This window comes from Coptis chinensis, chromosome 2 (genome assembly GCF_015680905.1).
Source record: "Coptis chinensis isolate HL-2020 chromosome 2, ASM1568090v1, whole genome shotgun sequence".
NCBI lineage: Eukaryota > Viridiplantae > Streptophyta > Magnoliopsida > Ranunculales > Ranunculaceae > Coptis > Coptis chinensis.
In genome coordinates this window covers 81,179,232-81,284,776 of record NC_141457.1, presented here as the reverse complement: position 1 = coordinate 81,284,776, position 105,545 = coordinate 81,179,232, and the positions used below count along the sequence as shown (strand labels likewise).

The 105,545-nt window shown below is 39.8% G+C and overlaps 2 protein-coding genes, 1 long non-coding RNA gene, 3 other non-coding genes and 1 pseudogene across 7 annotated transcripts; 4 read left to right on the top strand and 3 right to left on the bottom strand.

Annotated features, from left to right (window-relative positions):
* Positions 1 to 17,860: 17,860 nt before the first annotated feature.
* Positions 17,861 to 17,976, bottom strand: LOC147518209 (U5 spliceosomal RNA). Its single transcript, XR_015214705.1, has one exon. It is a non-coding gene; the product is annotated as a U5 spliceosomal RNA (small nuclear RNA).
* Positions 17,977 to 19,035: 1,059 nt separating this feature from the next.
* TRM82 (Transducin/WD40 repeat-like superfamily protein) lies at positions 19,036 to 80,485 on the top strand. The gene is made up of 11 exons (XM_086590124.1): positions 19,036 to 19,121; positions 75,484 to 75,569; positions 76,311 to 76,475; positions 76,858 to 77,026; positions 77,376 to 77,432; positions 77,508 to 77,578; positions 78,616 to 78,694; positions 78,785 to 78,844; positions 78,995 to 79,098; positions 79,233 to 79,293; positions 79,916 to 80,485. Exons 1-11 carry the CDS (start codon positions 19,086 to 19,088, stop codon positions 80,306 to 80,308), a joined length of 1,281 nt encoding a protein of 426 aa, XP_086446250.1. The 5' UTR covers positions 19,036 to 19,085; the 3' UTR covers positions 80,309 to 80,485.
* Positions 33,877 to 34,606, top strand: LOC147518208 (uncharacterized). Its single transcript, XR_015214018.1, has 4 exons — positions 33,877 to 34,001; positions 34,108 to 34,200; positions 34,328 to 34,432; positions 34,532 to 34,606. It is a non-coding gene; the product is annotated as an uncharacterized LOC147518208 (long non-coding RNA).
* Positions 38,017 to 38,111, bottom strand: LOC147518207 (small nucleolar RNA R71; annotated as a pseudogene).
* On the top strand, positions 69,620 to 69,816 carry LOC147518206 (U2 spliceosomal RNA). Its single transcript, XR_015214500.1, has one exon. It is a non-coding gene; the product is annotated as a U2 spliceosomal RNA (small nuclear RNA).
* On the bottom strand, positions 74,404 to 74,523 carry LOC147518205 (U5 spliceosomal RNA). The gene has a single exon (XR_015214700.1). It is a non-coding gene; the product is annotated as a U5 spliceosomal RNA (small nuclear RNA).
* Positions 80,486 to 83,665: 3,180 nt separating the features above from the next.
* On the top strand, positions 83,666 to 86,438 carry LOC147518203 (FCS-Like Zinc finger 8-like). Of its 2 annotated transcripts, none has more exons than XM_086590121.1 (3): positions 83,666 to 84,543; positions 84,650 to 85,566; positions 85,946 to 86,438. In XM_086590121.1, exons 2-3 carry the CDS (start codon positions 84,734 to 84,736, stop codon positions 86,049 to 86,051), a joined length of 939 nt encoding a protein of 312 aa, XP_086446247.1. In that variant the 5' UTR covers positions 83,666 to 84,543; positions 84,650 to 84,733; the 3' UTR covers positions 86,052 to 86,438. The 2 variants fall into 2 exon arrangements, with proteins under 2 accessions (XP_086446247.1, XP_086446249.1); XM_086590123.1 differs by having other exon boundaries at positions 83,707 to 84,543; positions 84,621 to 85,566.
* Positions 86,439 to 105,545: the final 19,107 nt, after the last annotated feature.

The following is a 105,545-nucleotide window of genomic DNA, read 5'->3' as shown; positions in this document are numbered from 1 at the left end:
TTTTTCTTCTTCTTCAAGATTTACATTTAGCCATTTCCATTTTTGACTTAATAATCGTAAGTTATTTTACCCTTAATAACTTGATCATTTCTTTTCTAGTTTAATTTACGTCGCATTTTTATTTACTTAATGTATCTGACAAGTTTTATTATTCCTTCTATGATGATAAGCTAATCCCCCTCAAGGGGAGGGTTATCTTTGCTTCGTGTAAAATCCGGATTGACTTCGTTAATATTCTAGAATCACTACTTAGGAATTAGGCATAGAATTAACATCCGGTCCCAAAATGACCGAGGCTGTACAAAGTTGAATTTGGCGATGCTCCAGACCGGTCTGTGCGACTCTCTTGTGTCGACAAACGACTCTCCAATTCGTCCGGTGATGTGAAATCGAGCCAGGGCGGAAATAATATACGAGAGATCGCGGTATTATTAAAACTCCTTATGCTAGTGAAATGCGACCTAGAGATGTGGGCATGCACTAGGGATCAATACTTCGGCGTCGTCTAAAGCGAGGCGAATTAGAGATGTAGTGATTTGGTAATAAAAACTGTTAAAAATGATTCTTGCATGAGCATGATTAACTCTCTCCCTGTTTCTCTACATTTTGTTTACCTACATATAATCGCCCGTAGTAATTTATTTTATTTGCATTACCGTTATTTTAATTAAAACCAACTAAAAAGAAACCTAAAAATCCTACTCATTTAAAGTTGTAACTCCAGTTGTGAACCTATCCGAGCCCTAAGGTTTGGACGATCCCTTACTCGACCTATCCTACCAATCCCACGTGAGTAAGGTAACTTGACTAAAACGTATGACTATACGGACGTTGGACTTTGGACTTTGGACTTGGACTGTGGACCTCGGACTTTGGACTGTGGACCTCGGACTTAAGAAAATAAGTAACTGAAAGCCAATAAACGTGTGTAAATCTTGTTTTATCAAATGGCGTCGCTGCACGCCGAAGGACTCTGGACTTAACGTAATAACTGGAATACATCCATAAAAACCCCTCCCTTACCTCCTCATCTTTTAATTTCCATTTCTGTTACAATACTAACAAGTTACGAAATAGTTTACCTTAACTTTTTCTACTAACAAATATCTGTGAACCAAGTTTGTTTATTTTCATTAGCAGGTCTAAGTGCCGTAGGCATTTGAAGTCTTGAACGGACAAAAGAGTCTCGGACGAGACTGAATTAGTAGCACCTTGAGACTAAACGGAGTATCAACACTCCGGTTTTCGAGTCTGAGCCACTTTACTTTTCAATTACTCTTTTGGGCTCTTTGGTCTTGTTTTACTAGTAAGCATAAGCTCGGGAGTAGTCGATCGCTATACGAGGAATCGCGGGATGCCAGGTTTCTAACTCTTAAACTCCTCAAACTTTGTCGAGGATATTATTTGCTATAACCTGTTTTACCTCGTATATTTGCATGTTGGCATGAGAACTCTGTGCATGTAAAGGTGGTTCGTCATCACATATTTACGTAACACAATTAATATGATTCGAATATATTTTGATATATCGTGGCGCCAAACCCACTGCTTAGAATATTTTTGTATGTGTATGTTACATCAATTCCGTCTTAGCGATATTCAATTGCATGAGTTCGTTCTCGACATTCCCCTAGTTCACGTATAACTTACACATAGTTGCACGTATAGGTAATATAGATTTGTATGGGTAGACTTTCTGCGTAAACTAGTATATGTTAGTTAGTTTCTATTTTGGCATCTATCGTTTTTAATTGCATATTTCGTAATCACGTCTCCATAATACACTAATTACGTAAATTAAAATAATAAATAAATAAATAAAATAAATATAAAAAAATAGAAAAAATCATAGTAATTAAAAATTTCATCTAAATCATCTTAATAACACCCCGCATAATACACCATCATAAATCATCCTATTCCATCAGTGCCTAGGAAACTTGAAAAAAAAAATTGAGGTTGCCTAATTAAGGAACGTGCTAGCACGAACAACCTCCCTTAATTCTCTCAGGTGACCTGGCTGCTGGAATATTCACACGTTATCCTAGCTTCGCTTGCGAGTTAGCAGCAATTTCGGGGAAGACGTGTTTCAACTCCCTCCTTCCTAACTTCTAAAAAACTCCTGTCATTATTCATTCCTTATGAGCACTAAATTAAAATTTATATTTGTATGAGACTACGGTCTGGTAAACATAAGGAATTAGAACTTATATATCACCGTCGAAAATACAAGATACAACTGTTTATGTTATCTCCTAGGCATAGCTCCTCCTCCGTAAATCAACCTCGTCAAACATCTCCATTTCCATTATCTCCTTTAATTATGGCTGAAGAAAATCTCACAGTCGAGAAACCCCTTTCGATTTCTATCTCTTGCGCCTACGGGGAAGGACACGCTTCTGCATTAAACTCGATCGCGATTGTAGGTGATTTTTAAGTATTTCGCCAAACATTTTCGGTTTGTTACACATTTTACCATGGGTTAGACCATGAAAAACCGTACAATCATCTTCGTCCGGATGCAACAAGTAGTCACCACTTTCCGCCATCCGACCGTTACCAACGAACAAGTCTTGCTTAGGTTGTTTCCCTTCACCTTAGGCGATAAAGCGGTTTGGCTCGCCCGGACAAAGCGCCGCAATCCATTGACACATGGGCCAAACTTGTTCAAGCATTCATGATAAAGTTCTATACTCGAAGAAAACTACAGAAATGCTTCAAAAGATTCAATTCTTTTCGTCGGCACCCGGGGAATCCTTTTGGGCGTGGAGCAGATTTCTTGATCTACTTCTCGAATGTCCCCATCATCAACTTCGACACGCATTTGTATTAGTCCGTTCATTCTTTAATGGTCTCTCGACCATCAAATCAAAAACATTAGATATCATGAGCGGCGGTTGTTTCATGGACAAAGGCTATTGAAGCATACACTTTTCTTGAGAAGCAGGCCTCACGAAGCACCCATTGGGGAAACACCGATTCTTCTAGATCTTCTAAAGATACTCCTACCAAAGTTACGTCTATGTTTGAGGTCAAACCCGATCCGAATTAAAACTTTAATCGAGTCCCTAAACAAAAAGGTTGATGCTCTTTCGGTACAAGTAAATGAACAAAACCCAAACAGGTCATGGCTGCCAACGCTTCCCCATGCCCTCTTTGTTTAAGTCCCGAAGACGCCGATTCTTATTGTCCTTTGGTATCAAAGTGTCCTCCCCAACCTTACGAAGAGGCTTGTGCTTTCAACATCCCTAATGCACCTTGGCGACAACATCCAATTTAGCTTTGGGCACCCCACGTCCAACAACAAGCTCCTTCGGTGGCAACAACGTTCTGTCGACCACCCGCGAACTACAATTCCTATCGTCAAGGAAATCCTCCACAATTTCAGCAAGGGCAAAGTAATTTTCCCAATAACGCAAATATGGGATACCAAAACAACCGCAACCTTGTTCCCGCTAACCAAGGATATGGCTACCAAAATCAACCCGTGAATAATAACCGGTGAAATAGTTCTGCTTTGCTCCTTGGTACAATCCACGGCCCGATAAAGCGGCTGAAACTTTCTGACATACATGAATCAACATAATCAAATCCTAGCTTCTATCCAGCAGTCTCTCTTCACTGTTAGCTCGGGATAAAAGTCAAAGGCGTGTTCCCCTGGCCAAGCGGTTCAAAACCCTAAGCCTACAAACGCGCCTTTGAACTCAACAATGCACGGGACCTAGTAATCCAAGAGGGGTGAGGTAAATGCCATTACCACTCTTCGCTTCGGCGAACCATCGACAATAATATCATTATGCGGACGAGGAATCGACGGAAGCCCACGACTAACGCCCTTCCAACTCCTACCTCGCGAACCTATAATGGACGAAGTTGTGCCATCAAAATCTACACCTACGTCCCTAGGAAAAGATACCATTGATCCTTGTATGCGATTCGTCCAAAAGCTCCGTTCCCACCCGTTTGGTGAAGAACAAACATGGCGAACATTTTGATGAGATCCGTGAAACCTTCAAAAATTTGACCATAAACTTACCTTTCCTAGATCGCGCTAAAGCATTTTTGCCCAAGCATGCCAAGTTTTTTGAAGGACATGTGCACCACCAAGCGGCGATGCGAATATACCTCAACAAAAGCGCTCCTCATTGGCGGTTTCCCTCGATTACCACTACCAATGGTGTGGTAAAGTACAAGGACCAGTCGACCAACCTGTACCATACATGCGTTGTTGACAAGTATACCGCCATCGCGGCTTTTAGACCTAGGTGCGGTGTTAACCTACTTCCCTACTACTTATTTAAGCAGTTAGGTCTTCATGAATTGAAACCTACCAATATGACTCTGCAATTCGCGGATCGGCTCCATTAAGTACCCAAAAGGCATAGTAGAGAGCGTTATAGTAAAGGTCCAAGATTTTTACTATCCGGTTGATTTTGTCATTCGGATCTTTGAAGTAGCGTGACTCCATCCCTATCATCTTTGGGCGTCCTTTCATTGCAACTGCCAGCGCTCTCATAAATTGTCGAACGGTTCAATGACATTGTCTTTCGGAAACCTTTTACGTCGAACTCAGCGTGTTCAAATTAATGAAACAGGTTTCCGATCCTATAATGGAGGCGAGATTAGCTTGGTTGATAGTGCGGAACATGATTATTTCACAAACTCTTTTCCCCGGGCGAGATACACCAATTTCTTTCTTTTGATAATCCGGAGTTTGACGATGACTTCGTGCGTAAAGGGATGTCCATGCATTATTAGAGTCAGTACCACTATTTGACCCTAATACTTCGGTGCAAACTAATTCAGAAGAATCGGATTCACTCTTTTCCATTGAAGAGATGATCCCTCACGAATCCTTGATCCCCAATCCTCCAACTCGGTTTAAAACCTCTACCCCCGATTTGAAGTACGTGCATCTCGATCTCGATGGTAGTCACCCTATAATAATTTCTGCTCACTTGACTACAGACGAGGAGGCACGTTTGATTCATGTCATTCGTGAACACCGCTCCGCTATTGGATGGTCTTTAGATGATATCAAGGGAATAGACCCTAGCATATGCACGCATCGAGTATACATCTTGATGACGGCACAAAGACATCACGAGAACCACAAACGCGCCTTTAATCCATGAATGAAGGAAGTAGTGCGAGAGGAAGTTCTACGTTTACTTGATCGCGGGTATCATATACCTTATCTCGGATAGTGGTTGGTTAGTCCTGTCCACGTTGTTCCCAAAAAGTCCGGCATTCAAGTTGTGCAAAATGAAAAGGGTGAGTGCATCTCCACTCGCATTCCTTTAAAATGGAGAATTTGCATTGACTATCGCAAACTTAATGCCAGAACCCGTAAAGATCACTTCCCTCTCCCATTCATTGACCGGATGCTAGAACGCGTTTAGCGGTCATGCTTACTACTGTTTTCTTGATGGCTATTCGGATACTTCCAAATTGTCATCGATCCCGCCGATCAAGAAAAGACAATTTTCACATGTCCCTTTGGAACCTTTGCATACGCATCGAATGCCTTTTGGTCTTTGTAATGCTCCGGGCACTTTCCAATATTTGCATGCTTCACATTTTTAGTGATATGGTGGAGCGTTATATGGAAGTCTTCATGGGCGACTTTTCCATTTACTAAAAATTCCTTTAACGATTTGTTTATCCAACCTTTCCAAAGTTTTAACAGCGTTGCGAAGAGAAAAATCTGGTACTCAATTGGGAGAAGTGTCATTTCATGGTTACCAAAGGACTTGTTCTAGGTCATATTGTTTCAAAAAGCGGGATAGAGGTTGATAAAGCTAAAATTGTTAAAATTTCTTCGCTACCCTTCCCCGTCTGCATTAGGGATATCCGTGCCATTTTAGGCCACTTGGTGGGTTTCTGGGGAGATTCATTCAGGATTTTTCTAAAGTTGCTCGACCCTTAACCAATCTCTGCTTAAGGATGCGATTATTCGACTTCAATTTCAATTGCAAACAAGCTTTTGATACTCTAAAACCGCTCGACTACCGCTCCTATCATTCAACCCCCGATTGGTCTCAACCATTCGAACCGATGTGTGACCTTAGCGACTTTGCTATTGGTGCCGTGCTAGGCCAACGGCGTGACGACAAACCCGTTGTCATTTACTACGCTTAGTAAAACTCTTAACGACGCCAAGCGTAATTATACCACAACCGAGAAAGAGTTCCTAGCTGTTGTCTATGCCTTGGATAAGTTTAAGCCCCTACCTAGTTGGAACATCGACCATCGATATATCTTGACCATGCCGCATTCGGTACTTACTCGAAAAAGGACTTAAAACAATGATTGTTCATTTGGATCCTTCTCTTACAAGAATTCACCCTGGAAATCAAAGACAAGAAAGGAACCAAAAATGTCGTAGCCGACCATTTATCAAGGTTGGTTGGTGACATCGATAGTGATTCTGAAGCTATCGGTGATTCCTTCCCAGACGAATACTTGTACTTTATTTTCTCATCTCTATGGTACGCGGATATCGTTAACTACCTAGTTACTGAGGAAGTCCCCTCCTTTTGGTCACGTCCTGATCATAAAAAGTTCTTATCCACTGTAAAATATTATTTCTGGGATGAACCCTACCTCTTTAAGTATTGTTCCGACCAACTCATTAAATTAATTTGCATTCTAGACCGGGAACACACCGACGTATTATCCTTTTGCCATGAACAATCTTGCAGAGGTCATTTCGATGGAAAGAAAACTGCGGCCAAGGTGTTACAATGTGGTTTTTCTTGGCCTACCCCTTTTTCGCGATGCACACCGAACATTGCGTAGCTTTGCATTCGTTGTTAACACCTAGGTCGAATTACCAAAGCGAAATATGATGCCCCTAAATCCTATCTTGATAGTGGAAATTTTTGATGTTTGGGGCATTGATTTTATGGGACCCTTCCTATTTCTCAAGGTTTTCTATACATTTTAGTATTTGTAGACTATGTGTCCAAATGGATTGAGGCACTTTCGCGTGTGTCGCTCAAATGACCATAAGACGTCGTGAGATTTGTAGAAGAAAACATTTTCTCTCATTTTGGTGTTCCCAAAGCTATCATCGATTGATGGGGGTACACATTTTTGTAACAAAATTTTGGGTTTTAATGAAGAAATATGGAGTTACTCACAAGGTTGCTACTCATACCACTAACAAACGAGTGGCCAACTGGAAGTCTCCAACTGAGAGATAAAGTCTATTCTGGAGAAAACTGTCAACCCATCAAGAAAGGACTGGTCTCTCCGCTTATCGGATGCCTTGTGGGCATACCGAGCGACATTTAAGACACTATAGGGATGTCTCCTTACCGCATTGTTTTTGGAAAACCTTGTCATCGCCGGTTGAACTTGAGCAGCATGTGCCTTTTGGGCCATCAAAAGCCTCAATTACAATATCATCGAGGCAAAAGAGAAGCAAAAACTGCAATTAAATGAGCTGGAAGAGATTCGAGTGATGCTTATGATCTCTCGAAATCTACAAAGCTAATATGAAAAGAGTGCCGCGACAAGCACATTTTGTGTAAGGATTTCAAAATTGGCCAAAAGTTTTTCTTGTACAACTCCGGATTACACATCTTTCCCGGTAAATTGAAAACACGATGGTCCGGTCCTTTCATTGTGTCATTTTGTGAAACATTATGGGGCAATCTCTTTGCTTAAATCAAAAGATAACATCAATTTCAAGTCAATGGACAACTCCTAAAACATTACCCGCAATTACGCTCACCGGATGTTGAACGGACTCTTCTTCATAATCCGGTTTTAATCGACTAGATGTTTCATTTGGCGTACTCAATCTTGTTTCTATAGAGGTGCGCCATTTTGGTAGCCGGGCCATCTTCTATCTTATGATCTCCAAAGTTCTTTGAAGTGTGTGGTTGCAAGCGCCGGAACCTTAATCCCACAAAACTCTTTTACTAACCGAAAGTATAAATGTCTTACGTAACCACGAGCAAAGCGTGCTTTTCGATAAACGATGGGTACATAAAATTTCACCTCCTTCCTTCTCTCCCTTTTCTACTCTCTACCTCGCGAACTTGACTAATCATTTGGTGTAAGTCTCACTCATCATGAATAGGAAATGGTCGTAGTTCTTTTTGCTCGTAAGCGGCGTGCTTGTGAAGGATGGGCTGGTGTATGCATTGCCAAACACCTTACGTCTAGGCCCGAACTTCCTATCCGATACTAGCCCGGTTTAAGGTATACTTTTGTCTAACACCCATTTGCTTGCGGGATAATCTTCGTCGCCCGGCGCCGTTTCTCCCACGAGGTTGGGATTCGTCTTGAGGATCCGGCGTTAAAAGACTCACCTTGTAAATATGATTATTTTGTTACCTTTTCCCTTTGCATTATGTTTTGCACAAGGGATTCGTGTCAAACCTCAGATGTTGCATACTTGGAACACAAACGGGCAATGGATTCCACCAGACCAACCCTAGAATTGGTTACTTTGAGTCCCTTGGGGTGGTTTGAGGATAGCCGTATGTAAAAAGGGCAATTTTATTAGACCGTAGCGCGCACGGTCCAGGATGGTACCGTCCTGCCCCTAACCCCATAATACATAGAGGTGAAGCCACAATATGGCTGGATTGGGTTCGCTCCAGAGCCGACATGGGTTTCCCTTTGAATGGGTTTACACTACGTATTGGTAACACCCGACACGCCTTTTATGAGCCAACAGTGGCTATGGCTCTAGACCTTCCTCCTCTTCAGCCAGATCTCCCCATCCAATACATGATAGAGAATGACCTTAATGACTACTCTAGGGAAGATTTTCTTTGCCCGCTATGGCGATGGCCTTGCCCACGTCAAAGAAGCGTGCCAAAGGCGGCCGATGGCGAAATTCACTATTCCACTAGCCAAGATATGACCATGAATGTTGAAGCGCCATGTTATTTATTCTTCTCGAACATCATGGGAGATTGGCATTTTTCCACGGCATCAAAGGGCGTGTAAGACATTCCATGCATTGGCCAAAGAGCGTACCACCTTCGACATTACGTAACTAGTAATTGAGAATCTTAAGAAGGCTCGGTCTTTTCGGCAACACTATACCACCCGCGGTTACAACATGCAGGATAGTGAGGACATACTTCCCCGAAGTTTGCAGCCACCTTCGGGACTAGGTAAAGGTCTAACTCTATGTGTCCAACAAACAAGATAATTCGTTCCTTGCGATTTCGGACATGGACGGACCCTGCAAGGTATCTTAAGAAAGTTCGTTCTTTCCCCTAATGATGAAAAATGATAGCTCATCTAGACAATGCAAAGAAGAGGAAATGGAGTGAAGTCCGGAAAGCTATGATAGATTGGCGGGATCGCGAAGGAATGGCATTTCTACTGAGGGGGCGAGGCAAGGAGGGACTATCCCCCGGTTCAAGGTTGGGGCAATGTGAGTTTATGCATGTACATATTTGTTTTATGTTTTGATGTGAAATAAATAAATGACCTAACAAATGTGCTACTCTAACGATTATTCTACTTTTATGATGTATAATATATAGTGTGTTACAATAAATTTCTGTGGAAGATGTCAGCTTTATTTTTGCTCAAAGCCTCTCAGGTATACTTTTTTCTTCCTCTTAACACTTTGAGGACACAGTGTCCGACTGTTTGGGGGTGGTGAGAACCTTTTGCAAAAATTAGGCATGCATAGTTGTATATAGTTTAAATAATGTCTAAATAAACGTATTTAGTGACAAATTCTCGTTTCCCTTTCTATGATGAAAAATATTTAGAAATCTCCCCCTAGCATCAGAATCAGGACTTGTCCTTAGAAACTTAATTTAATACATATGCAATAGTTTTTACATCTTTTCATGAGCATTCATGCACTGACTATCATTAAATGTACACAGCAGTAAGTTTCTGGGACCCACGGTTAGACAACTTAGTTTCCATATCCTGTAAGAATCTAACCAAAAGCCTCAAATGTATGATATATGAGTAATGACACAGAGGAGTAGTTCTTCCGAATAAAGAAGTTCACACGTCTACTTACTTGATCACTACCCAAATCCTAGGCGAGAATTTAGGCCTTCTTTGGATCGATATAGCCAAAAATTCGCACCTGTAAAAAAAATTACCGCTAGTCGCCCCACTGAACCTTTCATTAATCCTTTCTACTTCACCAAAAAATCATTACCCATCTAGTAACCACAAATAAATAAGCCTACCTAGATGATGAGTATGAGAAATAGGATGAAGTGCAGAAAAATGAAGAGAAAAACCTTGTCACAAATCAAAATCAGTTACCTGTTTCAGAAGAAAAGAAAAAGAAAATAGAAATATGTTTCCAAAAATCAAAAGGCCAAAAATCAAATCAAAAGGGAATACAAAAGCTTGAAAAATCCAAGTATGGAAACCCATGATTAGAAGCAGGAAAGAAAATAAGGATTCTCTTGTATAAATATCTCGAAGACCTTATTCTCTCATACTTATCATTTTTTTTTTTAACTTTCCATTCCATTTTCTTCTACACTACCACCTAAGCCCCATAACACCTAATAAATACCTCTAGCTCAATTAGGAATAGGATAGTGTGATAATAAGTAGTAGTCGTGACTTCTCGACCTCGGCTCCTCTGACTGTCATTGAGTATGTGAGGAAACGTGCCCACCGCATTAACCTTTGGAGATAGCAAAGCTCGAGTGGAAAAATAAAGAGAAATTGTGTTTCGACACATACACCGTGAGAACCTAATTAAGGACACTATCCAAGGGATCCAGAAACGGCCCTGCTCGTACATTTCATTATTAGATTATTGCATGCATGCTCATACGTAGATGTTTCAATTATTGTATGTATATTAACTTGAATTTGAAAGAATAAAATCCTTGTTTCCCCGCTAGTGGGATGTCTAGATACGAGATTAATTAAGGAAACAAGCCTTTGTTCTTCGAAGTCGTTGTAGTATAAATGAAGTTTGTGAGTATCTTCTCGGAAAACTCTCACAAGCCTATAACTTCGCCCACTAGGGAATTCCTAGTGGTTCAAGGCCTTGTTGCATCACGGTCAATGCAACCGCAACTCTCTGAAATGAGATTTAGCTTAGGACAACACATTTTTTACCACTTATCGTTTTAATGTCTCTTCTTTGCTTGAGGACAAGCAAAAGTCTTTGTTTGGGGTGGTGTGATAAGCACCCAAACCGTAATATTAAACCCGAGAGACATAGCATTTTGGTCGATTATGTGTTTAATAATCATGTAATAATTATATTTTTCGTACTTTTGCGGGTTTCCGTAATTAAAATGAATATAGTGATAAAACATGCATCGAAGTACACAGGAATACGGGAATATTTGGAGTCTCCCACTCGACCCCGTGGAAGCGAAGTTTCCAAAAGAACGAGAACCGGTCGCGGAGCGGGCCCACATATAAAGAAGCGAGGAAACTTCAAGCTCAAATCGGATAAATCTAGGTGCCGACATTGGCTAGTGAAGCGCCAAATCTGAGAATGGGGAATATTTGGAATTCCCACTCAATCCCGTGAAGCCCAACAAAGCCCGGCTAGAGCGAAGTTTCCAAAAGAACGAGAACCGGTCGCGAGCGGCCCACATATAAAGAAGCGGAAACTTCCGAAGCTCAAATCGGATAAATCTAGGTGCCGAAGCGTTGGCTAGTGAAGCTGCCATAGCGACGGCTAACGAACTTCTGCGTAAAGGACAAAAAGTTGTAAAATGTCAAAATCGGCGCCGCCACTGGACACACTAAGTGGACCCACTCTGCGGGCCCAGAAGGCATGATGAGTCAGCATAAGCAGGTGGCAAAGGATGGTTTCAAATTGATACCACCTGGCAAGAAATAAGACACGTACCAATTCAAACCAGGTGGTTTGAATTGAAATGAGCTAACAAACAAAACATAAAATCAGCAAAAGACAAAAATTTAATACGGTTAAAACAAAACTTTGATTCTCAAAGTTTTGAACTTTTCAATTAGCTAAAAAACCAAACCTGATTCGATATTAAGATTTCCGTGAAGGGTCCCGGCCTATATATATGTGAAGGGGTCTTCATATATCCTCCTTCAAAGATATTAATGCTTTAGCTATGCTTAGTTTTTTTTTCTTCTTGAAGACTTACATTCCGCCATTTCCATTTCAACGACTTTAATAATTGTAAGTTATTTTACCCTTAATAACATCATTTCTTTTCTAGTTTAATTTACGTCTGCATTTATTTACTTAATGTATACGACAAGTTTTATTATTCCTTCTATGATGATGAGCTAATCCCTCCCCACCGGGGGGAGGGTTATGCCGCTCGTGTAAAATCGGATTGACTTCGTTAATATTCTAGAATCACTACTTGGGAATTAGGCATAGAATTAACATCCGGTCCCAAAATGGCGAGGCGTACAAAGTTGGATTTGGCCGATGCTCGGAGACGGTCAAGCGCCGCGACCAAAATGTCTCGTGGCGACTCTGCAGTGTCGCATGACTCTCCAATTCGTCGGTGATGTGAAATCGAGCGGGCGGAAATAATATACCGGAGATACGGTATTATTAAAACTCCTTATGCTAGTGAAATCGACCTAGAGATGTGGGCATGCACTAGGGATCAATACTTTCGACGCGTCGTCTCGAAGCGAGGCGAATTAGAGATGTAGTGATTTGGTAATAAAACTGTTAAAAATGATTCTTGCATGAGCATGATTAACTCTCTCCCTGTTTCTCTACATTTTGTTTACCTACATATAATCGCCGTAGTAATTTATTTTATTTGCATTACCGTTATTTTAATTAAAACCAACTAAAAAGAAACCTAAAAATCCTACTCACTTAAAGTTGTAACTCGGTTGTGAACCTATCCGAGCCACAAGGTTTGGGCGATCCCTTACTCGACCTATCCTACCAATCCAGCGTGAGTAAGGTAACTTGACTAAAACGTACGACTATACGGACGTTGGACTTTGGACTTTGGACTTGGACTGTGGACCTCGGACTTTGGACTGTGGACCTCGGACTTAAGAAAATAAGTAACTGAAAGCCAATAAACGTGTGTAAATCTTGTTTTATCAACACCAAACGTCAGGCCACCTGGCAGCCATCATTGCACACATCTAACCGCTCACTTGCCTACACGTGCGAAGCTATTTCACTTCTACAGAACGGTGATATCGACCTACGTCCTACTATCGATCTACGTCCTACGATCATAGGTTACTTAAAGTCAACTATGGACACTAGGAAGAATCTACACAGCCATACAAATATAGCGATGTCTCCATTCATATATTTAACCAATACAAGAATCTTACAAAGCAACGAATCAAGAGATAAGCATAGCATATAAGCAAAAAGCGATCTGCCAAGGCAGGCCCAAACACAGTTCACATGGCAGCCGAGCTGCTGAGTCTACTCAGGAAATCCAGCTCAGTTAGCCAACATTCATCATCGCATGGTTATCCAGTATTCACAAAATGAAATAAGAAAAGCGAACTGCCCAAGTTACCCCGGGAAACCAGTTCTAATGTATCATAACTAACAACAATTCAACCTACCAACCTTACATCACAACTCGCTAGTTCCAGGCATAACGGCCAAACCTCCGGTCACCAGTGAGTCGTCAACTTCAGCTTCTTTCCCCTCAACTACTATGGACACACCGTCCAGACTTAGACTCATAAGAACATCAGACGCAGCAACTTCAGTGCGAGGCACAACAATTTTCGGAGCAGCGATGGATGAAGTAAGGGCACCACTGGTATCTCCCTGTACCGGTACCACTGGAGGATGAAGAGTACAGTGTCCATGCTCCTCTTTCAGAGCTTTATAATCAGCTTCCAGGTCAACAAAGTCAGTGTCCAGCTCGCATAAGCTTTAGTAGCATCTTGAGCAACTCCATTGCAGTGCAGAGCGTACTCATTCAGCCTACCAATTTCCACAGTCGCTACATTAACGTTCTCTTCAACACCCTGTAGTTTCAGCTGCAGATCTTCCATCTCAGTCTCCTTCAGCATCTTTGCCAAACTGAGAGCTTGGTACGTTTTCTTCAGGTATTCAAGCTCCTAGCGTTCCATCTTAGCAGCATCCTAAACATTCTTTAGTTCCTCAGTCAGCTTCACCATAGTTTCCCTATCTGTCTCAGAGAACTGGGCAATCTCCTTTAGCTTCTGAAATCCACTCACAAGCTACAGACGCACACGTATGCTAATAATCAGTTCACAACGAGTTTACTAAGTAAGCAAATATGTTAAAGCAGGACAGCCCCACAGACCAGACATTGAGCGATTTCCATCCATTTTAAGTTGTCCTCCAACCCCCTCTCATCCAGCTCCTTACGGTTGCCATCCAAAGCTATATGATCAAGCAGACAGGCCGCTACCTTACTCGACCTGAAGCTACAATCAGTCCGCTTCACAGTACGTTGCACCCCATTGTCATCCAGATACACTAGTTGGGTCTCCAAGTCCTCAGCAGCCATAGTTGATTTCCCACTTGCCTTACGGGAACTATTCGCCTTCGCTGGCAGACTAGGCTCTCGCACCACCGGCGACGAGCTCGGCCTAGCTCCAAAAGTAGCCAGGTCCAGAACCTGCTCCGGTCTCACCTGAGTTTTGTGAGTGGCAGTCCCACCAATTTGACCACCACCAGAACTACCCCTAGTGTTGGAACTCTCCCCCAAAGCATACCTCGCAGCTTTAGCTACCCTTACAGCGTCTTGCTCAGACGCATCAGCTTTCCTCTTTGACGACCTGCTCCTTACACAAGGATTGAAGACCACCGTCTCTAGCTCTACAGGAGCATCAATCGACCCACCCTCAGGTCGCCAGCTTGACCCACCCGCACCTGAGGCACCAGCACCTACTGAGGGTCGTCTGGAGCTAACGCAACCCCGGTTTCTATCCTCCTTGGTTACCCAGTCACTTGCACGCTTCTCCATCACTTCCCTCCTAGCTTGACCTCGAGCTCGATCTTTCTGAATTCTCCTTTTCTCTCGGATCGCTGGACTGCCTTTCTCTACAAAGAAATGAGCAACTTCAGGCAGCTTCGCTTGCTTCTGCACTCGACTCAACCACGCGAACCTCTCTATTTCCCCACGATCAGTTCGCTTCTTGACAGAAAAATCTACAAGCTAAGTAAAGCACAGATCAGTTAGAATAGTAACAACTCACCTATTAAAATGACATGTACAAGACACTCCCACCCACCGGAGATATTGCAAATCCTAGTTTGCAACCTACACCCACTAGCACAGTAGTTGCCAACTAGTAGCAACGGCCTCTTGGTCCATGCCTCGTTGCTCACACCGTCGATCACACCAGAACGTGTGGTCATAGTTTGCAGGCTAAAGTTGAAATTACCAGATCGCCTTACAATGAAATGCTCAGTAATATCAGACACCCCTATGTGGTACTCGCCACTTGCATTCAGCAGGTCGAACACCTTGAACAGCCGCCAGGTATTACCAACAAACTGACAAGGGGACTTCCAACAATGAACTAGAAAGTCGCAAACTAGTTTCGAGAACGGTATTTGCATATACGCTCTCAACTGACCCTCACAGATTATTACCCCACCATTCGGCGAATTGTATTCTTCACTCCGCACATTTTCACTCAGCCTTGGTTCGTATATCTCCAGGTCCGGTACGTTTATTCCATAAGCTGCCCTCAGTTCGGGGAACACACTCACTGCACGACGATCCACCGTCCTAGGGGGCAACCCACTTGAAGATGACCCCTCACTACGACCTGACGTGCTAGCCACAGCACCAACAGAGCCAGATCGAACACTACCCTCATCTCCCCTAACTTCCTCACCATGATCAGATTGATTACCAAGACTCACTGACTCTTCCTTGTCATCCTCATACTCACCACAGCTTAAAGAGACCTCTCGAACCTCTTCAGATCGAGTATCGTCAGAATCAGACATTTTTACGTTTTCTTCTTACCGACTACCCAAACTTAAATACTAAAGCCTAAACACCAACCTATCTACTAAACACACAACGCTTGACTAAGATGAAAGAAAATGAAAAACACAAAGACAGCAGCAACAGAAACACTCACCTGAGAAACCCTAGCTTACAGTTTTGCTGAAGACGAAAACAAAAGATAACTTTGCAGTTGTCCCAAATTTGATTTTGTGCAACCACCCGTTCAGTTACCAAGGAGTTATGATTACAACCTACGGCTTAGCCCACACACGTGGCTCAAGGAACTGTCTTTTCACGATTCCGGGAAATGCGGTGACACATTTTCTCTACCAACTGCTATGATTCAGTCACATGCCAACCACGTGACAACTTTTGTTTTCCAACCGAATCGCCATGCAACCCAAATCGAACGTTACAGCGTGCCAATTACTCAACCTACACTAGCCGCTCGTCCACTCATGCTCAACACGTATGGCTGTTTTCTCTCAGTAGATCGCTTTCATGAACAGCACAATCTACTGAAAGGGGACTATGTAAGGGAGTAATATCCTCATTAAAGAATATTAAGCACGTGTTAAGCATAAGTAGAGATCACTGCGCAATTAGGACGTCGTCCTCCAAGATCGACTCGCGAGCAACTCGCTTTATGTAGGTGGTACACTCCAGCTCGCTCAAGAACGTTCCAAGAAGACCGAACGACCTAGAGTGGAATGCTTCAGATAAAGACATTTTCCTTAATCCAAGGGTAATCATTACCAAAGTCATATCTGTACTTCCAATTACCGGGAATTATGAACTATTGCACCCACTCCCAATTATCACCGCCTTCCTACCAGAACCAACCTAACACTCATTCGTAATCTCCACCCTACATATGTATAAGGGAGTACACGTGTCTCAAAGATCAACACTCTCTTATGCCTATAAATACCACCTACATGAACTACGTCAGACCTGATTCTTCTCTACCCCAGAATCAAGAGAAGATACGTAGGCAGTTCGCTACTTAGCGAACTCAGTCTAACCCAAATCCAATCTCCTTCTTCTTCCACCTGTATATGTAAGGGAAAAACGCTCCTTTACAACTACTATGCTCCACATGGTGATACAAAATTCTGAAATAAATTAAATGGTGAAGGACCAAGTACGCAACTGTGTTGCTATTTTGCTTTCCTGCCTGACGTTGAGGAATAAAAAGGCTGGATCTGAAGAAACAGTGACCCCCACAGTCTATTACCTGATCACAAAAGTCTGGAGATATATCAATTCCAAAGAGAAAAGTGACTAGTAGCTATTAGATTGTAAGAATTGCTGCATTTAGTTGAAATAATGGGACATGCTCTTATGGTTTAAAATGTGTAAATTTGGCCAAAAATAAAACATTAACCACAGTATTAGGAAAGAGAACACCATGATTATTGATGTGGAGCTGAATCTACAATGAGATCACATTCAGTTAGGTTCTAGACCTTGTTAGTTCAGGCGAAGAAATAAGTCATCCCGGTCATTTGTAAGGTCTCACACAAAAATGCAGAAGCATGCCTACGGAAATGAATTACTGTGTGAGCAAAGATAAATGCTTTGTAAGCATTTTCAACGAAGATAAAAATAAAGAAATCCATAGGCATTTAGGCTGTGCTTGATAGTAGTTGTGGCAAATGCAAATCATGGCAAATAACATTATTCACACATTTGCCACTGTTTGATTTGATTTATAACCTATGGCAAATATAATTTTGATGACAAAATTTACTCAAGGGAGAGCTATATTAATTTTGCCACGGAAAATTCACAAACTATTTGCAATTGCCACTTTGATTACCATGACAAATTTGTCATTGGCAAATGGTGACAAAATTTGTGGCAACTATTTGCAATTGCCACTTTGATTACCATGACAAATTTGTCATTGGCAAATGGTGAAAAAATTTGTCTTTGCCACAGCTCCTATCAAACACAGTCTTTAGTTTCACTTGCCCTCCAAAAATGGGCATATGCTGCTCTGTGCAGCGAACACACGATATTCTTTAGTAAAAGGCGAAAGAATAGTTCGCTTTGTGTTCACTGTGCAGCTATGTGATTCTTGAATTCATTTGCTCCCTCTTTTTAACCTACTTTTTTTTCAATATAGACTATGGGCTTTGTCCATATGGGACTAAATGCCACGTCTGAAACAGTCTCACTGGGTTTCACTCGCACTTGTTCCTCTTTTGTAAGAAATTAAGATTCAATTGTCAAAAGTATCAATGTATGTACTTGTACACTATTGAAATGCTAGAACTGTTAGGTACAATGTCATCAATTAATTTGGACCAAAACTTGTAGTAACCAAATGAACTCAAAACTCTCATTTAACTTAAATGTATCGGACCTTCACTGAATTTTTTTGTTATGACTTGTGAGTATAAGCAATAGTCTAAAAGACTAAGACAACAAAACTTGGTGTATTCATTATCTCCACATCGAAATTGCAAGAAATGTGTCTTCATGAGTAGTATATCATCTTAAGAGTTGATAGGTAGTTAAGAAAGGGTGAAAGGGGTACAGTTGCATCTTGTATATCTGTACTATACCTGAAAGTTGAAACTTTCTCATTACACTACTAGGGCTCGTCATCAAGTCGAGTAGTTCGCAAGCAACTCATACTCAACTCAACTCAAACTCGCGCAATTAATAATATGAGTCAAGTTTGAGCATATTTTAAAACTTGAGATGCCTGCGAGTTACTCGTAGCTTGCATTTTACATAGTTATGTTAACACTTAGTGTGTTGGATTATAGTTACTCAACACGTATTGCTTGTAATTATAATGTGTACACCTTTAGATAGTGGTTTATTGTGATATTAGTGGATTGTAGTTGCCTATTATATTATTTCGTTAGATTAGATGGGCTGAGCATTTTATTTTGGTCTTAAGGTAAAATTTTGTGTCAATTTGTGTTCACTTATCTCTAACTTGTGGTATAAATCGAGCCTATACATAAAACAAGTCGAATCAAACTCTATAACCTATTATGGAATCCAGAATTCAAATTTGTAGAAGAGCCCAAGGTATGTCACGGTGTGTGAAGTCCAAGGCTCAAAGAAGGGCCAGAGTTAAAGATCGGGTACTCCCGAGTTAAACTTCTCTTAAACCCTAACATAAAACACAGAAAACAAAAACCCTAAAGAGAGAGAAAAAAAATGGAGGAGGAAAGTATGATGATGGAAGAAGGAGAAAACAATAAAGAAGTGGCACCAGCTCTAATTGCAATTCACCCAGTTGAGAAATCAGTTGTAGTAGCAATTGGTTATGAACTTCGAGTCTTTGATTTACAGTAATCTCTTTTTTGAAGTTAAATTGTCATTTTCCTACTGTTTAATGATTGTATTGTAGCTTTAGTCACAAGGTATTAAGTATAAATTAATAGCCTTTTGGGCATTGTTGATGTTTCATGACCATGCTTTGTCATTCCAAGTGAAGCCCGAGTTTCAAAATCACAAATCGCCCGTCACTCTAAGAGCCTTTTACCAACTTGTTTCTAGGATGGAGAATTAACACTAGAAAGGACTAAAAATCCTGGAGTTCCCATTGATATGCAGGTCCTTTGGAGATGTTGGAGGAGGTTGTTTGATGGTGTCATCAACAAACCCTAATTTGTTTTTGGCACGAAGGGCCATAGTGATAGCTCCCAGCCATGAAGAATAGTTATCACCAGTTAAAGGCGGTGAAACAAGAATAGTGTTTCGACCAAATATGATCAAAACACCAAGTGTTGATGAAAAAGACGAAGAACGTAGAAAAGTAATTAGAAAAATGATGGTGATCGGGGGAATGATGAGACTGTACCTTGCGGTTGCCTACGTACCCAAATTATCAGTGGGATCAAGTCTCAAGAACGTAGTTCTGAATGAAAAATAGTTTGATATTTATATAGGTAGAGTAGAGAATCCTTGTAGCTCAAGTAATCTTGTAGCTTGAGCAATTGTGATAGACTATAACTTTCAACTGATAATTATCTCTTTGATAAGAAATGAATCTGGACATAAATCAATGTACATTAGTGGCAAGCCATGTGGCTAAGGTTCAGCCTTAAACACATGAGTTAATGGGCCTGTACATTGATCCATGGTATTGCGAATTGGGCTTTAGCCCTGTCGATTAAACGAATAAAGTAGAGATTCCTACCAATGGATGTTCGCCACGTAGGTGGGGGTCGAAACACCGCCCCCTCTTTGGCATGCGAACAAAGTTCATATGGCAAAGAAGAAAGAAAAATGGGCGGAATGTATAACGAAGTGTCGTGCGAAAAGAAATAATTTGAAAATTGACTGTCGAAAAAAAAATATCGTGAATTATCGGAAACGAAATAATGTCAAACTAACATATACGGGATGTATTGTAGTTAAAAAATGGCTGAAAAATGCACAGTAAAAATTTTCGAACGAAATTGATTGCTGAAAACTATACCGAACACATTACGTAACAATACGAAAATTGATTTTGACGACACGTGCCACTGGAATAGCGATACTTTGATTATACCGTTAAAAACCAAATGTAAGGGCAGTTTAGTAATAATGGGAAGAAAAGGGGTAAATACGAATTGGATTCGAAGGTGAAGACTTTAGCGACTAACTAGAACTTCCGATTAGATAAGAATTCGGATTAGATAAGAATTTAGATTATATCAGAATTCGGATTAAATAAGAGTTTGGATTAGATAAGAATGGGGATGGACTTGGAATAATATTTGAATGTAATTAGTTGAAATTCCGAACTATGACCGAAACCTTAACCAGAGGTCCAGAGTTGGACTAAGAAGTGGACACAAAAGAAGTGTACCGAAATAAATATACCTAACTAGATAAGTTCGAAGTTGGGTGTGAAGTGAAGGAATTACAAACAATTCGGACTATTGAGGCCTATAAAACTGGATCTTGATTGACAAACAATGGACTGCAACAAAGAAGAGGCAAGAAGAGCCCAAAAGATGGCGGAGGAGAAGATGGAAAACAAAGATTTTATTCAAGCGAGGAAGATGGCGATTGCCAAGCGGCTTTATCCAACTCACGGAAAACATAGAGAAGATGTTGGCGTTTGTGAGGTACACCTTTGCTCCATTTCGGCTTAAAATACGAGACTGTTATGGTATTCTTCAAGTTGTGCATACAGTGGATAAGGCATCTATGAAGACGGATATATGACATAACTACGTGTTCCCCTCACCGTGAACGCGTTTGCATCGAAAGGATAACCTTAATGGACCTCCAACCGGGGTCATAGTTAAGTTTGAGATGAAGCGTAATCTTGTAGAAAGCAGTTGACAAACGGCCATGAACTCAGTTCGTGGTGATAACATTAGAATCACAAACTTGTGAGTCCTTTTTGGAGGAAGCTTTCTGCCCGCCTCCTCAAACTCCCCGCCAGAACCGTTCTCTTCACCGCCGCCGATCTCTTTGCATCTTTAGCATTCTAAAACGCCTCGGCGTTGCGATTCATGTTAGCCCTTGGAGCAACACCATCAATAGCCATGTATAGGAGTTTCGGGGCCTCACCATGACAAAAGTCTGTCAATGTAATCAAACATACACTGGAACACCTCGTCAAACGAAGTTGGCGGCGGCTTCGGGGTGAAAACAAGGATGAATAATACCATTCATATCGAGATAAAGATTATCATATTCCAATTTATTAGGATTAGGTTTACTTGTGTCCCTTTGGAATTGATGTCCGTCAATTTCAACCTGCTTCTTCTTCGATGGCGTCAACAACTACCATTGGGTACTTCTCGCTAACCATCTATATAGAACATTTGGTACTCCCATAATGAGCTCCTCCTCTTTATTCTTCTTCGATCTCTCTATCCACTTCAATTTGCGCCGCCGCTTTTTCTTTTCCTTTATTAATGAGAGCGGTATTTCTTTCTTTGTAGTGATCTTCAATTTGAGAAGACGATGAGGAAGAAATACTAAGCGCTTATGTTCAAAGTTTATGTTATCAAATATGATACGGTGCGTCGCCAGTTAATGAGGGGCACCATACCTGTGTTGCACCGATATGGCCCAGTGAACCCGGTTTTTGAGCTTTCTGACCCGATTTTTTTTTGCGGTAGAAACGGCCGTACTATCTATACGAAATATAATCGAGAAGAAGAAGATGCGTTGACGATCGTAGATTTGATAAGGTGGAAAGAAGGTGACAGATATAACGAATACATACACGAGGCCACGGCATAATCTAGCTCAGAATCGAGCAGCTTCAAATTGGATCGTCTAGGATATTAAACTTAAATTATTGAGTTTCGATAAAACTTAAATTATTGAGTTTCGATAAAGACGAAGAAACGGAGAAAAGTGCGGAGAATATGACAAAGCAGTGTGGGAAACAGATATGTTAGTATTTTTTATCAGTTATCGTAAAATTTTGGTTAAGTCTAAAAAACTGACGAAAAGTTTATTCTTGTCGTCGCAGGTAGAAACGACGACATTACGGGCAAAAAATATCGAGGAAAAAGTCGACAAAGAAAAGATTTCAAGCGGAAAGATCTCAATGCCTTATAAAAAAGAAAGAAGCTGGAGAAAATTTTCGCTCAGAAAATTTGACATTTGACGAAATCACGAAGTTTCGCACACGCGTAAAAACGGTGGTTTTACAAGTCAAATATATTTACAAATAGTCAACGTAGAAAAGTTTCGTGCAGAAAGGTGTCAGTTAATGCCGTTGAAGAATTAAAGAAGCTGACAGAAGTTTCGTCGAGAAAGATCAGCTAAATGTCTTAGAAAAAATAATGAAGCTGTCGGAAAAAATTTAACCGAAAGCGCTAAGCGAAGCGAATGCAGATTTCGAAGAAGAAAACGAAGATTGAATCAAGTGACCGTAAGAAAATTGTATGAGTTGTATCAGTGAAAACTGATAAGAAACCATTAGATTTTCCCAAACCAATGATTATGTGATTACGTGAATGTAATACCATAGAGCTAAAAATTCTTTTTTAATAAAACAAAGTATGTGTTGGCTATTGAATATCATTGTGATGTTAGATAACATACCTGTGGAAAACTGACAATGTTGTTGAATTATATAGATGACACGAAATAGAATGAAACACCCCCAATGCTAACTTTAAGCTTGCAAAATTAGATTGAGCGAAAAAATGCTCCGATCTCCGTAACCGATTTAAAGCGGGGCACTTCATCAGATGTTGACATAGAGCGAGTAACCGATTAAGCGAGCGTAAAATCGTTCAATTTAGACTGACGAAATTAAATATGGTAAGTTAAACGATTTTTTGTAAATAGCGATAATACGACTAAGCGAGCGTAAAAGCGTTCAACATAAACTGACGAAATTAAACGTGGTAATTTCGTCAAATTTTGTCGTAGCGATAATAACGACTAAGCGAGCGTAAAAGCATTCAACTTAGACTGACGAAATTAAACGTGGTAATTTCGTCAGATTTTGTCGTAGCAATAGTAACGACTAAGCGAGCGTAAAAGCGTTCAACTTAGACTGACGAAAATTAAACGCGGTAATTTTTCGTCAGTTTTTGTGGTAGCGATAGTAACGACTAAGCGAGCGTAAAAGCGTTCAACTTAGACTGATGAAATTAAACGTGGTAATTTCGTCAGATTTTGTGGTAGCGATAGTAACGACTAAGCGAGCGTAAAAGCGTTCAACTTAGACTGATGAAATTAAACGTGGTAATTTCGTCAGATTTTATCGTAGCGATAGTAACGACTAAGCGAGCGTAAAAGCGTTCAACTTAGACTGACTAAATTAAACGTGGTAATTTCATCAGATTTTGTCGTAGCGATAATAACGACTAAGCGAGCGTAAAAGCGTTCAACTTAGACTGACGAAATTAAACGTGGCAATTTCGTCAGATTTTATCGTAGCGATAGTAACGACTAAGCGAGCGTAAAAGCGTTCGACTTAGACTGACGAAATTAAACGTGATAATTTCGCCAGATTTTGTTGTAGCGATAGTAACGACTAAGCGAGCGTAAAAGCGTTCAACTTAGACTGACGAAATTAAACGTGGTAGTTTCGCCAGATTTTGTTGTAGCGATTATAAGGTTCGCTAAAACCAAAATTATATCATTGGAACTGAAGTGAAAAAACTGCTTCTTTACTGATTACCGAGTCTTAAAAAATGCAGAGATAACAACGAAAAATACATGCCTGAACTTGAAACAAATTAAATATTGTATTATTTTATTTCTCCAGGATAACGGAAAAACACAACTAAAATCTACTTATAGAACTTGCGCAGATGAAACGCGATTCCACGGCTTTATCGAGAACATTCCCATCTAAATCTCGGAGAAAATAAGATCCTTTGGTGGCGAGGCGATCTATGATGTATGGACTGTCCAGTTTTCTCAAATTTACGGAATCTATCAACCTCGTCTTTTCGACAGAGTACCCGATCATCTTTCTCAAACACTTTAAGTCGAACTTTCTTATCATATTTTCGTTTCATATCTTTGATAACTTAATTAAGCGTTGAAGACCAACATCTCTTGTCTCATCTATCAAGACTTTGGCTTGAGCAAGTGCTTGATCATTTGACTCCAATTCCACGTTAGAAGTTCGTGTGGTTGGTGTCATCAACTCTGTAGGCAAGACGGCTTCCGTACCGTAAGCAAGATTAAACGGAGAAAATCCAGTTGAATGCTTAGGTGTGGTTCGATAAGCCCACATAACCGCAGGAAGTTCCTTAACCCAATTTCCTTTGGCCTGTTGAAGGCATCGGCGAGCATTGCAAGAATGGATTTGTTAGTAGCTTCGAATTTTGTCCATTAGCTTGAGGATGGTATGGTGCCAAGAAATTGTGATCGATCTTCAAGTCGAACAAAATTGTCGAATTTCTTCAAAACATCAAATTGTTTGCCATTGTCGGAAGTCAATGATGTTGGAATACCGAAGCGACAAACAATGTCGCCATAAGAATTTTTTAACATCGAAGCATGGATGCGGGCTAAGGGCATAGCTTCAAGCCCACTTGGTAAAATAATCGATTCGCGACGCAGTAAGAAACGAACAACGCCGGGAGCTTTCGGAAGAGGACCGGCGATGTCAAGACCCCACTTTGCAAAAACGCCAAGGGCTCAAGATTGGATGAAGTTCCGTTCTTTGGAAGATTTCCCATATTAGCATATTTCGACAAGGAACACACTTCTCGGATAAACGCGTTTAGCATCCTTTTGCATGTACGGCCACCGGTATCCTTGTGTCATTGCTCTATGAAGCGAGACCGCCCCGGAGTGGTTCCCACATAGGCTGAATGAATTTCTGCGGGACGAAGCAAACCTTTGACTCTGTGAGACACCGAAAGCATAGGGTTAAGACTTGTGCATTTCGCGATAAAGTTGCAATGCACCGTTGAAGTCGATATGAGACAATATTTCCAAGCATCGCGTTTGACACGATCACCCACTTTATGATCGGGAGGCAAGATGTGATCATGTAAATATGTGATATAAGGAAAACGCCAATCATCTTCGTCACAAGGTGTAAGTGGAAAACTTAGCTCTATATCGGGAACCTCTCGAGCATTGTCGACTTCATGATGATCGTCGTCGGTATGGACCGAGACATTATCATTGTGGTCATCTGATAGCATAAGTTGTGGATCAAGCGTTTTCTCTGCAATGATAGCTTGATCATCAAGATCACGCTTGTGCTTTCTAGTCAGCACAGGAGATATCAAATTGGCATGACGTGATTCCTCAGAAAATGTCTTGATGAAAAAACAACTCTGAGTGATGTACATATCGCGCACATCCTCGATGGACAGATCGATACTCGCTTCCTTTTGAAATTCAATGGTAATCTGGCGAGGCTTATCTGACTTAACTGCCGCGGATAAATAAGCAAGAGAATCCGCATGTCGCACGTCATGACGCGGACGCTGCACAATACTGATAGAATCAAAATTTCGAGCAATCCGATGAACTAAGTCCACATAAGCCGCCATTCTATCGTCACGAGCTGCATACGATCCACCAAACTGGCTAGCGACTAATTTAGAATCTATGAATAATTGTAGTTTAGTCGCCCCCAAGTGAAGAGTAGTGCGCAAGCCGCAAATGACAGCTTCGTACTCGGCCTCATTATTTGAAGCGTCAAAACCCAAACGCACTGACTTCTCAATTTTTTCTCCATTCGGTTGCAAGATTACACACCCAATACCGGAGCCATACTTATTATGCGAACCATCAGTGTAAACAATCCAACAATCAGCATATACATCTGATAAGTTTGGCAAATCATCGCCCCCAAGAGCTAATGGCGTGTTGTCGATGACATTTTCTTCGTCTAGTAATGCGTCAGACATAAGAATATCATCAATTGGAAAATCAGCCATTAGCGAAGCCAAAGCTTGTCCTTTCTCAGCTGTGCGAGTTTCAAACACAATGCTATAAGCGCTAAGGTAACTTTCCCATTCTGCGAGGCGACTTGATTCCTGAGCATTGCGAAAAAGCTTTCGCAGTGGATATTCGGTATAAACTTTGACGACTCGTCCCTGGAAATAAGGCTTAAGACGTCGGGCAGCATGAACCAAGGCCAATGCAATTTTCTCCACTCGAGAATATCTTGTTTCAGCAGTTGTAAGAGTCTTGCTAACAAAGAATATAGGACGACCATCGCCACCGTTGACAAATAAGACGGCACTTACGGCATGATCAGTGGCGGCTAAATACGAACCTATAGGCTGCCCGTTCTTTGGGTGGCAAGAACTGGAGGTTGGACTAAGTATGCTTTCAAATGACGAAATGCAAGTTCGCATCCTCCGTCCAAATTCTTTGCGTCTTTCAATGTTTGGAAAAAGGGCGGCATCGATCGAATACCGAGATGAAGCGATTTAGGGCAGCCAAAGCCGCCCCGTAAGTCGTTGAATTTCTTTCTTTGACGCCGAGAAGGCATTTCAAGGACATCTCGAATCGATCGGATTTGCTTCAATTCAGCGTCTAGTCATCATGTATCCTAAGAATTTACGGATGATAAACCGAAGAACACTTAGCCGGATTCAAACGCATGTTGACATTGGAGAGTCATGCCGAAAACAGCTTGCAAATCGGTAAGATGATCAGGTGCTTACGTAGATTTGACAACCATGTCGTCGATGTATGCTTTCGTCTTTCCAAGTAGGTCGAGAAAAATAGTGTTGACCCGACTTTTGATATGTGGCTCCGGCATTTTTCGGACCGAAAGGCATTACAGTAACGATGAAATGCCTTGGTGCGTAATGAATGCGATGAACTCTTGGTCCTTAATGAATAACGGAATCTGATGATAACCAGAATAAGCATCCAAAAAAGACAAACGCTGAAAAGCAGATGTTGCATCGACCATTTCAGATATACGAGGCAATGGATACGGATTAACCGGACAAGCCTTATTGAGATTTGTGAAATCGATACAAACACGTAATTTGCCGTTCTTTTTAGGCACTGCGACAACATTTGACATCCATGTTGGATAAGTCACAGGCCTTATAAAGTTAACAGACAAGAGACGGTCGATTTCGTCTTTCACTTTCATCTTTCTATCGGGGGCCATCCTTCGGGGCTTTTGTCGAACTGGTTTTGCATTGGGATCAATGTCAAGTTTATGACAAGCCACCGAAGGATCTATACCAGGCATTTGCTCTATTCGCCAAGCAAAAACATGACTATTCTTCCGCAATAACAAAATAAGCTCTTGTCTCTCCGCTTCTGGAAGTTCGGCTGAAATAAAAGTAGTTTCTTCAGGGAGTTGGCCAATTTGAACTTCTAAAAGTGGATCGACTGTCGGGGGTCCTTCAACATTTCTATTGATAGAGTAAACTGAAGGTCCCGGATGCTGTAATTGCTATTTGACGACGTTGGAACTCAGAATAGTTCGTCCAACAACTTCAGACTTCTTATAATCATCGAGAATATTGTCGCGTGGCAAATTAGAGATGCCGGTTGATCGGCCAAGACCTTACTTACGGACTTTTTTATTGAATGGGAACTTGATGGCTTGATGATATGTTGAGACAACGGCTTCCATATAATGAATCCAATCGCGACCAAGGATGGCGTTGTAAGGGGGACAATCCATCCATCAATAGAAAATCAATATTGACTTCCTTCGCATAAGAGTGACGGAGAGACACCTTTCCAACGCGAATGAGTAGCGGTACCATCAAAACCAACGATAGGCGATTTTCGGGGTGACCAAGTTATCAATAAATGGAATAATCGCGATAACACCGAGAAAACATGACACTAGCTGAACTACCGAGTGTCGATCATTATCGTTATGCCAAGATACATGGTGATATAATGCAGCGGTTATCACGACAAACATCATAATGAGGAACATGCACGCCCATTAGATCTTGGTCAGTGAAACATAATGGTTCATCTTCAATAGTCTCCGTCGCGAAAACCTTCCACCTAAATTGATCCCGTTAACTTCGTTACAAATTAGACGGATATTTGACTTTAGAGCGATGAGCAGTTTTTCGAGTATTGGACAATGAATCAATGATGGCATGTCCAACCTTAATGACATTGTGATCGGTGATAGTTAAAGCTTGAGTTGTTACTTTCTTACGCACATATTGATCAAGTTTCCCATTCTCGCACAAGCTTTTCAATTCTTCCCATAAAGACCGACAATTCTCCGTCTCATGACCATAATCATTATGAAATTTGCACCATAATGATTTATCGCGAAGTTGTTTTAGTGTCGCCGCAGTAAGGGAAACGGCGGATGAAAGCGGACTCTTATCCTTGATTTTGTAAGAAAACTCGCGATATTTGGTATTAAGCGGAGTTAATTCAAAATCAATAAAAGGCTTTCCGGTCCTGCTCGTGGAGTCTTCTTTCTTATACGGAGGCTTCTGACTGGGTTGCTGTTGATCAAAAGTCGGATTCTTTTGTTTATTTCGCTGATCATTGAAATCCCTTCCTTTATTATCTTTGTCACGAGAAGTTCGAGCAGCCGTGTCATCTTCAACATTGATAAATTGTTGAACTCGCTGGTATAACGCACGTCGGGAAGATGGAATATCCCGAACAAGAGAGTTGTATAACCCATCTTTATCAAACAAGATAGCTTCTTTAAAAGCGTAAACCACCATTAGATCAGATTGCTCAGAAATCTCAGCTGCAGCTTGGCGGAAACGCGCGATAAAACTACGGAGAGTTTCCTCACGTTGTTGCTTGATGTTGAAAAGAACTCGGACTCCATTTGGACGTTTGAGATTATGATGAAAACGTCTTGAAAACTTTTCGGTTAAGTCCTTGAACCGACGAATAGAGCGCGGAGGTAATTCGCTAAACCATACCAACGCTTCCCCTTTTAATGTAGAAGGGAAAAGTTTGCATTTTAAAGCATCATCACCTCCCGATAAAACCAGTTTGTTTGTGAAATTAATCACATGAAGCATAGGGCAACCCTCGACATCATCATATTGATCAAACTCTGGTTGTTTAAAGTCTTTGTTATGAGTAGCCCTTTAGACGGCTAGAGAAAATTTGTCCAAAATACCATCTTCAACTGCCAGATTTTCTAGTGTCGATTCAAAAGGATCGCTGTCCAGAAGAGCTTTTTTAATCATTTCTCTAACACGTTGAGGAGTCATCAAATCCGTATCTGTTGGATCGTGATCATAGTCACGATGACGCCTATGGGAGCGAACAGAACGAGAAGAAAATGACGAAGATTCATCGTTTCCGTGTCGAGATGATTGTGGATGGTACGTTGGGCTTTCAGTACGATAATGTTCGGAATGATAAGAACCGCGTTGCTGAAGTGTTTCACCATACTAATGGTTCCGATCATGAGTGCGATCATTATTCTGTTCACCACTCGAATTCCTCGGGACTTGCCGATAATTTGTAGGACCGTGGGGTGCAATCGGACGATTATTAGCAGTACCTTGCCTACCGAGAATGTGATCAAGTGGGTGGAGATTTCTCGGCGGAGGTCGGGGAATTCGTCGCCCATTACTCTTAACTCGTTGATGGCTGTTGCGAATATTGCGAATCTCATCCTCACCACTTAAACGATCCCACACACTATTATGTCGTTGGCGTGTGTGTGACGTTGTGGTGTGATGTGATACAACATCATCTGCGAGTGGAGCGGCGTCGTTTAAGATGGCGCTGTAGTAATTATTCGTTTTGGCGGACGGTCTTTAACTTTTGAAGAAGTGCTTTCGAGACATATGACTTACATTATCCGTGATCGATAATCTTTGGAGAATCGTCGAGGCAATAATCTCATCTTTGAATAATTTGGCGATTGGTGGAACGACGCGATTTGAAGGTATTATGCTGTCAGCGCCAAGTTGTCCTTGACCATCATGTTCGTGATGATCGTCAATAATCACATCGGGACCTTGAGCTCTTCGAGTATGCGTCATAACTTTCGCAGAACGTGATCGAGGGTGTAGTATAAGAACCGCAGACGGCGCCAATTATGTTTCGACCAAATATGATCAAAACACCAACTGTTGATGAAAAAGACGAAGAACGTAGAAAAGTAATTAGAAAAATGATGGTGATCGGGGGAATGATGAGACTGTACCTTGCGGTTGCCTACGTACCCAAATTATCAGTGGGATCAAGTCTCAAGAACGTAGTTCTGAATGAAAAATAGTTTGATATTTATATAGGTAGAGTAGAGAATCCTTGTAGCTCAAGTAATCTTGTAGCTTGAGCAATTGTGATAGACTATAACTTTCAACTGATAATTATCTCTTTGATAAGAAATGAATCTGGACATAAATCAATGTACATTAGTGGCAAGCCATGTGGCTAAGGTTCAGCCTTAAACACATGAGTTAATGGGCCTGTACATTGATCCATGGTATTGCGAATTGGGCTTTAGCCCTGTCGATTAAACGAATAAAGTAGAGATTCCTACCAATGGACGTTCGCCACGTAGGTGGGGGTCGAAACAAATAGCAGTTGGGTTATCAGAATGATGTATAAAAAAAGGATCATCAGAGTGAGTCTCGGAGATAACAGTTGACAGAGTATCTGTTGGTGTTGGTGAAGTCATTATTGTTGAAAAAAAAATTAGGATGTTTTAGGCTCTTGATACCATGTAAATAATAAGAAGGCTAGGAGACTGAGTTTTGACTCTCATGAATTGTTGAGAGTGTTCACATTTCATATATAAGCAAAGTTGTTATAGATTTACAAGTATATCTCCTAGAATATGAGAGGAGATCAATACAACTAACTAGCAAACTAAGAGTTCTGAATAATAGGAATCTATCACGTTATTACTTATTGTGATTATTGGTTGTCTCCTAAACTTTTCAAGAGATGGAAAATTCAAAGAGCATTGAAGCTATAACTGATGTGCATAATGTGAGATCATATACTACCAAAAATTTGATTTTCCCCAACAGTCGTGCCAAAGCTTCCTCGATACTCATCAATCGTTGTTACCTAACAACGGTTTCAGACTGCAAGTACTAGTAAATGACCGTCACAATTTTTTCGAGTAAGTCATATTTTATAATTGCAACTCTTTGACACTCATTTTTTGTTGGGAACTGTGTCACATCATAGATGTTGGTAAGAAAAACCGTCGCATTGTTATCCTCGATAGTTTTTTGAAATTTGCTCGATGTAATTTAGCCGTTGGAAGTAGTAATTGTTCCAAATTATTGCATAAACTATCACAAAATCTTCTATTATCATTGTTGACTTCTCTTAATTTATTTTAACTGAAATTAAAACCTTGTTCATTAATATTATTATTTTTTATTGTTTTTCGAATAGAAGAAGCATAATTGTAGTAATTTTGAATATGAAACGAGGTTTAAGATGATTTTTTTTTTGAGACTACATACAAATACAACTTAATTTAGACTCTTTTAAATATATTCAACCAAGTTTTTGTTCAAATTCCAATAGAACACCAATATTAATTTGTTCCATTCAAGAAACATGCATTATTCACTTATATACTTATCGAATTAAACTTTAAAAATTGGTGATAATCATCTAGCTAGTTACAAACTTTGAGATAATTAAAATCAAGAAGTGATGATATTATTATTATTGTTAATTAATTATATGCAGTTAGGTACCGTTTAAAAGTTTAATATTGGAATCAAATTAACCAATGGGACGAAGCAATGTGAAGAGTTCAAACATCAACTATACAAAGTTTAAACTATGCAATATATATTAACCTACAAGTTGTTAAAAGGCATGAGCATCACATCCCTCTTTAGTTCTAAAGTGTCGATTTGGAATTAATTAAGGATATCGCTCCAAGTGAGGTCCAAGTTTAAAATCCTGTTTTTTTAGCGTCTCTCAATCCATCGCCCGGGAACTATAGGGTGTAGATAGTTATAATTTATACATTAGTGTGAAATTGGAATATAATTTGAACCCCCCACCCCCCTAGTTAGACATGCTTACACCCCCACCCACGACCCACACACACAGTTTAGCATGGTTTCACCCCACGGAACCCGCATACATGCACACATGCACAATTACGTAGATTGTTGACTCATGAGAGTGGAGTTCTCCCTGAATTGCCACGCATATCGAAGTGCCAAACCATTGACTTTCTTCTAAAATTAACACCCACGAAATAACTAACTCCCTCTAGAAAGATTGCACGAAACCCACACTCCCATGGTCGCGCAAGTTAGTTTTCCTCCATCTTCTCCACAATCTAGGTGCTTATATACAGGGCCGAAAAGATCGGTCGAAAAATTAATTTTTCGCCGATATTTATCATTTTTTCAGCCTACTGACTTCGAAACATTCGAAATATCGGCTCTGAAAATTAAATTAATTTTAAACCGATATATATCGGTAAACCGATACAAAGATATATATCAACGATATATTCCGACATATTCGATATATATTGTTTGACTTGGTTGGACAGTTTGACTTTTGACCGATTTTGTTGATTGTTGACCGATATATCCCGATATATATCGTTATATATCGGCGATATTTTCGATATATCCTGATTTTTCGATTTTTTGAATATTATCACCAAAATGGGCAAAAACGATATATCGATCCAATTTTTTGATTTTTCTGATATATATATCTATTTTGGGAGGGTCTGAAATATCTTCAAATCCCGAAACTTTCGGCCTTGCTTATATATATGTGGCTCAACCATATCGTTTTTCACAAATCCAGAGCTTTTTTTCAAAGAGTTTGGTATGGAAACTTTTACTCTGTGGAATAGTTCTTCTGCCTTATTAGAATCTTTACTTGTTACTTCTTTAATTGTTAATTTTAGTTTGGGACTTTGGTGTTTGTCACTCTAATTGGTGTCTAGGATTTTTCATCTGTATAAACTTTATAGATCCTTTGGACGAACAAGATGGTAGCGATTCGCAAGGTGCTGGACAAGAAGACGGTAGCAATTCGCAAGGTGCTGGACATGACCGTAGCAATTTGCAAGGTGCTGATTTGGGTGACAATGAGATAGGTGGTAATATACTGTGTGCCCTAAACGTTCTTGCTTTATAACATTTTATTTTATGGTGTTACCATATTTATTATTTTGACACATGTAGGAGGGACACCTGCAATGACTAAGTGACTTCTTCTACCAAGAGAGGATCCTCAAAAGGCCCTAAAGCATTAGCTGATGGGAAGAAAAGGAAAGTCAGTACTAACGAGCTAGGATAGCCCAATGGGTTAGATCTGGATACCAGGGCATTTATTACCGGGTTAGGAGTGAACACTAGGAAGTATGTTCCAATAACATATTCGCATAGTGCCAATTGACTTTAAAAAAAGAGTTTTGAGTGTTCTGGAGGTATATTATCTTTTAACTATGTTTATTAAATTTAAGTATGAGTCTATTGCTTTAAGACATACTAAGGTGTGTGCTCATCAATGTTACTTACTTTTACATGCATATTAGGACAATTTTGATTTTGATGACATTTCACTAGATCGAGTACCTTAGAGAGAGTATGGATCAAGCTTGGAGAAATCACAGGCATAACTTGCATAAGTGCCATATCAAAGGTAAAAGTTGGGCATCAGTGAGAGCACCTCCACCCCCTCCGTTTTTTGAACAGAGAGCAGTGGTATTGGTTTCTGGAATACACAAAGAGTGAGAAGTTTTAGGTCTCAATTACATAATCCTATTTTTTTCTTTGACTCCTCTTTGATTAAGTATTTGATTACTTTAATTAGTAATGAGTTAATGAATTATTTTGTTTGATTAACTTAGGCTGCAAGCAAAAGAAACAAGGCTAACCGTTCAAAACTCAGAGCACCAAATACACTTGGCAGGAGGAGCATGGCTGCCACACGGCATGTCATTGTGAGTATGGTTCAATTCTTTTGTGAAGTGTGATAATTAGGCATTTTTTTTTAAAGATGCAATAAAGGAATTAGAAAATTAAATTAACATAGTTGCCTTTTATACTCACATACACCTATTTTTTAAGGCTGTTGAAAACAAGTTCAAGTCTGACTTGGAGGTTGGGAGGGCAGAGGTATGCATTCGAGCCCATACTAAGAAAGACAAAACCATTCAGTGTCCTGAGATCGCTGTAAGTGCTAAAAAGTTGACTACATTTTATTCTTCAGTCACTTATATTTTTACAAAGCTTATTAGTTTATATATTGCTAACTAATTAAAAATGTTTTAGGAAAAAATTCAAGGAATTGTGAATTCTGATCCTTCGTCCAACATTTTGAGTGTTAATGATGCACTTGCATAGGCAAGTAATACTTAATGCATTGGTATATATCGTTATATATTTATTCCATCTGTTTTTTATGTGTAAATTGGATTAGTCTACACACACTTGGAAAAGACAAAAGTGGACGTATGAAAGGTATGGGTGCTGGTGTTAGTAGTACCATGGTGAAAAAAACTGCTCTGGTTCTAAAGAAAAATGAAGAGTTGAGATGTGAAGACACTACTACAAATTCAAAGTTGGACAGGTTAGAAAAAGAGAAATGGTCAAGGACATGATAGTGGGATCACGGGTGCATGTGGTAGGATTGTTGAACTTTAGAGTGGTGTTGTTTCTAGTTTTCCTTAGTTGCTAACATGTGGTTTGTCTACATTTAGCCTGCATTCCAAACTCAAATAAATCCTATTTCAGAAACACGTACTGCAAAAGTTCCATTAAGGCAGCCTAGTCAGGTATAGTTTTTTGGGATAGTTTTATATATTGGTGCATGTTTATATGGTGCATTACTTTAAAAAGGTATTTATGATAGTTCAAAATTAATGCAGATGCATTATTCATGTATGAACAAGATGAGAGATTTGCATTTTGTCGAGGGCTTAAAGGTTGCTAGTGGAGAGATTGTTGCAGTAAACCCACAATCTATTGTCCATGGTAGACCCATGGGAGAGCTAAGGGGGTTTTCAAAATTCTCTTAACTGAGGTGGTTGACAGTGAAGCCAGAGTGTTCTTTCCAAATGATTTTGCTAGTACACTTGGAGAAGTGGGTGTGCATGGATATGTCACTTGGCCAACAGCTTTTCTGCAAGTTCCAAAGGATGACGCTTAATGTTTATCTTGTCCGGGCGTGGGTGCCAAGCCTCCAGACATAGGACTGGTTACAACATCTAAAAAAAAAAGTTGTTTATTTTACTAGTTTTGTTTGGACGTGGCTATGTAAATATGTAATTTGACTACATTCGTTTAGACTTCTCCATTTGTACATACGTTATGATAAGAGCCCAAAACTGTAGTTTTAACCCTATAACAGTCATACTTTTATACCAATTATGTGAGTAATAATTAAGAGTTAATACTGATTACGTGTTTTTATGCGTTTCAGGCTTCAAGGTCAATTATGTGCATAAATGTGCCACTTTGATGAGATAAAGGAGCAATAGTTGGTTGCTAAGGAGTTCTGTGATTAAAGGCCAAGATTCAAGAAGACAAAGCCTTTCTAAAGCCCGGTCAAAGCTGAAAAGTCAAAATCAACGCGGGCAGAAACAGCACACAAAGTCAGCAGAACTTCCGAAGACCATATCTTTGGACTCAGACCTCGGAATTGGGTCTACCTTATGTCAAAAGGACCGGCTCGGAAAGAGCTTTCCAATGGTCTAAGCCTTGGCCCAAACAAAGGAGGAAAAGTGGACGAAAAGTCTGTCGAAGTCAACTGCAGCTGAAGAGGCCTTTTTGGACTGAAAGTATTGGGTTTTGGGCCTGATTCTCTGGACCAAAACATGGCTCCAAGCCCATGCACAATTTTTGGATCTGAACATATAAAAACAAAAGCTTAGCTCTTTGTTAATGGTAGCTAGTTAGACCTAAAACTATAGATAATTCTAGATCTAGTTTTCATTAAATAAAAATTAAGTTTAGTTCATTTCAATTCTTGTTTTAGATTAATCTTTAGAATCATTGTTCTTCATTAGTTTGATAAATAAAATAGCTAGTTTGTCAATTTCGTTTTTGTCATTTACAATTGTGTAGATCTAAATTCCCTTATTACTTGTTATTAATTTCCTAGTTATTACTGGAGATTTAAATTATTGTTTAGATAAATTGCATAAAGATAGAATTTTCATATGATGTCTAGTTTTAAATCAATGGGAAATGATAGTGGTATGAATCAAGGCTAAACCTCCATTAGAGGGGTTGAAGAAGCCTTGATGACGCTTGATCTTTGTTAAACTTAGGAATCGTCGTGATAATTATTCCACTCTAGAAACGATTAATTCACCATGAGAATGGGTTTAATCGCTCACATGCTAGTTATGAATTGGTAGAAATGTCATGTATAATTAGGGATTATAATTACTATTTTGATATGCAAAGTATTCAATTTGGATCACGACGAGTCTTTGTTAGTAGGATTAAGTCGAGTTAAGGTGGATTCAATTCCCTTTAATTCTTTATCTAGAATCAAACCCTTAGCATTCTCTCATTTCGTTATTCGTAACTTGTTAATTGTTTTCCCCTCGTAGTATAGAATTCCCTTCGTAAATCTCTCACTAGACTTAAGACCGATTAATTAGACTAGAAATCATCGCATGCTAAAGAACTAGGAGTGGAAAGAATTTGTTACTCCACTCTATTTCGATAGAATTGAGAGTAGAAAACTTGATAAATTAAGCACGTATTTAAGTTTTAGTTTACTTACGTTTTGAGTTTTAACGTTCATTTCGTAGGTAAACTATCATTTTTATGTTTATCAAATGGCACTGCTGCCATCTTTGTTACCTTTAGCATTGTTTTCATAGTATAATTAGTCATTTTTAAGTCCCATTAAACCCACCCACCCTTGTTTGATTCATACTGTGGTTGTCCATTTCAGCATTGAAAAGTTCTGCGAAAAATTACACCGAAGCGACCTGCTTCAAACGGAGCAAGACCCGCTTCAAACGCCTGGAACCTTGAGCGCGACCCGCGCCCAAACCGAGCGCGACCCGCCCTCAAACACTGTAACTTGAAGTTACACGGAGCGCACCTGTGCCCAAAGTGAGCGCACCGGCGCCCTAAGCTGAATTTTGCCGGATTTCCACAGGTTTGTTTCGAACTTCGAGTTTTTAAGTTTTTCAGTGTTCGAACTTGTTATATACACTGAACACGCGTAAACAAGACGCTATTCATAAGCAAAGCAAGGACGCAATCAGGTATTCCTTTCTTCCACACCTCGCATCTCCTGTTAGAGGTTTATACTAGTATATCAGGATTGTTTGGAGTGTTGACGTGTTTAGCTAAGTTTGGTCTTAGCCTTGTATGAGATTAAGGTCTGGTCGAACAAAAACACCGAACGTAATTACACGACAACGTCAACAAATAAGTCTATCTAGTATACCACCCACTACACCTCTAGCTACTATTTCACACACTATACCTCACATAATGGCTGAAGAAAGAGAGACTCCTCTCTCCGACTTTTACAAAGCCTTGAGCGATAGCCCTAAATCTTGCATCGTTCTAGCAGACCCAGTGGGGGATTTTCGAATCCCCCCAAACATATTTAAATTGTTACCCGTTTTTCGTGGTTTAGACCATGAAAAACCTTATCAGCACATGCGTAAGATTGAACAAGTCCTTACAACATTCCACCATCCTACGGTTGGACTCGTGGGCCAAACTTGTTCAGCTGGTTATGGAACATTTTTATCCACCCCTAAAGACGGATGAGATGCTTTCCAAGATTCATTTTTTTTCGACAGAATCCTCATGAATCATTTTCTGAGGCTTGGAATCGTTTCAACGATCTGCTTATAGAGTGTCCACACCATAACCTAGCAAAAGACAAGTTAGTTCGTGCCTTTTTGAAAGGACTTCTACACCACCATAAAGAAGTCCTTGACATAATGAATGGGGGTAGTTTCCTAAGTAAAGGAGCCTCGGAGGCTTACAAATTTTTAGAAGATCAAACTAAGCGCAATAATAATTGGGGGTAGTGATGATATCCCCCGCTCTCGCTAGTTCTTCTTCAACAGATTAAAAGGCACGGTATGTTTGAGATGAAACCCGATCCGAACTTAAAAATTTAATCGAATCTCTAACTAAAAAGGTAGAGGCTATTTTCGTTCAACAAAAGCCTATCCCCGTCATGAATGTAAACTCCAACCCATGTAATTTCTGTTTGAGTCCCGAGCACCCCGACTCTATTGTCCTCGCCTATGAACAACATCAATTAGAGCAAGATAATGTTTGCTCCATTAATAGCTATCCTATTCCTAATGCCCCATGGAGACAACATCCCAACTTTAGTTGGCTTAAACAATCAACAAGTTACACCTCCGGGGTTTAATAACCAAAATGTTAGGCAAGCAAACAATTATAACCAAGCTCCACCTAGACAAGGACAAGGTCGGGAATTATAATAATTATAACAACCGTTTAAACCACCGACAAGGTCTAGCACAAGGTCAGGGTAATTATAATAGTTATAATACCAATAGAGGTATCGTTCCGGTTAACAATAATAACTATCACACCCCGCCCATAAATAATCAACGTGAGATAGTTCCAGTCGCACCACCTGTGACTACTACACATATACAACCGGATCGTATCGACGCCTTTATACAGGTTACCCAACAACTTTTCCAAACAATAACTCAATCAAACCAACAGATCTTACAATCCATAAATCAGGGCATACAACAGTTAGCCCAAGAGAAAGCCCAACCAAAAGGCATGTTTCCAGGTTAAGCGATACCAAACCCTAAAACAGCAAACACAGCCTTTGAGGTAAACGGTAATACTAGTACGGAAACTACAATCGTAGGTGACCTAAATGCCATCACCACTCTCCGTTCTGGAAGAGTGGTTGATAACAAAGTAACTATGTCTATAGTTACCCCATCAGTACTCCCTACACCGGATATCAAACTAGATACAGAAATAGAAACTGAAGAGCCTACCATTGTAGAGGTACCAGTTAAACTACAACTTAAGAAACAGAAAGCCAAGGTTACACATCAAGTTGAGCCATACGCTAAATATAGAGCGAAACCACCGTTCCCTCAGAAATTAGCCATGCTAACCAGGGATACAAACTTTGAGAAGATTAGGAACGTTTTCAAAAATCTAACGATAAACCTTCCTTTTCTCGAAGCTATTAAAAAGCTACCTAACCACGCTAAGTTTCTTAAGGAGTTGTGCACTACTAGGCGTAAGACCAACATACCTAAAGACGCCTTTCTAACTGAACAGTTCCCAACCTTATCCGAAAATAATGGAATTGTTAAGTACAAAGACCCTGGTCATCCTACTGTAAAATGCACCTTAGAAGATTCCTACACGACGACCACTTTATTAGACCTGGGGACGAGTGTTAACTTACTCTCGTATTATTTGTATAAACAAATAGGCCTACAAGAAATGCAACCTACAAGAATAATGTTGCAGTTATAGGACAGGTCAATTAAGTATCCTAAGGGTGTAGTGGAAAACGTGCTTGTTAAGGTTCAAGATTTCTACTATCTTGCTGATTTTGTTATCCTCGATACAGAAGTCGCTAACGACTCGTCACCGATCATCTTAGTAGGCCCCTTCTTGGCAACCGCCAACGCTTTATAAATTGCCACGATGGTAAGATGTCCTTATCTTTTGGCCATCTTTCTGTTGAGGTAAATATTTTTAAAATGATGAAACGATTACTTAATCGCCTATAGATGGGGAGGTTAGCATGATTGAGAGCTTAGCTCAAGATTATTTTAACAACACGCTTTCGAAAACCGGATGTATAAATTCCTTTCTTTTTAGAACTTCAGATTTTGTAAATGACTCCTACTTAGAGGAAGTCAACACCATCCTTGAGTCCACACCAATTGTAGACCCCGGTTGCTCCATATATCGCGAGTATGAAGACTTGCTACCTAAGCAAGTATTCATTATGCAAAATGGAGACCCCGATGAAACATCTATCAACATTCCTTCCACGATTGCTTAAACCTCTTCCCCTCGAGTTAAAATATATTCAACTTGATCCGGATGATAGCCATCCGGTAATTATATCTTCTCAAGTTATCTAAGGATGAAGAGACACGTTTAATCGGGGTGATTAGGGAACATCATCGGGTCTGCGATTGGTTGGTCCCTAGCCGACATTAAGGAATTGACCCTAATGTTTGCACTCATCGCGATCCATTTGGAGGATAACGCGAAGACTTTCGCTGAACCTCGGCCCCGAACCCCGCCATGAAAGAGGTGGTTAGGAAAGAAGTCTTTACGATTTACTCGATCGCGGGTATCATATACCCAATCTCGATAGCGAATGGGTAATCCCCATTCATGTAGTTCCTAAGAAATCGGGAGTTACCATGGTAGTGTGCGAACGGAAAGGGTGACTATGTTGTCACAACAAGGTCCTATGAAATGGAGAATCAGTATTGACATGGACATTTAAATGCTATGACATGAAAGGATCACTTTCCTTTACCTTTTATAGATCGGATGCTCGAACGCCTAGTCGGGCCATGCTTTTTATTGTTTTCGGATGGCTACTCGGGCTATTTTCAGATTATTATTGATATTGATGACCAAGAAAAGACTACCTTCACATGTCCTTTGGAACGTATGCCTATAAACGAATGCCTTTTGGCCTTTGTAATGCTCCCGGTACCTTCCAAATGGTTTATGCTTCATATATTTAGTGACATGGTAGAGCTTTTATGGAAGTTTTCATGGATGATTTTTCTATCTATGGAGACTCCTTCACAGACGCTTGTCTAACCTGCCTAAAGTTTTGACACGGTGTGAAGAAAAGAGCCTCGTTTTTAAACTGGGAAAAGTGTCATTTCATGGTGAAAAAGGGCATAGTACTAGGTCACATTGTATCTAGTGATGGCATCGAAGTAGATAAGGCCAAACTAGATAAGATAGCGACTCTACCTAAACCACGGACTGTCCATGATATTAGAGCCTTTCTAGGCCATGCAGGTTTTTATAGGCGTTTTATTAAAGATTTCTCGAAAATAGCTAGGCCTTTAACTAATCTGCTTTTGAAGGATGCAATCTTTGATTTTAATTTTAACTGTAAGCAGGCTTTTGAAACTTTAAAAGTTTCCCTAACCTCTGCACCAATTATACAGCCTCTCGATTGGTCTAAACCTTTCGAACTCATGTGTGATGCTAGTGACTATGCAGCTGGTGTTGTCTTGGGACAGAAACTAGATAATAAGTCCACTATTATTTATTATGCTAGTAAAACCTTAAACGATGCTCAACGGAATTATTCAACTACTGAAAAAGAATTCTTAGCTGTCATTTATGCTTTAGATAAGTTTCGTCCTTATTTGGTTGGTTCTAAAACTTTAGTTTACACGGACCATGCAGCCTTTAAGTACCTTCTTGCAAAGAAGGATGCTAAGCAGAGATTAATCCGATGGATTCTTCTCCTGCAAGAGTTCACATTAGAAATAAAGGACAAAAGAGGGGTCGAAAACGTAGTTGCCGACCACTTATCTAGACTTACAAACGACGATAATAGTGATTATGAGTCCATACCGGACTCTTTTCCTGATAAGCATCTGTATGCTATTTTTTCAACACCATGGTATGCTGACATTGTAAATTATTTAGTGGCTGATGTTATGCCTTATAATTGGTCAAGAAATGAACGTAAGAAGTTCTTGGCCAGAGTTAAGTTATACTACTGGGATGAGCCCTACCTTTTTAAGTATTGTGCGGATCAGATTATTCGTCGGTGCATTCTCCAGTGGGAATATAATGAAGTTCTATCGTTCTGCCATGACAAAGAGTGTGGTGGCCATTTTAGTGGAATGAAAACAGCCGCTAAAGTTCTTCAATGTGGATTTTATTGGCTTACCCTTTTTAAGGATGCCCAAGTGCATTGCAAGACGTGTATTCGTTGCCAACAACTTGGGTGAATAACGAAACGTAATATGATGCCATTAAATCCAATCTTGATAATAGAAATTTTTGACGTTTGGGGCATTGATTTCATGGGTCCCTTCCCTGGTTCCCATGGTTTCATTTATATTCTAGTTGCCGTGGACTACGTGTCTAAATGGATAGAGGCCATGGCTTGCCGTAGCAATGACCATAAGACAGTTGTATTTTTTATTAAGGAGTATATTTTCTGTCGGTTTGGCATTCCTAAAGCCATCATTAGTGATGGTGGAACACATTTTTGCAACAGAGTTGTTGCATCCCTAATGAAAAAGTATAGAGTTACACACAAAGTAGCAACTCCTTATCATCCACAAACTAGCGGACAAGTAGAAGTTTCTAATAGGGAAATCAAAAAGATTTTAGAAACAAACTGTAAATCGATAGGAAAAGATCGGTCGAAGCGTCTATCGGATGCCATATGGGCGTATAGAACTGCTTTCAAAACTCCTATAGGTATGTCTCCTTTTAGACTTGTATTTGGGAAACCTTGTCATTTGCCCGTTGAATTAGAGCACCGTGCTCTGTGGGCTATAAAAAGCCTTAACTTCAATATTGATGAGGCGGGTGTCAAACGCAAGTTGCAATTGAATGAGCTTGAAGAAATCCTTAGCGATTCTTACGATCTCGCGAAGGATTATAAAGCTAACATGAAACGTGTTCATGATAAGCAAATCTTGCGCAAAGAGTTTGTGGTCGGTCAAAAGGTTTTGCTTTATAACTCCCGTCTACATATTTTCCCAGGGAAACTAAAAACCCGTTGGTCTGGTCCTTTTTTGGTTACTGAAGTCACCCCTTACGGGGCTATCACCTTGGTAAATCCCAAGGACAACAGTACCTTTCAAGTTAATGGTCAACGGTTAAAACATTTTCACGAACTTATGTCCCCTGATGTAGAGGAAGTCCTTTTATAGGACCCTGTCTATGAAGATTGACCCTTGTCAATTGGTGTACTTCCTTTCACTTCCATATAATGGTAAGTGCACCATTCAGGTAACCGGGCCCTCCCTATGGAGTGTGTGGCTGTAAGTATCGGATCCTAAGTCCACGTTTCACATAATTCACGGTTTCCACTTTTGCATGTTTTCTCGGTTTTTGAGTCATGTTCTTCTATGGGGTGAATTATGTATTTATTGTTTTTCGTGTTTCTTATAATAAACTAATAAAATATATATATATATATATATAATAAAAATTCTAAAATCATAGAAATAGCAATCCAACAAGTCTTGGGAATCTGACTTTAAACGACCCACGTTTAAAACAATTTTTGTGTTTAAAGGTGGGCAGCCGGTCTTTCCATCCGGATTGCTCAAACTTTCCATTGGTGTTGCTTAGGCCCATTAGTTGTAGTTCATTTGGGTTGACGTTATCTAAAACTTAGATTTCCTTCGTTCGTATAACTTACGTCACACACGCACTTTGAGGTGTTTTTCCACCTTCTTATAAGTCACCTATGGTTGGAATTGAGTGTTTTATGGATAATTGGATTGGAAATTCTCTACTGATCATTTCCATAACTCATTCGCCAAAATCGGACCAGTAACGAAGCGGCAAATTGAATTTGAATTGCGCGAAATATCAAAAAAGTTCGGAATTCGAATTGGGCTTAGGCCCAAACCGCACGCACGTCTGTGCGCCTCCTTCCTTCCCAAAAACGCACAGTTGTTTCCTTTTCCAATCCCGCCGGTTACCAAAGTTTAAAACAAACCTTAAACACCAAACACCAAAATAAAAAAAATTAAATAAAAATAAAAAAAAAAAAAAAAAAAAAAAAAAGAAAAGAAAACCTAACTACACCCACGCCAAGCATTTAAATCAAACTGAAATCTTATCCAAACCATTACCACCACCAACCCCAACAATTTTAAAACTCCGAAAATAGCCACCAATTCAAGCTTCAACCTGCCACCGTACCCACCATCGCCACCACCGTTGTTTTTAGTTGTTTTTCATCAAACTCGCCTCCGCCACCGTCTACAAAACCATTGTTTGTTTCAAAAACTTCAATGGCGCTACGAGGAAGAATTTTGCCAGAGCACGCGTTTGCAGCCGACCGCTTCGCAACATTTTACGACGCGAAGATGATTAGGAGAAATTGGAATGGACTGTGGTACTCGACTGAGGAATTCTATCACTACGATTTGGTAGAATAGTTTTATAAGAAGCGAGAATTGGAGGGGGATAGGATTTTCATTAAGGTAGCAGGAACGAGGAGGGAAGTAACGAGACAGTTGTTGGCTGAGCTATTAGGAATTACGCCTGAAAGCAACCTAAAAACGACCATTCAGGAATCCCAGTATACTGGAGTTCCTGCTTTGATGAAAGATACTGTTGTGGAGGGTGAATACAATCCGAGATCTCATTGCGTCCGCCAGCCAAGTCTGAGAACCAACCAACTGACTGTAGCTCAGTGGATTAGTAGGAACGTCCTCGGGAAAGACAAAGTCAGCGATATCGGTCCAGAATGTCCGCGACGTCTCGGATTTTGCAAACGAATAAGTATAATTTCTGCATCCTCGATTTAATTTTTAATGTGATTAGAGGAGTGGGAAAGAGCATGGCGCCTCTTCCCGTATTGATCACTAAGATCATACTCTCATTTAGAACTGTCGCAAAATCTGCTCCTATTAAGATCAAATTGCATTCTAATGCAAGTATTTATACGGATTGCATCCAAGAGACTTGGCCGTTGTCTGAAGGAAATGTAGTTGAGTTGGCGGATGAAATGGAAGATATAACATGTCTGGATGAAAATGCATTAGATAGTTGTAATTCTAATTTAGAACGCATGCAAGTGTTGCAAACTGGCTTGCGTTGCATTTATGGTATTTGTGAAGATATCTGAGATAGACAGATTGTAGTTCGAAATAAAAAAAACGAACCTTCAGACGAGAGTTGAAATGCTCGAAAGGGGTCAGGAAGATATCTTGTCTAACATGGAGACTATGCACCAGCGCCAAGAGGACCACTATATAGTACTAAAGGCTGAGATGGAAGCACAGCGCTTGCTTCAAATAGAGATGCTACGTCGCATGCCAACCTTGGAGGATTCTGGCTCAGACAAGTCTGAGAGGCATGAGCGTCGTCGCCGAAGGGCAGATGGCTCAAGCCATTCTTCATCCCAGGACCAATCTCCATCTCTTCATCACATGGCTAGGTGCTCACCATCAGTTTGTGTTCGCTGTTATTTCATTGTTTTTATTGTTTTATTAGTTGGGTTTTAATTCAGTTGTTAAATTTAAATATTAATGTGTTTGTTTTATGTTGTTTGGATTTAAGTTTTAGTTTTAATATAATTGGTTATTTTTGAATTGTGCGTGTTTTTATCATTAATCCCACCTTCCTGAATTGTTTGGGGGTGGTAATATTTATACTGAGCATAATTCGTTATATGATCATCTTCTATAAGGTTGTCTTGGAGTAAAGGTTGAGAATTTGGCCGATATCGACATATCTATGATTATGTGTGGTGGTAGTATGAAACCTAGGAGAGTTTAGAAGTTACTATTCTAAATCCAATATAAAAGATACCAGGGTTGTTATAAAATCAAAAATATGGTTTGTTTCCATTTTCGGGTTTAGAAATTTTCTATTTCTGGAAATTGCCTTAAACAATTTGGCAACTTGCCGATTCGTTTTGGAAGCTCAGAACCTATTTAAACTCCTTTCATTCTACACTCACAACCTACACTGCACCCCACCATCATCTCTCACCTTTCACTCCAAGCTTTTTCTTTTTTTTCCTTGTAAACTTTCGTTTTAAAGACTTACGAAGCGCTTTTCGCGCTCGATTCGAGAGCGACACTGCGCCCTAGACCCTGTCAGAAATTTTACTCATAGTGCACCCGCACCCTAGTTGAGCGTGACTCGCGCCCAAACACTGTAACTCCAAAAAACATCTGAGAGCGCACCCGCGCCCTAGTTGAGCGCAACTCGCGCCCAAACACTGTAAATCCAAAAACACCCGAGCGCACCTGCGCCTAAGTGGAGCGCACCCGCGTCCTGCCCTCCGTGAACACGAAAATCTCCAATTTTCTGAGGGTTGTTCCAGGATTTTTGGAGTTGTTCAAAAGAGTAGTTGAGATGACATCTCCTATAGTCATATACGAACGATCTTTTCAAGACGTGTTGGGAACCGATACCTATGGAGCATCGTTCGCGGCGGATCGCGGCGATTAGGATGGTGCCATCTAATCGGTAAGTGATGACGATTCATATTCAAAGCCGACTTCGCTTATTTCTACGACCACGTTAGTTTCTATTGTAATCGGGATGGAGAACAAGAATTCTCCGTCGTAGTCGATGACACGACACTAGAATTCAATAAACATGTGGTCGCTTTAGTTTCGGGATTACCAATACCGATCCCCGTTCACACATGGGGATATATGACCGATAATGCATACCTTTATGATTATACATATTTCCATGAGTATTATGGGGAGGGTATTTCGAGTAATAGACCGATATATATATAGCATTGCCCTTGGTAGCCTGTCCCTAAACGTAGGCACCCCATGTTATTCATCCTGATGAATATTTTGGGGGAATGGCAGTTCACTTCTGCAAATAGTACTGCTGGTGACATTTTCCTCGCTTTAGCTGAGGGACGTCACCGATATGACATTCCCCGAGTTTTAGTCGCTAGTCTTAAGAGAGCCCAAAGCATGAGGAGTAAGTATCTTCTTATGCCTATTTTGGTAAGCCGCATCATGCGTAGTTGTTTACCTGTATTTTGTGCCCAATTCACAGATTGGAAAAGGGTTGAAGTCATGAGACCCACCAATTGGGTGGTTCGCTCATTGCGAATTATGACTTGGCCGGGATGGCAGGTGCAGCCTCATTTGGTCGCCCCGTACATCCCATCAAACATAATAACACTTAACAGGCTAGCATTAGTAGATGATAAATGGCGGCAAGCTTGGCAAGTTATAATGGCCTGGCAGGATGCAAAGGAACCTCATCTCTTTGATGAGGAGGAGGATGCTTAAGCGGGAGATAAGGTAAGTTTTTAGTTTTGTTATTGTCTGCTTATGTCCCAAGCAATTTAATTCTGTTAATCCCATAAATGGAACTCTTACGAGTTCGTCGCTTTTTTCCTATATTAGTATGTTCTAACCTTGTTTTGCGGATGTTCGAATTTCACGCATTTCCATGGTATTTTTCTACCCTCTTTATTTAAATGCTTTGAGGACAAAGCATGCTTCTTGTTTGGGGGGGCATAGAAACACGTGTAATTAAGGCATCTGTTAGGATATAGATATGTATAATATGCATTTGTTTTCAAGTTAAAATTTTCAAAAATATAAATAAATAAGTTTATGCTATACACTTAGGAATATTGGTATTGTTTTCTTTTCTATGCTCTTAACAATCTAGAAGTCTCACGTAGCTTTTTTGCATCGTAATAATTGTTAGAAACTTAGGTTAATATGTAGGTAATAATCTTTGCATCTATCTATAAATATATATTACATGAGTATCTATGATTGTTAGCAAGATAAGTTTCGAAATCTAGGCTAGAGTACTTATTCTACAAATCCTGTGAGAATATAGCCTAAAGCCTTATATGAGCGAAACATTTGAGAAATGACACAAGGAAGAAGTAAAATCCGGATAGAAAAATCACACATCCACTTGCTTGATCACTATGCCATATCCTAAGCGAGAATTTAGGCCCTCTTTGGATCGATATAGCCAGAAATTCAAACCTATGAATTATTTTCCGCTAGTCGCCCCTCTGAGCCTTTCTTTAGCCTTCCATAACCCACAATTCCTTTACCCTGTTACAAAAACAAAACAAAATAAAAAAAAAAAAAAAAATCAACTTACCCAATCTAGAATAAGTCTGAGAATAGAATGAGTGAAGAAAGAAGAAGAGAAAAACCTGTGTAAACAAAAAAAATTAGTTAGTTGCTTCAGAAAAAGAAAAGAAGTTTCCATCCAAGGAAAATAAATAAAAAATAGAAATAAATAAAAAACTCCAAAAATAGAATAAAAGGGAGTCAAAAGCCAAAGAAAAGAAAAAGAAAAATATGGCTAAGGATGGAAACAAAGTATAGAAGCAAAAGAAAATAACAAGGTTTTCTCTAAATTACATAATATGAAGACTTTATTATCTCAGACTTGTCCTTTTGAATATCCATTTCCTTCCTTCTTAAACCATCTCCTAATCCCATGAACACCTAATAAAGACCTCTAGCTCAATTAGGAATAGGTTAGTGTGATAGTAAGTGGCGGATGTGTTTGATCGACTCTCGGCTTTTTGTTTGTCATTGAGATTATAAGGTAAAGTGTGCCCACCGCATTAATCGGAGTAGCAAAACTTGAGCGGAAAAATCGAGTGGTTTTGTCTTGACATTTATGTGAGGACCTACTTAAGGACGCTTATTCCGAGTTTTCATAAACGAACCTGCTAGGCATTTCATAGTATTACTCATAGTATATATATTTGTATCATAGATGATTGATTATTATGCATATATTAGCTTAGGTTTTTGACTTGGTTATTCTTATTCATTTGCTAGTGAGAAAAATAGATAGTTGAGACATGAATGAGGAAACAATAGTTTTATTTCTTAGTCGTTGTAGTATAGATGAAGTTTGTGAGTACCTTCACTGAAAAACTCTCACGAGGCTATAACTCGTCCACTAGGGAATTCCTAGTGGTTTAAGGCTTTGTTGCATATGGTCAATGCAATCGCACTCAGCGAAACGAGAGTAGTTAGAACTCTATTTTTGGTCACTTATTCTAATTTCTCATATTTGCTTGAGGACAAGTAAAATGCTGTTTGGGGGTGGTTTGATAAGAGCCCAAAACTGTAGTTTTAACCCTGTAACAGATCATACTTTTAGACCAATTATGTGAGTAATAATTAAGAGTTAATAATCGATTACTTGTTTTACGCGTTTAGGGCTTCAAGGTCAATTATGTGCATAAATGTGCCACTTTGATGAGATAAAGGAGCAATGGTTGGTTGCTAAGGAGTTCTGTGATTAAAGGCCAAGATTCAAGAAGACAAAGCCTTTCTAAAGCCCGGTCAAAGCTGAAAAGTCAAAGTCAACGCGGGCAGAAACAGCACACAAAGTCAATAGAACTTCCGAAGACCATATCTTTGGACTCAGACCTCAGAATTTGGTCTACTTTATGTCAAAACGACCGGCTCAGAAAGAACTTTCCAATGGTCCAAGCCTTGTCCCAATCAGAGGAGCAGAAGTGGACGAAAAGTCTGTCGAAGTAAACTGCAGCTGAAGAGGCCTTTTTGGACTGAAAGTATTGGGTTTTGGGCCTGATTCTCTGGGCCAAAACATGGCTCCAAGCCCATGCACAATTTTTGGATCTGAACATATAAAAACAAAAGCTTAGCTCTTTGTTAATGGTAGCTAATTAGACCTAAAACTATAGATAATTCTAGATCTAGTTTTCATTAAATAAAAATTAAGTTTAGTTCATTTCAATTCTTGTTTTAGATTAATCTTTAGAATCATTGTTCTTCATTAGTTTGATAAATAAAATAGCTAGTTTGTTAATTTCGTTTTTGTCATTTACAATTGTGTAGATCTAAATTCCCTTATTACTTGTTATTAATTTCCTAGTTATTACTGGATATTTAAATTATTGTTTAGATAAATTGCATAAAGATAGAATTTTCATATGATGTCTAGTTTTAAATCAATGGGAAATGATAGTGGTATGAATCAAGGCTAAACCTCCATTAGAGGGGTTGAAGAAGCCTTGATGACGCTTGATCTTTGTTAAACTTAGGAATCGTCGTGATAATTATTCCACTCTAGAAACGATTAATTCACCATGAGAATGGGTTTAATCGCTCACATGCTAGTTATGAATTGGTAGAAATGTCATGTATAATTAGGGATTATAATTACTATTTTGATATGCAAAGCATTCAATTTGGATCACGACGAGTCTTTGTTAGTAGGATTAAGTCGAGTTAAGGTGGATTCAATTCCCTTTAATTCTTTATCTAGAATCAAACCCTTAGCATTCTCTCATTTCGTTATTCGTAACTTGTTAATTGTTTTCCCCTCGTAGTATAGAATTCCCTTCGTAAATCTCTCACTAGACTTAAGACCGATTAATTAGATTAGAAATCATCGCATGCTAAAGAACTAGGAGTGGAACGAATTTGTTACTCCACTCTATTTCGATAGAATTGAGAGTAGAAAACTTGATAAATTAAGCACGTATTTAAGTTTTAGTTTACTTACGTTTTGAGTTTTACCGTTCATTTCGTAGGTAAACTATCATTTTTATGTTTATCACGTTATGATGTTGTTTGACAATGACTACTTGTGGATATGATATTTTCACGACAGTGTTATTTAGTTTTCTTGGTGAGTGGAAACCTTCTATTGCCTCATTTATAAAAGGCTATTATATTATTTTCAGTGTAATTACAACTCTACTGCCTGAAACTAAGTTTCTTTCATTAGTGAGATGGAAACACATGTATGTTGCAGTAGTTTACCACAGTTTAGGTGCAAATTCTGAACTTGATCGTCGGTAGACTCAGAGGGTCTAAAAACAGTGCATGAAGCTTGCAGGATGATGGAGTATAGATATTCTCAATATCTTAGTTTGATTCACAAGTATTTTAAGTCATTCCAAAACAAACTTAATACTGGAGGATTCTCCAACAGTATTTCCATGACAAGGGATCTTCCCTACCAATGAGGATCATTGAATTTGGTTTGGGTAAACTAGAGGCTGATGTGGCGCAGCTGAGACCTTTACTATGTTATTGTTATTAAGCGAGATTGTGATTCTCCAGTCATAATTTCTAATTAGGGTTCATTACATTTATATGTAACTAGCCTTAGCACATGGTTCCCACGTAGGTACTCTCTCTCTCTCTTTTGAGTTCGTCTACCCCGAGGATATCCTCATAGGGACGAGATCCGAGACCGTTGGATGTGTGATTCAACGGTCTGAAAATAAAAAACAAACTCACATTCTCTCTCTTCCTTTTTGTTTTTGATTTTCGGACTGTTGGATCACACATCCAACGGTCTCGGAACCCTCATCCCTATGAGGATATTCTCGTGGTAGCCCAGGCCTTTTTTTGGATCCCACATGCCTATCTCTCTTCCTTCTTTTACGCTCTCCTCTCATACATTTGTTTCTGGTGGGCCAACAGAAGACATAAAAAAAAAATTTTTAAAAAACATAAAACAAAACCAGCTCAAATAAACACGTATCACGAAATTACAAAGGCAAAACCGAGAGACAGCTCAATTGGCTATCTTACCCATGCCCTTCGAAATTACAAAGGCAGAACCGAGAGACAGTTCAATTGGCTAACTCACCCACGCCCTTTATAAGTAGTAGAGATCTGCCTTTTCAAAAAATAAATAAATATGTTTAGCTGCAGTACATAGTTGACTAATATAACCGTTTAGGTGCAAAATTTTCTATTATTGTTTCTTCATTTTATTATTACTTTTTTTTTTTTGCAGCAAAAAAAAAAGTAAGTATTTGTAAGCTTTCCTTTTCCACAGGTACATTTGTTCAAAAAAATTTGTGGACTTGAAAATAGAAAATAAAAACACAAAATAATAGTGGCAACCTCTTATAGCCCTTCTCTCCCTATATTTAAAACTCAAAGTTAGGGTTTACATAAACAATATGAATAAGAATGATTATAATCAAACATTTGCAAATTTCAAATAATATTTAGTTTTAAATCTAAACTTGTTATTTTCCATTTTATTATGTGCAATTGTGAATCAACAACTAGTTTATTCTGTCCGTTTAAGAGAAAACATGTTACAAATGCACCAGTAGATGACACCCACTACTGTTACCCATCAAAGTCCCGCGCATTTCCAACCTAAAACTACAAAAATACCATCGGACTTCTTGAAGGCCACATTTTAACAATTGTCAAGATCCTATGAATTTTATAGAACAACTTTTACAAATGCACCATTAGCTGACACCAACTACCGTTCCAACTTAAAAACTAAGAAAGATACCCATGTATGTACCTCATTTCTCAATACCACATTTAAACCCAATTTGCTCGTTTCAAGATCCTATATCGGTATATAGAAGTATTTTATACAAAGACTTTACAAGTGCAACTTTAGCTTACTGTTACGACCCACCAAAGTCAGACACCCCCCCCCCCCACCCACCAATCTATACCCAGCTTAAGAGTAGGTAGGGGTAGGAAATTTAACCTGGCCCGACCCATACCGAACCTGAATATGTCAGGTTCGGATACATTTCTATAATCGTATTTAAATTTGGGTCGGATACAGATACGGGTAATTCGGGTTCTATTTTGGATAATTTTTCACATTTTTAGTGTTACCCAATCGGGTTTGGGGCATAGATTTAGTAAAGCAAACAAATTGGATTTGAATATGGGCATATTTAACTCGTTCCCTACCCTAACCAATGCCCCATTAGTTACCCACCAAAGCTTCTCCTACCCACTTAAAGTTTTGATTAGTAGGCGGATTTGTTGTTTGTTTATTTTTATTTATCTTTATTATTATTTTTTAAATCTATATAAGTATTTTAAAGTTTTTTCTACATGTACCTTTGTTCAAAGAATTTTCGGGGAATTGAAAATCAAAATAAAAACAAAAAATAATAGTGGATGTGTATGAACCCAATGTATTTTTAAAAATTCAACATAAATTGAGAAAGTCAAACCTTATTTACTATACCAAAATACAAAAGAATAAAAAATACGATAATTCTTCTTCAACTAAAACGATAATTATATCATACTTCTAAATTAAGTCAACTATTAACAATTTCAAATTGATCACTCCCTTTATTGAAAATGGGTAACAGGTTTTCAAAGGTATAATTGGTTTTAAAATTAAATCAATTTGTTATGAATTTTTCATTTGTTTTAATCATGATTCTTGAGCAAATCTTCAAAAGAGCTGTTGCATATGGCGATATGTTAAAATATAATCTTAATTTGGTATTAAATATGCTAAATATTTAGTTTTTTTTATGGGAATAATTAAAATGAGTTTATGACAATTAATTGAAGTTTATTAAGAACGAAAAATTGTTAAAAACGAAGAGGAACGTGGATTAATAGTTAATGAAATTTTCTAATAAAAGTCAATTTCTTCGCCTCTTGCCATAAGATGTGATCTCACCGTTGAGATACGAAGCAACATACATCTCGATGCAAAACGACTGATGGTTTGTGAAGCTGCACATGTGTTTTAGTGAGGGATATTGCAACGTCTAAAGAAAAGCAACTAAAATGGGAACTTCCAATCTATCTTTTCTCTGTCTCCTCCTCCCCCCTCAACACAACCTTTTTTTTTTACTCTCTTTCCCCAAAGTTAGATTGTGTATATCTACCGTCACTACTGGCCTTGTCTCCTTTTGTGTGTGAGATGAGATATGGATGATATAGATAGATGATGTAGATGGATGATGGTCGTTGAACAAAATAGAAGCGTATCAAAACCTAATTATCCCTCAATAAGTAAAGGATGAGTAGGCTATCATTCCACTTTTAAGTGTATGTTTATATGAAGAACAAGACTGGAAAGGGGGTTTGAGGGATTAAAAACTATTATTATAGATTTTAGATTCTAATGCTAAACTAAACTAAACTAAACTAAACTATTGAGAATTTATAAGAGAGGGAATTCAAGAGATTAGAATCCACCAATACTTTTGATTCAATGACCTTTTGTTTCATGGTTGTCCTCACAAGTAGACTACAATTAGGCAATCGAGCGAGTGCCGATGCCCTCTTAGACAAAACATCGTTAACAAAATACTCTACTTAAAGTTATTCCTATGTTCATGTTACTAGTATCTTCTTTCTTTTTATGTGAGCTTGGGCAACTATTCAATGAATCACCATCTAAGGCAAACACAAGGAATACTTCCCTTACTCTAAAACACTATACAACTAGAAGAAAAGTAGAGAATAATAGTATAATATTCAATTACAATAAATAAACTCCTATTCTATTATGATATTCGATTGCAATAAATAAAAGCATGTCACTAGCAAATATTCAATTGCAATAAATAAAACCCTAAACTAGCATGATATTCGATTGCAATAAATAAAAACCTTAATCTATACTTCCATCCCCTGGTCTGGGTAATGGAACTAATAACTAAAAACATAAATAACTAACCTGATTGAAGAACACCATGAACCAAAAGAATCAACAAACCTTAAGCACCGGCTTCATCTTCTCCCTTGAAGGAGAATATTAGCCTTCTATAAAGAAGGAAGAACACGAAGAATGAGAAGAAGAAGAGTCGAAGAACATAAGACTAGAAAAACTAATTTATTAAGACTCAGCTAGTCAAAACTGAATCTTTTATTATTAATCTCTCTCTGCCTCAAGTTCTGGAGACAAGAATATAAGTGAATTGGCCAATTACATGAGGCACTTAGGTCCTCTATTTATAAGGGTTACAATGAGTTCTAGAAGCATTCCAAACCACCATTTGTTTTCTAATACAAATAGACTTCTTTCAGAGTCCAACTTCGTCTCCAAAACTGAGAAGGAATTGGCTACAGTGTCGTTTCATGCATCTGGACGCACGATCTATGTGTCTCAGACGCAGAAGTCTATTTTGTCTCTTCTGCTCTATCATTCTATCTCCTCAGACGCAGAAATCCGATTTCAATTGCATACTACTAATCTTATATAAAAGAATGAGTTCAATAAATATTTGGATTATGATCTCATTCATGTTTATAATGATGAGTTATTTAATATATTGGATTATGAAAAAAATTATGTCGGGATTTCCAATTTTTTCAGTAATTGCACGTGATCATGTGTCTATAGTTCATTTCGAATCTATCTATTTTTAAATCATATCAAATAATTATGTCCGAGTATAGGTGATAATTACTTCCTAGTTCATTAGAAGTTTTATTTTGTTTGAAGGATTGGTGGATAGCCGAAGAAGGAATAAAATGTAGATATATATTTCAAATGAAGTTTCTTATTGTCTTCTTTTTTCATTTGTACCGGCCTTTATCCTACCCGAAACCCGAACCCGAGCCCGATGGGTACCCGAAATATAGGATTAGGGTAGGGTTTGGTCACACTTCTCAACAAAATACCCGACTCCGAACCTGACCCGCTGAAAACCGATCCAAGTTTGGGTAACCCGATACCCATTTAAAACCCGAAAAATTGGGTTCAGGCCGGGTCGGGTACCCATTTGGACATCCTTATCTTTAATAGCTTCAATTCTTTGGCCTTCTCCATGATTGTCCACGGGCTTCCCATGTGATCCTTACTGCTCCGAATTACTCCGTTTTACCCCTTTTTCTCTAACATTCCACAAAACTCTCTCTTTTACCTATAGAATCATAAAACATAACTTACAAATACTATTAGTATACTAAGACGGCTAAACAAGAGGCATAATTGAGGGTTAAATTGCACTTTTTGAGCACTTATCACAACTCCCAACTAGCCTTTTGCTAGTCTCTTAGCAAATAAGATTAAAAATAGATAAGTGATCAAAATCACATCCTAATAAAAAAAATAAAATCCTAACTCATTTTCGCAGGCATTGCGATTGCATTTACCATATGCAACAAGGCTTTAAACCTTTAAGCTCCCCAAAAAGGACGAGTTATAGTCTCGTGAGGGTTTTCAGGGGATATACCCACAAAATCAATCAATAGCATGTTTAAGAATGATAATATTTTTCAAAGAGAGAAATTCCTTACCCACTTAGTGCTTACTCCAACAGACGGTCTCCATTGCTAACTACATTGCTGCAAAGACTCATAGATTATAATGGGAGATAGTAAAAATTGACAAAATTCTCAATCAAGGCTTATGTGTGTACTTAGTCAATCTCCTATACTCTCTTATCCAAGAAATGGAATCCCTAGTTTACCTTTAGACAGATAATCTCGACTTTCAATCCTTACCGGTCATACTCTCAGAAAAGAATCTCTCAGAAGATGGTCTACTATTTACCTCATATATGTGGGGAAAAGAATAATGAATACGAACATCCCACATACTACCTTGAAAAATGGACTTCTAGATGACAATAGTCTCATGGAAAGAATGTCAATCACATATGAAGTGTCGAGTCCTTCACTTTAGCATCCTCTCACCTATTCTAGACTTCGTATCATACTGTAGTGATAAGTCATGGGTTGTAACTTAGCTTGGGTATTGATTTATGAAGGAAAGGTAAAAAGAATTCTAAGGTTGTTTCTGAAAACACTAAGGGTTTTGCTTCATTCTTTGGAAGATTTCTTCAAATTCTCAGATTGTTGAGAAAATTCTTCCTTTGTCTTAGCTTTTTTTCCATCCATTCTTTTTTTTTTTTTTTTTTTTTTTTTAACTCAGTGGTATATCCTTGATTAGTACTGGATATGCCTGTTTTCCACTAGCTTCTTTCACTTTGAACAGAATGATTGTCTTCACTGTATCTCTTTGATATTTCCTTGTAATCTTTCTTTTGTGCTCTTTCTTCCTCCTTGTGCCTCTCGCATTCTCATAAACATATGGGTATGGCTGATAAAGGTTTTTGGCTATACTCTTTGTCTGGAGTTGGGTAAAGGGTAAAAGGTTTTATGAAAGAAAATGGCTTATTGTAAGGCTCAAAAGGGTTTAACATGATGGTCATACTAGGTGGGATAAAGGCTGAATGGGTTCACTACTTGACTTATCAGTATGATACTCTATTTTGAATAGACTACATGACCTAATGGCTATCTCCCCAGTTGATGTCACTTCATGATTAACCAAATCAACAAATAATGAGACTATATTACAACGAAATAAAGAACTGAAAGATGTTGAGTCACTAAGACTCGGATTTTTCGTAAGAACTCTCCAAAGAATGGGTATAAAGCTCAAGTCTCACGGGCTAATTAAGTCTAAAAATCTGCTTCCAGTTTACTAGGGATTAAATCTCTCTTCTAACAAACGTACACAATACTGACCAAGTACTATGGTGGTGCCTTGATAAAGAATTCTATCAACAAGAACTATGTATGAGCATAATAAATAGTCTAAGCAATAATGAAATCAATAATATCAACTATATATCAAACTCAACACTAATCAGTATAGAATCTATATCCCAGACTTATCATTAAAGTTCATTTTTCTCATGCTACTGATATCGAAAAAAAACAAAAATATTTTTATTTTTGAAAACTAATTTTCGAAATTCATTTCTCAAGTACACCCTCCCCCAACTTAACATATGCATTGTCTTCAATGTATAGAAATTAAGTAAATGAAATGAATGAGAAAAAGGAAAGATGTTACCATTGATGCCGAATATCAAAATTAATCTCAAAATAAGAACATTTCCTTTTACCAAGATTTTTTTTTTGTTAGGTCTTTTTAAGTCAGATCCCTAAGACTATATATCATGCATTATCAATTTGGAGTGAGGAGATCAGATTTTCTTACCCAAATCTGACGAATGTTTGGAGGACGAGGAGGTCTCGATCACCTTGTGGGTTGTCAAAAATACTCCTTAATAAGCTGAAAAGATTGCTGGTGAAGTTGCTTCTCTATCTTGAACTATTTCAGGTCTGATGATTGTGTGATAGGCCTTGTGGTTCCTCTGTGTAGAAGATTGACGAAAATCTTTCTTTCTAACAAGACAATAGTATCTGATGTGCCCTTTACCACCACAATAATGATAATAGATGTCTGGCTGACTACGCTCAAGGTAGGCGGTAGATTGGTTCACACACTTCTCTCGTTCAGACAATGATGGTGTAGAAGAGGCTTCAACAGTGCAATGCTTCTTATCAATATGGTCCACTTTCTATTTCAGAAGACTCATTTCAATTTCTAGATTCTGTTGTTTTTCCAAAACTTCTTTAAAAGCCGATTCTCTAATGGCGATTTTTTCCAAGAAGTCTGTTGTTCATCCTGAAATGTAGAGTTCAACTTCTCAAGATATGATACTCTCTCTGTTAATTTTCCATTCTACTCACTTAAATCCTGAATTTTCTGCAAAGATTCCAAGAACATGGCTAGCAACGCCTCTGTGGTGGGGTTCTCAGCTTCATCACAGTTTTCTGTAAATTGAGCACTCTCAATTGTATCTTCGAATGGGAAGGATTCTCGTATCATGCTATCAAGGAAGTACACCTCTCCATCTTCGGTGTCATCACAATCCTTATGCAACAGGTGAAAGATATTTATGTCCATGGACATCTTACCAAAGTTGATCTTTATTTCACCGTTGTGACAATTTATCAAAGCTTTTGCGGTAGCGAGGAAAGGTCGGCCTAGAATAATTGGAATTTTATCAAAGGCCTCATGGGTGTCTATCACAATGAAATACACTGGATAGTACAAATCAGCTACTTGAACAAGAACATCCTCAACTATGCCTCTGGAAATCTTGGTAGAACGGTCATCTAACTTCAATTTGACTTTTGTAGGCTTTAGGTTTTCCAGGCCCAACGCTTGGTACACATGATATGGAAAGAGATTAACACTAGCACCAAGGTCTAAAAGAGCATTACTCGTGAATTTTTCTCCTATCTTGCATGATATTGTAGGACTTCCTAGATCTTTGAGCTTGACTGGAGCTTGCTGATGGATAATAGATGTTGTTTGTCCAGCTAGAAACGCTCGCTTTGGAACATGAGTACTTCTCTTTATGTTGCATGCATCCTTCAAGAATTTGGCATATGATGGCAACTGCTTGATCGCTTTGAGAAAGGGGATATTGATGTTATCTTTCTCAAATGCCTCCTTCATCTCTAAAAATTGATTGTCCTTTTTGCTTTGAGCAAAAAACATAGGAAAAGGTTCCTTCGGTACAAACACATCAGCATGTGTCTACTCATCTTTCTCTTTGGCATTCTTGCATATCTTGTCTTGGTTATCTTGACAAATGGGAGTTGAAAGGATTTCTCCCACTTCCTTTCGAACTTCATTTGAAATCTTAATGATTGCTCTCAGAAGAATGTCATCATGAGAAGGTAAGTCAACCTTGTTGTCTATCTTCAATCCTGATCTGAGAGTAGTAACTGAGATGACATGATCATGGAGGTGATCAGTACTAGAAGTTGGCCCAATGTGGCATACAGCTTCACTCCTCAATATTGGTTCCAATAAGATAGGTTGAGTGGCTTGTGTCTTTACAGACAAAGCAGTTGTGAGTTGGTCGACCTTAGCCTCTAGAGACTCCATTCTAGAACATTGACTTGCCTGAGATTGCTGGAGATTGAGCTGAGAATGTACAAGAAGCTCTAGAACACTTTCAAACTTTTGATTTTTCTGTGATAGCAAAGTAATAGCATTCTCCAGGTTGGCAGGTGCGGCATAAGTTCTCCTAGGATCAGGCACTAACTCTCCACTTGTATTGGAATTCTGCTGAGAGTATAATTATTGTTGAGGAACTAACTGTGAAGCTTGACTTGCCTGTGGAATATAACTTTGATCTTGAGAACCTGGGGGTCCAGCGTTCTGTCTCCAATAATTGCCTTGAAAGTTATTACCACCTTGGTTGGGCCTCTGAAATGAGTTTATATTGTACTCTCCAACTGATGCATGTTGATAGTAACCAGGACATTCTAGAGTTGCATGGGAAGTGTCCAAACAAACTTCACAGTATTGGCTAGCTTGCATGACTGGGAGAGATTTAGCTTGAGACTTGTTGATCTTGGAGGGATTCATGGAGAACTGGTTGAATTTCTTACTTAGAGTTTCAATGCTGGTGGCCAGGCTTGCCAATGTAGACTTCAATTCTTGATCTGATTATTCATGTGCTTTGTAACCAAATTACTTTGGCTCCCCCTCTATGCTAGCGACATCCTCGTTGCTAGTAGTCCATTGTTGTGTTTCTTCAGCTAAATTCTCGAGAAAGTTGTAAGCTTCCTCTCCATCCATTAATGTAAACTTGCCTTTGTGCATTGACTGTATCATCTGCTTGTTCATCATCGAGAGTCCTTAATAGAAAAAATGAGCCAGTGTGCTCTTGTCATATCCATGATATGGACATGAGACTAGCAGATTATTGAATTTCTCCCAGCTTTGATGATATTCTTCAGTCACCTTCCCTTTGAAATTGTTAATGGCTTGCTGCATGGCATCTGTCTTCTGAGGTGGGTAGAACTTGTTCATAAACTTCGTTCTTAACTTCTCCCAGGAATCTATTGAATTGATCGGTTGTGCAGTTAACCATTCGGAGGCTTTACTTTCGAGTGAGAGTGGAAAAAAATTAACTTGATACTCTCATCCCTGATATTCTGGTTCTTGAATGTTCTGAGGACTGATAGAAATTTGTTCATGTGAACATAAGGCTAGACATTGTTTGAACCGTTGAACTTTGGAAGCATAGAGATTACTGATGCTCTAAGTTCAAACTGGATAGATTCTGTCTCTGGAAAAATAATACTTGTAACGCCCGTATTTAAAATACGTAATTATTTATTAATTAATTAATTTAATTATTTATATAAAATCGGTTGGATTGGATTTGAGATATGTGGGCCTGGTTTCTGGCCCGAGTCTATGTTGGGCTTGGGTTTCAAACCCAAGTATATAATCACATTGTTCTAAAGAATAGGGTTTTGGAGATAATAAAATAATAAAAATGGAGGTGAGGAAAAAAAACTGGATTCTTTGGAGGGTGGGAGCTAACGAATTCGGACTTCGGAGGAATTCGTGAAGAAACATTATCTGGTGAGTAGATTAGTTTTCTATTTCACGTATAATTTTACTGTTCAAAGTTTTCGCTCATTCTTCGGTCATTATTGTTTGTCCCATTGTTGTTAAACACTGGTTAAAATTGTCGTTGTTAAATATTGGTTAAACTGTCGAAACTCTATTGAGGCTAGAAAATCGACATTGAACTGTCCAAGCTTTATGGGCATTAATGGCAGATAAAACCCAATAGCATGAAATCGTCCTATACCTTTGGTTGAACTCTGTTAGGGTGGTTTGGAACCCTTACTGATGAGGTTAGAAGTGAATGATGCTGGGTTGTAGTGGAAGGCTGGAAGGTTGAAATTGGATGAGGCTGTCGAAGCTTTGTATCCGGCAGTAATGGTGTCGGCAAACCAAAACCGAGAAAACGTCCCGATTGTTTGGTTGGAACTCGTTGTTGGGATGGTTAGGATGTTGTGGCGTTGGGGGGATTTATGATTTGGTGCTAGCGAACGGGTTCTGTCGAAGCTTGAAGCTTCGCCAGGCGCTAATGGCAGCGCTGTGGAGGAAGGGTCGATCAAATTTATAGGGTAGTTGTTTTGGTTATATTAAAATTGATCGTTGAATGTTGGTTGTTGGGGGTTTGAGTGCTGTCGGGGGTGTGGTTGGGAGCTTGGAGAAGCCATTAATGGCGGCCAAAGATTTCTCAGATCTAGATTTGGTGAAGATGGGAAATTCAAGAATTGAAGATTTCGCGTTTATTAAAGTGGTTTGGTTTTTCAAAAGGAGTCGAACCGACTTGATGAAGAGGAGAATTGGTGGCCGGCGCGATTTGGTGGCTGGTGGTGGAGGAGGAAGCTTGGAGAAGATGAACTGTTGACCGGCTGGGCTTGGGCCGAGTTCAGTTTTGGGCCCGGTTTGTTTTAGTTGTTTGGGCCAACCTTTTATTTGTTTTGTTTGGGCCCGGTTTTGATATTAGTAGTGGTTTGGGCCATTTTCTATTTGTTTTGTTTGGGCCCGGTTTTGATATTAGTAGTGGTTTGGGCCATTTTCTATTTGTTTAGTTTGGGCCTGTTTAATTTAAAGTTTTTGGGCCGGTTTCAGTTCAATTTTTGGGCCGAACCACTTAACTGTTTTGGGCCAGTTTCTAAAATTGTTTGGGGCCAGTCCATAGGACTTAATAGAGATCCAAATGGGTCTTTCAACATTTAGACTTTTGGGTTCTAAGGTTTAGGCTTGGCCAGTTGGGTCCGAACCATTACCTTGGTCATGTGTCCATGAGCCATGCACCTTGACCTTAGCCATGAACCATGGCTATGACCATGAACCTGTTGAACATAGAAATGACAGTTTGACTTTGACCATGACGTGTTGACTTTGACAATGATGGGTTGACTTTGATTTTGACCGTTGACCGTTGACTTTGACAGTTGACTGTAGAATGTTAACTTTTTTCCAGTTTTTTTCACATGTTTAAGTATATGGACAAATATAATAATAAAATATTGTCGAAAATTATATAACGTTGTTTGTCATTACCTAATTAAGATTTGACGTGAGTAGTGTGTAAAGCATATATATATTGGGCTTTGATTGTGGACTGTGGACTGTTTAATTATGCTACATTTTATGTTGTAAATTGTATGGACAAATCAAATACTAAAATGCTGTGGAAGCTTGTATAAATTTGGTTGTCATTATCTAATTAAGATTTGACGTTGATATTGTGACATTATATAATATGTTGGGATATATATATACATTAAATGCAATAGTTGTGAAGAAATAAATGTATAGACACTCCATTATTTTATTTGTAAGATGCTAGTAGAGTATTTGTAGATATTTCCCACAGGAGTGTGGCGTAGTGCAATAATATATTGGCACGTGACAGAATGAAAGTAGTTATGAGATATAATTGAGATATTTTCTAAATATTATGGCTTAGTGCAATAAGGTATTTGACCTGCACGTGATATAGTGGAATTTATTATGAGTCATAGATGTATGACACCTGAATAAATTACGTAACGAAAATCCTAGAACCTGACTACCATAACTCATGTGATTTGCCCTGTGTGGGCGTATGTGATATGATTGGCCCTTCTGGCGTTTCAGTGAATCTGAATGGCCTTCGGGCGTAAGTAATGTGATTGGCCCTTCTGGCGTTTCAGTGAATCTGAATGGCCCTTCTGGCGTAGTCGAATAGTGGCTTGATTATTCCGTTCTCAAAATAGAATGAGACGCGCGATATTTTATGTCGAATAGTGGCAGTACTTACATAATGGCTTTCGTGTGAGGGTTACCTGGTGTGCGGCATCCCGCTCAGGGTAGTTACGCACGAAGTGGTATATTATGTAAGGGGAGGCATGTGGATGTACACGTTCGACGTTGGGTAGCGATTGTGGTAGCCAGGGAAGCTAGGTAAGACATAGATACGACGTGAATTTTAGGGACACACAAAGAAAGCCTTAATTAATATAATTATGGTAATATGTTGTTTAATGATATATTTTTAGATAGATGATTGTATATGGTTTTGCTGAAAGGTGGGTCAAACTAATTACTTGTGCAGAGACGACCCACTTTGTAATTGAGCATGAAATGAGGTAAGTATAGAATATGGTTGGTTGGTTATTAGCTTGGTTAGAACCTAAGGCGCCTCGTGGAGGAACTAAATGCCTTTTTATTATGCGTATGGTTTGTTGTGTGGTTAGTAGGAAGTTAAAGGCTCGATTGGAGGAACTACCTGCCTTAGTTATTGAACTTAAGGATGTTGTATTAGTCGTGGAAAGTTAAGGCGCCTCGGTGGAGGAACTAACTGCCTTATAGATTGTGTAAATATATGTATAAGTATATGTTGTATTTTAGGGCTACTCACACCAGCATTTTTATAATGCTAACCCGATTTGCATGTTTGCTTATCGGGTGTGTTCATTAAATGAACATAGTTGATAAGTATTGACAGGTTTAGTGTTGAAGAAGATTGGTTGCTGCTTGTGGTTTGCGTTAGCGTCGCATTTCAAGATAAGCTTTGTTTTCCTTTGAGGTGATGTAGATTTTCAGTTGAGATAAGGGTATTTGCTTTTTCATTTGTTAATTTTTGTAATGAAGATGACTTTTGTTTAAGTTAAAATTTTTATTGGATTTTAATTATCCACATATTTCAACTGTTGTTTATGGGTTTTTGGAAGTGGAGAGTGCGTCACACCTCGGAGATCGAAGAGTCGGGAACAAATAATGTTTTTTCCGAATTCTGTTGAAATTCGGGGTGTGACAATACTGCTGGGTGGGTCTCCAATGATTGGCGAATAGAAATCGCTCAACTTCTTTCTCTGTTGTGCTTGCATGGGTGGGATAGCTTTAGGATTATTCAGGTTCACAACACCTCTATCATTGCGTGCGGCCATTGTATCAATCTCGTCTAGTATTCTTGTGAGTCGGTTGTTAAACCTTGTCCACTATTGTGTTCTTACTGGACGATGATATGAACGACGGGGCATACACTAGAAAATATTATACAAAAATGACGAAAAACTATCCTACAATGCTTGAATAATATGCAACTATTCTAAATTATACTAAAATATAAAACTACTTTCCTTCAACTGGGTTGGGCTTTGCAGCTAGTATCTCGCCCGTTGTCTAAAGTTGTCCCTTCTAGGGTTATGGTGAATCACTTAGATTGCTTAAGTACCACGGCCCACAGACGATAGTCCGTTTGTCAAGATTCAGACAAGAAACACTAGAGTTTGATGTTTCGCTGTGTTGGCTTACAACTTCAATTGTTGAAAAGGTCCTAAATGCAATTATATTAGAAAGCAATAAAACTAAACTATGATGCAACTATACTAAGAATGAAATAAAAAGAATGAAGATTTGACTAACCTGGATTGTAGATCTTGTCTTCAAGATGTCCTTCAAGCTTCTCTCTTTCTCAAAAGGATGGATGATGTGGCTAAAATTACCTCAAGATCCAAACTTCTAATCTTGAAAGAAAACGTTAAACATAAACAACTTAAAACAGTAGCGGCGCCATTTGACCTTACCTCCTTTTGTGTGTGAGATGAGATATGGATGATATAGATAGATGATGTAGATGGATGATGGTCGTTGAACAAAATAGAAGCGTATCAAAACCTAATTATCCCTCAATAAGTAAAGGATGAGTAGGGTATCGTTCCACTTTTAAGTGTATGTTTATATGAAGGACAGGACTGGAAAGGGGGTTTGAGGGATTAAAAACTATTATTATAGATTTTCGATTCTAATGCTAAACTAAACTAAACTATTGAGAATTTATGAGAGAGGGAATTCAAGATATTATAATCCACCAATACTTTTGATTCAATGACCTTTTGTTTCATGGTTGTTCTCACAAGTAGACTACAATTAGGCAATTGAGCGAGTGTCGATGCCCTCTTGGACAAAACATCGTTAACGAATTACTCTACGTAAGGTTGTTCCTATGTTCATGTTACTAGTATCTTCTTTCCTTTTATGTGAGCTTGGGTAGCTATTCAATGAATCACCATCTAAGGCAAACACAAGGAATACTTCCCTTACTCTAAAACATGACACAACTAGAAGAAAAGTAGAGAATAATAGTATAATATTCAATTACAATAAATAAAACCCTATTCTGGCATGATATTCGATTGCAATAAGTAAAAGCATGTCACTAGCAAATATTCAATTGCAATAAATAAAACCCTAAACTAGCATGATATTCGATTGCAATAAATAAAAACCTTAATCTATACTTTCATCCCTTGGTCTGGGCAATGGAACTAATAACTAAAAACATAAATAACTAACCTGATTGAAGAACACCATGAACCAAAAGAATCAACAAACCTTAAGCACCGGCTTCATCTTCTCCCTTGAAGGAGAAGATTAGGCTTCCATAAAGAAGGAAGAACACGAAGAACGAGAAGAAGAACAGTCGAAAAACATAAGACTAGAAAGACTAATTTATTAAGACTCAGCTAGTTAAAATCGAATCTTTTATTATTAATCTCTCTCTGCCTCAAGTTCTGGAGACAAGAATATAAGTGAATTGGCCAATTACATGAGGCACTTAGGTCCTCTATTTATAGGGGTTACAATGAGTTCTAGAAGCATTTCAAACCGCCATTTGTTTCCTAATACAAATAGACTTCTTTCAAAGTCCAACTTCGTCTCCAAAACTGAGAAGGAATTGGCTACAGTGTCGTTTCATGCGTCTGGACGCACGATCTATGTGTCTCAGACGCAGAAGTCTATTTTGTCTCTTCTGCTCTATCATTCTATCTTCTTTTACGGGCTTTGGTCCAAGCAACGAATTCTTTGGCCTTGGGCTTCCAAATAGGCTTTAAAATAGATCCAAGTCGCATCTTTAATAGCTTCAATTCCTTGGCCTTCTCCATGATTGTCCACGGGCTTCCCATGTGATCCTTAATGCTCTAAATTGCTCCGTTTTACCCATTTTTCTCTAATATTCCACAAAACTCTCACTTTCACCTGTAGAATGATAAAACATAACTTACAAACATTATTAGTCCACTAAGACGACTAAACAAGAGACATAATCGAGGGTTAAATTGCACTTTTTGAGCACTTATCAACTACCAGTTCCATCGATCAGTATTAACCATGGTTTTCTCTTTGATCAAGTAAACACTTTTTTTCAATATTAAATCTTATTTTCAGTTGTCTAATTGTGTTTTATCCTCTCGAAATCGATTAAAAATTATCTGCACCGTGTAGTTAAATTCAATTTTCATTCTGGCATGTGGTAATTAGCATGTTATGATTTAACTTCTGAGTTGAGATAATGATTGTCATCGTTGCAACACTTCTCTTTGCTGGTGTAGTTCGAATTGTGTTGTGATTGAGTGCATATGGGTTTTGCTATTGTTAGTAATATGCTACTGTTATTGCTTTTTTTTTCCTTGAAACATTTTAGAGGTTATGGAAGCCCTCAACCTCTATTTGTTTTGCCTTTTACTGAATCAACTGTGTTCAATGCATAGGTAACCATCCCATGTACGATTTCTAGTCTTCCTGCTCATGAAGTTAGCATCATTACCCAACCTATCATCTAGTAGTTTTGCTTCATTTCTCCTCAGCATCACGTAGATTTTTCTGTGTATAGGTCTTCATAGTTCTCATGTCTTTAATTTTTCACACACACATTTAATGCATTAATGTAGTCATCTTTGGGCGTGTTCCATTGAGTTTGCAAATGTTGCAAATTTTGCGTCTATGTTAATCACGAGTTCAATTTCTCATATTTTATATTGTATTCTCACTATGCAGTTGCTATTGATTGATATAACTCAAAAGATTACAAAATTGTCATTTTCTTGATTCTATTTTTATATATATATTTTATCTTGCTGAGGATTGTAGTTTGCTTTAGGGAAATGCTAACCGATTGTGTCCCAACTATTAGTGGGATTTCATTGGTTGAATGCCTCACATTTAAAAAGGGTCCAGGAGGTATACCTTCTATTTTTCAATCTATACATTCTATTTTTCAGTGTACCACTTAATATCCCTTTAAGGCTGAGGAGGTGTGACTAGAACCTGTAAGATATCTTTGTGTAAAATGAGTTTAGTGAAGTCCCGTCTCATTGAAACCAGTGATTTTCACTTGTGACATGCCATGCCCTTGGCTATGGTATATTTCAAAGTACCCACTGACTACTGTTCCTCTACTGATAATGTGCGTCAATTACATTTTTTTTTCCATCTTATATACCTTGGAACTATATAACAATTATACATTTCTAATCAAATGCCCAAGTCGTATAGTCTCATTTTCTTTAATTTGTGAACCACACATAGGTGTCATGAAGATAAGTTTGGATATATGCTTGTTGATATTCTAAAGGAGAATAATGTGAACAACCTGCAAGGGAATGCATTTTGATCCTGGTGCTGATATTCTAGCTTTCGTCACATTTATGACCAATGGGGAGCGTGAATTCATGCTTTCACACTACTGGTGCTGGAGGTGCTTTTGTAGCTGGAATATGATTACTGCTAATTTTTAATTACTACATGTATTTATTTTCATGAATTAGTGTGGTCGATTCTTTATGCATGCCTAAATAATTTTTTGCATGTAGACATTGATCTGCATCAACTTCCCTTGAAGTCCAATTTTGATGTTTTAGGCAATATTCCATGCCGAGGAGTATTTCACTAGCTATATGACGTTAACTAGGATCATGATATATAAATTTTGCTTGGACAAATTAGGAGTTTCCTAACTATATTGCTTGTTATGTTGAAAGGTTAATGATTAATATCCTCATCTAATGTATACTAGTTATATAGTATGGATGATATAGGGCCATCCAAATAGAAAGGTTGCGACAACAAGCTTTAACTCCAAGACTCCAAGAGCTCTCGGTACAATATTGTTCTCACTTGTATCATGTAAAAACTCAGTAAAGGTATCCTAATAAATATCAGTATTTGCTTTATAAATGCACTCTTTTGTATTCAAGTGTTTATATTTGTGTATTGTGAACTCAGATTGTAAATAGCCTTAATTGACTTATTATAATGTTCAAGTTGGTTGCAACAAATGATATTGGACTAAAAATGGTCAAGGGATGCACTGCAACAGAAGGAGCAAAGCAGAAGCTGCTGCAAGTAAATAATGCGGTGATGAATCTATCTACTAGGATGAAGCTTTGTTATATCTCTGGTGTCTAGTTGTAAATGTGTTGTTGTATTTCTTCAGTTATCCATTGATTTCGGGAGCTAAACATTCTGTAGTGTAGTATAAGGGATTGTAAATGTTTTGTATTTCTATGTCATGTACATTGATTTTTAATAAAAAAGGGTATTAGTTATGGAACTTTGTTTGAGGTGGTTTTGTGGTGTACGAATTGTTTTTATATTATAATCTTTGGCGACTATGTTTTAGTATTGGTTTATGCCGTTTTCAACAAAAAAAGCTCGCCATTGTTGAGAATTAAAGACACATTCTACAACAATTTATAAGTGTAGGCCATTCTGAGAATTTACCATTGGAAAAAAAAGTGGCTATATTGACCATTTTGAGTTGTCGAGATAGTTGTCAGTATTTGCGAAAGAAATTAGTTGTTGGCAACTCTGACGACTTTAAACCATTGAAATATCTTGTTTAAGCCGACAATTTTGGGTCATCACGCTAACTGTTGGAATTCTTGATAAGCCTTAGTTATCGTTCTGGGTCATGGTTGCAAATAGTCGCATAGGTGTCGCGGATGTGGAAGCATTGCCAATGGTTGTAGTGACAATTTTAACCCGTCAATGATGCATTTGTGACACCACCTTCGCCAATGACTTTTCTGACAACCATAATTATCACGAAAGCCTTTTAGTGACAATTTTTAGCCAACGAATTATATTGAATTTTTGGTGGCGTCAGTAAAGAGAGTGTGCTGAGGAAGTATCGGATTCTCGAAGGCAAGGACTAGGGGCATGACTACCATCTATGGTCTTTCCAAAATTTAGAGGTGTGGTATGTACACAACCAATAGTGAAAATTTTGACTACAAAAACTAAGAGACTCTGTGATTTGTCCAGACTCATTGCCCCTCTTTTTGAGACTAGACTGTTGCAACTACATGCCCATACACATATCCTCCAGAGTCTAGACAAATGTTATATGAAGAGATAACATTTTTAGTCCCACATCCTTCATTGGAAAAAGAATATGGGCGGCGTAGGCTATATAATGAGAGTCGAGCAACATTACAAATCATACCTTTCTCGGCCTTTTGGCTAAGATCAAGTGTAGTATCTGTTCTTATCAGTTTAATATCTGATATGTGAGGCAATGCCTCACACAATATTAAATTAATTTTTTATTGGGGGAGGTTCCACCACAATAGCTTGCTATTGGGGATCTTGTGTTTCGCCTATGCGTTGCACTACTGCTTAGGCTCGGCGCACCCCTACCAAATCAAGTTTAAACATTTACGTCCCTTCCCCCATTAACAATAGAACTTTAATTCCGTGGAATCTAACTTTTTGCGGGGAAGTAAGCCAACATTATCATAGCTAGCTTTGGCCGGTCTTGAAGGAAGTTTGGAATTAGACTGTGTACAACGTCCCCCTTTGGTTGTGAGGTGTGTAGGTGAGACAGGTACAAGTTAGTCAACGAGGTTGGCACATTGTGTGTGGTGCAAAACCATTGCTCATAAGATTTAGATCAGTATGGAGTCGGCTCTCAAAGAAAATGACATGTCCGCTTGAACTATCTGTTGCTAGCTAGTCCATATTGAACTTGACCACCATTGATGGCCCAGAACAATGGTAGTGCCTACCATAGTACAAAACATTGCAATATATTGTGATATTTGTCGATATCTATTGAGATTTCAGAAAAAGATATATAAATACCGCAATATGTTAAGAGATATATACAACTACAAATATAGATGATATTTGCGATATTTTAGGATATTTTGAGATATTTTGTGATATTTTGTATATGTAATAATTTTATTTAATATTTATCATTATATTTTAAATAAATATAAATAATGTATCATGATATATCAAGAAATATCTACAATATTCATGATATTTGTCGATATTTTGGATATATCTACAATATTTGCATGTGAAACAATGTCAAATATCTCCAAAAAAGGAAATATATCCACGATACATATCGAGAAATTGAGTATCGATAAATACCCATATCTTGATATTTTGTACTATGGTGCACACCATACGCTGCTCCAACCATATGCTTTTAGACCAGGACATATTGTCATCATAATCATTTTAACGATGTTGCCTTTGGTTCTTTATATAAAGGCCATTCATGCATAGCCTCAGTCAAGTACTCAAGTCTTACAAAGACTTTGAGAGTAGATACCATTAATTAATTGATTCCTTGTCACAGCCCGAATTTCTAAACAATTAAAAAAATGAATATTTAAAATATAAATATCTCAAACATCAATTGGTTCAATTGTCTAAAAACCCAGGCTATGACGGGGTGGATACAACACATGTCAAAACCTAAAACCCACATCATAAACAATCTTAACCACAAATATAATCTCCAAAAAATTCTCTTTATTACTTTATGCAAGTCTATCTTCCATAAAAAAAATCATCAATATAACATTCTAAGAATAACAGGTCCTCAACATCGTATTCTCATGTCATATGAAAAGAAAACTACATTATTACATCCTTCCAATAAGAATCAGACCTAAAATAAAACTAACGGACTGCTCCAGGCAAGAATCCCAAATCAAACGCCGCAGTTCCACTGCCTTCCACCTATGTTCCCCAAGAACACACCCACGTTGCCAAAACAAAGCAAACATGGGTCAGCAAAAATAGAATTTGCTGGTATGAGTAGACTAACCACATAAAACCATTATCATACTTTAATTATTCAAACAATCACTTTATATTATCCCATAACTTAATCATTCACAGCTTGGAAGACATGTAGTTCCGTCATTTTAACCGGCATAATTTCTTCCCAAGCAAGACTTCCATCTTATTAACTCATTCTAATAACTTGTTTTAATAACTAAGTCATTTAATTAAAACTTACCGATATCCACTGCTGTATAAGGGTAGGACCGCGTCCCTGCACAAAATGTTATTAAGTCCTACCCTCCTGCAAAAGAAAATTAGAACTTCTATATAACATATGTAGATATTATATTAGGTATCCAAAAGTAAACCCAAACACACTCACATAATCAAATCAATTACTCAATTTATTTTCTTATACACATATTTCACAAACTATGTACCTTAGGTCATTCCCGCCACATTCAAAGAATACCTATCATATCACTAACGGGCCATTCATGGCACATTCAATGAATGCCCTGGGTCATTCCGGCCACATTCAAGGAATACCCAATCCTACATTCCCGTACACTCAAGGAATACAACTAACCCGCAAGGCGAATACCTTAGTTCCTCTTTAGTGGGTCCACTACAATCCGGGTCATTCATGGCACATTCATTGAATACCCGGTCATTCATGGCACATTCAATGAATAATCTTATATAACGCTAACGGGCCATTTATGGCACATTCGATAAATGTCCACCTAACATATGACATCAACAGTCATAAAACTCAATTCCAAAACTTGAGGCGTGGAGAGTTCTAAAAGAGTGCGGTAAATTTTGTTTACGCATTATTGAAATTTATTGTATATATTATTTCAGAGAACGAAGGAATATCTTGATTCAAGTAATTTTGGTTTACGCGTTATTAATTTCATGGAGGTATAAGTGTTATAACGTTGTGTATCGTAAAAGACTGAAAAATCACAAAGCAGTAAATATACGTACACAAGTATATTTAGAAAGGTCTTAGCCTAAAGCCAATCATGCTAATAGCCCTAGACCTATCCGAATAGCCCAAATCATAATCCGAGTTAAAAAGTCAAATTGGGTCAATTGGTCAAAGTCAACCCTGGTCAAAAGTCAACTCTGGTCCTAAACCGATTTATCTAAGCTGACCAGGTTCAATAACTTAAGCCTTAACCCGGCCCATAAACTGGTTTGGCCCAACTTGAAGATCCACTTAAAATGCTATGGACCAGCCCCAAAAACCAAGGCCCGAAATCGAGGCCCAAAAGTCTAAAGTCTAAGGCCCAAAGAAAACTAATTTAACTCGGCCCAACCACTAAAACAAAACCGGCCCAAAGTAAAACCAAAAAGGCATTGGCCCAAGGCCCAAAGCCCAAACCGGCTACTGTTCATCTTCTCTCTCCACCAGCAGCCACCACCAAAACCTAATCGCCCACCCATTTCAACCATGCGGTTGGACACCTAGAGAAAAACCCAACCTCTTTAATCTAAATTTTCGGAGTTCAACAGATTTTAATCAGTTTGAATAACGACAGTTTTACCAAATGACAGGACGAATATTAATACCAGAATAATTAACATATATTGTGAAATAGAAAACTAATCTACTCACCTGTAGCGCTCTCCGATTATCAGCCAGCTACCAAGAAAAATCTTCCTTTTGTGCTGTCAGTAAAACTCCATTTTTTTCAAAAAACCCTCGCTGTGTTTTTCCCCAAAACCTTTACGTGAGAAAACCCCCCGAAAAATAAGGACAACACTTATCTATTTACCTACGGAGCTTTTATCCTTATCTAATAGTTATCATCTATCCATTATCTATTTTCATTATTATTATTATTTATTATTATTATTATTATTTTTTTATACTAGGAAAACAAAAGAAAAAACCAGGGTGTTATATTCCTCCATGGGGAGGGAGGTAATGGAATGTACAAAGATTCAAGCGGAAATAACACTCCAACCATTTGAGCTTTCGGACGTTGATGACTTCATGGATTGGGCTAGAAACAATGAGGTCACAAAATATTGTAGATGGAACACTTACACCTCTAAGGAAGAAGCAGTGAACTTCTTGAAGGAGGTCATAAGTTTACACCCTTGGTATAGAGCAATTTGTGTTGATAACCGGTCTATTGGGTTCATGCCAAGTATGGATAAGAATCAACGGAGAGGAGAGATTGGTTATGCATTGAGTTCTAAATACTGGGGGTCTAGGCATTGCAACAGTAGCTATCAAGATGGTTATGTCTTGTGTATTGAAAGACATGCCATATCTGGATAGGATTGAAGGGTTGGTTTTTGCAGAAAATAAGGCATCACAAAGGGTGTTAGAGAAGGCCGGATTCCTTAGGGAAGGGCTGTTGAGGAAGTATTTCTTTGTCAAGGGAAAGAGCAGAGATATTGTTGTGTTTAGTATAGTTGTATCTACTTGTCCCATATAAATGGAGAATTAGTGAATGGATTGGATAGACCTGTAACCCTGTAATAATACTCAGTGTTCTATTGTTAACTTTTTGAACAAAACCTGTACTTATAACTTGTGAATACTCTTGATTTACAAACAGAAAGATTAAGAGTGCTCTTTGACAATAAGCACTTGTAAGCATCGCTATTCAGTATACTACTGCGCTCCACATGGTGATACAAAATTCTGCAATAAATTAAATGATGAAGGACCAAGTTCGCCATACCGATATACAGTACGCAGCTGTGTTGTTATTTTGCTTTCCTGCCTGGTTTGAGGAACGACAAAGGCTGGATCTGAAGAAACAGTGTCCCCCACGGTCTATTACCTGATCACAAAAGTCTGGAGATACATCAATTCCAAAGAGAAAAGTGACTAGTAACTACTAGATTATAAGAATTGCTTCATTTAGAAATAAAACATTAACCACAGTATTAGGAAAGAGTACACCATGATTATTGATGTGGGGCCGAATCTACAATGAGTATTAGGAAAGAGTAGACCTTGTTAGTTCAGGCGAAGAAATAAGTCATCCCGATCATTTGTAGGGTCTCACACGAAAATGCAGAAGCATGCCTACGGAAATGAATTACTGTGTGAGCAAAGATAAATGCTTTGTAAGCATTTTCAGTGAAGATAAAAATAAAGAAATCCATAGGCATTTAGTTTCACACTTTCACCTGCCTTCCTCAGAGTTTAAATAGAGCTTTATAGGACCTCCTCTGCAAGAGAAGGACCTCCAAATATTGGCATATGCGCTGCTTTGTGCAGCGAACACACGGTATTCTTTAGTAAAAGGCGAAAGAATACTTCGCTCTGTGTTCACTGCGCAGCTGTGTGATTCATGACTTCATTTGCTCCCTCTTTTTAACCTACTTTTTTTTCAATATAGACTATGGGCTTTGTCAATATGGGACTAAACGCCGCGTCTGAAACAGTCTCACTGGTTTTCACTCGCACTTGTTCCTATTTTGTAAGAAATTAAGATTCAATTGCCAAAAGTATCAATGTATGTACTTGTACACTATTGAAATGCCAGAACTGTTGGGTACAATATTATCAATTAATTTGGACTAAAACTCGTAGTAACCAAATGAACTCAAAACTCTCATTTAACTGAAATGTATCGGAGTGAAATTTTTTTGTTTTGACTTGTGAGTATAAGCAACAGTCTAAAAGACTAAGACAACAAAACTTAGTGTATTCATTATCTCCATGTCGAAATTGCAAGAAACGTGTCTTCATGAGTAGTAGTATATCATCTTAAGAGTTGAGAGGTAGTTAAGAAAGGGTACAGTTGCATCTTGTATATTTGTACTGTACCTGAAAGTTGAAACTTTCTCGTTACACAACTAGGGCTTGTCATCAACTTGTACTCGGCTCAACTCAAACTCGTACGTTTAATAATATAAGTCAAGTTTGAGAATATTTTAAAACTCGAGAAGCTCGCGAGCTAAGGTGGACCACTTTTATTTTCCTTTTCTTTCCATAGTGTTTCCATCATAACAAACACACCCATAGTTTCGTTGTCTCTAACTTGTTGTCGAACTTGAACCTATACATAACACAAGTCGAATCAAACTCTAGAGCCTATTATGGAATCCGGAGTTCAAATTTGTAGAAGAGCCCAAGGTAGGTCACGGTGTGTGAAGCCCATGGCTCAAGAAGGCCAGAGTTAAAGATCAGGTGCTCCCGAGTTAAACTTCTCTTAAACCCTAACATAAAACACAGAAAACAAAAACCCTAAAGAGAGAAAAAAAAAATGGAGGAAAGTATGATGATGGAAGAAGGAGAAGTGGCACCAGCTCTAATTGCAATTCACCCCGTTGAGAAATCAGTTGTAGTAGCAATTGGTTCTGAACTTCGGGTCTTTGATTTACAGTAAGCTCATTTTTTAAGTTAAATTGTCATTTTCCTGCTGTTTAATGATTGGATTGTAGTTTTAGTCACAAGTTATTAATTATAAATTAATAGCTATTGCCCTGTTCGAGAAGACTGAGATGGTATAAGGTTTTGGTTCTTAATCATACTAAGTAAAGAGATTTAAAGAAACTGCAATGTGCCACAATTGCTAGAGTAGTGGAAAACCGAACATCTGCTCTCTAACCTTAGTCCTTTATAAAACTTAACGATTGGTTTCAATATAGACTAGGTCGGTTCCTATGCAAACCAGTGGTTCGAACTGGGATCGCTATTGCCCAATCCAATCCAAAATCCGGTTCTAAAAGCCATGTTGCCAATAGATGACAGAGTCCATGATAACATTGGTTTGCATTCTTCTGTTCTGCCATACCTTGAGCTATGGTACCAGCAACTTTAGAACGGAGTGTTAACTATTAAATTTTTTTGCCATTTTGCACTCATAGCTGGGTAACACAGTATGTGGCACTGTATTATATTGTATGTGCGTACTTTATTTCCAAACCACCCCCCACCCCAGGGAATTGATGATTTATTTATTTATTTATTTTTTGGATAAAGAATGAAATGAAGGTTTCTAGTCTGATTGTTCATCTAATCAGCATAGGAAAACTTTGATTCTAAGAAATTTGGTTTATTTTTATTTATTGCTTTTGGATATATGGAGAAGATTGTGCTTATTGTTTTCCATTGCACATACAGAGAAGATTGTGCGAGCTCTTTGGTGGATGATTCTGGTAGACCTTTGCATATGGATTCTATAAGAGCAATAAGTTTTGGTGCAGATGGGAGGCTCTTTGTATCTGCAGGTGATGACAAACTTGTCAAAATATGGACCACAAATCCATGGCACTGCATACGTACTGTGTAAGTTTGTTACCTTTGAAGTGTCATCACATATCATATCTTCTCTATTATTGGGTAACTTAAGGAAGGTTTCCAATATCATATTAAGATATGCTACAACACCTACAAGTGCCAGAGCTCTGATGTCAACTATGCCGAACACTTGTAATCAACTGAGTTGGATGATTTTAATAATTCGTGTGAGTAGTTGAGAAGAAGTTGGCATCTAAACTGGGAACAGTACTCGTTTTATATTTTGTGACATCTTACTGCATGTATCACGTGTACCACTTTGTGTTGGTGATTAATTTTCTATTATAGTGGTTACCCATCATTATTTCTGCTTCTCTAGAAAGTTTTCTTTCTTGCTGCACACATTGTTTTGATTCCCAGAAATCTGCAGGTTATCTGAGAAGCGAGTGAGTGCTCTGGCTATAAGCCCTGATAATCTGTTTGTCAGTTTTGCCGACAAGTTTGGTGTTGTTTGGGTAGTAAGTACGGAGGTGGACGATGAAAGGAAGGACGAGGCGTCACCAATATTTGCGCATTATTGTAGTATCATTACAAGTCTGGTGTGTTATCCTTGTCTTATCTCTACCCTTAGGATAACACGGTTCACTGTAATTTGTGCTGCAAATTTATGAATTAGGATTGCATTTTGAGATTTTGGTGTCCTGATGAATTGATCTCCTTTTAAAGGTTTTGTTAGCATCAAACTATTCAGCTTAATGGGTTTTATTTTGTGATCATAATTGTTATCTTGAACTGTTATTATTGAAGATATCTAATGTCTTCCACATGGTCTAGTGTTTGGTTCTCCTATTAGACGTTTAGGGAATATTCAGAACTCCAATGAAACTGCTTATCATCGTCATTATTATTGCTATTATTGTTTTTATTTATTTGTCTTTCAGTTTGCAGGAATTCTCTCCAGATGGAAGGTTCATTGTTAGTGCTGACCGCGATTTCAAAATTCGTGTAATACATCTTTCACTCCCTAAAGCATATGTTCTTTAGTACTGTGCATCCTTATTCATTATGTTATCTTAACAGGTTACAGTGTTCCCGAAAAGACCATTGAGTGGAGCTCATGAGATACAGAGCTTTTGCCTTGGACATACAGAGTGGGTTTTTGTCATCATTACAATCTTTATTTCAACTTTTTGGCACTTTGTGATATGTAGTTTGTATATCTTCATTTCACTATCAGCACTTCTACACAAACCTACTTTCTTGGTGTTAAATCAATGATTATCAGTAGGTCTGAAAAGTAGGTCGGATTAGTAGGTCCGCATATAATAACTGTTTCACTATATTCTGAACACCCTAAAATCGTGAGTGTAGGAAATTGGATGGTTGCGGTGGAGGTCCATACCAGGACTGCTATGTGTCAGTTCATTTCAATCAAATTAATGTTTTCTAGAGATACTGTAAGATCAACTATGCTCCATGAGTATATGTTGGGAGATTTGGAAATATGGTCACAGACTTGGTGCAGTAGATTTGTGGATGCTGAGATTGACATTTAGTAAGTCTTGGAAGGGGTAGACTTAGAAATAAGTTATGATAACGCAAACTTAGTTCAAATATGTGATAAAAGCTGGTTGAAATGATTGGGTAATGTGCATTCGGAAGGCAGGAGAAACTGTGAGGTGAATATCATTACCAGGTATCGAAAAGGTTACTGGTAGATTCAGTTTTGAGTTTGCTAGTCATTCTTTCTTTGCGGTAAGGTAGTTTTTTTTACTCTATAGAGATACAGCATTGTGAAGAATAAAAATGATGTTAAGTTTTCTCCACTCATTGTTCTTTATATCAAGATAATCTTCTGAGCTGAAATCCTTTCCTGATTTATGAAATCTTTTATCTTAGAAAGCAGGAAGTTCTTAAGACAAACTTTTTTGTCATGTGTGAGAGTGAGTATAGTAGTGACGGTAGAACATTAGTTGTATTGCAAAGCCAAAATGTGAAGACTGCTAGATTGCTGTGACTAGGGCATAGCTTCCACAGTATAAAATCAAGATGTAACGTTTGTTTCCAGTATTCGTCACTATTTTTGTATATGCTAAGCAATGAATTCTTACCTAGTAGTGAATTTAAGATTTTTCTAAAGATCTTGTATCTATATTTCCCAGTGAAGACTGATGCATGTTTATGGCAGGTTTGTTACATGTCTTTCATTTGTCTGCACTCAAGAATATCCTCAGGGTTTTCTTCTCTCTGGAAGTGGTGATTCAACGGTAAGTACATTATAGGACTAACAATATGTGGTCTTCTTTGGTTGTGAGTATATGGCCTGGTGTCTTCATAGTATCTATTCCTGTGTGCAGGTTCGCTTGTGGGATATTACATCTGGATTCCTTCTTGATACCTGCGAAGTTGGAATGGAGGTAAATTTTGTCCTCAGCTAAGTAATCTGTTTTATCGAAATTCAATGCCATGGTTCTGCTTCAATTTCTGAGTTAATATGGAGACTTAAATAATGGCTTGACAATTTTCACCATTGTTTGATAAGTGCCACTTTTTGTTACTTTCTGAAGGCAGGACTTTTAGAGTCTGATGATAAAGAAGAGACATTGTGTCCTGCTATTACCGATATCTGTGCCTCGCCTGATGGTTCATTAATTGCTGTGGCCATTCAAAGGCAGGTTTTATAGCTTTTTCTGCATATATTCATCATAGTCTCATGAACAATTTTTCATGTGTGTTTTCCTGTTTCTCCAGTGAGATGTATTAGCTGTTTATGACTAACCCCATATCCTTTTTCGCCCTGTGTAGCTTGCATGGAGTAGTTCTTCTAAGCTGCAATCTTTCTGGTAGAACTCTATCTATTACCAAGGTAATGCGTCTCAGTCCCATTTCTGAGAATATTGTTAGTAAAATTGTCTAAGAAAACAATATAATCAACTAAAGTCAGGGGAATAGAGGGAGGAGGAGAAAGAAGATGAAGAAGAAAGTGACAATAACCAAGCCACCAAGGAGACTCAGATGAATTCACACAAAAGCTTTGATTTACTATCCTGATAATGTTGCCTGGGGTTTAGTTTTGCACCCGTGTGCAGTAGGGATGTATGATGATTGTCATTCACATCAACTCATCAAGTTAAGGCTAGGCTTTAATTATGGAATCCCATGTCATTTCCTCTTAACCTGATCTGTCATTGTAGATAGAGGTACCAGAATGTTGTCTTGGATGTTGTTCCTATTAACTAATTCTCGTAATGTCCTAATGAGAATTCCAGCTGGTACTATCAACTCATACACACTAAATCTATGGTATTACTCAATCGCAATTAGGAATGGTGGGCAACAACTTGGTATTTTGTCAAGCACACCCATTGTCCTAAAACAAGCTTAGGATTGTTGATAACTTCCTACATAGTAGTCAAACTCAAAAGTACTCTCTGTTTGCCATACGGCCCAATACGCTAACTTGTTTTTGGACTCAATTGATATTGTAGGTAGTATCCATGGGAGGGACTTTCATTCCTACGAGCTTGGCCATGAGCTCTTCAGCAGAGCACTTGTGGATTGTTACAGGTGCATCAAATTTACCTGCATTGGATTCCCCATCCTTTGCCCGTGTAAGCGTCATATCTGGGCTCAAGAAACATGGTTCAGATTCTAGTGATGACAAGCCAGTTGTGTTAGATGACAATGAAATTCCGGGGGGAAGCAAATTGCTCGAAAAGTTGCAGGGGAGTGTGTCTATTTCAAAAGGGGAAGAGGCACTGGCGGCAGCTGCTGAAGCAGTAAAGATAGCGATGCGTAATTTGCTGATAAAAAGACAGTATTCTGTGGAGAAGCGCGAGCTGAGAAAGAAGAGCAGAAACGATAGAAAGCTGAAGCAATAGTTAGGATCACCTATGTCTTCCCGATATGTCTCTATGAAATGCTTATTGAAGGAAGTTTTGAATTTTGTAGTTATTAGAGTTGTATTTATAACATTAACCTGCTTGTTCAGCAGACCCTGCAAAAATGCACAATATTTATTGTTTTTATGAATAAGAAGTGCAAAAGTTTGAACTCGAGAGTCTCTCTTTTAAGCATACGCACAGCATTTTCCTGAACCAAGCAGGGTGATGTTAACATTTCCTTAGAAATTTGAATTTTGCTGAGGGTTTTCTTATATCATACTGGATGTAAATCCTGTAATCAGTAGTCAATCAGTGAACAGGAGAAGTGTGCCTTTCATGCTGTCGCATGAAGTGCCAATGAGTTCTACAAGAAAACAGAAGATTGGAAAGTGACTCCCAGAATATCTTATTGGAAGAGTGTAGCAATCAAAATTTTGTTGGACAACGGCCATTATCTTACAAACGCGGTTTTAGGCGAGGATGATCTTGACGTCATGGAGATCGTCATTTCAGCACTCTTTAACAGTTTAAACTCAATTTTTATTTCCACACCTCATTGCACATTTGCACTTCACTTGGCAGCCTAATATCATGTATGAAACTATAGCATTACTTGCACACGTCATTGAACTTCATAACCCCTTCATTTAGGAGCCTGGGATCTTGTATGATACCATATTATATAATAATTCAAAATGCAGACGGCTTCTTTAATGCACTGTTGCACTAGATTACCCTATTTCAAATCCAGAAACAGGCGTTGCCTTCTATCATTCTATGTAAAATTTCACCATCCTACCCTGTATCCTGATAAATTACAAACCAAAACGAAGAAGAAAAAGAAAAGTTTCAAAGAATCCTGGGACGATCCAAAAGTTAAATGACGAAATGACAATATACTTTTCTTATTTTTTTTCTCTCTTCTTTAATCCTCAACCCTCTCCCCTACTCGAAGACCGATTATAATATCAAAAAATGAGTATTTAATTTAGTAATAAGCTTAGTTTACTAGGCCACTACATTGTAATGACACGAATCATTTGGATGTTCATGAGTACATATGGCTGTTTGCGTTGTTATGTGTTTAGTGTGGAATCTCATAAGTGTTGTTTACTACCAATGAAGATTCTGTTCTGGCTTAGGAGTTCACATCCTGTTTTTTGGTTTGGTAACCGGGTCATATCCTTTGAACAGAAGGATTATATTCCTAATCTTCCATTTCTATTTTATTCTTGTCACATGATGCTGTTCCCAACAAACATTTCAGTTTAATGCTATGATGTAGCAAATTAAATCGAGTAAACTGTGTTAGACTTGTTATTACTCTCAAAGTTTCCAGGTTGTGTCTCAACCACCCCAACCCCTCCATTACTCTACAGGACTCTGAAACTTCTAGATAGATATGAATACTTTTTTAAGTGTGGGAGATGGGATAAATATCCTTCCAAACAAACAAAGACAAATTTAATAGTCATTTTCTTCTTTAGCTTTTCCCAATCTCTATCATCCTGTTTTTCAAGATGAAATGAAATATATTTAAGTAAAGATTTAGTATGTGTTTGGTAAACTGGAGAAAGAAAAGTAAAAACTGGAAAAAAGAATAATCATGTTTGTTTGCAAAAACTATGGAAAAGAATAATTGTATTGTTGGGTCATGGGTGTATTAGTAATAAGTCCCTATCTATCTATTTCATTTCCTTTCCTTTCCATAAAATTTTCAGGAGTTAGCTAAGGACACAAAACATTTTCCATTTATTTCCATATGGAAAAGCTCATTTCATTTCTATGGATAAACAAACGCCTTAAAAACTATGGAAAAGGTGGACCACTCTTATTTTCCTTTCCTTTCCATAGTGTTTCCATCATAACAAACACACTCTTAATATCACCCACATATTACGTGGGGGCTTCTTTGGATGTATTTTTCCTTTATGGTTTGTGTGACGATCATACCTTGGTTGATATCAACTCTCATTGCTCTTTCTCTTCTACTTTTTATTTTTTTCTTGAACCATGAGCATCTTGTGAAGTACAATACTATCCGTTTCCCTTCTAAAACTCAAATTCATGGTCTAAATCATCTCTAAAGATGGTTCATGGAATCTTTGAAGGCATAAATCTACTACATATATGTATGTTGCTAAATTAAAACTTTAAAATGTTTACCCGAGGGAAGCTAGATTAGAAAGTGAAGAAAAATTGTGACCATCGTCCATCGATCATCTACAATGCACTCTAGAGTAAACCACCACGCATTCGGACGTAAAGCGACATTGGATTTGCCTTGTTAAAGACGTTTAGCTCTTTGATGAAGGGGTCTATATCATCATCCAAGGTAGTATCGCTGTATCGAGACATAAATGAACAATTGAGCATCATTATCTGCACTTCTCCGAATAAATCAAAACTGCAAGGAAGTCACTCTAGTGAAGGAGTCGATGGACCACATACATCACGACATTTGGCCAATCTATATCCATACAGCAATACGCTATATTTCTTCAGTGACAAGCCAACACTTTGGCAATATTTAAAGGCAGCCCAATATATTTGACAGTTTGACAAAGGGGTGGGATCAAACCAATGAGAAGAGACATTTAAAATGGTCCCATTGTTTTACCTCCAATCCTCCATGGCTCCGTCAGCAACTAGCACTAGCAACAAAGGGAAATTGTGCTCTTTTCTATTTACATCTTTCATTTAAATGGGAGGTATGTATCCAGAGTCCAGGCACCTAAAGAGACTGAGCCACTGAGTGAGTGGTTAGTATAAGTTATGGAATGGACTGGTCATGAGTGAAAATAATGAAGTCTAGCCAGAACATTATTGAATGGTACTGAAAGGAATAAACATTTTTAAGTACCTTGGCTTTATAGCCTTTTCTGGCTAAATGGATGTCCATAATAAGAATAACATGTACTTGATTTAGGGATAGACTAGCTCTGTTTTTGTTTAGGTAGCCAAGTAGGCGAATATTAGGGCTTAGGAAATTATAGTCTGAGTAATAATTGATCTTTCACAGAAAATGGCAAGTAAATTAAATTGAATTTAACCAGAAAAAAAAATGAAACCTAACAATGGCAGAAACAACCCACACAAAAAATGTGGAACTCCTCCACTTTAAAAAAGTTGTAACTTTGTTATGCAAACCATTGCTCTTGATAGGCTTTCAATTACACCATAATGGACTGTTTAAACTTTAAAGCAACCCACTAAGTCACTAACTCATTATAATCAAGAATGATTTTATTTGAACCATTATTTCAATGTGTATCATACACATGATGTCGACTATTTTGGGCCCTTCTGGTGGCCTTGTATTAATCTTCCGATTAAAATTATAAAGTTTGTACATATCATAAAGTTTTGAAGTCGTAGTAAAAGTGTCGTCATTCTTCTAGTGATGAGTGACCATATTTTTTTTTTTTCTGTAGTAGTTATTATTATATTGCCATTCTCAGTATCAACAGAAACCAAAAAAAGAGTTGACAGAAAAAAAATTTCTCTTTTGCAGCAGAGAAGAAAACCAATAAGAACACTTTTAACTGGGTGTTCATGCTTTTAATCTTAAACCATTGATACCTTTTCTTAAAAAGCTATACTATATCACCAACTCCCCAAAAAAAAAAATCTTTTTTTATTTTATGTACTTCTTTCTGTGCAGTTTCATGGTGATTTTTCAGTGAGGGGTGATAGAGAGGGAAAGGAAAGAAAAAGATATATACCCATTGTAGGAAAACAACAGAAGTGAATACCCTTTTTGGGAAAAAAGAGTGGGGAGGTTTTTTTTAGTGATCAAAATTTGATTTTTTTTTTTTTTTTTTTTTTTTTTTTAAATGTTTAATTTTTCAGTTTTGGTTTTTTTATGCATGGGTGCTATTTCTATTTGGTCTTTGGTTCTTGCAATGGCTGGTAGAAGTTAGCAGAGAAGTAAAGTATAAAGCTTTGCTTTGTTTTTTGTTTTTTTTTTGTTTCTGGGTTCTTTTTGATCTTTTATAGGCTTTGTTTGTATTTGGGTTTTGGTAAAGAAGGATTATTTGTGTTGTGGATTCAGTAGTAAAGAAGTGGAAAAAGGAAGAGAGTTTTTTTTTTTTTTTCTCTCTTTGCTTGATCAGTAAAGTTGCAATATGAAGAGTGTCATTGGTTTGCAAATACCATTTTGTTTACAAGTGGCAGTTTCATGGATTCAATCAGTTATGGTTTCTGGGAAGAATCATCACTTGTGATCCCAGGTGAGACTCAAAGCTTTCTTTTATTTGTGTGTTTCTAATACATAGTTATTTAATGGAAATGTATTGTAACTTATTAGTGTTGTTGTTTTTATTTTCATTTTTGTAGAGTTGCTATAGATAGTTTTTTAACTAATTGGGAAGTGGAGTATGCTGAGGAAGATCAAGAGGAGTAAATAGTAAGCAAGATTTAATGGCTGTTAGTCCTTATCTTTTGTCTCCCAATAACAAACACTCAAAACCCGGTTCATCTCTTTTCAATTCTCCCATGTTGTTTACTGGTCTCACTACAAAAGCTTTTTCTGAAACTGAAGATTTAATAAGTCCAACTTCAACATTAGATGCTATGCTGTTTTCTGGTCTTCCAAACCCTTTTTGGACTGATAAAAACAGTCCTATAAAATCATCTCAAGAATCTTTATTGGATAAAAAACATCCATGGGTGAAAAAATTAGACTCTAGAGGTGTTGGTCTTGGTATTGTTGATGCTTTGAATGATGAAGGATCAGACAAGAAACTTTCTAAACCCGATAGTCGAATGGTCTTGTTTGGATCACAACTGAAAATCCAAATCCCTCCTTCATCACAAGTACCTCCTCCTGAAACCGAATACCTCCAATCTCCAGCTGATTTTGGTATCAAGACTCGAAATACTCAATTAGAATTGTTTTCATCCTCTCCTAATCTATCTCCCTCTTCCTTTTCGGCGAGGAGATCACCATTTGAGTATTTTAATTCTGGTATTGGAGGCTCCCCTCGAGTTTTTAGTGGGCGTCTCTCAGCTAGCGTGATGGAATCGTCTGAGGAATATACTTGTGTGATCACTCGTGGACCTAATCCAAAAACAACCCATATTTTTGATGACTGCATAGTGGAAGATTGTTGCGGTGTTGTTGGTTTTTCGTCTTTGGGGAAGGAGAACAGTTTTTTGCCTGACCAAGTGAGTTATCCATTTGATGATTTCCTCAGTTTCTGTTACACTTGCAAGAAGCATCTCGGGCAGGGGAAAGACATTTACATCTACAGGTCAGTTTCACCTTACATATGAATCAGTTCTTTAGGCAGTTCAATTATTTTGAACTATACATGCTTTACACAATTGTGTTATTATGAAATCTAACAGATGCTCTATTGATGAGATTACAGAATCTTTAAATGTTAATGAAAAACTTCATAGATTTTAAGTGTTTCTTTCATATCTTCTTTGCTGTCGGTTCTTTCGAGCTACGCGTGTAAATACTTATTGGTAGAATGATCATTTTGTTGAGAATCTTTGCTAGTCCTTTTGTTAGTTGCTGAGTGTGGATTATGCTCACTCTTAGTTTACGTAAATAGTATACATGACCTTCCTTCGCTTCAAACCAACATTAATATAGCTAATTCCATATTTCCACTCTTCTTTCAGAGGTGAAAAGGCATTCTGCAGCCATGAATGTCGGTACCAAGAGATTCTGTTGGAGGAGGGAATGGAGAAATCTGATTTGGAAGATATAGCTAAGAATTGTTCTTAATGCTTCCTTATCCATCTATGGTATCCCACTTCAAAATGTGGTGTAAACTTCTCCCAGCCAGGATGTAGGTTCTCAAATTTTCCACGCATTGGTGTCGAATCGACAAAGAATGAGTTTTGACTACATAGTTTTGAAGGCTAGTAATTCGGTAGTGGACGTGTAAACCTATGTTTGCTTTTCCTTTCTTGTCTTTCTTTGATATTTTCTCTGCTTGTAGAGAGGTTGAGAGGCCAAGTATGGTAAGAGTTCATTTTGATTGCTGTTGGGTTTGTCCACAATTTTTGGCTATGGAGGGTATTGAATTATTGATGTATGACTAAAACCTGTGCACTGTCTGTGGCTTGTTTTGGTTAATATAGTTATGATCAAAGATAATTTTCTGCACAATGAGATCATCGCGATAGCTGTCTGTTCATAAATGCAGTTTACTTATCCCCTTGCGACTCGGTAATCTTATTTGTTGTGTCAGTGCCCATTACTAGGTTAGTAGTATATAGTGGATATGAGGAGGAAGGGTGAACAAACTCTGGAAGATCGGAAACTCAAAGAACTTGTTCGTGTCTTGCGTTCTTTCTGATATCTATTTTCTGTATGGGGTAGTCCGCGTTTTGCAGATATCTAACAGTGTCTCGTGACATAGGCATTAAGTGAATTGGATGCTTGGGTGCAGGTTTATGTAAACTTTGCAATTTCTTTGATGTAGTTGGGTGGTTCATCCTTGATAGTAGACTTTGGAAAAGTTGTCACCTAAACGCGTTTATCATTTGAGTAAAGTAATCTACTGTATGGGTCGTACACTCCTATTTGATAAATGACAGATTGCCCTGCCCTGCCCGTAAAGCACAAAATATGTTCTGGAAAACATTTAGAAAATAATTGACTAGCAGAGTAGTTAGGAACCTAGGATATATTCATAAGGATTCGACTTTCCAGTAACCGGTTACAAGTCACCGTTGATTCAGATCCGAGATCTGTGTATGTGCGCCGAGGTCTTAATGTGCCGAGATCCGTAACTGAGACAATCCAACGGAAACTTGTAATAGTTGCTGGGATTTAATCCCAATAACCGGTTACTGTGTAGCCGGACTCTATTCATAATCGTAGAGCTGGCTCTCTGATTGGATTCTTAAACTATTAGTGAGCTTTGACAGCCTGACAGCCAGGTCTAGAATTTAATACCATAAACAAGTATTTCGTTTAGGATATGATTTCACATAAGTCTCTCTCTCTCTCTATGTAGAGGAGCGATATCCTCATAGGGCATCGCACTCGCGAGGAGCATAAGCGAACTGAAGATATCGACCTCCAAGACGGACTGAGAACGGCTTCTAGCAAGCACGAGTCGCAAAGATAGATGAATCCAAGGCGACCTCCAAGACCGACCGCGAGCTGCTCGAGTAGGTGGTGTTAACGAAAGATATCTCAAGATTTAACACTTTGCCGGATCTGTAACGCCGGATAGAAACACACCCCACCGGGTGTAATGATTGCCAAGATCTTAGTGGTAATCTCATCACGGAAATAGGGACTACCGCGATCCCCCCCAATCATAAGGGGCATATCCAAAATCCAATTCAACACTCATCCGCGATCTCCACCCTACATTTGCACAAAAGAGTACACGTGTCGGAAGGATCTCCTCTCCCGAAATCTATAAATACCAATTCTTTGGAACTACGCCGGACGATTCTTCTCTCCCCAAGAAAAGGAAAACGAGAGAAGATACGTGAGGGCTTCGAGTTCACACTCGCGGCGACCTCGGTCACATCCAAAATCAAAACCCCCCCCTTCTTCCTTGTTGTAATTAGGAGAAGATCAAAACACTCATTTACATTGGCGTCGTCGTGGTTTCGACATTGGAGAGCCACTTTAGATCAGTTCATCCATCTCTAACTCTCCGACCCACGAAGCATGGTTAGCATAGAAGATCAAGTTCGTAACCTTGCCCCGGTTTGGGAATAACTAATGAGAGCATTTCCTTGCTCGGGGAGGAAAATGCTACTTTACGTCTTTCGGTGGATAGTTACCAAAGAACAACAAGTCGGCAAAGCCGAGCCGAAAGCACAAAGATCAATGACGTTAATCGCCAGATTAACGAAGTTATCCCAAAGGATTGGCCGGACCGCTAAGAAGGATTCGACCGCAGATTGTGCACAAGATGCTTAAGACGATCGCGATCTCCGTTCACCGCAGAGGTCCTCGATAAATCCTCTCCACACGACTTTATCCGACCCACGCTTTCCATATATCGACGGCAAAGACATGCCCCGGTCGAGATGTGGCTCGCTATATTCAGAGTTTGGCACTTTACACTCACCCGAAGTTTGATTATCTCCATCGCAGATTATTTCCGGCAAATTTCCTCGATGGATGGCCTCGATTGGTTCTTTTCAATCGAGTCCGATTCTATAAACACCTTCAACTTCGATTTGATTTGTTCGCCACCAAGACGTCCCACAACAGCGGAAGAAGGCGATCTTGATTCTCTCGTTTCAATTATCATTCAAGGAGGACTAAACTATTCGTGAATTCCTAGGGACGGTTCAAGGTCGAATCTGGCGTGCATGGAAAGTGGCTTGAAAGAATCTTTTCGCCATTAACCGCCTTTTCCAATGCTTGCCGAGTCGCGAAACACCGACCTCGCTAGGTCGTTGATGAAGGAACGCCGCAGACACCGGGCTCGAGCTCTACGCCGTGGACAAGTACATCAAGTTGCAGGAAACTTTAAAACTCCATGGTTTAGCAGAGAACCACGAGGTATTTGAAGTCTCGGATCGTACCCCACGGGTCAAGAAGCGCTGTGTCGCTTTTGCACCGAGCTCGTGCCGCGACCGGATAACAATGAGAGAAGTTCGCCGTCTCCGACATCGTTCCCCGATCCACATCTTTGGATAAGATTAAGCGCGCCCCATTTTTCCGGCCAAACATCAGGCAGCCCGCAGATCGACCTGGCAAGCCTTTTTGTGCATTTCACAAAGCAAAGTGCCATGAAACTGATGCATGCTGGGGGCTCAAGCATTATCTCCAAGACCTGGTGGAAGATGGTCATATCAAACAATACACTAGCATTCCTGATGGCGACCTGCGTCACAAGTTGATGGCTCGTCGTGTACGTAGTCGATCTCCACCTCACCGTCACCACCAAAGGGTGTGCTCGCCCTCACAAGAGAGGGCCCTCGTGATCGTTCTCGTCACGAGAGAAGGCAGCACTCGTCCGATCGTGACAATGCCCGCACTATTCATGTGATTACCTTTCCGGACGATTCCGTGACCTCTTCCCGAGAGAAAAGACGTCGGGTAGGCGCTCTTCAGGAAGTCTATCATTTTACTTCACAGGCAGCCCACGCCCCGGGGGGTTCAGGCCGCAGCGCAGGCGATATCATTTTCACAGAGGCCGACTTAAGCAAAGTCTGCCTTCCTCATAATGACGCATTGGTAGTTCATGTCAAAATCAGCCCGATGGACGATCAAAGCGGCGTCCGACGACTCGGCGGTTCTGCGACATCTTATTTTACCACACCATGCAAGAGATGAACCTCCCCAAGTCCGTTTCGTAGACCCAATCGCCCCCTTTACGGGTTCAATGGCTCAGAGCCGACCCCATTGGTGACATTATCTTACCAAGATCGGTGGGATCTCGAAAGGATAAGATTACCAGAATAATACACGGTTTTGCGTTTCGACATTAAGTCGCCCTACAATGCCATACTAGATACCGATTGGATCTATCGGATGCAAGCAAATCCCATCAACATTGCATCAAGTTCCACGTTTCCCGGGACCTAGGGGAATGATGGAGCTTAGAAGCAATCAGCTTGAAGCGTATCACTGTAACCAGATAGTATCAACCAGTGAGACTGCCGATCGACTGACACCCATCATACACGAGCCCACCAGTTACACAATGGCACATGATTTAGTGGCGAGTCGAGTCCGACTCGACCGCCAGAGCGAGCCGGGGCTCCAAAGAAGTTAATACCGCAATATCGCTCCCCGACTCATTCCTGCACAAGCAAAGCTACCCAGCATTGATACAAAATCAGCCGCCCCATCGACTAGAGTGTCAAGAATCGCTTCGGATTGTGGTGGGCCAACACACGTGCCAACAACGACCGTACCACCAGTGTCCATACCTCCGTCAGATCCACACTCGGATGCCCCCATCAACGCCGATGCTCAAGTCGTCAGACTTAACCGCTAGCCGACTAGCCCGTGAGCACGTTCAAGACCCCTTGAGAGCTTAACTACCAAAGCCGGCTCCACCATCCGTTGTAACACCTCCAAAGGGCGAAAAAGAAAGAGTGAACTTAGGCAATCACCGACGACCCCAAGTTCGTCTATGTAGGGGGCCAACCTCGACCCCATGTTAAAGACCCAAATTTTGTAAATTTTTATCTATGAATAAAGATGTTTTTGCTTGGTCGATATTGATGTGCCGAGTCGATCCTCAAATCGCATGCCATAAATTAAATGTGAACCCCAATGCTAAACCAACCGACAACGACGACCTCGTAGACTATCCCTGCGGTTTCAAAAGCCATCAACGACGAGGTCGAAAACTCAAGCAAGTCGGTTTCATCGTAAAGGTAGACTACCCCGAGTGGATTGCAAATATTGTCGCCAGATCCCCAAAAAGAATGGCACAGTTAAGCCTATGTGTCGATTTCACAAATGTCAATCAAAGCCACGCCTAAAAGACGATTTTCCCTTGCCTCGCGATTGACCAACTTGTCGACCAAACCTGTGGTCATGAGCTCCTCTCCTTTATGGATGCGTACAGTGGGTACAACTAAATCCCACTCGCCGAGGAAGATCAAGAGAAGACTTCGTTCATTACGGAGCAAGGGATCTATTGCTACAACGTCCTCCCCGCTCGGGTCCGAAGAACGCCGGAGCGACATACCAACGCCTGGTCACTGACATGTTCCAAGACATGTTAGGCGACACCATGGAGGTCTACATTGACGACATGGTGGTCAAAAGCAAAAAGCTGGTGATCACCTCACCCACCTCGAACAAGCGTTCTCCGGACTTACGCCGACGGGCATGAAGTTGAACCAGAAAAATGCCTCTTTGGGCGCCCTCCCGTAAAGTTTTAGGGTATCGTGTCGCATGGGATGGATCGAGGCAAATCGACCCAGATCCGGCGTTCTTAGATATGCCCGATCCACGCACAAAGAAACAGATACATAAATTGTCGGGAATGGTGGCGGCTCAACCGGTTCATATCAAAGGGCCTCGATAAGTGTAGACCGTTCCTGCAGCCTCCTCAAAAAGGCGAGCCGTTTTCATGGAAGCGATCAATGTCATCATGCATTCGCTACTCTCAAAGAGTATCTCACCACGCCTCCGCCTTAGCCAAACCAATATATGGAGAGACACCGGGCTTTATCCGCCAGATCCGATTTCGCCATCATTTCGGTTCTCTTTAAAGAGGAGAACAATTCAGAGAAGCCAATCTACTTCACGAGTAAGACACTCACGCCAAATTAAAAAAATTACGCCTTCCGAACGAAACTGTGACTTGCTTTGTCAGATTCGCGCGACGGAAGTTCAGCCGTACTTTCGTGCACATCAAATCAAAGTTCTTACCGACCTTCCATTGAAGAAAGTCCTTCACAAAGAAAACAAGACTACTCGAATGGCAGTTTGGGCCGAAGAACTCGGAGAACACCGCATAGAGTTCGTCCCCCGCACTTCTCAGAAAGGTCAGGTCGTCGCCAATTTCCTAGCAGATTTCCCAGTCGAGGACCCCAGCTGGGAACAAGAAACTGAGCTCCCAGACACAAAACGAGAGTCAAATGCATACGGTCTCTCTTTGTGGATGGTTCGAGTAATCTCGGTGGAAGTGGCATCGGAGTCGTCTTAGTTTCCCCCGACGGAAATATGATTGAAAAGTCAGTCCGCATTGACTTTGCAACTTCCAATAATGAGGCGGAGTACGAGGCGCTAATTAGGGGACTAAGGATGGCGTCATTTCGGTGTCGAAGAGATCCAAGTCTTTAGTGACTCATGAAGTGGTCGCTCGCCAAGTTGCAAAAGAGTACACTACCCACCCAAGGTAACCTTTCCAAGTATCTTCGTGTCGTTCATCGGGCTTATTGCCTTCTTTTAAGCAGGTACACATACATCATTTCTTGCGTGAGGAGAACCGCCACGCAGGGCGGCTTTAGCTTTACTTGGCTACCCGGACCCCGCTGCGTTCCCGACAAGTTCTCATAGAAGTCGTCGATCGACCTGCATACCAAGTCGACCACACCTTGATGATAAGCGACCTATTTCCTCTCTCCGCTAGTCAGTTGAGCCAAACATGGATGCAGCCCATTATCGATTATATCCAGCACGGCACGCTCCCTGAGGAGCGCACCAAGGCCGAGCAGATCCCATCAAGCTTCGCCGTTATTGTTTAGTCCAAAACAAGCCGTTTCAGAAATCCGGTGGCCCACACTTACGGTGCATTACCCCGAGCGAGTGGTCAATTGATTTTTGCAGAAATCCACGAAGGAGAATGTGGAAATCACGCCGGCGGCCGCTCATTAGCTCACAAGGCCATCTCTCAAGGATATTTCTGGCCCCGGATGCAGATCGATGCTAAAGCATACGTCCTCAAATGTCTCAAATGCCAAACGCTCGCCACAATATCATCCAACCCGCCGCTGAACCGACAAGATAGCGAGCCGGGGGCCATTTCACATGTGGGGCATGGACATTATGGGACCATTCATCCCACGTAAGAGTAATCGGCTTCCGCTTTGTCCTAGCTGCCACCGACTACTTCACCAAGTGGGTCGAGGCCATTCCTCTCGCACACGTCAAAGAGTCTCATGTCCGAAACTTCATCTGGACTCACATTATCACCAGATTTGGTTTACCACATACACTAGTAATGGACAATGGGCCTCAATTCAAAGGCCGAATACGATCAAAAGAGTTCCTAGCCAAGTGGAAGATCATTCATGCGTTCTCTACTCCGTAGTACGCTCAGAGTAATGGCCAAGCAGAAGCCAGTAACAAAGCAATCCTGGAGAATCTAAAGAAAAAGATCGAAAAGAACAAAAGCCAGTGGCCAAATCAGTTGGAAAATATTCTGTGGGCTCATCGTACCACAGCCCGATCTAGCACTGGCGAATCACCATTCTCCTTGTGTTATGGCACAGAAGCCGTAATTCCTACCGAGCTGACAGTCACTACGACTCGCTCAGAACTTGTAGAATCCGGACACAACGACTCCGTTTTAGCGCGAGAAATCGACCTGCTCGAAGAAAGGCGCGATCTAGCTGCCATCAGAGTCGCGTCTTATCAGCAAACTCTGAAGAACTCCTACAACAAGCGAGTTCATCCTAGGTCTTTTCAACCTAGAGACCTAGTGCTCAAAAAGACGCAGGACGATTCCAAGTTAGCACCCACATGGGAAGGCCCCTACATCGTGGAACGCGTCGTCGGCAACGGAGCATACTGGATAAGAACCCAAGAGGAGAAGATGTTGCCTCGACCTTGGAATACTTATCTACTGAAATTTTTTTACCAATAGCGCCTTCCATGGTGTATATTTTTGGTTCACATTAATGTCAAATAAGTTTCCTGTGTTATTTAATACAAGTTACTATCTTTATTTGTATTGGCAAGTCAACCAGTTTACACAGCATAGACGCTCAACACGTTTTACTTGGCTCGCCACTCACCAACAAAGATACTCTCTCACAAACGAGAACGCTCTCCGTGAGCATACAGCTCTCTAGAGCTCACTGGCTACATAGCCTCTCCAATTCTTGTTACGTCGAGGACCTATATTTCTAGGATCGACTACACGAAGAACGCCTCATGAGCATACAGCTCTCGAGCTCATCGGGCTACATAGCCTCTCCAATTCTTGTTACGCCGAGGGACCTATATTTCTAGGATCGACTACACGAAGAACGCTCTCATGAAAGCATACAGCTCTTTGGAGCTCACTGGCTACATAGCCTCTCCAATTCTTGTTACGTCGAGGACCTATATTTCTAGGATCGACTACACGAGAACGCTTATCATGAGCATACTGACTCGGAGCTCATCGGCTACATAGCCTCTCCAATTCTTGTTACGCCGAGGACCTATATTTCTAGGATCGACTACACGAGAACGCTTCTCCTGATGAGCATACTGAGCTCTCTGGAGCTCACGGCTACATAGCCTCTCCAATTCTTGTTACGCCGAGGACCTATATTTCTAGGATCGACTACACGAGAACGCTTCCTCGCGAAAGCATACGCTCTTCTGGAGCTTACCGGAAGCTCTACACTGACCTTTCCAATTCTTGTTACGTCGAGGACCTATATTTCTAGGATCGACTACACGAGAACGCTCTCATGAAAGCATACAGCTCTCTGGAGCTTACCGGCTCTACAGCCTTTCCAAGTCTTGTTACGTCGAGGACCTATATTTCTAGGATCGACTACACGAGAACGCTCTCCGCGAGCATACAGCTCTCTGGAGCTTACCGGCTATACAGCCTTTCCAAGTCTTGTTACGTCGGGGCCCTATATTTCTAGGATCGACCACACGAGAACGCTCTCCGGAGCTCACAGGCACCGTAGCCTCTCCAATTCCTGTCACATCAACGACCTATATTTCTAGGGCTGACTGCATAACAGGACGCATATTTCTAGAATCAGAATCAGGATGCTAGTTACACACAAGTACACGGCAGCATGCATACACATCCAAAATAACATTATATGACCATACGTCATAACAAATACATCCACCGATCTGCTGGGATTACCCAGGAAATCCAGATCGAGGATCATTACAAAAATTCACCAAGTATTGAACTGCCACTTTCGTGGAAACCAGTTCTCTGAATGAAAATGCCGAATCGCCAGCAAAACCAAAAAACACAGCTCTATTGTTTGCTCTCGTGATAAGAGAGAGAAATGTAGACTACACTTACAACTCAAGACTAACAGAGTCAAATAAAGATCACCTTATCAATTTCACGAATGACATGCTTGTCTTCCCGGTCTGCTTTTAGTCGAAGTAAAGATGCCGAAATGACCTCAAAGATCACACGCATCTCGGGCTTTCCTTCCTCGCCGCAATCGTTTTTCCTCGTGTCATACTTTTCGTCAAAGCGGCATAGGCGATATACAGATTATCAAGCCTTCTTCGCGCGCCACCTTCCGACATTTCTTCGCGATAATCAAACACCGGTTCCCTTTCCGGCTCGGTCATATCCGTCACCAAGATGCCGTTTCAAAGAACTACGCGCTCGGTATTTGGTGGACATCACTTCTAGTTTCTTCTTATCTACCCCCCACGCAGCTCGCATCAACCCCAGCTCCACGTGAGGGTTACCACTAGTCTCAGTACGCTGCACATCATCTTTCAGCTTATCATACCCTGCAAGAAACTGCATGAGCAAAGTTAGAACACGGACTCCACTCGAAGTCCAAGACAACAGCCTTTTAAGGCATCAGGAGCTCACCAAACAAGCGGCCATATCCATCGTCCCCAGTAGTGTCCCCATGTCCTCGTCCTCCACCTCTGCTTTATCACCATCTAGCACAATCCCCTTCAGAACGCTAGTCGCTATGGGAGCCGAGTGGAAGCTACAGTCCGAACGTTTCACCATCCGCTTCTTCCCCGTCTTCCCCAGGTAGTAGAATTTGCTCCCCACATCCTTACATTGTGAGGACGAACTCTCACCGCGGATCGGGCGACCTTTGCCCTTCGTTCAAGGCCATAGCGATTTAACGACGGTTTAGCAGCCACTCGGCGTGGCGACTGAACACAATGCCGCCGCCAGGCGACTATCTCCTCGGTCGATTCGTTTATGACCCTTCGTCTCCCCATCAGCAATCTTTCTCTTCCCACGATCGCCATGAACATGAGGATCAAACTCCATTTCCTCCATTGATAGTGGTGACGTTTCTCTCACAAACGCACGACATCTAGCCATCCTCACCTAGCAGCAAAGTTACTGCGGCATGAGCTAAAGCTTACTCTAGGTATTTCTCAAACAGAATAACACGCGCAGATAAGAAACCACATACCTGATGAAGCAGTAGCGACAGAAAGGCACAACGAAAAGGCAGAGCAAAGATGATGAAGGGAAGCTTAGACACAACAATGATAAACCCCTTGATGATATTCGAGGAGCGGTTTATATTCCTTAGGAAACGTCTTTTCCTAAGTGCCTCATAATCACCTTTGAGGGCCAAACGCCATCGCCCGCCATCATTATGTCCCATGAACGCTTTCGTCTCCCTACACGTGTCACGCGACGCAAAGGGAACACGGCAGTTAAGCGCGATCGAATCTGAGCAATTCGACCTACATCTCAAGCCAGACTCCAGCGATCTGATGCTCACGTTGCGCGTAGCATTTATCAATCGAAAGCACTCCAACAACAGGACGCTCCTCCCATCTTACCAATCGTAAGTAAGGAGGTTGTCACCACAATGTGCCTAACACGTTCCATTATAAGCCGTATAATCCTGCATAACTATGAGCGAGCAAACGACTCAGACATACAGAAACAAAACAAATATCTACCATCGCATGCAAACAAAGGACGACTGGGTTTAACAGCTTTTTCATACAAATTTCAATCTTGAGCCGAAGTTCTTTGAGATTACTCAGAAAATCCAACCCGGCCCCACACGAGTTAACAACAATCGGCTACCCCGAATCAGCAAGAGACACCCACTCGTTTAAAATTACAATACACAAACACAAAAGGCGAATCGCCCCGGGTTACCAGAAACCCGTTCTATTGTATCACAAAGATATAAGCCGATAAAAAAGACAAGCAACAACTTTTACAACTCGTCATCTCCGCACGCAGTAGCTACCCTCCACACTCAAAAGCTTCATCGATCTCAAAGCATCTCCCGGCCCACTATAATCGCTATGCCATCCAACTCTAAGCTCATCATCGCGATCAGCGCGTAGTATGGTTTTCAATTTCGAGCCCAGAACTTACGGCGCGCCACAAGAGGCAATCGCCACACCGGCATCCCCTCGACCTCCTCCACCGAGGGCCGGGGACGACACGGTGGCGTGTTCCTCCTTCAAGCCATTGTAGTCGACCTCATTTCAACGAAGTCTGCAAGGTCAAAGTATGTCATAGGCCTGGTTAGCGTCCGAAAGCAACCTTTTGCGGTAAAGGTAAAGCATAATCGTTCAAATTCTACCAATTTCCCGGTAGGCTGCTTTCCGGACATTATCTTTCTCTCCTTCTAGCTTTTGCCTCGGCTCTTCCGCTCATCGTATCTTTCAACATCTTGGCGGACTTCGGGCTTCACGAGCTTTCTTCAAATCTTCCGGTTCGCGGCATCTCCATCTCAGGCGTCCCCGGGCGTTTTTCAGCTCCTCGGCCAAACTTCACCACCATTTCCCTATCGATTTTCGCGAACCGGGCGATCTCTTTCAACTTCGAATCCACTCACCACCGCACGAACTTACACATGGTTAGCACAACAACAATTTGCATAAGCAAACAAGTAACCTCGATGAAACTCGGACATACCAAGCATTCGCGTTAATTTCCATTCGTCTCAAGTTGTCGGCCTGACCCTTTCTTCATCTAGCTCTGCGGTTGCCATCCGAGCTATATCTGTTTCTAGCAAACAACCCGCTATCTTATTGGATCAAGCGGCAGCCGCTTAAGCCGTTTCCGCGGTCTTTTTGCGCATGCTCGCTTTCCGTCGGATAGACAAAATGTCCCTCCGGATCATCCGCAGACACAACCGCTTTTTCCGGTCACCTTACGCTGAGCCTTGGCCTTCTTTCACCGGATGGGATCGGCGTGGGCCGATCGCATCTTTGACCCCACTCCAAAAGTGGCCAAGTCCATGACCTGCTCAGGTCGGGCCCCACTACGGCGAGATACCGTGGCCCAGCCCACCTTCATCGATCCGCCCTTCGCTTAGCGCCATCCCCACGAGCGTGTCGAGCTACTTTTCGCGAATTCGCCCGCCGTTTTGCTTTCGAGAGCGTCGCGTTGCCTCCTCTCCGACCTGCCCCTAGCACGAGCGGTCAAAACCACTGGCTCCAACTCCACAGGAGCCTCGATCGAACCCCATTCAGGCCGACTGCCCGATCCTCCAGCTCCTGAGGTTCCCCCCCTAACAGGACGCCTTGCGCTCCCATGCACCCGCTGCCTCTCCTCTCGTGTTACCAGGTCACTCGTTCGTGCCTCCATCACTCCTTGCCTTAGCGGAGCTCGAGCTCGCTCTTTTTGCGCTTTCCTTTTTTCCCGGATTGCCGGTCCACCCTTTTCTACAAAGAAATGTGCAACCTCGGGCAACTTCGCTTGTTTTTCCGGACGACTCACTTCGGTGAGCAAATCTTTCTATCTCCCCACGATCGGTTCGGCCGCTTCACGTAAAAAACTCGCAGTAGCCCACAAAGAAAACAAAGACCTGTTAGAACAACTATCAAACGTTCTGAAAAATAACAACAGAAAAGTGTTCCTACCCACCGGATATGTTACAAATCCTAGTTCGCAGTATACACCCGCTCACACAGTAATTGCCAACTAGCAACAACGGTCTCTTAGTCCAGGCCTCATTGTTTACTCCATCGATCACGTGAACGCGTCGTCATGGTTTGCAAGCTAAAGTTCATGTTCCCCGATCGACGTACCACATAGTGCTCCACTATGTCAGCTACCCTTATGTCATATTCCCCACTCGCGCTTCAACAGTCGAACACCTTAAATAATTGCCGGGTGTTACCCATTTAACCGACAGGGGAGACTTCCAACAAAGCGCCAAGAAGTCGCGATACCGTTCGGAGAACGGTATGTGCATACGCGCTCACCGGTGGCCCTCACAGATTATAACTCCACCGTTCGGCGGGTTATACTCCTCACTACGAACATTTTCACTCAATCGTGGCTCGTATATCTCCAGGTCAGGGACCTTAATCCCATATGCTGCCCTCAGTTCGGGGAAAGAGTTAGCAGCACGACGGTTCACACTTCTAGGGGGCACATCGCTTGATGACGACATCTCCCCGACGACGCATCGCCACGTCATCTCCTGACCTAGATCGGGCATTACCCTCGCCTATCCTATCCTCTTCTTCCAACTCAACCCCCACGCCGACACTTATCTTTGTTTCTTCATCCTCGTGATTTCCATTAACTCAAAGATATCTCTGACCTCCTCCCGAAAGTATCATCAGAATCAGACATTATAACAACTCCTTTCTATCAAATATTCAGTCCTAAACCCTATAGCCTTACAATAACCTACCTACTTAAAATAACGAGCCGGACAGAGAGGAAAGCAAATGGAAATTGGAAAGAAAACAAAGAACAGAGCACTCACCGAGAAACCCTAGTCTGGGCGGCGGGCGGAAGAAAAACACGAAATAACTTTTTGGTATCTCAAATCTGATTTTGTATAAACCGCCCGTTCAGTTACCAAAGAGTAATCATTACAGCCTATGCTATAGCCCGCACACGTGTTCCAAGGCACTGTCCTTTCAGTAGTTCCGCATAACGCGGCGACACGTTTCTTCTCCAACTGCTACGATTCTGTCACGTGCAAGTAAGGTAAAGCTACCTTTTTCCCGCCAATTCACCAGGCCACAGCATTCAAAAGTGGCGCCCTACCAGTCGGTTCATCCACTACTGTTCGCTCATGCTCCACCACGCTCGTCCGACTCTTTCTCGCCAGCCAAGGTTTAGCTTACATCAACGCTTCTACCGGTAGGGGTCGTGGTAGGGGAGCCGATATCCCTCATAGGGCATCGCGACTCGAGAGAGCATAAGTTTAACCGAAGATATCGACCTCCAAGACGGACTGAACGGCTTCTAGCAAGCACACGAAAGTGCACAAAGATAGATGAATCCAAGGCGACCTCCAAGACCGACTGCGAGCTGCTCGAGTAGGTGGTGCTAACGAAGATATCTCAGCGATTTAACACTTTGCCGATACGTAACGCCGGATAGAAAAACACACCGCGGGTGTAATGATTGCCAAGATCTTAGTGGTAATCTCATCACCGGAAATAGGGACTACCGTGATCTACCCCCAATCATAATGGGGGCATATCCAAAATCCAATTCAACACTCATCCGCGATCTCCACCCTACATTTGCACAAAAGAGTACACGTGTCAGAAGGATCTCCTCTCCCTGAAATCTATAAATACCACCTACTGGAACTACGTCAGACCTGATTCTTCTCTCCCCAAGAAAAGGAAAAACGAGAGAAGATACGTAGGCAGTTCGCTCACAGCGACCTCGATCACATCCAAAATCCAAACCCCTCCCGTTCTTCCTTGTTGTAATTAGGAGAAGATCAAAACACTCCTTTACACTCTCAACTTTATAATGTGGAATCTAGTTTAACCTATTGCTTGTAAGAACTCAGGAGTCAGGACTACCCCAACCCCATTCTTTTCTCGATCCAGACTTTCTGGCCACGCTTCATAAGGTGGAATCTAGTTTAACCTATTGCCCTGGGTAGCTTACCCACGTTTTTTGCAGTATTACAAAATGTCTCATTTTCATCAATCAGACTTTATGGGCACGCTGCAATTGAATAATCATTTTTGGTCTCTTATTAGAATCAAGGCCCAAAATATCGATATCGATGAATATATCGGTGTACCCAAAAACCGATATATATCGGATATTTCGGATATTTTGAATATATCCATTTTTTTTGGTAACCAGTCCAAACTATTTAAAATATCGGATATATCGGAAATATCGGATATATATCGGAAATATATTGGAAATATCGGATTTATATTTTAAAATGGTCAAAAAGTCAACCGATATATATCGATTATATCGGAAATATCGATTATATCGACGATATAAAGTTTCATATCGGAAATTCCGATATATATCGGAAAAAAAAGAGTTCTATATTCGGTGGATATATGTCGGAAATATCGATGTCGGTGTACCAAAATACCGATATCTATCGGCGATATATCGGATATATCGGCGATATTTTGGTCCATGATTAGAATATCAGATCCTAGGAATCCTAGTAATTTTAATTCATTTAAGAGGAAGTGAGGAACTCATCATCCAACTAGCAGTCGGGAGAGTCTAGCTATCACCTAAAGCTTGTGAAAACTATATTTATTGCGACTCTCAAGTGTATGCAAGTACCTAGAATAAGCACAAAAATCCTAGTCCTAAATAACTTGCCAATTAAAATGTTTGGTTTGCAAGAAGAGACCTAATCCAGCATGGATGAAAAGGAAAAGCGTTTGATTATTATTATTATTATTTTTTATTGGCAAGTTTGTTTTAAATGAGATCAGTAATTCTTTGATGCTGGCGGAGTTCAAATCTCAAATCTCTGGTATCATCATCCAAAGATTTTACCGACTTTGCTAATCGGCACCTGCAAGTGTTTGATTATTCAATTGACAATCGCTAGTTATGTGATATTGTGATGCATGTATGTACTTAATCAGAAAAGAGAAGAAACTACGGTCCTTTGTATTGGAGTTATCCCTCTCATGAGGAGAAAATGATTTTTGCTTGCATGCAGAAACTTGAGCGCGACCCGCGCTCATGTCTTGGTCAACCTCCAAGCACTTCAATACGACCGACTTGGCCTTGCCTTGGCATGCGTTCTCGCTACCATGCCTATTTTCGCAGAATTCTAGTTTTTGTGGACCGCGAGTTTGCAATAAAGGTTGGGGTTTTTGGCAAAACCTAACACTCAGAAGAGACACGAAAATACACAAGAACAAAGAGAGAAATCCAATCTTGAAAGCAATCAAGATTGAGAGATAACCTTTACAGAGAGACAAACTTGTAAAGAGATAGGAGTGATCTAGTAAGGTGAGAGACTGCAAGGAGTGATTGTAATCTTACTTCCCACTTTATATAAGGACTAGCTCTTGTGGAAGTAGGCACCATTGGCCGAACCACGGTATATCTTTGTATTGTGGTTTGCTTTTACTGCTTTACATTATTATCTGTTGTTAATAGTTGTTTAGCGTATTGGGCATGTTAGTTGGTTGTAGGAAATATTTAGATTGTTGATTGGAGTTGTTATTGTTCAAATACAAGTTATCTGTGTAGTGGAGAATCGATTGGTATCGGTGTTAAACCCCAACAAGTGGTATCAGAGCCAGGTTAGATTATCCTAGGGTGTTATCCAAATCTTGGTCGGAAGGTGTTTGATAAAACTCCTGAGAGAAGATTTGAGTTTAAATAACTTGTAGAGATGGACAATTCCGTGAACACTCGCATGACGAGTCTGAATATGAAGAACTACACTATTTGGGAAACCAAGATGGAAGACTTGCTTTATTGCAAAGACTTGGCACAACCCATTGAGAATGGAGGAGAAAGACCAGAAACAGTTGCTGCGGCTGAGTGGAGTATGTAAGCTTGACAGAAAAGCAATTGGGTACATTCGACAGTGAATTCACGACAATGTATCCCAAGAGACTACAACTTTTAGGTTGTGGAAGAAACTTGAAGACCTCTATGAGAGGAAGTCGGGCGGAAATAAAGTGCTGGTCGTTAAGAAGTTTGCCAACACGAAGTACCAAGAACGTTCTTCAATGTCTGAGTATCTTAACGAAGTACAGAATATCATCAATCAGATGCATTTGATGAAGATTAATTTGGGAGATGAAGTTGAGGCTTTGTTTTTATTAGGCTCTTTACCCGAAAGTTAGGAAACGTTAGCAGTCTCTCTACACTGAGCAGCCAAGGATGGAATCGTTACCATGGAGATGGCTACCACGTCTTTGTTGAATGAGGAGACTAGAAGGAGTTCAAAAGGCAGCTCCTCTCACTCAGATATCCTTGTCACAGAGAAACGGGGGAGAGGTAGAAACAGAAAACCATCTCGTTCTAGAGGTGATGACAGAAGTAAATCTAGGGGTGAAGCTATAACTCCTAAAGCAGAGAGGCAATGTTACTATTGTGCCACCAAGGATCACTTCAGATATGAGTGCAGAACACTGAAGAGGGATGAGAAGAATAACTGTGTACATGAATACATGGTGCAGAGGAACGGAAACACAAGATGAGATACTACCGCACTAGTCAACGATCTAGTGGGAATTGTGTCAGATTGTGGTGTATGCTGTCTTAGTACCTCAGGCTAGGATACATAGTGGGTGATAGATACAGGAGCATCCTATCACGTCACACCGCACATGGGATTCTTCACTACCTACAGCTATGGTAAATATGGTGAAGTGAGGATGGGTAACAGTGGAGTCTCAAAGATTATAGGCATTGGTGATGTTCATGTAGAAACCAATGTCGGCTACACCTTGACACTCAAAGATGTAAGACATGTCCCTGACATTCAGCTAAGCCTAATTTCAGCTGGGAAATTAGATGAAGATGGTTTTGTAAACTCATTTGGTAACGGGGTATGGAAACTGAGCAGATGTTCCATTGTAGCAGGCAGAGGGAAGAAAACTTGCTCTCTTTACAAAACACAGACTAGTTTGTGTAAAGTAGAAGTGAATGCGGCAGAAGAAGAAACTTCCTCCGAACTGTGGCACAAGCGACTGTGTCATATGGGCATAAAAGGGATGGAAGTTCTTGCTAAACAAAAAGTCTTGCCAAACATTAAAGGTATACATTTAAAGACATGTACTCACTGTTTGGTTGGAAAGCAACATAGAGTGTCTTTCCAAAGATTCTCATCTCACAGAAAGAACAATGTCCTTGAACTAGTGCACACATACTTATGTGGTCCTATAAAAATAAAGTCCCACGGGGGAGTTTTATACTTCGTGACCTTCATTGATGATGCGTCAAGAAAGGTATGGACATATAGTATGAAGACTAAAGATGAAGTACTTGGCGTGTTTGAGAAATTCCATAACATGGTGGAAAGAGAGACATGGAAGTTGTTAAAGTGTATTCGCTCAGATAATGGGGGTGAGTACATTAGGCCGTTTGAAGAGTATTGCCAAAGTTATGGGATTCGTCATGAGCAAACCGTTCCCAAGACACCGCAACAGAATGGAATAGCAGAGAGAATGAGCTGTACCATTGTAGAGAGGATGAGATGCATGCTATCTCACTCTAAGCTACCTAGAACCTACTGGGTAGAAGCAATGCGTACATCCGTGCATGTGATCAACCTATCGCCGTCGAAGCCTCTGAATAGTGACTCTCCAGAGAGAGTATGGTCAGGCAGAGATATTGATTATGGATGCTTGAGGGTATTTGAGTGTAGGGCATTTGTGCATATTTCGAAGGATGAGAGATCCAAGCTTGATGATAAAGCCAAACAGTGCATTTTTCTAGGTTATGGAGATGAAAAGTTTGGTTACAAACTCTATGATCCGATTAACAAGAAGGTAATCCGAAGTCGAGATGTTGTGTTCTTGGAAGACCAAACCATAGCAGACTTTGAGGAGGGTGAGAAGCTACAGGCTTTCACCAATGATATTGTTGATTCAGAACCAGAAGTTCCTACTGTGGAACGTGCAAAAGGCATTGAGAATGCAGATAACCATGAGTTTGAAGCTCATGATGAGAATCCTATTGCTCATGATGGGATAGAACCTATTGGTATAGAAGATGCAGATGAAGTGCATGAACCACCACCAGAGCAAGCAGAAGTGCATCCTACTGGGGCACCAGCAGATAGGGCAAGGAGGTCAGATAGAGAGAGACTAGCTTCAACCAGGTATCCACCACATACATACGTTCTACTATCGAATGGTGGAGAACATATGTACTATCAAGAGGCACTTGAAGGTACATACAAAGAGAAGTGGTTGAAGGCCATGCATGACGAGATGGATTCTTTGCATAAGAATCACACTTATGAGTTAGTTGAGAAACCGCAAGTACGAAAAATTCTCAAAAATAAGTGGATCTACAAGGTCAAGCATGAATAGAATAATCCACACCCAAGGCACAAAGCTCGGCTTGTTGTGAAGGGATTTGGTCAAAGGAAAGGGATTGACTTTGATGAGATTTTCTCTCCTGTAGTGAAGATGACTTCTATCTAAGTGGTATTGGGTATGACCGCAAGTATGAACCTAGAGGTTGAGCAGCTAGATGTTAAGACAACTTTTCTTCATAGAGACCTTGAAGAAGATGTCTACATGGACCAGCCAGAAAGGTTTGAGGTCAAAGGCAAGGAGCACCTAGTATGCAAGCTGATAAAGAGTTTGTATGGGTTAAAGCAGGCACCGCGACAGTGGTACATAAAGTTTGATTCTTTTATGGCGAAGCAATGATACAAGAAGTCTGCTTCCGATTATTGTGTGTTTGTTCAGAGATTTCCAGATGGGGATTTCATAGTGCTCTTGTTGTATGTGGATGATATGTTGATAGTTGGCCCAAACATCAACAAGATATCCAAGCTGAAGAAAGACTTAAGTAAGTCCTTTGAGATGAAGGATTTGGGTCAAGTAAAGCAGATACTTGGGATGCGGATCACTCGTGACAGAAAGAGTCGGAAGTTGTGGCTTTCACAAGAAGGCTACATTGAGAAGGTGTTGAAGAGATTCAACATGGATCAAGCGAAGTCAGTT

Excerpts from the sequence above, each read along its gene's own strand:
- TRM82 (XM_086590124.1), top strand. The coding sequence starts at position 19,086 with ATGGAGGAGGAAAGTATGATGATGGAAGAAGGAGAA. Across the intron at positions 76,476-76,857 it reads TGGCACTGCATACGTACTGT|GTTATCTGAGAAGCGAGTGA; the intron begins GTAAGTTTGTTA and ends AGAAATCTGCAG. Across the intron at positions 79,099-79,232 it reads ATTGCTGTGGCCATTCAAAG|CTTGCATGGAGTAGTTCTTC; the intron begins GCAGGTTTTATA and ends CGCCCTGTGTAG.
- LOC147518203 (XM_086590121.1), top strand. The coding sequence starts at position 84,734 with ATGGCTGTTAGTCCTTATCTTTTGTCTCCCAATAACAAACACTCAAAA. Across the intron at positions 85,567-85,945 it reads AAAGACATTTACATCTACAG|AGGTGAAAAGGCATTCTGCA; the intron begins GTCAGTTTCACC and ends CTCTTCTTTCAG.